We start from the raw sequence: 143,297 nt of genomic DNA on the forward strand, positions 1-143,297 counted from the left end.
CATATATAAACAAGCTATTACTAGTAGACGTTTAACTTTGTTTGAGCTTTTATATTGTTAGGAGACCAACTATCCATTACAGAGGCTGACACCCACAGAGGCTGAGCTTGCCACTGATTGGTGGCAAGATAGTAAACGTTTTTTGATGGCACGGATGATGAACAACCCCCACTTCGAGAGCCATCACCTCACCCAGAGCCATCACCTGATCGAGTCGATTATACACATCCACAACGAGAGCCATCACTTATTCAATCACACCATCGAGCCTCTTCTCCACCATCACCTCATGATAGGCGACCGAAAAAGATGCCACGACATTTATCTCCTTGTTCTCCACCTCCACGGGATGAGTTAGGGGAGTTACGTGATGAGGTCAATGCTTTGCGTGAGGAGGTCGGTACTTTACGTGAAGACAATGATGCATGGCGTGATGAGGTACGGTCTTTACGTGGTGAGCTAGAGGTTTTACGCGATGACAATAGTGCTTTACGTGATGAGGTATCTACTTTACGTGATGAGGTAGTCGGTCTACGTGAGATTGTTGTATCGTTACAGAATGAGGTTCATACTCTACGTAATGAGGTAAGTTTGTTTAATACTATACTAAAAATGCAAATAACATTTTTTGGCATTATTTATTTGTTTATTTACTGATTTATGTATTAATTTATTTTTAGCGGCCCGATAAGGTAGATGTTTTACGTCAGGTTTTTCTTGCACGACGGGGTTCACGCATCAGACGTCGTACACGTGCCATTACGTATCTGTTCACCCCAATAGTGCCAAGACTCCGTAAGAAGAAGCCCGAAGCACCTGTCATCGTTCAAGAGGCCTCTCCTATCATTCAAGATGACCCTATCATCATTCAAGAGGCCACTCCCACCGTTCAAGAAGCCCCTGTCATCGTTCAAGAGGTCCCTCCCACCGTTCGAGAGCCCGATTCACATGGCATAATATGTCGACATATTGATAAACCCCATCACGTGCCCGACATGATGGATGAGAGTTGGCTTTCATATGAGTTACCGGTCAGTACCATTCTGGTATCTGAAGTGGAGAGGAGAACACTACCGGACACAATTCTGGATAATACCCTTTGGGCTAAGACCGCAGTTGATTTTTATCTACATGAATTTTTTTATAAAACATCATATTGATGCATGGGTGTCACGTCTTCTGATAATAAGGAAATTGAAGAAAATAAAAAATATGCGATGAACTATTATGCCGACGTCTTTTCACGTAGCTCACTTGAAGGATTAGAGAGACACTTCATATGTGTTGGGTAATGGAAAAACTAAACTTTATCCTGCGTGGTGAGAGGTCGATAAGGATAGTATTTATTTTTAAATATTTTAAAGGTGTTCATAAATAAAAATTTGATGTGCGCAATTGAATTATTATTTATGATTGCATGTGTTTATCACTATTTTGGAGCGTCGTCATTGACTTCTCGTCGAGCTTTAGCTCCAATCCCTAAAGACAATGGTATATGACAGCATGTTGAATTACTTACCATTGTCTGATTTGAGAGATATTATTTGTAAGGGATGGAGCACTCATTTGGCTATATACTTGGATGAGATTGATTATTGGACTAATTCTGGAAACAAGAAGCTAAAGAAGTTCAAAGTTACAATAATCATATACGAGACCGCGCCACAACAAAAGTAGGGAGCCAGAGGGGATTGTGGTCATCTCGTATGCATGTGCTTGGAACGTTTGACGACAGGAAGTAAACAGTTTCTACCTCCCACAGATAAAGATAGAGGTGCAGTAGGATTGTGGTTTTGACATTTTATGGCTAGAGCGAAATATGTGAGACGCTGCCTACTTGCATCCGCGTGCTGAAAGTGTGCATAAACAACACAAATTGGTAAGTTTGAGCAAGTGTTGTTAACATATATACTCTTTGTTGGTTTGAAAATGTTTGGTTAAGTACCTAGATAATTTGTTGTTTGTTGGTTTTAGATGTGTAGAAAGTGTTGTTTGAGCAAATGTTTGGTTTCTGTAGGTTAATCCTGATCCTGAAGTGAGCTGCGTGAAATTGATGTATTTGTGCATAAACAACTGTCTGCGTGAAATTGATGTATTTGTAAAAGTTGATTTGTTTAATTGATGAGGAAATAAGAATTATTTTTTGCTTGTTTAATTGATTTGTAAAAGTTGATTTGTTTAATTGATGTGTAAATAATTCTTATTTTTTGCTTGTTTAATTGATTTGTAAAAGTTGATTTGTTGTTTTAAATTTCAATATGCATTATGTTGAAGGCAAAAAAGACCTGTTGAATGTACACTTTCGCAACGCGAAAGTCAAATTCGCGTTGCGATGGTTGCTAAAGTCAAATTCGCGTTGCGAAAGCCAAATTCGCAACGTGAAAGCCAAATTTGCAACGTGAAAGCCAAATTCGCAACGCGAAAGTCAACTTCGCGTTGCGATTTTCACGTTTCGAATTTGACTTTCGTAAGAATCGCAACGCGAATTTGACTTTCGCGTTGCGAATTTGACTTTTGCAACAAAAAACCTGATAAGTGATAACAACTGAACAGATCATAGCAATGTTCAAACTCAAGTTACTAATGAATGTCTAACTGAAATGTATGCATTCACACATAAAATACACATAGTACAACGTTTGCATTTAAAAATCACCTAAGTTAATAAGTCCCAAAGGGTGAAGCCGGTTATGATTGGGATTTTGATTTCCTTTTTTCTTGACACCATATGAGCTTTGGATTTTGATGAGGATCTATATTTTGGTAGAGGAAAAGATGATTGTGATGACACTGGTGATCCACAGGTCAACCTTGTATGACCACTTTCCTTGCACCAACTACATATCGATATCCTCTTCTCTTCACCCTTAGACGGTATACGATCGTGATTTTTTGGTCGGCCAGGTAGCTTGCTGTCCATGACTGGTGGCAAAACTATTTGTAAGTCATCTGGTATGTCCCACTCAGAAGGATGTGGAATAGGGTAGACAATCTCGGCATAAGTCTGTCGATATACTTCTGTAGTGTAGCAATCCATAACGTATGTGCTTAAATCATCTTCGTTTAGATGAAGAGCAACTTTTATAATATGGTCACACGTATAACCAGATGTTTGCCATTTCATACAACTACACGTCTTTGCATTTAGATCGACAAGCCCATTTAAGTTATTATCTAATACTTCAAACAAAGTGTTTGAACATGGTTCAACTCTCTATGACGTTGACTTCATAACACGTTTCGTTATCTTTTTTCAGTCCATGGTGTAACACGACGTTCCAATGTTACTGTAAATTTAAATAAATAATACTTAGTAAAATATATGATAAGTTACAAATTTAAAGAAATAATACCTGCATGGTTTCTTTTCTTGTAGTACAACTGTTGAATAGAGGCTCGAAAAAACTCCATTAACATAGTAATGGGTAATTTCCGGGAATGACGACTTAGAGCGTTGATTGATTCTGCACTATTAGACGTCATACAACCATATCTTGCTCCAAGTTGATGTACTATTGACCATCTTTCAAACCCGGCATCTTCTAGTGTTTGAGCACATTGAGGTAAAATACGTCTTAAACAATTTATATGCTTATTAAAATCCACTTCCCGATAAGCTTTTTACAGCCTTCCAGTATGTCCATTTGTGATTTGTTATACAAGTAGACCTTGATTTTAGATTTCTATACAAATGAACACCACAAAGTCCATGAAAGGCATATGGGAAACACCTTCTAACAACGTTGTCAATTGAGTTTACCCTATCGGATATGATTGTCAGATTGCTAATAGGATCTATGCAATCCTTAAGATGCCCCATAAACCATGTCCATGAATTAGAGGTTTCAGATTTGCCAACCCCGTAAGCTATTGGCAGTATCCCATTGTTAGTATCCATGGCTACTGCTAATAAGTTTACTCCAAGGTATTGACATTTCAAATGTTCTTCGTTAACTATAATAACTAGGCGCATGCAAGTAATAAACGAACGAATTTACAAAATAATATACACAAGACATAATCATTTAAATGTGAAATGCATGCACCTAACAAAAATGAGTCAACAAAATTATATTGATTTACTAACCGCAACACCAATGGCGATAAACAGCAACTCAAGGCGTCCATCTCTATCTGTTTTGATATGAGTTACCGACCCAGGATTTTTCAGCTTTAAATTGTGATAATAAGCCAACAGTTGGGCAAACGATGCTTCTGGAGACCCCCTTAACAATTACAAGGCATAACATTTGGCTCTCAAAGCTTGAGAATATGAGATACTAATCTTGAACCGAGCATTCATGTCAGTCATAATTTCATGTCCCTGATATACGCTGCCATTCAAAAATATTAACTCAGCCAAAAAACCACCCAACACATTTTTGTTTGCCTTTCTATGGTGAGGAAAAACTTGGGTTCTTGAACATGTATGTTTATCAATAAAATTCCTAACTTGAAACATTTCGCAATCTTCTATCCTCTTTGCAATCATACGCCACGTACAATTTTTGTCAATCATACACTTTGTTTCGAAACGATCTTTTCTTGATTTGTTAACTTTTAGTTGATAGCCATCTTCCACACATTTCGTATACAAAGTTATATTCAAGTCTTCCTTTGTATCAAAACAATCATCTTTCTTGATATGAATAACTTTTGTGTAACAATCAACTGCTATCTTTACCAACTCTTCTTTTGGTATCTGAAGTAATTCTGGCATATTCCAGTTATACTCCCGTGGCATTTTCTTCTTTTTCTTTTCTTCGGGGACTTCTTATTCTTCTTTTTCTTCTTCAAGATTATATGAATTACAAAATGAATGTTCAACATGTTCATTCACAGTCGTAACTTCCTCCTCATTATTATCAACAACATCTTCCTCGGCAACGGCTGTTTCATCATAAAAAATTCGGGTATTGACCAATATCAAAATCATTACACGTAGGATATGTTTCTTCTTCTGAAACATCATCAAAATCCGAGTATTGACCAAGATCAAAGTCCGGGTATTGACCAAGATCAAATTTCGAATACTGACTAGTACTCACAATTTTTTTCTGTTGGCTCATAATCATCTAACTGATCAATAGGAAAATCGAAATTTGGTGCTGAAAGTTGATTATGATTTGGATTAGGAAAAGGTTACGGGTTTTGATATTGTGTTTGATATTGGAAATGTGGTGAAACAAAATTTTCTTGGTGATAAATTGTGGTGGAACCATTAAATTTTGAGGTTGATAACAACGTTGTACATTGTGAGCACCATAAACTGGGGTTGAAGAACTTAGTTGATTACTACCCACTACTGACCCAACTTCACTACTTCTAGGTTTAACAACATACAATGTAACATCATCTTCTTGCGAAACACTAATGTAAGCAATGAATCGTTCAACATCTTCATAGTCGGTTAACAAATAAACTTTACCTTTTCTCTGATAAGATATCTTAAATCCACTTAGAGGCTCTAAATTCAATTTCTTTGCAACACGTAACATTAGAGTTTCATAAGTTAACTTTTTTAATGACAGTTTTAGTTACAGATTCATGGGTAAAGGCATATATTGTAAAACACATGAACATTATCCCATAACCCTCCAAAACACAAATCTATCCAAACATGATCAACATTAGATGATTTCATTCTACAAATTGTAAATTAATTTACTAAACAAACGAGCTATAAACTACATATCATCACTAACTTAGAGAAAAACATAACTTTATTAAGTTGATAGTTGATAATTTGGGAGAGAAATCATTGAAAAATTATATAGAAATAAAATGATGTAAAAAAAAATAGAGATGGGGAAGGATGTCGTTGGATATAGGAACGAATGTCGTCGGAAAGAGTGATAGATGAAGATGGAATGAGTTGCGATTTAAGGATTTAGGTTATGAGTTGCTGCTGCTGCGTAGTTATATACCAAAAACATTTGTGTTACGAAACTAAAACCTGTTGCGAAATTAAAATTCGTGTTGCGAATTCGAAAATCGAGTTGCTACAATAAAATTCGCGTTGCGAATTCAGAAATCGAGTTGCGAATTTAAAATTCAGTGTTGCGAATTTGGAAACTGAGTTGCGAAATTAGAGTTCGGGTTGCGAATTCGAGATCGCATTACGAATTTATTGGTCATTTTCGTAAATCCAAAAAAAATTAGTTAACATCGTATATTATAAGGCATTTTCGGTCACTGAAATTATTTTATCTTGGTTAAATTATGTTGAAATAACCTTGACGAGGCCTTGGTTCATTTCAGAAGCTCCATAGATCCATTCTTTTGCCAAACAGGCCATAATCGGTTTGGTTGGAGAATGAAGATTTGGACAATCGAATTCTAAGGTAGCACCATTGGGCTGAACAGCTCATCGCCATCAATTTTGTCCCGTGGGTTAAGCACGAGAAGTTTCCTGACCCGAATTTTATCGAGTCCCCCCGTTTTTGCTGTCTTCAAACATCAGTTCTTCCAAATCTCGATTGCTGTCCAGTTTTCTTCCTTGAACTGTTTTCCCGGGATCAAAACACGGAATTCTCAATCCTAGGAAAAGATACAACTCATGCAGCATCAAGTTCTCATCGTCAACCGCAAGATTTCAGTGGAATAGATATCCAGAATCCAAACACATACTTTGTTTCCATTTCATATTTTCTATGGACAAAGAAACTGAACTGCTCTCGCGCCTAGTCGCGAACCATCTACACCTAGCACAATTCGAGCCGTTACGAGCCACGCTTCTCGCTCTACGAACCAAAGACCCTGAACTTGCTCGAGCAATCCTTCAAACGATCGTTGCCAACTCGGGTCGGTTCGAGAACATTGCCTGGTCACCTTCTTGTCCATCACCAGCTCTACTAACCTACCTTTCAACTCTCGAACTATTGCAATTTAATAATCCTACATCGATATGGAGCTTCGATCCCGATACATTGCGACTACGTGCGGAATTTTTGTTGTTAGTTCAAGTTTTGATCGATAAGGTATTGGCTAGTCTCAGAAGAGATGTTGACTTGGATAAGATTGAAAAGGAGAAGGAAAGTGAGAGTGAGGGTTTTGAGGAAGAGAAACCAGAGTTGTTGGGTAGAAGTGAGGATTTGAAAGAGGGAAATGGTGAATTGGGAGATTGTGTTAGGGTTTTAGATAGGCTTTTGGAATTGGGAATGAGGAGGTTGAGACCGGATGTAGTCATGGACGGTCGTGATGATGGTGGTGGAGAGGAGCATAAGGCTGTCTTGGAGAAGGTTTTGATTGAGGAAGACAAATTGGTTTGTTTGAGGAAGGTGATCATGGATTATGCAGATCTTTTCGATGCCTTATGCATGAATATTCAGAGGCAATTGAAAGGGTTGGACGATGTTGGTTTGGGGATGGCTATAATGGTACGAAGAGAGAAGGTGAGAGTGGATTCATTTGATGAGGAACATAAGGGGGTTCTTAGTTTAATGCAAAAGAGTGTTCAGTTGGCTCATCTGGATGCTATGAAGATATCTAAGAATGATGGGGATATTGAAGGAGCAGTTTCTCATATTCGTTTTCTTCACCTTGATCATGGAGTCGAGGAGGTTGTGTATCGGTAAGTGCATTTATTGATAAAATGAGTTTGAAATTTACAATTTCATTGCAATATGTTTCTCTTTCAAGATGCTTAGCTTATTTTATCTAGTCATTATTAGATAGGAAAGAAAACAAATTATCCAATTGTGGTTGTGGTAGGTATGTGTTTTTTTCTACTTCTTTTGGTTTCAGAAAGTGTTGTAATCCAGTCTGGATTAGATCTTGATTAACTTCACTCTTTTTCTGCTTGGCCGCAACTATATAGATAGGATCAGTGTTGAACGCTCCTTAAAAAAATATTGTAGATGCTTTCTCAACTTTAAATCTTATCAGGCTTGGTTTAATCTGCAGCTTTTAGTTATGGAATTTGGTTTTAGCATCTTGTATAAAGGATGGTATGCTATTTTAATTTTTAAGATGTCCTAAGCGAGCTACCCAAGGAATTTTCCACTGGTATTTTCTTTGGAAATGGGCAGTAGCTCTTAAAAAGGAGTTGAAGCTAAATACCAACTTAACCAACCAAAGGGCTGTTTCATCTTCCATCAGAGATTAGTTTACTATTAAGGTGATTCAAAGGGTAGAGAACAGACTTAGAAAAGGGGGAGGAGGGTGAGGGTGTAAAGAAGAAAATCATATATAAAATTATTGTCTATGTAATTAAATAAAAATTCAGTTTTCTTCTTGTTGTATATTCCATGATGAAATCACACTTTCAGAAAAAAGTCTCGTTTTAATTGGAGTTAAACCAAGTCAGTACATTTAGAGTGACTACTCCTGGATGTCCTAGAACCATTTTATACATGCTGAAGATTGTTAGATGCCAGAGAAATACATTCTTATATAATTAAAAGAATACATTGTGGCAGAGCAGATACCACGTAGAGTTTCATCTTTTTTTTAGTGGAATTATAGATGTTTTTAAGCATTCTTTTGTATACTATTGCAAACATTTTCTTAGAGTTCTTCAATAATTTTTTTCCTGGAAGTATTTCATGAAGGTTTTACTGACAATTTATTGACAACTTAACCTTGTGTGCTTTATCTGCTCAATAGTTCTATTCCCTAGATCTCTTCGGTGATTTGAATGACTGTATTTGTCATTCATTCATTCTCTCGTATTGGAATGACTGTATTTGACATTAATTCATTCTCTTGTAGATTCTACGTGTAGTTCCCTAGATTCATTTATTTTCTGGTTTCACAGACATGTGGCATTGGCATAATTTCAGTCATCCTTCTTAGTTTTTTAATTTACATTCCTTTGATATTTCTAATAGGTCACTCTTAAAAGATCTACTCAAGAGGGTTTTATCAGAAATGGAAATATTTGGAGAGTCCAGGCGTTCCCAAGAAGAAAAATTGTTACGGATTTATGAAGAAGCTCTGTCATCAAATTGCAGGCATCTTGTTCAAATAATTCAAGTATTACCTTCTTTTATCTTCTAATGGTTCCCCACATTCCATACTGGTGACATCCTAGTATATTGCCTATAATTCTTAGTACAAACCATGCTAGCTTGCTTAATTTGAGGTCTGTTTGGGAGATTCCTTAATCTGGTTGAATATGATAGTTTCGATAGTTTCATACCATCATGTTTGGTGACAATTGTAGCTCTCACTACTTAACTAAATAAAAGCCTTGAGAACCTGAGAATTGGTAATTGCATTTCATTTTTTTTTTCTTTTGGGGGGGTTGTTGTTGTGATGTCAATGTCAAGCTAAAACTAACTGAACTTTCAAATACAAGTAAATGTTGTTCTAGTAAAAAGATCTAATTCTATTAGTTAAATCCTTCCCGTACTCACACCTTGTATTTTACCGTGCTTTCTTGCAGGTTATTCATGAAGAGTTGCTTGTTGAAGAGATTGAGATGTGTAGATCTCTTGATAACAACCAAATTCCACCACCTCTTGGGCATTTTCAAAAGTATTTAGTGGAATTGAAACCTAATGCAGATTTAAATGGCAATCATTGGCTCTTGAATATGGCATCAAGTTCTTGCATGAGAGATTTGTTCCATTATGCTCGCATTTCTGGGTTACATGTACTAGAGTGTGTGATGAATACAGCTTTGTCTGCCATAAAAAAGGAGAACATTGAAGAAGCAACTAGTGTAAGTTTCTTATTTTATGTTCAAGTTAATGCATTGACCCAAAATACATCAGGCATTTTTTTTGTGTTGGTCTCTTTCTTTGTCAATCTTATATGCATCTTTTAAAAAATATGGTTAGGTTCTTGTATTGTTCCCTCGCCTTCGGCCCCTAATAGCTACTATGGGCTGGGATTTGCTATCTGGTAAAACAATTTTGAGGCGGAACTTAATGCAATTTCTTTGGATAAGTAAATCACATGCGTTTCAGATGGAAGAATATCCTCTCTATGGAAACCGATCAGATGAGGTAATTCATGTTTCTGAACTTTCATGATGTAATAGTTGAATATTGTAATAGTTGAATATTCTAAAGATAAGAAATAAAAATTTTATAATTTATATTATTGACAGGTATCTTGTGTGGAACATCTCTGTGATCAATTATGTTATAACCTTGATATTGCATCTTTTGTTGCTTGTGTCAATTCTGGTCAACCGTGGAGTTCAAAATTCTCATTACGATTGTCTGGATATGAAAACATAGTATATGGAAGTGAAGATGCTAAGTTAGACACGTTCGTTGAAAATTTTGTGTTGGAAAGGCTTTCCGTTCAAACTCCTCTCCGGGTAAGGCTCCATAACCACTTTTGAGTACAATTTTATTCATAATACTATGAACAGTAATGTTGTATCTGATACAATATAAAGCATTTTATGCTTTAAATGCAACATGAAAGCTTTGCCAACTAGACGGGCCAAGATATTTTTTCAAACAAAAACAAAAAACCCTAAAAAACATCTTGACCATAATTTTCTATAACTCTACGTGCAGTTCTACCATCAGATAAAATCTAATTATCATGTTGTAAGAATCTAAACAGTCATTAGAATCATTCAAATCTTACACTTGGCTAATAACCTATACGCACCTGTAAGTAGTTGTATATTTTTTCTTAAACATATACTTTTCTTTTAAGGTTGATGGATATTCCATGGAACTTGTTTGGTCTAGGTTGCATAGTTTTGCCTCATTCATAATAATTATGCAACCTAGACCAAACAAGTTCCATAGAATATCCATCAACCTCAAAAGAAAAGGATATGTTTAAGAAAAAATATACAACTACATTACAGGTGCATACAAGTTATTAGCCAAGTGTAAGATTTGAATGATTCTAATGACAGTTTAGATTCTTACAACATGATAATTAGATTTTATCTTATGGTAGAACTACACGTAGAGTTATAGAAAATTATTTTCAAGATGTTTTTCAGGGTTTTTTTTTGTTCGAAAATATATCTTGGCCCGTCTAGTTGGCAAATCTTTCATGTTGAATTTAAGAGTAAAATGCTTTATCTTGGCATAGTTTTCTATTCACCAGAACTTCTTTATACGATCTGTCATCTCTTATACTATTCGCAAGCACTTTCCCAACCTTGTTCTGCACCTCTGCAATACCGTTTGACTGAATCTTCCCAGACTGCTTTAAACCTTCAGTGGCTACACTTCTCTGAGGATTCTGGTATTTCGCCACCCCCCACTGAAACTTCTCAGCGAACCGTTAACTTTCACAATAGCATTACTCAGGCTCTTCTTGTTTTCGAACTGAACAAAGACAAAAGTAGAAACTTTATATTTTGGTTTCTCCACCACTCTCGGGATGAAGACACGAATGACCGTCCCATGATGCTGAAACAGCTTCCTTAACACCCACCTTGACACTCTCCGGCTCAGATTGTCCACAAACGCAGTCCATACCCCTCCGGATGAAACATGACTTTTCGAATACTCTAAAGTTCTCTCCCCTACTCTCTCTCCCATTTTTAAGTGCAAATGAGCTTATATTGGATGAATAAAGAGCTAACCTCTTAAATTATTAATTCAGTTTATCACTGGAGCTTATAAACAGTGACAAAGAAGATATAATACAAATCTTTCATTTTGCCTTGAGGACAAGTAAGTTTTCATGGGGGAAGTGTTGTAGAAATCAGAGTAATTCTCTGTATTTTCTTATTAATTCAACAGGACATATTGCATCTTTATATATACAAATTATATCTCTAAATTAGGAAACTCTAAATTAGAAAAGATACTAATCCTAGGAGATATGATCCCTTAAAATAAGGGATTGTAAAAAAAAAAAAATATTTACAGAATTCCTTAACTGAAGGGATGGTAACAACTCATATATTTCTATAATTCCTACAAGTATTGATACGGTTCCACTACTGACTACCCAGCAAAGTCTCAATTACTTGGCCTACACAATTCCCATGATCTACATGATGCTAATGAGGAGTTACGATTTACAAGTGCCACCTTAGCTATCCTCCATGTTCCCATAACTATCAGTTCTGCCATATTTCTATTATCCCCTATTTTATAGGACCTTAGTTTTGCTTTCCAGCTAATAATAGTCCAGAATATCTATTATAAATATCCTATGAGTTTTTTTTGAGGCATGATTAATATTACTTTGGATTTTCTAGATTCTCGGTTGTAATAGTATCAAGATTCTTCACTGCTATGTCTAATAAAAACTTTTGTCTGTTCCTCATCATTTCCTTCCTTAGAAATCCTGCTTCTATCAGTATTGCTCACATGTGAAAGATTGTTGTTATAGAGGCATTTACGTGAAATTTTGCTTGTTGAAAGCTGTAAGCAGTGCTTTTCTCCTTTTAATGTGGTATTTCTCTCTTAACTAGATTTCTTTTCTGTAGGTACTGTTTGATGCTGTTCCAAGCATAAAGTTTCAAGATGCTATTGAATTGATTAGCATGCGGCCCATTGCTTCTACTCTTGAGGCCTGGAAAAGGTATTTATACCGAGTGGTTTCATTTAATAGTAGTGTCACCCTCGGGTATATGCAATCCCTAGAACTTTATTTAACATTGAAATTCTGATTGGCCATCCACTGAATATTGGACTATGATGGAGGTATTCCTGACAATAGAATTTTTTTTTACTTATTGTACTATAGTGGTGAATGCTGTGGTTGGTTCAGGAATTGTTCTTTTTTTTTTGCAAGGTTTTATATTTATTTGATGCCTTAGAGCACTATGCAGCCAATTTTATGGGGTTGGTCTTGGTGCTAGTGATGGTATTTGATGTGGTTATAAAGCAAATTTCTGATTTTATGTTTTCCTACAGTAAGAACTCAACATTTACCTGACATTTTTATCCTATAAATTCCAGAGATGCATGCTTGACTGGATTTTGAGAGGGTTGTCTTTTTATCTTAAATATGATACACGTAACTTCATCTGTCTGGCTAAAGATACTGCTATTTACCACTTGCATCTTTTACATTAAGGTTGGCACTATAAATGGATGTTGAAACTATTGCCCTTAAACTGTCAGTATATAACATTTATATTTTTCCTGGTTGCCACATCATATGCATACCATGCTTCAGTATATATAACAGATATTGTTATCATGGTTGCTATTCGTTCCATTTTTAAGTCACGTCCTTTTTCCAGGTATCACTTATGAAAATGAGTCCTACCCCTGATGCTTTTTATTATTATTTATATTCCTTAATTTGGCAGGGTGCAAGATATTGAACTTATGCACATGCGTTATGCTTTGGAATCGACTGTTCTTGCACTAGGAGCAATGGAAAGGAGCACGACTGGTGACAAAGTGACTCATCAAGTGGCACTATGTCATTTGCAAGACCTAAAGAACCATTTAGCAGCCATAGAAAATATTCCACGCAAGGTAGTCTCCTACAGTCTGCATTATTTTTTTGAAGAATTTTGTTTCCTTATGGGTGTTAATCTTGTGCTTTTCTTCATTGATGGAAAACTGCAAATTGTTCTGTAAAAACCTATTGGATTGTAAAATATCTATATAAATGTATTCAGATGGTTATGCACATGCCGGAGTAATTAGTTACAAGTGGCACTCAGTTAACATTACGGGCATGTAGCAAATAGTTAGGTTCCTCTTAAGTCTTCATATGGTCAACCTTTTTTTTGTTGTATTTGAATTGTCTTACTTCCCCAATAGTGCTTGTAGACTTCCCATTTTAGTTTCCTGTTATTTTTTTTTCCAAAATTTATGTAATGTTCATTTTGTTCAAATGCAGATACTGATGGTGAATGTGATAATTTCACTTTTACATATGGATAATATCAATCTCAATTTGATGCATTGTGCCTCAATAGGGAGCCTTTTTCAACAACCTGTTGAATGTGGTTCGAAACATATTGATTTAACCATAGATGAAGGTGGAAACAGAATGGTTATATCTTTCACAGGGTTGCTACTTGATATTGTACGTTACAGCCTTCCATCAAGCATAACTGAAGAGCATGCATCTACTGATGGTTTAAGCATGTCTTGGAGGCAGGCTTTGGAGTGGAGAATCTCAATGGGTAAACGTTTCGTTGAAGATTGGGAATGGCGATTATCAATTTTGCAGCGCCTTCTCCCATTATCTGAACGGCCATGGAGTTGGAAGGAGGCATTGACTGTATTACAAGCAGCCCCATCCAAGCTACTTAACCTGTAAGCTTGATGATAACACCTTCGAAATAATCTGTTAATTCAACTAAGAAAAAGCATAAAGTGTAGGAAATATTTATCTCATTAGCATAGCAAGGGTCATGTGATATGAACCTGTCAATCATGTTTGTGTATTCTATATGAAAAAATATATGTTGGAATTGGTAATCGACCTTGGTTGCTGAGGGAATACCTGAATTCCTTTATTTTTGAAGTTAAAAATTATATCGCTGCATGATGAATTGAAACACTTATATGAAATCTCCCTTGCACGTGTAAAATAAAATCCCGGGGGACAATTCTTGCATATAAATTAGAGGAGTTGAGGTAGAAGTGGAAGTAACTCTTTTAAGCATATTCTTATATTATGATATGTAAAATTATTGTCTATATGAAAAAATATATGTTGGAATTGGTAATCGACCTTGGTTGCTGAGGGAATACCTGAATTCCTTTATTTTTGAAGTTAAAAATTATATCGCTGCATGATGAATTGAAACACTTATATGAAATCTCCCTTGCACGTGTAAAATAAAATGTCCCGGGGGACAATTCTTGCATATAAATTAGAGGAGTTGAGGTAGAAGTGGAAGTAACTCTTTAAAGCATATTTCTTATATTTATGATATGTAAAATTATTGATTCCTTAAAAATATCAGTAAAACTTTAGAATGTGTATTGAGGTTCTCTTCTTGTTTATTGATATTTTCTTTCCTCCACAGTTGTATGCAGAGAGCAAAATACGACATTGGAGAAGAGGCTGTTCATCGGTTTTCGTTATCTGCAGAAGACAGAGCTACCCTTGAATTAGCTGAGTGGGTAGATAATGCATTTGGAAAAGTGCATGTAAGTACCTGATCAATTACCGAAAAAGTTCTTTAGATATACTTTCATATTCATTTTCAAGATACTCCCTATAGTTTAGGATTCTTTTTATGTTACTTATGAATTGTTATTCCCTGTTTTTCGGTAAACTTTCTCTTGTGATGCACTTGTGGAGGCCTGGAGGGTAATCTTATTTTGAATTAGGTTGAATCTGGTATCATTTCATAATTTTCAGGTTGTGGGTTTTCTTATGCTACGTAGGTTCAAGCGATGTCAAAACAAAGTGACGTATTTTAATTGAATAAGAGATAGAGATCATTTGTTTATACAACTTAATCTTTGTTCTTGTGGTGCACAGCACTTTTTTTCGTTTGTGACCCTTCCCCTTCCTGGTATATCACCACCGTGATAACTTTCCTAGGTCACACGTGTTTTCTGCAGGCAGAAAATGCTGTCTCTCGTGCAGCTGATGGGGCCTCTACGGTACAGGATCTGGATTTTTCACTGTTGCGCTCTCAATTAGGTCCTTTGGCTGCTGTAAGTGCTTACTTACATTGCTAATTCTTTCTTCCTTCTTTCATGCTTCCAGTTTGGAAAATATTAGACCTTTTCTATGTCCTGCAGATTTTTCTGTGCGTTGATGTTGCTGCAACTTCAGCAAGGTCTCCCCATATGTCTCAATTGCTTCTAGATCAGGCAATTCTCATTTACCTTTGAACTTAACCTTTGTAACTACCTTTCCTTCTCTTCCAGTTCTTTTTTTCTGTGCAATTTCTTATATTTTTGACTAATGATTGCCAGCCGAAACAATATTCTTTTACCATCAACGAGACTGATCTTTAACCAAAAGAATATTTCATGCTCTTCTCAAGTAAAATGTTATGCATCAAACCCAACAGCAATTCACCACAGGATGAGAGCTCAACTTGAAAACGAGCCTGACATACATTCAAAAGCACACACACTCACACGTACGTACACCCCAAACTAAACCAATGTCAGACGAAGCCACTCAATCCTGCCTCTCATGCACTGGCCCCATGGAACAGTTGAGAGCAATGTGTAAGTTGTAACTAATTGTAATTTGAAAATTAGTTTAGATAAGGATAAACTCTATCCTAAGTTTAAACAAGAATGGTTAGTTTAGGTTAGGATAAACTCTATCCTAAGTTTAAATTAAGAGTTGTACAACTATAGGAGTTCTAGCCTAAGTATTCTTTTTGTATTTAAAAGACTTTTTTTGACATTGAATAAAAATACTGACTGAAGAAACAAACTGTTTATCGTCAAATTCCACACAATGATCGTATGGTTAGGGCTAATTTAATTCCTTCCCTAGCTTCCAATCTGATCCCAATTTAAACCAACGTGTGATTAGAAAACATCATTTAACTTGCTCTTGTTTTAAATATGGCTCTTTAAGAGATAATGACTATGAAACAAAATAGTATTTTATTTTCTTTATTATTGATGATCTTATGTTCTTTTAAGAGGGGGGACAACTCTAAATCTACGTTAGAGGTGGACGAAATAAATCTCAATTTTGCTAAATTGACTGATGACCAAAGGAAGTTCCTTGAAGGGAAATTTGTTGAACAGGAAGTGTGGGAGGCAGTTTTTCATTCGGACAGCGCCAAAGCTCCGGGTCCAGACGGATATACGATGGGCTTTTTAAAAAAGTTCTGGCCTATTTTGAAAGAGCACATTATGAAATTTGTTGACGACTTTCACAAGGGAAGGAATTGGGAACATGGAGTCAATCATGCGTTCATTACGCTCATTCCTAAGGTTGTTAATCCGGAAGTTATTGAAGACTACAGACCCATTAGCCTTGTAGGCAGTTTGCATAAAATAATTTCCAAGGTGCTTTCTAGAAGGTTGAGCTTTGTCAGTAAAGATATTGTGAGTCCATCGCAGTTTGCCTTTGTTCCTGGAAGACAGTTAATTGATTGTGCTTTCTTAGCTAATGAGGCCATTGATTTCTGGAGAAAAATGAAGAGGAAAGGTGTTGTTTTCAAGGTTGACTTTCGTAGAGCTTATGACTCGGTGGAATGGCCGATTTTATTAAGACTGTTGAAACTGATGGGGTTTGGAGATAAGTGGATTTCTTGGATTAATTTGTGCATCTCTTCTGCCTCTATCTCGATTCTTGTGAATGGCTCTCCTTCAGCAGAATTTAAGTTGGGCAAAGGGCTAAGACAAGGTTGTAGTCTGTCTCCTCTGCTGTTTAATTTAGTAGGGGAGTTACTGAACTTAATGCTTGTTAAGGCTGTGGATTGTGGTCTGTTCGAAGGGTTTAGTGTTGGTAGGGAGGCAAATCCTTTTCGTTTATCTCACCTGCAGTTTGCAGATGATTTAATTTTATTCTGCAGGGACTCTTCTACTCAGATCCTTAATATTAGGAGAGTCTTGAGAGTTTTCAGTCTTATGTCAGGGTTGCATCTTAATTTATCTAAGAGCAAACTGTTTGGTGTCAATTTGGAGGAGTATATTCTCAAGGACTGGGCTTTTGCTGCAGGCTGTGGGGTGGGGTCTCTACCAATGACGTACCTCGGCTTACCGATAGGCACTAGCAAAAATTCTGAACTTTTGTGGGAACCAGTAATCCAAAAGTTTTACTCCAAATTAGCTGGCTGGAAGGTTTCTACTTTATCGATGGCAGGAAGGCTGGTGTTAGTAAAGGCAGTTCTGTCTTCATTGCCGATCTTTTACCTATCTTTGTTCAAAATTCCACTTAAGGTAAGTAACAAACTAAACTCTATGATGGCTAATTTCCTTTGGGGAGAGTTTTCACTAAGAGACAGATTCATTGGGTTAATTGGAAAACGGTGTGTCAACCTTATGAGAATGGCGGATTGGGAGTCTTGGATTTGACTTTGATGAATAGAGCGTTACTTGGGAAATGGGTTTGGAAGTTTGCGAATGAAAAAGACTCACAGTGGAAGAAGATGATTTGTTCTAAACATAGCACCTCTACCTTATCTTTATCGGTTAATGAGGCTGTCAATTCGCAAGATTCGTGGATTTGGAGAGGAATTGTGAAGAATTATGAGAAAAATGATGATATAGGGGTCGGTCTGAGGTCGAATTCTAAGATACAAGTGGGGAATGGAAGATCCATTGTTTTCTGGAATGATATCTGGGTAAATAATTCTACCTTAAAAGATCAGTTCCCTAGGATCTTTGCCTTATCGACCAATAAATGGGGTAGAGCTGCGGAGTTGGCAGTTATGTTAACGGCGTTGGTTTGGAATATTAATCTTAGGAGGAATTTATGTGACTGGGAATTGGACCAATGGATCTCCTTGATGTCGTTGATTGATAACATTGATCTGAAGGATTCTGTTGATGATTTTCTGTCTTGGTCAGGGAAGGGTGATGTCATTTTCTTGGTTAAATCTTGTAGAGAAGCTCTATCGTGTAGTTCAGGGGGGACTTTTCCATAGAACAAGTGGGTTTGGTCTAGTTTGGCACCTCCAAAAGTCGAGACATTTCTATGGCAGGTATCTCACTTAAAGTTGGCTGTTAGAGTGGAATTGAAGAAAGAGGCATTTCATTGGAGGGTGTACTATGCCCTCTTTGTCTTAAAGAGGATGAAACATTCAACATCTTTTTTACTTTGTCCTGTGGCTTGGGATTTGTGGAATAGGTTCGCTAGGATTTGGGAGCTGTCATTTGCTTTGCCTAATGATCCCAGGTCGTTATTAGCCTCTTGGTCCTCTCTACGACCATTTTCTACTATTTGGAATTTTATCCCGGGAGTGGTGTTGTGGTCGGTTTGGAAGGCAAGGAATTCAGTGGTGTTTGATAACGAGACTGTGGATAGTTCTTTGTTGTTCTTCATTTGCAGGTTCAGGCTGGCCAAATGGTTCTTAGCCAAATTTCCGAAGGTAAATTTTCAGGTGGATCTTTTAATTGGGGATCCCGTGTTGGCAGATAGGGTTTCAGTTAAGCCTCTCAACAAGCAGATGGGTCAGTGTTGGGTTCCACCTCCTCCTGACTTTTTTAAATTCAATGTAGATGGGGCGGTTACAAGAGATGGTCTGCAGGGTGGAATCGGTGGATTGTTGAAAGATTCATGGCTCTACTCTATTTCCTTTTCTAATGCTAGGGACTAGGCCCTCCTGTGTATGCTGAATTGAAAGCTATTAAACAAGGCATTGATTTATTACTTTCTTCTGAATGGGTCCTGAAGGGAAGATTAATTTTAGAGACTGATTGCAAAAAAGCAGTGGACTGGATTTCGAGGATTGATGCTGCCCCGTCGTTCTTTTCGTCTCTAGTTGGGGAGATTGGTGCTTTAGTTTCTGTTAGAGATATTTTGGTTAGGCAGATTCCTAGGTCTTGTAATTGGGAGGTTGACAAATAGCCAAGGGGGGATTGGTTGATAGGTTTTAGTAGAGTCTTTTACTTTGGTGTTTTTTTTTCTGGTGGGGTGTTTTGTTTATGTAATCTTATGTTAGTTGGGTTATTAATATAATAGGGTACTCTTTTCCTCCTCCGTCAGCTGCCTCTGTTCAAAAGGCAACTATGAGGGAGGTTTTTAATGAGGCCTCCTATTCTTATCAAAAAAAAAGAGGGGGGGGGGGGAACTCATGTAGACTCTAACTTACCTTTCTACTTGTAATCTAACAAGAATATAATCTTAAGAGAGTTTTGCATATCAATTTGTGTGTTTTGGGATCATGTTTTTATCGACAGTCGACTCTATTCATGTTCAGGCTCAAGTTTTGTTATCTGAGATATATCCAGGAGGTTCCCCAATGGTGGGTTCAACTTACTGGGATCAGATCCATGAAGTTGGAGTTATTTCTGTATTACGGCGTGTCCTTAAACGACTTTATGAGTTCTTGGAACAGGCAAGTGTTTGATTGTTCTGTGGATATGGTATGCTTTTCTTTGGAGATGATTGCTGTTCTGATTGTTCTGTGTGAGCTTTTCCAGGATAGTCCTCCGGTTCTTCAGGCCATTCTGACAGGGGAGATCTCCATTTCATCAGCTAAGGATTCTCATCGACAGGGACAAAAGGAACGTGCTCTTGCACTGCTACATCAGATGATTGAAGATGCTCATATGGGCAAACGACAGTTTCTTAGTGGTACTTGTTTGCCATGAAACCTCAGGCAAGCTTCACAATCTAGCAAGAGCTATTGCTGATGAAGAAATGGAAGTAAATTTTACTAAGGGGGAAGGATCGGGAATTGACCTGAAAGTACAATCCAGTCTTGACAAGGATGGTGTTCTTGGGCTTGGGTTAAAAGCTGTCAAACAGACATCATTAACTTCCATGGCTGGAGATAATAGCATGCAGTCTGTTGGATATGATATGATGGATGCTGGAAAGAAACTATTTGGTCCTCTAAGTGCAAAGGCCACTACCTATTTGTCACAATTTATTCTCCATATTGCTGCAATAGGTGACATAGTGGATGGAACTGATACAACTCACGATTTTAACTTTTTCTCACTTGTATATGAATGGCCTAAAGATGTAAGTAGTTTTATTCCTAGATTATGTTCTTCTTCAGTTTATATTACTTTGCTTTGAATTGAAAATGGGGAAATTTTGGGAATGACATGCCATTGTACCCAAGAAAAGGAAAAAAGAAATTAACTAATTCACTTGATTTTTATATATGCAAAATATTAATTGTTTACTTTTTTTTCTCTTCAGCTTTTAACTCGTTTGGTTTTCGACCGAGGCAGCACAGATGCAGCTGGAAAAGTAGCAGAGATAATGTCTTCCGACTTTGTTCATGAAGTAATTTCAGCATGTGTACCCCCAGTTTATCCTCCACGGTCGGGTCATGGATGGGCTTGTATTCCCGTCATCCCCACATGCCCTCGTAGTTGTTCAGAAAATAAAGTACTTTCTCCTTCTGCTAAAGAAGCTAAGCCCAGCTGTTACAGTCGTTCCTCTGCAACACCGGGGATCCCTCTTTACCCTCTCCAATTGGATATAGTGAAACATTTGGTTAAAATATCTCCTGTCAGGGCTGTCTTGGCATGTGTTTTTGGAAGCAGTATGTTACACAGTGGCAGTGACTCCCCTATATCTAGCTCCTTGGATGATGATTTATTGCAAACACCTGATGTTGATCGGTTGTTTTATGAGTTTGCGCTTGATCAATCTGAAAGGTGGCCAACATGCCTTGCAGAATGTTAATGCCTGTGTATCTCATTTACTTCACAACTTAGTTTAATTTTCTCTTTTCTGAAACAGGTTCCCTACTTTGAATAGATGGATACAAATGCAGACTAATCTTCATAGGGTATCAGAGTTTGCTGTGACAGCTATGCAAAGTGCTGATGATGACAATGTTAAACCTGAAACAAGAACTGTTATTAAGAGAATGCGGGAATCTGACAGTGACACTGAATCTGAAATTGATGAAAGTGTTAGTAATTCTAACATCACGGCATCCTTGGACCTCAACATTAAAGATAACACTTCTCCAGACCCATGGCATGACTGCATAAAACCTGAAACAGCTGAAGTTGATAGTACAATTTTTCTTTCTTTTGGTTTAGAGAACGAAGATCCATATGAGAAAGCTGTGGAACGGTACTATCCTTTTGTCTGTGTATTTTGTTCCAAATTTTGAAAGTCAATATGTTGTTTTTCAGCTCCATATAATTGTTAACTTTTACAATTACCATCATGCGAAGTTTCAGTTTTGGCACTGACTCCTTACTTTTTTTTTGATAGGAATAATAAGCCTCATTAAAAACCTCCCTCTTAGTTAACTCTAAGAAAGAGTAACTAACGGAAGAAGGAAAAGAGTGCCTTAGTTTATTTAATAGAGAAACTATTACAATAAAGTACACCAATACATTTAGGGCATCATAATCAAACTATAATCTTAAAACACCCTATAAAAATACCCTTACAATCAACCAATCCCATCCTTAGCTAATTTATCTGCTTCCCAATTACATCCCCTAGGAATCCATCGAATAATAACCACCCTCTCTTGAACTAAGGACACAATATCCTCAACAAGTGAACTGAAGAAACTAGGAACAAAATTAGGCAGCAAAATCCAGTCTACAGCAGATTTACAGTCACTTTCTAAGATCAATCTTCCTTTTACAGCCCATTCTGATGATAGAAAAAAGTCTAAGCCTTTCTTAATAGCTTTTAGTTCAGCCAACGGGGGAGGGCTTGGACCAATACTAACAGAGAAAGTCGATAGGATGATGCTATTACAATCTCTCAAAATACCTCCAATTCCTCCTGCAATCCCATCAGACTTTACAGCCCCATCAACATTAAATTTATAAAAATCTGTTGGGGGAGGCTGCCAACTTTGTTTCAAATTCCTGTGAGTATTCTGATAACCAAACCTGTCTGCTAAAGAGGGGTCCCCTACCAACAAATCAACTTGTATTTGGATATTGGAAAACTTAGCTAAAAACCATTTAGTCAACCTAAATCTTATTAGGAAAAAGAGAGAGGTTATATCAAGGCTAGAATTATCAAACACAACTGAATTCCTTGCTTTCCAAATAGACCAAAGAACTACTCCCGGAATGAATTTCCATATGTTCGAGTTTTTGTTTAAATCATACCATGAACTTAGCAAAACTTTTGGATCATTAGGCAAAGCTGTATAGATGTCCCAAATCTTCAACAATTTGTTCCAAATACCCCCTGCAACTGAACATGAGAAAAAAAGATGCTGGATTGTTTCTTCATTCTTTTTACATAGTGGACATAGTGCGTCTTCCATAGGAACCCCCTTTTCTTCAGCTCATTTTTGACTGCCAATTTCTTGTGTATGATTTGTCAAAGGAAGGTTTCTACTCTAGGAGGAGCGAAACCTGACCAAACCCATCTTTTCCAAGAAAAACCACCTCCTTGACTATTTGATAGAGTCACCCTGCAGGATTTCACCGAGAACAGACCATTCCCTTCCCAGACCAAGAAAGAAAATCCTCCATTGAATCAGATAAATTAAAATAATTTAGTGTTGCCATTAGTTCGATCCATTGGTCCAATTCCCAATCACATAAGCTTCTTCTTGTTTGAACATTCCACACCCATCCATTTACATCAAAGCAACCAAAATCTGCCACCTTACCCTTTTTATTGTTTGATAATGTAAATATTCTGGGAAATTGAGTCTTCAAGGGTAGATCATTGCCCAAACATCATTCCAAAACGAAATAGACTTGCCATTTCCCAAATGAGTCTTAGTATTCGATCTCAAACATTCTCCAATGTCATCATCTTTCAAATAATTATTCACAATTCCTTTCCAAATCCAGGAATCTTGAGTCGAAACAACGTTGCTATTTGACAGAGATAAAGTACTAGCATTGTGTTTGCTGCATATCATCCTTTTCCAAAGTGAATCTTTCTCATTTGCAAATTTCCACACCCATTTACCCAACAAAGCCTTATTTGTGATATTCAAATTCAAAATTCCCAAGCCACCATCTTCCAAAGGTTTACAAACTGCCTGCCAACTAACCCAGTGCATTCGAATTTTGTTGGAGCTTTCCCCCCAAAGAAAGTTAGCCATCAATGTATTAACTTTCTGCCTTACTTTGAGCGGCATTTTGAAAATGGATAAGAAAAAAATCGGTAACGATGATAATACCGATTTTATAAGCACTAATTTGCCTGCCATTGACAGTGAAGAAGCCTTCCAACCAACTAACTTATTGTTAAAATTCTGTAAAACCGGCTCCCAAAGTACTTCAGAGTTTTTCTTTGCACCTATAGATAAGCCAAGATAATCCATAGGAAAATAGCCCACTGAGCATCCAATATCATTCACCCATTCATTTAAGGTAGCAACTTCAACATTTATACCAAACAGTTTACTCTTAGATAGGTTTAAATGCAACCCTGTCATTAAACTGAAAATCCTGAGCACTCTTTTGATGTTCTAGATATTAGTAAGAGAGTCATGAAAAACCAGAATCAAGTCATCAGCGAACTGTAGGTGAGTCAAAAGGAAAGTATTAGCTGATCTACCAATATTAAACCCCTGGAAAAGTCCCAAATCAGAAGCTTTAATCACCATTAGATGTAGGAGTTCACCAATTAGATTAAACAGCAGAGGGGAAAGACAACCTTGTCTTAACCCTTTTGTCATTGGGAACTCCTCAGTAGGAGAACCATTTACTAAAACCGAAATTGAGGCAGAAGATAGACAATATTCAATCCAAGAATCCCGTTTCTCTCCAAAACCCATAGCTTTCATTACTTTAAGAAGAATTGGCCATTCAACCGTATCATAGGCTCTTCGAAAATCAATTTTGAAGACTACCCCCTTCCTACCTTGCTTCCTCCAATAATCTATACCCTCATTAGCTAGGAATACACAATATAGTAGTTGCCTACCAGGAATAAATGCGAACTGATAAGGGCTAACCAAATCTTTTATACAAGAAACCAATATTTTGGATAGAACTTTAGAAATGATCTTGTATAAACTGCCAACAAGATTAATTGGCTTGTAATCTTCTAAATTTTCTGGATTAAGTTTCTTAGGGATTAGGGAAATAAAAGCATGATTAACCCCATGGTCCCATTTTCTTCCACTATAAAAGTCAAAGACAAATTTCATGATCTGCACCTTTAACATAGGCCAATACTTCTTGAAAAATCCCATAGTAAAACCATCTGGTCCAGGGGCTTTATCACTAGCTGCTGAAGAAATTGCTTCCCAAACTTCATGTTCTTTAAAAATCTCCTCAAGACGATCCCTTTGCACAACAGATAGCTTTGCAAAAATAAGTTCAAATTCTCTCACTTCCAGTGTATTAATCGTATTATAAGCTTTTTTGAAATAATCCGAGACATGAGCCTTAATATGAACTGTCTGTCAATTCTACACCATCCACCTTCAAAGCATAAATGGCATTTAATATGTTTCTATACAAGGCACTTAAATGGAAATACCTCGTATTCTTGTCTCCCTCTTTGACCCACCTCACTCTAGACTTATGGCGCCAAATGCTCTCCTCTATTCTGTGCAGTCTCCATAATTCACTTATGAGCAACACTAACTGGTCTCTATCTTGAGGAGAAAAGGCAACACCTTGTGATTTCAATTCCAAGTCATTTATTTTGGAATCAATTTCTGAAATAGACTTTGAGATCCCCATATATTTACTGCTGGACCAGCTCCTTATTTTCATTTTAGTACCTTTTAATAAATTAAAAATTCCCCTACCTCCCTTCTTCTTCTTCAAATCAGCCAAGGAATTTTCAACCAAATCATCAAAACCTTCTTCCTTTAATAGATAGTTGAAAAATCTAAAAGGTTTGGGACCCCAGTTCTGTCCATCTTCTTCCAGCACAATAGGGTTATGATCAGAGAGTGATTTGGGTAGAATTCGTTGTACCAATTTAGGGAACCCCTGTAAAAATTTGCTACTAACCAGAAAACGATCCAGTCTTACCCACGTAGGAGACTCTCTATTGTTGCACCAAGTGTACATACCTCCTGATAAAGGGAGATCAATGAGGTTTGTTTGCTGAACAAAAGATCTGAGCAGATCTAGAGCATGCCAATTCTGTGCAACTCCATATTTCTCAGATGATGGATTAAGATAAGCATTCAAATCACCCCCTATGCATACTGGTAGATTTAAATTTGTAACAAAATTCAACAACTCCCTAAAGAACTCCTTTTCTTCCTCCACTGACGGGCCATACACATTAATTAATATACATTCAAACTTATACAACTTGAACATTCCTGAGATTGCCACAAATATGCTGTTCTTTTCTTCCCTTGTAACTTGAAAAAAAGTTTCATTCCATAAACACATCAACCCTCCTACTAACCCATCAGCCGAATAAAAACTTTGTTCTTGAAGCATCTTACCCCCTAATCTCCTTCTTAACCCATTAAAACATTGATTCAATTTCGTCTCCTGTAGAAATAAGACAATCGGTTTATCCCTATTTACAAGGCAGGTTACTGCTCTTACTTTTTCCTTTCTCCCTAAACCCCTTATGTTCCATGAAATAATTTTAAGATTTGACATTGGAATATTAAATCTTAAAACCCCTGAAAAGGAAAACTAAATTACTCTCTTTCTTTCCTAGACCCCTTCCATTCCATTTTCAAAATCTCCTCTTCTAACAAATGTTGCCCCCCTTTGAAATTAATCCCCAACATGTTGCAAACTTCTCTAGTAGCAATAGCTTCATTCAAAGCTTTAACAGAAGAGTGTGAAGACTTTGAGGATGATTTGTCTTGTTCCAAAGAATCCTTGACCATACTTCTATACACCCTTCTATAACTGAGCACACACTACCTGAACGTCGTGGATCAATTTTTAGTCTCCTCTGATTATTTAAGCTTTTTGCCCGATGAAGACACTGAACATGAATTTTGTAAGAGGACGAACTAATCTCCTTTCTTTTGAACTGACCATCCATAATTAACTCTGAACTAGTTCCAACTTGATTCACTACATTTCTCTGCCTTACACACGAGCTGGAAGAGCTATCCTCAATCAGGCCAATCTGTTTATCATCCTTTATCCTTTTTTCCTTCTTTGAACCAGCCCTCTGTTGGACAGAGAGTTTGTCTCTCTCAAAATCATTATAATTCAGTGTATTAGCTGCTTCATTCTCCTCTCGACTCCTCAAGTTAACATGTTACTCTTTATCCATATCAACATCCTGCTCACTGTTTGACATTTCTCTCTCCCTCTGTCTTTTCTTTTGCCAACGTAACTGCACCCTCCTCTGCAACTTCTCTATGCTTAACTGAAATGGTATTGGACTGGGGCATAAATCTACCAGTACCATTCTTCTCCCCAACCCACTTAGGAATAAATGCAGGCCCGGTAGGGATAGTTTTCCTTATTGATGAAAAATCAACCCCAATTTCATATGATTGGGCTTTATCCTCTGGTTCAAAAGTTTCCCTTAATCCCAGCCCCACGTAATTCCTATTCTGATTACTCATATTTTCCATAAAAACTGACACCCCACAATTAGCAATTTCTTCAGTTGACTTACTCGATGGGACTTGTCCCCTACTGACTCCATTCACTCCACTATTCTGTTTATTATTCAGCCAAGATAAGACTTTATGCCTGGCTTCCTCTGATAACTCCTGATTAATAGCTGCTGCCAAAGTAGAACGCTGCCCATCCCCCTGCACAGACATGACATAATCACTGTGCAAAATTTTTGAAAATTTCTCCTCCGTCTTCCCCACCAATTCTTCTGGTTTTTTCAAAACAGAACCCAGGGATAATTTCACTTTGAATGATCTGCCATAAGAACCAATAGTGACCGTATTAGGGACATCGAATGGACTTTCCACTCTTAGCAGTACTTTTGCCGCTGATAAATCCAATTTGCTCTTTTAATCTTCATTAAAACAAATGAATTTTCCCCATTTCCCAGTAAGTTTTTTCATGAATGCCTCATTCCATCACAATAGAGGCACTCCGTACATCTCTACTTGGCAAAGGGCCAATGGAACTCCATCATCATTCAGAACTGGAGCCAAACAATCGAAACATAAGCATAATTCTTCTTTCTTATTCTTCCATACGTATATAAGCTCCTCATTCGTATTGAATGTAATGATGCAAGCATTCCATGCATAACCCCATTTCGATATCTCAACTCCTACTCCCTCGATCTTCAAAGCTTCCTTTATCGACTCCTGTTCATAGGAATGTTTCATTATCCCTGTTAATGATCGCTTAACCCACTCCGAATGGTTCCCCGGAATGTGCATCTCCCATATGTTCCTAACACCACTTGCATTCTGTTTTGTACCCTCTAGTTTCTCCCCTGAAACTTGTTGTGAATAATATTTTTCACTTGCTGTGATTGTTGTGTTTCACTACTAATTATTTTGTTCTCTTTCTTAGGTTGATTGATGAAGGAAAACTAATGGATGCTCTTGCACTCTCTGATCGCTTTCTACGTAATGGAGCCTCAGACCGATTGCTTCAACTCCTAATTGAACGTGGAGAAGGAAGTCATTCAACCTCTGGACAATCACAGGGTTATGGGGGGCATGGCATCTGGAGCAATAGTTGGCAGTATTGTCTGCGGTTGAAGGACAAACAACTGGCAGCTAGACTTGCCCTCAAGTATGTAAAAGCTCTGATCTCTCTGCTTTAGTGATGGCTGCATAAAGTAATTTATTAAGTGATGATTTTGCTGTATGAGGGTGCACATAAGGGGCTAGAAAGAATTCTATGTTTCTAATTAGTCTAGTTGTTTTTCTTTTCCTTAATATACGATCTAAACTTGAACTTTTTGCTTCCTTGATTGGTAGGCCAGAAACATATGTTTGTTGCTTTATAGTACTGGGTACGTACTTTTGTATCCAGATTAGATATATGTGTGCTCACTCTCTTTTGCCTTTCCCCCCTTTAATTTGTTTCATGCCAATCGATTTCACATTTTCAAAATCACTATTTTTCTTTTTTGCGGAGTAGGGAAGCTGGGAAAAGTGGCAAAGGTATTGTTTGTGGGCCTAGATGAAGCAAGATTACTCTAGTCTCTTTGGTGTTGAAATAAGATTCTTGGGTGTTTGGGTGCTAAGATATTTTTCCCTTCTCAACATACAGTCTCCAATAAAACCCTATTGTTTGATTTCTAGATCATTGGAAACAAGATTGCCTAAAAAAGAGTCGTTGAAAAAGTTTCTAATGTGGATAAAGGAAGTCTAATTCTAGAGAGTGATTCCTACAATGCGCTAAAGTGGATTTCCAATCCGGAAACATGTCCAGATCTTTATGTTCAAGTGGTCAGAGTTACAGCAAAGTTAGTTACTCAGTTCATTGTAACTACTAGGCTTGTTAACAGATGTATAAATGTGGAAGCTGATCGGCTAGCTAAATCAGGCATAGGATAGCACAAGGGTTTGTGTTTTGTTTGTATTTGGTGGTTGTCTTTGGGGTTGGTTTAAAGGGGTTTTATGTTGTATTTTATGTTCTGAACTAGTTGTATCTATTGCTATAGTAATAAATCTTTGGGCACTCTTTTCCTCCTTCCTATGATCATTGAGTTTCTAGGAGCTTAATGGTTATGAAGGGGGGTTTTAATGAGGCTCTATTTCTATAAAAAAAAAGTTTCTAATGTGGGCCTTATAATGAAGGGGATTGAGTATAACCTGTGGCTTTAAGCTTTTCCCCCACTCTGAAGCTTGCTTTAGCAATTCATATAAGATATATAATGTGCCTGGAACCGTGAACTCACAAAATTCAATTTCTTTCCCAGGTACATGCACAGATGGGAACTTGATGCTGCGTTGGATGTTCTAACCATGTGCAGCTGCCACCTGCCTCAAACTGATCCAGTTAGGAATGAGGTTCTGGATTTGATTAGTAATTTGCTTTTTTTCCCCTTTTCTCTTTTATCCTGGATGCTGGGACTTGTGCTCTTGTTTCCTCTTATAAAAGCTACTTCATATTTCCCCCCTTTTTTGTAATAACTATTAGTTAAATGATATGTTCTTTGAATTGTGCAGGTCTTGCAAAGGAGACAAGCTTTGCAAAGGTACAGCCATATATTGAGTGTAGATCATCACCATGGAAGCTGGCAAGAGGTTGTATCTTTTTAGTGCCTGAACTAAATGAGGAAGTACTCTTAACTTACAATTCTTATGCTTATTTCCTTTTCCTGAAAATGTCAGGTTGAAGCTGAGTGTAAGCAAGATCCTGAAGGCTTAGCACTAAGATTAGCTGGGAAAGGAGCTGTTTCGGCTGCTTTAGAAGTAGCTGAAAGTGCTGGATTATCAGCAGAATTGCGGAGAGAACTTCAGAGCCGACAGCTTGTGAAGCTTCTGACAGCAGATCCTTTGAATGGTGGAGGTCCTGCAGAAGCTTCTCGTTTTTTGTCATCATTACGTGACTCTGATGATGCTCTACCAGTTGCTATGGGTGCAATGCCACTATTACCCAACCTGCGGTCAAAACAACTTCTTGTAATTAATTGTTTTCATCAGCCTCCTTTTCGGGATTTGATTGTCCCATACATAAAGCTTACTGAGTTTGAAAACTGTCTGTGTGACTCGTTTCTGTCCTTTTGTAAAGGTTCACTTCTTCTTGAAGCGGAGAGATGGGAATCTGTCAGATGTAGAGGTTTCTCGACTTAACTCATGGGCATTAGGCCTTCGTGTTCTGGCTGCCTTGCCGCTACCGTGGCAGCAACGGTGTTCTTCCTTGCATGAGCACCCACATTTAATATTGGAGGTTCTGCTGATGAGGAAACAATTGCAGTCTGCCTCAATGGTAGCATACCTGAAGAACACTTAGATGCATTTTGTAGCTTTTAACAACAAATAACATTTTGTAGTTTCTAAATATTAATACTATTTACGATCACATGAGAAGTTGACTACTGGTTTATGTTTCCTCATCTTGTAACTTGAGATCAAAGATAATGTCTCTTCCTTTTCGATTCTTCTTTCACTTTGTTTTTCTTTTCCTTTGAACTTGTTTTTGGCTTATATTCCTGTTAAATGGATCCTGAATTCTATCTTTATAATATGTCTGACAGATCCTTAAAGACTTTCCTACTTTGAGAAACAACAGTGTAATTATGTCATATGCTGCTAAAGCTATTGCCATCAGTATCAGCTCTCCAACTCGGGAGCCTCGGATATCTGTTCCTGGAGCAAGGCCAAAACCAAAACCGAAACCAGGTGCACCTGCAAGGTCGTCCTTCACTAGTAGTTTAAGCAACTTGCAAAAAGAAGCCCGTAGAGCTTTTTCTTGGGCTCCACGTAACACTGGGGAGAAGACTGCTCCCAAAGAAGTTTACCGAAAAAGGAAGAATTCTGGCTTGCCACCTTCTGAAAGAGTTGCATGGGAGGCTATGGCTGGGATTCAAGAGGATCGTGTGTCATCATATGCAGATGGGCAAGAACGGCTTCCTTCTGTCTCAATTGCTGAGGAATGGATGCTAACAGGTGATGCTGGTAAAGATGAAGCTGTGCGAGCATCTCACAGATACGAAAGTTCCCCTGACATTATTCTCTTCAAGGTTTGATAATTGAACAAGCAAATAGTTAAAATTAGTGCAGCTGAACTGTGTGTAGGCAATGCCTATTGGCTGCCATCTCAATAGTTTACGGCACAGATCCTGGTAGTATGTCAATTCTCTCAGAATGTTATGCTATCACACTTTGGTTGGATAGGATATATGGGGTTGATTGTTTCCATAAAAAATTTCTATGTATATCTGTCTAGAACAAAATTCATGTAATCCTTTTTTTAATCAACTACGCTAGTATGTAGTATTGCTAGGCTTTGAGACTAGTGATTTAGAACACTTATTTTTATGTTCTGTTGATTGGATCTTTTAATATGCTGATTCTTCTTTTTCCTTGTTTATAGGGACTGCTTTCCTTGTGTTCTGATGAGTTTGTGTCTGCTAAAAGTGCCCTAGACTTGTGTGTTAATCAGATGAAGACTGTTTTGGGCACCAAGCAGTTGCCTGAGAATGCATCGATGGAAACAATTGGTCGAGCATATCATGCAACAGAGACATTTGTCCAGGTATTTGTATATTTCAGCCCCCTTCAACTGGCCAATAGCTAGTAGTAGTTAATATTATTGATGATTATTGTTCTTTAATTGCCATCACTACCAAATCAATGGTGTATGTTCATTTGTCCAGTTAATATTCACAAAAAGGTGGTAGTAAAAGTCGAATTAGTTAAGCTTGGTGTATTGGGGATTGAGGATCAATCGTGGCCCTTGTATGGCACTTATCCAGAATCTGTTTCTCATCTTTTTGTTTCCTGCAATGTCTCTCGGGGTCTTTGGACTAGTTTTGAGTATGTGGAATATCTCTTTCGCTGTCCCCGAGAGTCCGGCTGATTTACTCTTGGCCTAGTTTGGTTTGGTCCCGCATTCGTCCATATGGAGCTTTATCCCTGGAGTAATCTTGTGGTCGGTTTGGAAGCAAAGAAACAAAATTGTTTTTAATAAAGGGAATCTTGATCGAGTTCAACTTTTTTTCCTGGTAAGATATAGAGTGGCAACATGGTTTTCTTCAAAGTTTCAAAATCATTCGGCCATTTTTGACAGTTTAGTGGGCGATCTTTCGATAGCAGATTCCTACCAGTGTTCAAAAAAGGTTTATTCTGTTCGTGAAGGCTGGTGTCCTCCTCCGCCAGGTTTCTTTAAGGTAAACGTGGATGGTGGTATGGATAGTCATTGGCAGAAGGGTGGCTTAGGCGGTTTACTTCGGGACGAAAATGGTGTAATTCTGGATTCTTTTTCTGAGAAAGTTGGATCTGGTCCTCCAATTTTGACAGAACTATTGGCTATTAAGAGGGGTTTGCAGCTATTTTTGGAATCAGAGTGGGCATCAAGGGGAAGGCTAATTTTAGAGTCTGACTGTTTAGTTGCCTTAGACTGGATCAGTAATCCTGTTTCTTGTACTCCTTTGTTTAAGGCAGTGGTGAATGACATTGCTAATATTGTGTCAAATAGGGGTGGTGTTATTAGGCATATTAAGAGATTTGCCAATTACAAGGCAGACGAGTCTGCTAAATTGGGGATTGGTTAGTTCTTATGTACTGGGTTGTTTTGTTGTTCAGTGGTAGGTGATGTTTGGATGTATTTTGGTCTTTTGTACTCTTGTTAAATCTGGTTTTTAGTAATAAAATTTATGGCACTCTTTTCCTCCTTCCAATGTCCGTTGTGTTACCTTTGTAGCTTGACGGTTACGAAGGGGTTTTTTAACGAGGCCTATCTTTTCTATCAAAAAAAATATTGCTCTTTAATTTCCTCCTATTCTTATAAAAAAAATTGCTTAACAGAAGGGATTTTTATACAAGGTAGCTATCAATCTTATCTTATTTTGCATGTGCAGGGACTAATCTATGCTAAATCGCTGTTGAGGAAACTTACTGAGGGCAATGATTTGTCCAATAATTCTGAAAGAAGCAGGGATGCTGATGATGCATCCTCTGATATTGGTAGCTCAAGTCAGTCCACAGATGAGTTATCTGAAGTTTTGTCTCAAGCAGAAGTTTGGTTGGGACGTGCTGAGCTTCTTCAAAGCCTTTTGGGATATGGAATAGCTGCTTCTCTTGATGATATTGCTGACAAGGAGTCATCTGGACATCTCCGTGACAGGTTGATTGTTGATGAACGGTACAGCATGGCTGTGTACACTTGCAGGAAGTGTAAGGTAATCAGTTTATGCAGAGATTCTAGTAATTGATTCTACTATTTTCCTCAAAGTCTACTTGTTTGGATGTCTTGGGCTTATGAATTCTTGTCTCTCTCAGATTGATGTTTTTCCTGTGTGGATTGCATGGGGACGTGCTTTGATTCAGATGGAGCACTATGCACAAGCACGTGTAAAGTTTAAGTATGTTAACTATTTAAATATTATTATGTAATATGTTAGGATACTACTAGCTCTACTCTGGATTTGTTTAATGTGGAATTTGTTGCTAATCTTTTGCCGATTTATCGCTCAGGCAAGCTCTTCAGCTTTACAAGGGTGATCCTGCTCCTATCATTCTAGAGATCATTAATACAATTGAAGGAGGTCCCCCAGTGGAAGTGTCAGCTGTTCGTTCCATGTAAGATGTCATGCAACTTGACTCACTATAGATTGGCAAGCAAGAATCTGATTGTTACTGTCCAAACTTTGACACGAGGCAGGGTTCATTAATTAAATGATGGACCCTGGATCTATTTTTCTGAGGCCCCTACTTTCGTGTCTCTATCATAGTTATGTTTCAGCTATTGATAACTTTATCATGTGAAAAGCAAAAGGAAGTTGAAACATTTGGTTGTTTATGGTAATGGAATCGCCTAATGCAATCTATGATGCAGGTATGAACATTTGGCCAAAAGTGCACCCACAATCTTGGATGATTCTCTTTCTGCTGATTCATATCTCAATGTTTTGTACATGCCATCTACCTTCCCTCGTTCAGAGAGATCAAGGCGATCTCAGGCATCCACAAATAGTAATTCTCCATATGGCCCTGACTTTGAAGATGGGCCACGTAGTAACTTGGACAGTGCTCGATATACCGAGTGTGTTAACTATTTGCAAGAAGTAAGTCGAACTCTTTATTCTTTTTGCATGTTGTATTTTGAATTTGTTTGCATTTTAATTACTATCTATGATTAAGCTTTCTCGGCATTTTTGTTCTCTATCTGTAATTGACCTGAACATAATGGTTCACGCAGAAGTAATATAAAACAGAAAGAATGTCATATTTGATTTGTTTTCTCTATGTGGCCTCTTTGTAATTCTTAGTTGTTCCCATATTGGGCTTTCTTTACAGTATTGTCACCTACATATGCATTGCTATAATTATGAGGCTCATTCTTCATTCTTCTTTATGGTCAGTTTCCATCCTAGTGATCAGATTCTTCATTTAATTGTCTTTTATGTCATTGTAGTATGCTTGTCAGCATTTGCTTGGGTTTATGTTTAAGCATGGCCACTTCAACGATGCATGCTTGTTATTCTTTCCTCCTAATGGTGTTCCTACACCTCCTCAACCTTCAACATTGGGAGTAGTAGCTTCATCATCGTCCCCTCAAAGATCAGATCCTTTGACAACTGATTATGGAAGCATTGATGATTTGTGTGACTCGTGCGTTGGGTATGGCGCTATGCCAGTTCTGGAGGAAGTGATTTCACAAAGAATTTCAGTTGCAAAGGAAGAGAATGCATTAATAAATCAATATACAGCTGCTGCCCTTGCTCGTATTTGCACATATTGTGAAACTCATAAGCACTTTAATTATCTATACAAGTTTCAGGTACCATCTTTTTTTCGTTTTTTGTTAATGCTGCTGAAATGTCTGGATGTCAGGCCATCACTTGATATTTGCATTAACTGCTAAGTTTGATGTGTCGGGGGGGGGGGAGGGGGGTTGGTGGGGTTGTGTTGGGGGTGGGAGAGGTTGGGCTAGCACTTAAAAGTCAGGGAGAATATTGGGCTAGCAAATATTGAGGCTGACGGTTTAGCAAAGTCTGGTATTGGCTAAGTTTGGGTAGTTTATCTTTTTAATTTTTGGGTTCTTCGTTGTAAGGGGGGTGATCTTGGCTGTATTCAAACTCTATGTATTAATCTTTTATTAATGAAATTTGAGGCACTCTTTTCCTCCTTCCGCTGATTAAGGAATTCCCTTGGGCGTTCCATTAATCATGAAGTGGGTTTTTAACGAGGCCTCCTCTTCTTATAAAAAAAAAAGTCAGGGAGAATACTGAATTTACTTTCCAATCATCCTAATATGTAAAGCTCTTTTTGTTATCTTGGTCTTGATGATAGAGCCCTCCTTGGTCTATTATATATTTTACTTTACAAAGGTGGAGATGTTAAATAAAGGAAATTAGTAGGTACAGATATTGGATGGATTACAAATTTTAATTATACTTTTGCTAATCAGCTGTGTTTGCCTTTCTTCTATGTTCTGTGGTGTGAACATAACATGAATAGCTGCTAGCAAAAGGATTATATCATCATTTAATACTTGTCATAACCCCCCCAAAAGATAGATGCTAAATCACTGTTCATTTCTACTTACAAACTGAGTTTCTTGATGCTTTTCTTAAACTTATTTGGTGGTTTAGGTAATCAAGAAGGACCATGTTGCAGCTGGGCTCTGTTGTATCCAGTTATTTATGAATTCTTCTTCTCAAGAGGAAGCTATCAGACATTTGGAACATGCTAAGGTAACTGTTCATTACGAACACCTTTTCTTTATTTCATAGTTCTGAAATGCCTATTATACGCAAGAGAATCCATTAAAATACTAACACAGTATTGTAGATTGATTTTTCAAAAAATATAATTATACAAAAGGTACAACAGTTGCAAACTAGCAATATAATAAATGCTAAAAAGTATCAACCATTTAGATATGTCTGGTATTATTAAGGCTAGTTGTACATACAAAAATCACATGAAATGAATAATTGCTAATTGCTCTCCTACTACTCGTGCTTCCTTTGGTCACAGATGCATTTTGATGAGGGGTTATCTGCACGATACAAAGGTGGAGAATCTACCAAGCTTGTCACGAAGAGTGTTAGAGGAAAAAGTGCCTCAGAGAAGCTTACTGAAGAAGGACTTGTAAAGTTTTCGGCTAGAGTATCAGTCCAGGTAATAATAGCTCCAGAAAATATATTCTGCTTGTAATCGTTGGATTTGGGGAAGATGTTGGGCATATCTTGGGGGTTTTGCATGTTGTTGAGTTTTAAAAACTCCAGTTCCTTAAGTGGAAATGTTTCAAGTAAATTCTGATATTATGGAGCACATAATAGAAATCTCTTAAACATGGATGAGGATATAGTATTGTTTCACCTGTTTATGTCTGTGACTTTCTTTATATGAAGTGAAATGTCTGCATCACTCTGTGTGAAAGTACATTATGTTGCCATCTTAGTAGCATGCTTTATTTGATTAAACTGGATTCCAAAGAATTAATTCTAGCTCCAATTGCTTTCATTTTATGTCAATTTAATTGGGTAAATCTTATCTTTTGTTTATATTTGTTGGGCTTTGCAGGTGGAAGTTGTGAAAACCTTTAATGACTCAGATGGACCACAGTGGAGACATTCACTTTTTGGAAATCCAAATGATCAAGAGACCTTTAGGTTAATATCATCTTACTCATGTTTAGGCATCAGAGTAGCAAAAAGTTTTTTCTGTTGTTTCTACTGGTTGGAATTATTGATACACAACTAGGCAACCATGGTTGGCTCCTGATGTAATTAGGACACCAATCAGAAATGAGAAAGTACAGCTAGTTTAAATATATTTAAATCACCATTGTATGTTACTTGAAGCTGTTAGCCGGAGGAATTTTAACTAAAAAATAATGCATAAAGGGGAGAGGCCTTGTAAGCTTCTTTATTATTTGGGGGCAAATCAAATTCTGTGGCTGGTAATTATGTATTTGACAAATAATTGCTGTGTGGTGGAACATAAGTTATCATGTAATTTAATCAAGGATTGATGGAGCCTTTTTACTTTGTTGATATCCATCTCGTAAGGTGGTTTATCATCTATAGAATTACTCTGCACTTTATATTGTATTATCTTCTCTGCAGATCCATTGTTAGTGGGGTGCACATTAATGACAGTGTTGACTGGTTTGTTATGCTTACTGCGTTTCAGGAGGAGGTGTGAGATTGCAGAAACTCTTGTTGAGAGGAACTTTGATTTGGCATTCCAAGTTATTTATGAATTTAATCTTCCAGGTGGCTGCACCTTTGTTTCCTTTTTCCCAGTTTCGTTTAAGCTTATAAGTTGATGCAGCTTTGCTTTTAACATCTGGAGTATTTCCCATGCCATGCAGCTGTTGACATATATGCTGCTGTTGCTGCCTCGCTTGGTGAAAGAAAAAAGGGCAGCCAGTTGACAGAATTTTTCAGAAACATTAAAGGAACAATTGATGATGATGATTGGGATCAGGTAATGTACTTTCTTTTGGTGTGGCGTATTGGTACCAGAGGGACAACACTTTTTGACTTTTTATTCTGGTAGGTTCTTTACCTGTTCACCAAAAGTAACTTTTTAGTGGAATACAATACTAAACTTTGTTAAGTTGTATGTAAGGAGCCACAATAATTAAGAACTTAGTGCTTAGACTCTAGTGGTTATAGTTACACACCAAAAGCACAAAATGCATTCAATTGGACTCTCAAGGAATAAGTTCTCTTTCTCTTGCGATTCAACTTGTGCTGCTGCCATATTCATGTATGTTTGGTTTTAACTAGGTGGCTTAAGCGATGTAGATCTGTTCCTAGTTCTTGACTGTTTGTAACTCATCATTGCTTAGAGTGCACTCTTTTTCCTCCTCTTAGGTTTAGGGAGGTTTCTTAACGAGGCCCCTAACAATGTTTCTTGTTAGTAATTTAATGAAATTCTTACCTTTCAAAAAAAAAAACTTGTGCTGCTGCTCTAATTGAAACTTTGAATATTCTAAAAAGAAAGGAAGGGAAATTTAAAAAGAATGAGAGATTTCAAATTAAAAGAAGAGATAAATTATGTTTGTATTGCTTACTTTTAAAAGTAAAACAGTCAGCCTGCTTTTATAGGCTGAGAATTGCAAAAGTAGAAATTAACTAGGTTTCTTTTCTTAACCGTTACCTCCCAAGAAAAATCACCTTATCTTCTAAACAGATAAAACCCAATCATAAGTAAATTAGAACTTAATTTAGGATGAACAAATACTTTTTTACAAGTTTAAATCATGACAGCTTTCCACAGAAACTTCTATATAAAAAGGGTTCTATTAGCATCTTCTTGCTATACAGTCACTTGGAATAATAGCTCTGACTGAATGTACTTTGCGCAGTTCAAAATATTAGACAAATTAGCCTAAGGTTGATGCATGCTCTGTTTATTTGTATTCTTGATTAATTAAAAGGTCGAAGGGTTATAAGCACAGTAACATGTTAGCTTCTTCTGAGTTCAACTAATAACTTGTTGTCTAGCTGAACCTGGAATGACATCCAATCCAATAAATGAAGCAAGTTTATTCAAATTAAGTTCAATGGTGATCTTTTTCAGTATATTTGGCAGTTCGTCAACAAAATGAAATAAGCAATCATGTGAAATGACTAGAAACGTCCCCACCTCCAAAACAATTATTCAGTTTCACGAATGAGTAATCCTGTGATTTTTGGAATTTTGTAGGTGTTAGGGGCTGCTATTAATGTCTATGCTAACAAACACAAGGAGCGCCCTGACCGTCTCATTGACATGCTAACCAGTAGTCACAGGTAATCTTTTTGGATATCTCAAGTTTTTGTAGTTGTTACTTTCGCATTTGTTTCAAGGTACAGTAGATCACACATGGTAGATATTCATTTAAGGCTACTATGTTGGATCCTCAAACTGGTGGACTAGCCAACTTAGTAGTATTGTAACTATATAAGGTTTCTAAAAGCGACTGTACAGAGGACCCATGCCTGGCAACCCAACCCTTGATAACAAGTCCTTTTTTCTTCCTCGCCTATTAGAGAATAAAGCTGGTTTGGCTCTTTAAGTTAATCAGTTCAACAGTGCTATGGCAACCTGATAGTAGTCTCCCTCCAGATGTACCCTCAAGGCAAATGCTGTTAAGTTGCAGGTTAAAAATCAATAGGTTTAGTGGTTTACTAGTCACAAGTTTATCAAGATGAAATGCGACTTAATTGGTACTTGATAGATTGGTTAATACTACAGGATCTGCCTCACTGCTAATCTTCTTTTCTATTATATCCATAATCTTTTATCCTACAGCAATTACTGAGCAGTAGAAGACTTTGAACTGGATTGGCCATTTAATAGGACAAGGATTTATATTTCTGGTTTCTGTTAAAAGATGTTATATAGTTTTGATTTAAGTGGCCTCCTTGATTTCATTATTTATGTTCGTATCAGTTGCTAAAACCACATCTGATACCTTTTGCATGTTCTGTCCCCAACTCCTCTTTGCAGGAAAGTGCTGGCATGTGTTGTTTGTGGTCGCCTAAAAAGCGCCTTCCAGATTGCTTCTCGAAGCGGAAGTGTGGCAGATGTTCAATATGTTGCACACCAGGTTGTCCTTTTTCCTTGCGTCACAATTTATAAGTTAAGTCTTTAGTAGAGTTCTTTGAAGTTAAAACTGTGATTGCGTGGCATTCTTCAACTGATTTTACAGTGGTAGCTCAGTGAGCCTCTTAATATGATATATATCGTTCATAGCTAGTGGAAGAGTGCTGATGTTTTAATTCCTTTTCAGGCTTTACATGCCAATGCTCTTCCCGTGCTTGATATGTGTAAGCAATGGCTTTCCCAGTACATGTAACTTGTTGCTCAACAGTATTTTTGCTACTTGCATATTCACACGGTTGCCAACTCCACTACTACAAGAATCCGATGGCCGATTTGGGTTCCGGTAACCGACAAAGGCAGGCAATTTGAATTGGTTTTTACGTATGTATATATTTCCCAATTCAGTGGGACAAGTGGAATATATTTTATTTGTCTCTGGTCTAGTTATCACAATAGAGATTCCATGGGTATGTATGTGTACTGCATTTTTTAGCATAAATAAAACGGGAAATGCGCATTCCAAATGGGCTACATCTTCCTCCACTTATATGAGGCTCCGATTAAGAGGTAATTTAGTAATTTGAAGGTGTACGAATATCTAAATATACATATGTTAGTTCGGCTTAATTTGAATCCATTTTTAACTGATGACTAATTCTTTCTATTTTGAAGTGTTAAGAGATTGAATAGCGATTTCGTGGGTAAAAAAAAATAAGTGATTTGTTTGGATTCAAATATTATAGTGGTACATTTAATTAAATATTATTTTCCCCAAATTTAAATATTCCTTTAAAATGTTTATTTTTTAGCATCAATTTGTGTGATAATCTTTGTACAAAAGGTTATTCTATTTTTAATTTCACGATTTTAATCTATTGACTTTTGATATACAGATCTAATTGATAACACCGTTAAAAAATTTCTATTAAATCGAATCGAAGTGACACTTTCAGGCAAAGCTAAAAATCCTGAAATTTGACGATCCAAACAAAATTTAACCCATGCTATAAGATTCACTGTTCAGAGGTTAATATTCATTTAGGCGGGAAACTCTCGTACTTTTTCCCTCCCTCTCCCGCCTCTTTCGATAACTCGACAAAACTCTGTAGCTTCCCCTTTTTTGTTTTATTCTCTGGATCTTTTCTCTATTTCTCTAGAAATGGTATTGGATCGCTGAAAACCTATTCAGAGCAATGGTGCTGGTGGAAGGTAAGGAATCCCGAAACAACTCGGTCTTGATTTTGGACGAGTCGTCTACCGAGTCGAAGGTCTCCAAGCTACGAGGTAGATGAGAACTCGCTTCGGTTCTCAACTTTCTTATTGTGAGAGCGATCCTTTTTTTTTCCTTTTATTTCAGAACACAACTTTTGAACGTTGAGCCGTTGATCATGACTTGAGAGAACAGAGATTAGTGTTTGTAATTGCTCGTGCATTTTGACAGGTTTTTTAACTTTCGATCGGGACTGATTTGAAGCTAACGGCGGAAGTGATCGAGTTAGAGCTGATTAAACCTAATTCTTCAATTGCTTCACTTCACATTAGACTTTTGAAGGCTCAATTCTTCTTAGCATTTGATAAAATTGAGTTGAGCCTGTACAGATTATTGCTGCACTTTTGGTATGATGGAAACTTTTTTTCTCCCTGCAATTGTTGCAATCCATTGATCTGTCACAGATTATTGAATATTGATGAATTTCAAAAAAAAAAAATTGGTTGGAAAAGGAAAAAAAGGCCGTCTAGCTTCCCGTCTTGTCCACTGTCAGCAGCTCCTCAGCTTCCTTAGGGTAATCTTTCAGGAAGTTGGTGTCTTCATGGTGTTTCCACATCTGCTTGGTGATGAATTTCAACTTTTAGCTATAAACCTGTGTAAATTGCTGTATATTTTTAACTGCTTAATTATGACAAGAACACCGGTAAGGTCAAGTTAATGACTTCACCCATGCTAGGTGATTAGAAATGATGAAAGTTCTTACATGAGTTAATTTTTCTTTTTGGCCATCTTAAATGAGTTTAGATATATATAATTGGTATAATTTATGTTCTACTTAAATATGTAAGAAAAAAAGGTTTTTAGTTCCCATCATCTGCAAACTTAACAGTCTTTGGGAGTAGAAAAGTAGGAGCAGAGAGGATGGAAGGGAAACTGCTTCATCTTCTTTATTTAATAGGGCAGGAATAGAAAGAGGGAAGGAAATTGAGTGGATTTGTACCTTCCCTTTCCTCCAAATCTAGCCATTCCAATTGTGGTATGAAAACACTCTTACCAAAATTAACAATTTTCTTACTATGCACCATTAGCCTTTGGTATCATCTATATTTCTCATATCATGCTTGTTAATTATCTTCACCAACCATAAGCGTATTGCCTTAAATTAACAACACCCCCCTTTTCCTTTTTGAAACTTATCGCATTTGTTAGGATGATTATCATTCTCTTTGAGTTATACATATATTTAATTCTCATTCTCTTTGAGTTATAGTTATATTTAATTCTTCGTTGTTTCAAAAGTCAGGATGGCCGAGTGGTCTAATGCGCCAGACTCAAGTTCTGGTCTTCGAGAGAGGGCGTGGGTTCAAATCCCATTTCTGACATTTTCTATATCTCTTCTTTTACATTATTTTACATAATATTGTGAATGAATGATACAAAACAAGTCAGGATGGCCGAGTGGTCTAAGGCGCTAGACTCAAGTTCTGGTCTTCGAAAGAGGGCGTGGGTTCAAATCCCACTTCTGACATTTTCTTTTAGAAAAATCTTTTATAAGTGTAAATTTTTTTCTTTTGCATTATTTTGTTTTAAAAATCTAGTCCCTCCTATTGTGGGATGAAAAGCCTCTTTCCAACTTAAATTAACGATTTTGTTTACAGCTTCGAGCTACATTTTACCCCCTTTTTTCCTTCATACTCACTTAACAGGATGGAGGAGACATATCTTTCCATTCTCAGATCCCCTCCATTTTCCTTTTTGTCTAACACAGTGTAAGGATTAAGATGGTCAATCAGATGTAGTTGAATCTTATTATTGATCTGATCTTATTTTGCTCTTAGTCTAGTTTGGTAGCATTTTTTTTATCAAAAGCAAAAATATCAACTTATGATGGGTTTATAATCATGCAGATGAATATTATCGTGCTATTGACGAGGGTATATAAGTAACAAAGCAAGACTTGTTGAATCTAATTACATGGGTTGTTTATCTTCATCTTCTTAGTTATCATTACTGCTTTAATCATATACTCTTCGAATAACTGTAAAAAAATGCATAGGCCTTTATGTTTGGGTTTCTGAGTAATAGTAGGTTCTCTAAATATAGCTGGGTTATTTATTTAATTTGTTACGAGAGCTGTTAAAATGCCAGTTACTGGGCATTTTTCTGCCTGCCCCTTTCTGTCTTTTTGTGTTATTTTGTTAATGTATTTGTGTATTGTTGTAGTTCTGGTTCAATGGAATTGCTGTAAAACCCCAATGAATATTATGTAGTGGCAAACCTTTTGCTTTAAAATATTTACCCTTGAGATAAGAGATTAACACCAAACAGTGGCTTCTACTTGGAACTGAAACGACGGGAATATCATTTAGAAGGGAGGTTATAGTTGCACTAAACAACCGATTCGGTCCAAGTGTTTCTTTGGTTTAACCATTTATTGGTTGTAACTTCAATCTCCATACAGGAAAAGGAAGACTGTTGAGGGGCAACGCCAGGGACAGAAGCTTCCACGACGAACTTTTTCCACCAATGGAGGTTCAGATGTGGAGGGCTCAGTCTCAAAAGGCAGCTCATATGGGAAAACAAACTCCATGGGTAGTGAAACTGAAGATGACAAGCTACAAGAAGCTGGTGATGATGGTAATGAGAAAGAGGATGATGATGATGATGATAGGAATGGAACAGATGGTGATAACAATGGTAGCGATTCAGGCAATTCCGCACATGAAAATGAAAATTTGAACGATGAGAACCATAAGAACTGGGATCACGGCAGAGTAATCGATTAGCTGGAGTTGACATCCATTCTGCTTTAAGAACTGGGAATTTGGGCACAAAAAATAGGTCGAGGCAACGGCCAGTTATCAACTGTGCCCTTGAAATTATTGTGCCTGATTCAGAGGAGGATATATCGCCTGATCATACAATGTAAGCAATGGGATATCAGGTTCTAAAAGCTTGCCTAGAGATGCTGTTCTAGGGGTTAAAAACTGACAGCTAAAAGTTTAAGAATGAACCAAGTCAGCGGATATGCAGATTGTTGAGTTTTTGTTCTTCAAGCTTTCTGTAAAGCGGAAAACATTGTCCATATTGGTTTTTGGACGTAATTTATGAGAGCCATGGTTAATTCGAAGTATAACCTATTCTAACATCACCGCCTTAGACCTTTGTCAATTGTCTTACTATGCACGGTAAACTATCAAGACCCTAAACTCTCCTATCTCAAATTTTCAGGCCTTACGAAACTATTAATTTACTCTTTCTAGCTAAATTGGGTACCTAAAAAAGGGATGATTTAGAGCTTGGCGTGCAGTGAGACGTTCGGATGGATCATATGTCAATAAACCTTCAAAAAGAACAAACGCGTCACTTGTCAAACGATACACGAAAAGAAATCATACCTTCAAACGACCAAGCTTCTTAACAGCTCTAATACTCTCCCTAGATACTGCTCCTTCAGGCCAATTTAACCTAGAGCCTCTCCGGAAATATTTTTCAGCACCCCGGCTGAGGTAAAACCAACCAAGTCGTGCATTACAATCAGTTGCTTATGAGATTAAAAGATAACCGTGCAACTTACTTAGCCCTTCGAATCATATGCTCAGGAAGAGGTCCGAAGACCCTCTCCATCATCACCAAATGCTCCAAGTTTTCGTGGTTTTGAAATAATGCCTCACCCTGCATCAAACAAAGTATGATCCCATGTTCCACATACAAATGAAGCTGATTGTGTGTATATGCAGGACCAACCGTGCATAGTTCAATAAGTATACAGCCAACACGGATCACATGGATAGCTCCAACCTAGACCTGCACCGATGTATTTATTTATAAATGTGTCAAAAATAATTCTGCCATTTGAAACTTGAAGGTGTCGAAAGTAATTCAAAACAGAAGTATTAAGAAGATTGGTAAAAAGGAACCAACAAAAAGCCAAAAATCAAACCAATAAAGACCAGCAATTGAATCAATGGAACATTCTCAGAGACATGTCATTAGAAAGAAAGGCCTAAATAAATTTCCAGGTAGTATTTTTCAGGTAGTCAATCTAGATCATTGCAGCCTGAAATTCTATGATGTGATCCTTGAACAGTCATCCTTAACTCAATTAGCACCTGGAAGTATGCCAACGGAATGTGAACTTGTACCTATCTTGGAAAGCGAGAATAAAGCATAAGACTCCCAGTGACCTGTATTTGGAATAGAACACAACACTACGAAACTAACGGAAAACCACATTCTCATTTTCCAACACAATAATTGGTTACCTAGAATAATCTCAGGGGCTCTGTAATGCCTCGTGGAAACAATGGAGCTATGATTCTGATTATAAAATGCAGTACTACCAAAATCAATCAGCTTAATGGCACTTGACTTTGGCAAGCACCTGAAATGTGTTTCATCTGAAAAACTCCTCTGTACCATTCGAAGCATTTTGCATTGTCATAACGAAGTTTGCATACCCCACATCTCAAATGGTATAAATCATTAATTATAGAAGGCCAAATACCTTGGCCAAATACCTTGCGGTCAGGAAGCTTTACATATTCAGAAGATACAAGAAGAATATTTTCTGGCTTCAGGTCAGTGTGGATTAAGCGTGAATCATGCATATCTGCCAGATATATTAAAAGCATGGAAAGATGTTAAAAACAAGAGCCAGAATAAACAACCGAACACTAAGCCTGAACAAACAAAACAGGCCAAGAAACAGAACAGTGTGAGTGTTTAGAAGATGAGATATGATGAAATAGGAGGCAAGAACAATCCACACACATGCTACAGATTCCAAAAGCTGACGTCCAAATTCCCGAACAAGATCCACAGGAAATGGGCAGTATTTATTTCCCTTTGGAAAATCAAATAAACTTGGTCCAAGCCTCTCAAATACCTGATAACACCATTAAAAAGCATCCACAGGAAGGTTTTTGTTTAGTCTCAATTAACATGAATGAAGTCCCCGAAGACAAAACAAAATAAAGGTATTAGAACACATTCAATGATCCGTCCGAAACTTTGAATTTCAACTAATTCACCTATAAAGGATCACCACAAGCACAATTAATTCTAAAAGAACAAGAAAATTCAACACTTATTCAACTTCTTTCATACCAAAATGATAAGCTAGTTTCTTAATTAAAATAAAGTTACCAATACCAAAACTTACAAATGCACAACTGGAAAGGAACACAAAATGCTTAGAAGAAGCTTCATTGAATACTTACGATACAAATGTGATTGTGATAATCAAACCAATTCCGTATCTGCACAAAGCTGGAAGAAGTAACCAAAACAATTTGTAAAATGTACAACTGAGATGATATGCAATATCCATAAACTTAAAATGGGAGGACACGTACTGTGAGGCGTCTTTATCATTCTTAGCCAGATGTTCAAGAACATCAACTTCAACCATTGCTGCATCACGATATCTACAAATGCTTCTAACTACCTTAATTGCGACATAATCTCGATTTTGGCGGTCCCAACATTCCAAAACTCGGCCAAATGTGCCTACAACACTAGCACTTTTGGCTGAAATGTGCTACAACCAGAATCACAAAAAATAAAATATCTCACAGTAGAGTACTTTGACAGCTAACCTTCACCCATCTTACTAAGGATTTTATCTGTTAAAACATAATTACAACGATTATTGATAAAAAAAAGTGAATAATTGAAGTATTGTGTGGGTGGGGGGGGGAGAGATTGTGATCGAGTGGTAAATAATTATATAAATACTTTATTATTAATTGTGATCGTAACATAATATAATATAATATAATGATCGCATAATAATAATTTTTAATTTCATCATAATATTACAATCGTTTGATTCTAAAGTGATACCGATTAAGTTGGCTTCATGATCTTAAAGTGACACTGATATCAGACGTATGATTTTAAGTTAGAAGGTGAATTTTAACTTATAAAATTTCAAAAGGCGAACTTGAACTTATAAAATTTTAGGGGATGAAAATATATTTTCAATAGAAAATACATAAAAAAAATCTAAAATATATGATAATTTTATATTTTTAGGGAGACAATCGCCTCTGCTGAGGTACATCCAGGGGACTCCACAATTAATTGATGAAATATATTCATTTAGAGTGCAGATCAAAAGCAAAAGCTCCCTTGCTTTTCTCCTTGAAAACTTCCATGGTTTAAGACAGATTTCAATTTCCAACACTGATTTGAATTATAAACAGTGATTAATCCCTGCTTGGAGAATCTTTGGGAGATGAATACATAAAATCTATACTGAAAAGTGAAGGCATCAAAGTTCTGTCATCATGAAAAGGAATCCTTTTAAAAGTAGCTAACTACAAGGAATGTGTGATCATCTAGCCTATTCCCTGATTAGTTTTCTAGAATTGATGTCAGAAAATAATAATAGCTTATTTTGCTTGATTGACTTTAGTGCATAATTTAATGGCTGGAAATCAGCTACAAAGGGATCCACCACCATCAAAGATGGCTTGGCCCTGGCACTGCCAATGCCTTAAAAACAGATCTATTGTTTCATAGCTATTAAACACAGTAGTCTACAACTTCCATAGGCTATTAAGTTTCATTTTTCACTCACATGAATGCAGCGCATTACCGAGACGAGAAAGACCGAGAGAGATTATCCGGTTCGGCCCAACCGGTTCCTTGATCGAAGTTTCGTGAACACTCGTTCGGGTCATAAGAAGCCTGGAATCGAACAACAAAAGTGGAGATTTTCTTCCTAAACATTCTCCACTTCGGTTTCGAGCGATCATCTTGGCCGCGTTGCGTGTAGCTCCGGCCTAATTTGATTGTCTCTTTTCTGCTTGAGCTTTGCCCGTGTCATACATTGCTTTCCATGGCTAAGCTAGAAATGAATTTGGACCCTATTTTTTTTGGGGCATCAGACTCATGTTCTGGACTTGGGTGAACATGGGGCACCGAGGTTTATATAAAACGCTTGTAACGTGACTTCATAACATAAATAATAGGGTAAACTACATAAATGACCACCATTTTCAAATTTGTGACAGAAATACCACTGAACTATTTAAATGGATTCAAAATAGTCACATGACGTTAACGTTTAACAGAGGGTCTTACGTGGCAATTAAAAAATAGGTATAATTAGGGCGCGGTTCCTTGTAAAGTTTGGTCACTACTAGTATATGATTTGTTTCCTTGGATTTTCATTTAATCCAATTTGATCCCGATGTTGTTTTTAATTTGTCTAATGCCTTAATTTGGACATTAACTTTAAAATCTTTTATTCTAGTCATGTATTAAATTTATAGATTAAATCTCCTAAATTTCAGAATTAATCAATTTGATCACCAAAATTAACTTAATTCTTAACTTTTAATTAAGTTCTAATTTCAATTTAATTTAATAAATTTATTTCTCCAATCAAATTGTAACACATGCCACAATCTTATGATTATATATATATTGTCTGAAACAAAAAGATAAAGGATGGAGATTATGGGTTTTGACGGTAAAAAGGAAAAAAATTATTTTATTACGGATTAAAAAGTATTTATTTATTAATTATAAATTTTAATTAAGTTTAGATCGTTTATTTATTTATTTTGTTTCCCTTCTAGTTTTCAAGGTTTCGTCTTGATTAATTCGGACCGACTTGGGTCACACACCTAGCTTTGGTGGGTGAGTCTCCCAAAGTGGATTTCCTACGTATATAAGGACTCAAACTCGAAACATGCTTAAGCGATATCAAGTTGCTTAGCACTTAAATCAATCTCGTTGTTTTATTTATTTATTTTTTATTTATTTAAATCTAATGATTATAAAATAATATAAAATTAAAACTATCTCTATTATAAAGTTTAAATTTAGATTTGAAAATTTTATAAAAAAAAAGATTTGAAAAAAGAACACGGAGTAGATGAAGAATAACCATTATGTATGTCAAATCTATCTCATTAAATTAATTTGGCCCGCTTCTCTTAAATTCAAATATTCAATAATATCACACTGAAACTTACACTATCATTATAATAAAACAAAACCGAAATTTGCTTTCTTCACTTACCATTTCAACTCTCTCAAAATTTTCCTGCAAAATTTGCTTCTTTCCCTTTGCAAAACTCTCAAGGGTAGATCGAGGGATGGCGAACACGAGTGATTTAGAATCGACAGCGTTGTTATCGGATGAAAATGAAGGAAGAAGTTGGTGGGAGAATGTTTTCGATTTGGAAGAGGCTAAGAATCAAGTTTTGTTTTCACTCCCGATGATCCTAACCAATTGAGAATATGACAACCCTTAAATCACTAAAATAAATCTAATAATTTATTTATAATTGATTTAAGATTTTAATATTTTAAACTAAATTTATTGTTTTCATATTTATTTTTTAATGATTATATATATCAAATTATAATATATATATATATATATATATATATATATTACAATTAATGATAAAATGTATTATATTATATTATAGTTAATATTCAAATTATAATCATAAGATTGTGAAATGTGTCACAATTTGATTGGATAAATAAATTTATTAAACTAAATTGAAATTAGGACCTAATTAAAAATTAAGAATTAAAGTTAATCTTGGTGATCAAATTGATTAATTCTAAAATCTAGGGGATTTAATCTATAAATTTAATACATGACAAGAATAAAAGATTTTAAAATTAATTCCCAAATCAAGGCATTAGACAAATTAAACCAAAATCAGGATCATATTGAATTAAATGAAAATCCAAGGAAACAAATCATATACAAGTAGTGACCAAAATGAAAAAAAACAAAGTAGTGTGCCAGCACACGAATATGTAACTTAACAAGGACCCACGCCCTAATTATGCCAATTTTTTTAACTGACATGTAAACACCTATGTTAAATGTTAACGTCGTGTGGTTATTTTGAATTCATTTAAATAATTCAGTGATATTATTGTTACAAATTTAAAAGTGTTGGTCATTTCACAACCTGACTTATAGTTTCGTGGTTAATTGTGTAATTTACCATAAATAATACGTATTCATGATCCAGGTACAAATAAGTTCGTTCATTGGTGAAATTTGTTTGCAGCCAACTAACTTGGGTGCACAAACGGCTTAACATTCAATATTTTGTACGACAAGACTGCTTTAAATGACTACAGAACAGTTTTGACCAACTTAAGAATTGTTCAATGGAAAACTAAAATTTTAATTAATTTTTTATAAAAAAATATGATGACTTACTTTATCCTTCAACCCAATTGCAATAGGAACAAAGAAGGAAAATATAGTACCGGGGTCAATCTTTTCAACTGAAGGGAAAATTTGAGAAAATTTATGGAAATAATATTAGGCCTAAGGCTTGACCTTAAGTTTAAAGGTAATGTGGGCATAATTAAAGGTAGAAACTAGTAAGAGAGGCCCAAATTTTCCAGCCTAGAGAGTGGTACTTTGGTAAATAAATACAGGTAAATGTGAGAGGTGAAGATGAGCAATGGTATTTACCAAAATTAGAACCGATTCTTTTGCGCATAGGTATTTAAATAACACATTGCATTGCATTGCCAAAATTCACCAAGTTACATTAGCTAATAAGACGCTCCTAGCAAAACAGAGCTGAGTCTATTCAGAGGGAGGACTATTTGGTTTCTGTGACTGGTTAACAGTCCTCAACTTCTCGTAAGCATCAGAGCAGGCATAGGAATAGTCTGACATAGCACGGAAGAGTTCCGGCAGTCGGATTTTAAGACTTACCAACGATTTCTCTCTCACTTGAATGCAATGTTTTTCATGAGCTTCAACTTCCTCTTCCAGCCTCTTTTTCAAGCTCTCGACCACAAATTGCCTCTCGGATATAGCGTCATCCTTTGCATTTGCATCTGCATTTGCATCTTCACCCCTTTCTGCATCCGTTTCATCTGACCCAAATCGCCTTTGCTTATACTTGTGATACCATTCCTCGAATGCCTGGCTCTTTCTCAAAAATTCCTTCCGGGTTTCCTCGCACTTCTCTTTTAGTTTCATCTCTTCGTCTTGATGAATGATAATGGTTTTTATCACAGCAGCAAATGAAGAAATAGTGGATTTGGCTACCTCATCAGGAAGCTTTTCAAGACAATCATGCCACATATGAAGGAGTGTTTTGATAGGAGAATTCTGCGCTCGTGGAGGCGAGGAGACTTTCTCTTTCAAGTTGCTTTCGATAGGGATGAGATTCAACTTTAACCAGTTGTACAGAGATAGAATGTATTGCTTCTGATGAGTGACAAGCTTATCGAATTGTGAATGCCATTCTTGGATGACACTATGAAGTTGGATGGTCTGCTCGTGGTGGTGCTTCGTTGTTTCTTTGGAGACAAATGCAATGTCAAGAGATTTGAGCTTTTCAACAATCTTGAGCTGGCTATCATGATGTATGCACATCCTTGCCCACATGTTAGCCATCCTGCAAATTAGAATGTCAACTTTTATAGCCATTGTTGGATAGTGATAAGTCGGTTTCTTAGTTCAATACGTATGAGCAAACAAAAACAATTAGGTATAAGCTTATAAAGACAGATACCAACTGAAACAGAAAGCATAATCTCTCCATCAAATATATTATTAGCAGCAGAATTAGAAGCAATATATACAACTTTCTCGATATTTCCATATTAAAACTTACCCATCAACAAGCATAAAAAGTTTTGGATACAACTGCTCATCCCGTATTCGGTTAACTTCAGCCACTGTTGAATCCAGGGACTGCATGTCAACCATGTATCTCGTGTGTAAATGACTTACAGCTGCTTTTGTTCTTTCCAACGATTCAGTACCAGCTCTGTGTTTTTTCTGCTTGTTTAACGAAGCAAGCTTCCTTTTGTACTCGAGTTTCACCAACTCCCCTTCCTACAAACAGGACCAAATTTCATAAGATTCAGAAGAACATCAAAAACAAGAAAATAATATCATATCAATATTAAGATTAAGATAATCTATCATTCATGCCATACATTTTGTAGAAAGGTGCTTTACAATGGATTAAAAGAGGGAACTAGAGAAAGTTGCTTGTCAAGGAAGCAATAAAGACGGTCATGGCAAGTAGCAGGCCGTATAATTTTAACAGAGAAAACAATAAACTAGTTTAAAAAATGCACCTTCACTTCATCATAAAGTTTCTTCTCCCATGCTAACAACTTCTCCAGAATAGTGGCATGAGTCTCATAGTCTTCTGAATCAAATTCACCCTTCCCATTTTCACCGTCCGTCATACCTCTAACAGACCTATTCCATGTAATGACACGCATTACCCTTTCAGAATGATCAATATGTCCTACAATCAACAAGATCACAAAGACGATCAATATATGTCCACTATATAAAAACATTAAAGCATTTCCTTTTTCTCTTGGAACAGTTATTAAAGATATCTCATTAGAACGGCAATTACAAATAGTAATACAAGATTATAAAGCAAAATTCATAATCTTCACGAGCTGGATACACATATTCTCAAATCTCAAACCAATATATGACTGTTCTTCTTTTACTTGTTGGCTTTGCTTGCTTGGATGGAAAAAAATGAAAGGATGGGAGAAAGGGGTGGAAAATGAAAAGAAAATAAATATCGAGTATGGTTGGTAGGAAAGAAACTTGTGGGAAGGGTAAATGAGATCATTTTCCATCCTCATGTGTAAAAACAAATCATCCTAATTTGGTCAGCAAAGAGGAGATAAAATATGTGTTAGTTCAAAATATATGTATTTTTCAAAGTTCAATTTTATTCCCTCTCATTCTTCTCGACTCTACCAAGCAATTAATGGAAATAAAATTGTATTTTCTTTCAATTTCTCCATACTTCCAGCCAAGCACACCAATGGAAAGAGAAATTAGTTTTCCATCTTTCCACTTTTCTATCCTTTTAATTTTCCACCCTACTAATTTTATTTCCAGCTTGAAAGTGCATTTTTCAACTAATAACATGATGACTATTCACCCTTCCAAAATATTAGCAGTTTTTCATCTTTTCAATAGAAAGGAAAAGTAGAAAGATCTAAGGTCAAGGTCAGATTCTAGCGTGGAGCTAAAGGACAACAAGATCTAAATGTAAAGCCACCTTCCACCAAAAAGCCCACCAAATCACATTCAGAACTACAATTTCTTTTTCCAGATCTAAGCATGCCTCAAGCTTCAACCTTTCTCAGAAAATATGTTCACAAATCCTTGCTTTCATCAGACAAAAGCAAGTGCAATTATCAGTAGTGAAGGGGGGAAAACTCATTTTGCCACAGCCCAAACTTATTAGCAAATTAACAAGCATCTAAATAACTTAAAACCAAAGCAATACAGAAAAATCATGTAGATTACCTCGATTATCAGCAAAATTGGAATGATAATGCAACCTTGTTGCTTCCAGCAACTTAGAAACCTCATGAGCACTCTCTGAGGCTTTCAAGAAATGATCATCAATCTCATTCAAAACCTCCATTAAATTAACACCGGGATCAGCCTTCGCCATTCTCCTGAAATCTGCCGGAGCCGTTTTCGAATGCTCAATATGAACCTGTTGCTTCCCTTTATCATCATTAACCTCCAGGTCCTCCACTGCCATCTCCACCTTCTCGGGCCTTTCCGGCGTTTTTGGCTCAATCTCACTATCGAATCCGCCGGGGTCGCTAAGCCCCACTTTATTGACGTTGTTCTCTAAAGCATCGACATTTGTACTAGCAGCTTCGTTATTGCCGTCGTCCAAATCCAAGCTCGGACCCGGCCTGTTGTCGTCGACCATGAAGAAGTAATCCCAAGCTACGTTTTTAGCTTCGGGCATCGGCGGCGGCCGGTGGTCGACATTGTTGTTCTCAGGAGTCCTGGTGGGAGTTATCTCCTCCCGATGGGATTCTCTTGAGTCTTTTCTCAAATCTTCCTTATTATTATCATTATCGATTCCCTCGTTATGTTCTTCTTCATCTTCTTCATCATCTTCTTCGTCCTCTTCTTCTTCAATAGCGAGGGAAGCATCAAACTCCTTGCGACTCTTGACGGGCATCGCGGGCATACTAACGGTGCGTTTGATGGGGACGGGGCTAGGGGAGAAGTTCGGAAGCGGTGGCGGTGGAGGGAGATTGTCCATCATCGGAGGAGGTGGGGGCGGTTGAGGAGTAGAGTCAAGAGGAGCAGGGATCTGTGGAGGGTTTAGGAGAGGCACTTCAGCTTCTCCATGGCCATAGTCACTCAAGGCAGCTCCAGTGTTCTTCAAGGAAATGGCGTACCCAGAATGGGCAGCTGCAAAGGCGTTGCGAGCTACAACCGCTTCTTTCATTAAGCATTTGCGGTCCTTGCAACGAGCCACCGATTCTTCGTTATCTATTCTGGACTGAGCGCAACCCATTTAAAAAAAAGTAAACTTTTCAGTTCCCACCGACTTAGATATTGAACACCGAACCGGAAACGGTATTGGTTTTCAAACGGGTCAGGATTAGATTTATGGTTTGAAAACGGGACGGGTTATATTCGAGAGAAGACGAGAAGATACCTAGTGAAGGCAAGGCAGGATGCACAGTCTACAAAGCAGAGGGAGGGGACGAAAGAGAGAGAGAAGGGCCGGGTGGGAATCCCTCTGTACTCGCTCTAATTGATTACCGGGTGTCCTTTCCTCTCTCTCTCTCTCTCTATATATATATATATATATTTTTTTTTTTTCAAATAACGGTCAGATTTAAACAAACAGAAAGGAAGCTTTACGACGTCGTGCGTTCGTCTTGCTTGATTAATTTTTACCAGTTTTAAAACATACGATGTAACGAAAACACGTCTCAATAAATAAATTATCTGTCGTATAATAAATTTAGTATATTTATCTTTTAATTTATTTGAACGAATGCGATGCGAGTATACTTATTATTTTAATTTATCTAGAAATCTCACAGCTCTTGTAAATTATATGTTGGTTCATATTACGATGGGTAATAGTTTTGTTACGAATTTTGAATATTTATATTTTTAATTTAATTTATTAATCTATTTTTTCAATTCAATATTGCTCTATAGATTGCCTTTTTCTTCTATTGCTGGGGCTATACTATTAAGTATTAAGGGGTTCATGCAGCCTACAATAACAAGGATCGAGCACACTTTACATCAACTAGATGCTAACGGCAAGATGTCTTGTACTTGCATTTCACTATAAAAGCGGATCGTAAATAAAATCAAAATCCCCAACATCATTTTTTTCAAAGAAAACGACAAGCCACGCTCAAGTATCAAAATATATCAATTGTGAATAGTTTATAGGCATTAGGCAATAAAGTCGTATTGATTTTCTCTCTCCGCATCACGTTCAATGTCAAATTGTCTTATTAAAAGACTAACAAAATATAACCTTTAAAAAAGATTATTGTCAACATTCTACTGCATATTTGACACCGGTGAATTCGGTGGTAGGCACGTCAATAACATACGCATTAAAAACAACATTCCCTCTTGGATCACTAATTTACAAGCACCTTAAGAAAAATAACAAAGTTGTATACGATGACAAATACGCAACATCCCCATAGGCTTTACATATACAAGAGGATTTAACCATCATGCTAAAACTGAACTGCAAATCGTAATTACTTCTCTTTCCAAAATTTGCCGTGATTACCTAACAATCGCAGAGCTCAGGCATCCATTTTGCAAATTCCATCAGTTTTAACAATGCTTCACCTAGTTGAAGTGCATCGACAACACAGCTGGAACCAAGTTTCCCCACATCCAACAGCTTGACAACTGCAACATATTTTCCACAAGTATAAAAGTTCACAAAAGGGGAAAAATGTACTAAAAAACTTAAGAAAAGAAACCAGTATCATCAAAGAAGTTCCAAGACAACTCGTAATTTTTTTTTTTTTTTTTTTTTTTGCAAAAACAAGAGAATTAGGTAAGTAGGCAAATGGAATAGTCGTAGAGAGCATAGGGATATACTAAACAGAAAATTAGCACTTTAGCAGCCATATCATTTATAGACAGAATCACATTATGCTTAAAACAGGAAAGGGTAGTAGCTAGTGGGTTGTACTAACCAAAATTAGGGGAAGACAAAATCATCAGCGCTCATTTGGACTTAAAGTTGGCTTTCACTCTTTTTATCTCTTTCCATTGTTGCTAAAAAATTCAAAATACATTACTTGACACAAAGCAACAAAAGGTAGAAAAACATATAAAAAGAATGGTAAAAAACCTCATATAGATTTTTCCAGAACAGATCGGATGTTTCTGCCAGTAAGCACCATTCCATGGCCATATCATATTCAAGTGTGTTGGGTTGGGAACAATGTGAAGTAGATACCGCTTCTTTCTGTGAAAAAAAGGGGGAAATACCCAGCAACAAATTAACAGAAACAGAAAGAAAAAAAATAGAACCACGAAATAAAATCACATTTACTACATCCATGTGGCATAAGGAGTGATTAACCAAGCAAACATGCCAACACCAAACAGACAACTACAAGCTGAGAAAGACAGAGAGAGACAGAGAGAGAGAGAGAGAGAGGTACCATCTCCCGTAGGGATTTGAGCTTATCAACAATAAGATGACCCGCAAATATTAACTGCTTCCTGGAGAAGCAGGGATTTGGGATGCGAGCAACGAGTGGCCTACATGATAAGAAATAAAAGAAAATAAATGGTATCCTCAGAGCCCTTGGGGCCAGTTTCGCATGCTGCAAATTAATCAAAAGGTTATGAATAAGACAAAAATAAACGGACGAGCACAGAGCCCCAGACAAACAATAAGGTGAAAATGAGCTAAATGCATGATAAAAAGAGGGATAAGAGAAAGAGCTAATGAGGTCAAGACACTACAGAAAAAGAGATAATATGATCGAAAAAAACTAAAACTATATCTTTTAGTAAGACAAAAGGGAAAGCTGCTCACAAACACTTAGTTCATTAGAAAACAAGGCAAAACTGAATGTGAAAGCTGTGAAGAGAAACTTTCCATACACTGGTTCAAGAAGCATGAAACTAGGAATGGATTATAATAACATATGAACAGCACCACATATTGAAAATGATTGCACCGTACCTCTGATTTGGCAGCAACAAGCATCCCTTATTCAATTTTTTAATAACATCGTTTGCTACTTCCCTAGTATCGAATATAGCAAAAGCTTGACCTACAACATAAACAAAATATTTTCCTTAAATGCTCAACTTATCCACCGCAAGCTATATTTGAGGTAGCCTGCCTAAAAAGGCTGCTTTTAGTTTTATATTTTAAATATAGGTATATTGATGAACTATGTTAGGAAGCAAAAGCAAGTATATAGGACATGAAGATGATATTAAACAGACATGATATGACTTCAAAAATCATTTGAGACAAACACCAATAGAACAAAACACACAGGCCAGTGAGAATAATAGCAGAGTTATGTATCAGTAGCTCTAGCTATTCAAAGTATCAGATGATATTTCATATTATGTATGCAGCTTTTTGTTCCGTATTCAGATAATCCATATTACTTTTTTAGTTCCACGGGGAGGAAAACTGTTTCCCGTGAAAGTTCCATATAGAATATGTTTATACCAGAATGAGAGCTAGAATATGCAGTCCTCTGCACCACCTTTGCTCTGCAAGTTTTCTTGAAGGCAGTCCAAACTATATCCTTCATATTATGTATGCAGCTTTTTGTTCCGTATGCAGTCCTCTGCACCACCTTTGCTCTGCAAGTTTTCTTGAAGGCAGTCCAACTATATCCTGAAAATAATATATATTCTTCATAACAAAACAAAACGCTACGAACACAACATAATTTTTTATTCATAATAGATATTACCTCCACATCTGCTGAAGTGTAAGCTGGATCCAAATTTTGAAACAGAACAAGTTTCCCTTGCTCATGTGCATCTTGCATTCTTTCTTCCCAAGGCTGAAACAATATATGAGGCAAGTTTAAAGATTAGCTTGAAGATTCTAGACTAATTTTATGAAAGCAAAACAACATTCAAAGTAGGATGTGAAACTAATTTAAGCAATCACTTTAGAAGTGACGGAAGAATACTTACAATTTCACCAAACCAATTGCTCCTATCCTGTCGGTATGAAACAATAACTTGTAAGAAGTAAATATCCACCAGAATTTTTCACATCAGAGCAAACAACACAGGGATAACAGGGTAGTAAATTCACAATAGGTGGGAAAGCATAAAGAGGCAATCATGACTCTGTACATGATACAAGTAACGTCAGGAACCAAGTAGGAGAAACAAGCATACGAGACAACACTATTCTTTGATTACACGTTAAATAAATTGAAATTTTTAGGGCGTGTGATTTTATTTATTCATTTATTTTCAAAGGATTCAAGAGGAATAAATTAGACTCTAAATTGGTCAGGCAAGCCAAGAAAAGAAAGGTTTCAGAAGATTTATCTATCATCTATATAAAAATACAAGTACAACAAAGCCATTACTCAACAATAGAATTCCAAAACTAAAATTAGGCAAAATAACTGTCAGTTGCAAAGTAATCACATCTTTCTTATCAAATAATACCAACCCCATGCTTTGAGCTTAATGTGCATTATAACCCTGCGTCCTCTCAACATAATATCTCTAAAATGAAATTGATCAGGAGGGAAAAAAGAAAAGGCAACCCCAAATACCACTTACAGAATCAGGCATACGGGTAACTTCTACAGCTTTGTCACCAGTTCTTTTGCCATCATTCAGAGGCATTGATGGAGTTTTGCAGTTAGTAGGTTTTGTGAGTTTATCATCAATTTTCAGCTTATTGGAAGAGTTTTTGGCTGTCCGATGAGGATCTGTAGGATGTCTTGAACTTTCCTTGTCATTTGAGACCTTCACAGAACCATCAAGCTTTGCTTTCTTATATGGCCTCTCATCCAACTCACTCGTATCCTTGATGGATTTTAATTTTTCATCAACTTTGATTAGATTGGAATTACCCATCTTCTCAACAGAAGAGTTTGCATTTTCTTTAATGTTGCCTCTAAAACCTGTCTTATTACCATAAGTATTTTCCTGTCTGTCATCTCTTTTTGCCAAACCAACTGGGTCTGTAACTACACCAGAAACAGGCTTCTCTCTCAGGGAGATATTAGGTTTAACTGATGAAACTTTTACATCTGAATTCTCTTCAACTTTAAAACTTGAAGTAGTTTTGTAGTTAAAGCCATTCTCTTGTCTATCATTGGGAGTAAGATCCTCTGCAACCACAGGTTTCTGTTCTACTTGTCTATCATCTTCAGGAATTTGATTCTCAGATGAGTTTGGCTTAGACAAACTCACTCTTCCATTTGTTTCTATAGCATTTTCACTAGCATTTTTGTCATCCACGCTAAAGTTATGGACAGAAGAAGCCTTCAGAGAACCAGGTTGGTTAAAAATAAATTTAACTGCAACAAATTGAGAAATAGAAACAGGAATTTCAACAATAATACAACCAGCAACAAAATCACAATAGAAGAGAGGAATATATGACTCCAAAATAAATACCTTCAGTTCCAGCAATTTTTTCATCTATCCTATCGAAGATAGCGCACAGCCCAACATCAAAAGTACGGTAAAACACAAAGTCCGCCATTTGGATATCTCTGTCTGAAGGTTGTGGATTTCTGCCATCCTTTGAAATGCAAACTACATTGCATTTTCCACTAATTGCTTCCTGAATGTATGTTTAACACTTAAAAATTGAACCATATCTAACAAGATACTTACCTCAGACATAAACTGATAAACTATTCAAGTAACGTCTTTAATATCCTTAAGGCTAAAGTGAATTGAACATTTTTTTTATAAGAATTGGAGGCCTCGTTAAAAAACCCCTTCATAATCATCAACATACTAAACCGTATGTCAACGAAAATTGGAAGGAGGAAAAGAATACCTCATGATTTATTAACATTTTCAAGGATTATAAGAGATTTAGACCAAAACTATTCCACTTTATAGCCCACCACTGTCTCAAAAGTAAATAAGAGATAAGAACTCTTGGACACGTTCCATTCAACTGTTTTCTACTCATTTCATGCAAGGAATTTCCAAATGGCCTAATAGCTAAACAAAAAGGTGAAATTAACACTTCAATAATTAGATGAACAGAAAGCCCCTCAAATTATCATGTTAAATACTTCCTTAAATAAAAAGCAATAGAAAAAATAATACACCTGCTGTCAGTCACTACTAAAACTCACGAAATCAGATTGTGAATTACAAGTCACGGCACACATATAAACTATGACAGGTTCTGTCTAGAAAATGAAATATTAGAGCACTGATTTATTTATTTTTTTATAAAATCGCAATTACCAATGGATTAACGTTGACAAGGCCTTTTCCATCACCAGATCCTAAAATTATTTCATTCGGATGTGCCAATCCATCTACAAGATAATTTGAGACGTCGTCTGGTCGGAAAAACCATAAAACCTTCACTTTCTTTGATTTATCGGCAGTCTCCCATATTTTTATAAGTTTCCCAATATAAGGCAATAATGGTTCACCTTCCTTGTAGAGATAAACATTGTCATAAAGAGCATAATCAACACCATCAAAAGTAAATGATTCATAAAACTGAACATCTCTCTTTTTCCCACCCATTCCCCTTTTTTTACCCCACTTAAATTCAAGGTCCTCAGTTCCATCGACTTCTATCATACTCAAATAGCAGGCCTCCACTTAACCAGAAAAACAAAACCTATAAAAATTTAAGATAACGGCAGAAATATTCAACACACAAATCGAGCATTCCAACTCTATATTAACATGTTTTATTTAAAATATAACAAACAGTATCCATGATGAAATTTTCTCCCCAAAAATATTATTAATTACGAAAAATCATACGAGAAAAATAAAACACCAATAAGATTAGTTTAAAAACAAGAGTTGTGAAGGACCGCCAAGAAAACATTTTCTTACAGTAAAATATTTCAAGAAACTACATTCCGGGAAAACCAAAAGCCGCAAAAGAACCCTAAATTGATTCTTATAAACCAATGCCGTAGCTACTAAACTCTACAATAAACAGAAAGATTGCAGGGAAATTATCTTACTTTTTCAGAAGAAAGCGACAGTGAAGACTGATTGCCTGTACAATTTTTTTTCCTTTTTTAAAAACCCTAACCCTTAACCTCCCACCTTTGTCCCGCTTGACTTAACTCCTCCTTTAACCTCCCTCTTCTTATAATCTTTTAAAAAGAACAATAAATTCTTATAAAAAAAACAGAATAATAAATCAAATTTATGTGTGTTCGTGTGACGTATTTCTCCTTGGGTTCTCCTCGGCGTCTGGCAGTCTTTTTCGATAATAAATAAATAATCAAATATTCATCTATTAGTGCAATACCTTTCGAGAAAATAAGTTACTCTTTAATTGAGTTTTTTTAATAGTTTAATTAAATTAAATCAGTTTTAAATTAAGTAGTTGCTTTAGCGGATAATTATTTTCAAAATAAATTTTTTTATTAGTCAAAATAAAATTTTAAATAATCTAAATATGTATCCTACGATCTTATATATTTATGAAAATAATCTATTTGGATCTTATATGCATTTATATTAATTACCACTAATTTTGCAAATAAAATCATGTGCAATCAATGAATATTTGGAATAAATGCCTCTAAATAAAAAAAATCCTTTACTTATTTTTATATATAAATCCGATGAAGTCAATGAAATAAGATTTAAATGGAAATGAAACATTTCATATAACTATAAAATAATATAAAATCAAACTAAATAATCTACCAATTACACAAATAATTAATTAATTTAATCTTACTCATTTATTTATTCTTATTTAAACTTTTAATATATTTTTCATTTTATCAGTAGATAAAATTTCATTTATCTTCTTAGTATAAAAGCATAGTATTTTGTTATCCTTTCACCCCATTCATTTGTTTCCTCCTCTCTTTTTTTACCTGGTTTGAGTATTAAATCTCTTTAAACTGCTAAAGTAAATGTGTATATTCACCATTGAAACAAGCTTTTCAATCACATAACATTGATTATTACTTCGGTTTATTATAACAATCTTCTATCTCAACCTTTTAACTTTAAACTATAGTTCATATTTTAGATTTCTGAGACATATAAGAACAGTGATGGAGCCACAGTTTGGTGAGGACACGTCCACCCTGAAATTTAAATTTTTTATTAGTTATTTATTTTATTAATTATGTCCACTCTGAAAATTTTCGTGTCTATCCTGAAATTTAAGTTTTTGTTATTAGTTATTTATTTTACGAATGGTGTCCACCCTGAAATTTTATTTGTACTCATCTCATTTAAAAAATTTATATTGTTAAAGTATATGTGTCCATCCTGAAAAATATTTATGTATCCGTCACTGCAACATATGAAGAGTACAATTCTAAATGTTTTGGACATTAAATTTATAGGCTTCTATTTTAGACACAAAGGTTTCTGCAGTGCTGGTGCCAAAATTCGTCCCTTGTTCTTTTGATGTTGGTTTTGCTATATAAGCATCCTTCTTTGGTTCATGGCATTACAATCCTTGAGAAAATTCTTGTATGTGCATGTAGTGGAAAATGTAATAATTAGCTACCAAAACACAAACACATGATGTTCGAATAGATTTACCAGAAAAACATTGCGATACAATAAGTAATATCATTTTATCCATACTAAGAACATGATCCATGGATAGATTCTGCATGACTAAACTCGCGGGTTTGAGGTATTATTATTATACAACAAACTGGATATTGCTTTAAGCTATTTTAATGCACTCTGTACTTAGTAGATCAATGAAACTGAAGGGTCAGGATATTACTTAGGGACCCAAACAATGTGATCCTGAGGAAGGAAATGGCAGATAGGAACGGTTCCTGGCTCAACCTTAAGGACTTGAAAAGCCAAATGCTTTGGGTTCCATGCCGATGTATCTGTGTGGCAGACTGCTACTGCTTTGGCTTTTGTCCCGTCAGCACCCTTCAAAGGAACCATGTAAGCCCTTGTTGTTTCTGATTTATGGCAATAGAAGACGGCATATGCATAATTCTGCTTGTGGCACACTACAGTTTTCTCGCCTCCCATCCTCGCTACTCCAGCTGCTACTGTGTACTTCTGCTTTGGGGTTTGCTTTTCCACCTCCGTAGAGACCGCCTTATCAATTTTGCCTAGCTTGGAAGTGCTAAAGTCGATCATTGATTTAAGTGAGGTTGCACAATATTTGTCTTCTCCTCGAATCGATGGCTCTTCGCACTCCTTTATCGTGTTCTTCATCGTCTCTGCCTTTTCTGTTCCAGGCTTTACTGAAAATTTGGTGAGAATTTCTGGCAACTTGTTAGATGAAAATGGTATTGATTGGGATATTTGGTAAGGTAAGAAAGTTGATTTCTCTGTAGTTTCGGTGAAATGAAGGGTCATTGTTTCCCCGGGGTGCATATCCTTTTCCAAAAAGAAAAGTGCCACATTCGGGTCATCATGGATTTGATTCTCAGTGGCTGCATAATTGTATAAAAACGGTGAAACATTAACGTTTACTGGCTTTCCCTTGTGACCGGTGGATACAGATACTCCTCCGCCTTTACCTCCGACGTTGACATGAGTGCCATCTGCTGGCTTTCCTTTCCCAGTGTTCACTCCAACTCCTTTGCCGCCAACGTTCACATGGGTGCCACCCCCTTCCTTTCCTTTCCCGGTGTTCACATTCACTCCGCCCTTCCCTACGTTCACAACAGTACCCCCTGGCTTCCCTTTTCCTGTATTGAGGTTTACACCACCGCCACCAACATTCACAGAGGTACTTTTCTCCCCCAACGGCTCTGCAAATACACCAAAATGAATGCATCAGTTAGCATATTTGCTCATGTCCTATTCTTACGTTTTCCAGAATAAATTGCCAAACAGAACGTATTTGCTCATTCTCTTTCAATAAATCCTGAACACAACGCATTTTAAGCACTTCACATCCGATTATTAGGCTGCTTCCCAGATAACGTGATTGTAAAACAATCTTTAGGGTACTGAACACTCACCAGGATGTAGAATTTCTTGGACAACCTTTGGCATAGGAGTATTTGGCAGCTTATTGTTCCAATATTGCTCAGGTGAGGGAACAGTATGGCTTGCCACCACAGCAAGCTGCAAAAACAAACAACAAACAGGAAAAGTTAAGGTAAAAGGAAACACTCGTCAGTTATTTACACTCAACAACAAGCAATCACATGAAATCTAAAAACTTACTGCTAGTAACGCAAGAACCAACGAGAGAATCTTCATCGAGATCCGAGTAAATAATCTGAAAGTTAGTGTAGCGTGAATGGAATGAAAAGTAGGGCAACAATGCTCCACATTTATAGTGAGGGGTGAACTAGGAGCCTTAGGTCAAATAACACTCCCAGCGGTTTTTCTCAACAATAATGTCTCCAACTGCCGCTGGTTAACTTAAATATTTAAGTTATTGTAGGGCAACAATGCTCCACATTAATGCAGTATGTGTCATATGGGCTAAGGTGGATGAGCTTGCGGTTGCGGGTGGTGGTACGTGCATTCAAATTTGGTTTGCCAACATAATTGATTCGGCCATTCGTCACTTGGTTATGGCCCTCAATAGCAGCAACAGCTTCGGCAGTAATATGTTTTAATTCCCTTGAACTTTTATGAGATTTTATTAAAACTAACAACTACTCAATTTATGAGGATTTAGTATGAGTTATTTTCAGATAATTCCATGATTAACAGGGTTTTGCCCATTCAACATGTGCCGCTAAAACTACGAATACAACGTATAATGTAATGAGTTGAGCATTTTTTTTGCCTTTTTTTCCTATGCTTACGTTACGTTCAATAATGGTTGGACCCAGGATGATCGAGACGATTTCTCATATAATTTAGATATTTATATTTATTGATGTAAATAAACGGAGCGTTCGGTGAACTGTTTGTGAACCATTCGTGTAACGTTCGTTTATGTTTGTTTGTTAAGCTAAATAAACGAGTATGAACAAAAAAATTTTATGTTCATTTAATAAACGAACGAACACGAGAAAAGGTGTGTTCGACTCATTTATGAGCTCATTTATCTACTCTCTCATTTATTTTATGAACAAGCTCATTTATCCGGTTCTCCTTTCTTTTTATTTTGTTACATTTTAAATATTGGTGAAGATAGGGATTAAATTGTACCCATGGTATAAATTGAAATTTAAACTGTGAATTTTAAGGAGTTTAAGCACTAATGACATAATTTTATCATTTTCTTTATCTTGCAAATAAAAGAGTAAAACTAAAAGTTGAATATAAATTAACTCTAAACGAATGTGTTCGTGCATATTAAATAAACACGTTCGTGAACGCTAAATGAACATGTTTGTGAATATATAAACAAACATGTTCACAAATAATAAATAAATGAACACGAACAATTTTAAAAAAAATAAACATGAACACATTTAAAAATAAATAAAAGAATATGAACATAACCTTGTTCGTTCTTAGTTCACTTACATCCGTATTTATTTTTTATTTTTTATTGATAATTTATTTTTACATCCTCCTAAAAATTTATAGTATCACCCTAGCGTAAAAAATTGTCTGTCTTACATTTACTTCGGGGTCATTTAGATACAACCTTGGAAGAATGAAATGAGTTAGGATTAAATACGGGAAGGATAAAGTTGCTTAACTTCAAAAGAATAGGGATCTGTTAAGAATTTAGACCAAAAAATAAATGAAATAAGGCTTAATTTGATCAATACTTGAAGTAATAAGACTGAAGTGAGTTAGTTTCATGCATGCGTGGAAGGCAACCAGGCATGTTATTAGTTATTATTCACTCCATCACAATTATTCTTAAAAAAATAACTTTAGATATTTTAAAATCATTTTATTAATATTTTTAAAATATTATTTTGTATTTATATAATAGAAAATAGAATTAAAAACTAACTATTAAAAAATAATATATAACAAATTTAGTCGAATGAATACAATATTATTTTATTCAAGAAAGATATATTATTAGATGACATACTATAGGAACCAAGGATTTGAATTTCATGAATTATTAGTACAGTTCAAGGAAAGCTATATGAAAACGAAAGAATTTATGTGAAAATAGACCTGCACGCTATGTTCTTAAACAGATTGTGTAAACATGTAATTTAATATTTGTTAAAAATGGCAAAATCGTAAAAATGAGTATGATGACTCGTCTATTAATAAGTATAGCAAGTGATACGTTATAAGATCCTAAAATCTAAATATTTTACACTTCAGGTAAAAGATTTATGTTGACATAGGAAAAATTATTTTCCCTTAATAAGATGTAACAAAAAGAAATCTAATTTTCTCTCTTATTATTTCAACAATTCAATTATAATCAATTCTTCATAAAAAATCACTAAATTTATGGTGTTTAATGGACAATTTTTTTTATTTATTTTGATAATAGTTTTATTTTTTTAAGTTTAATATTTTATGATTATATCTTATTATAATATATTTTAAGGAATTTATTTTAATTGTGCAGTACACGTCCACATATTTTTTTGAGATGGGCATGGTGTATGATATATATATTATCGTTCATAAGAATATAATATATATTAAACATTTATTATTAATTATATTAATCTTATTTAAATGTGTTGTATCATATTTATTAAATCAACTTTTATGTTTACGAAAGTATGCACAAATTTAGAAAGTCATGGGAGCAAGATGAGAACCCCTTTATACATTATATTACTTTGAATATTGTAAAAGAGTCGAAGATTGTATATACTTCTGTTAATAAATATGTCCCACCACCAGATGAAAAACCGTACGCCGCCCTTGCACTATTAAACCATACACTTGTTTTAACATTGGAGTCAGAAGATGGAGGTTATTAGATTCTAGAAGTCATTTTTCGACCGTATTTTCTTCTTCCAGGCCTAGCCCTAGCCCTAGCCCTAATCCTTTACCCTGATCTACATAGTCAGAACTCAGAAGTTGGGGTTCTTTTCAAGATTATGTTTTTTTTGGCCTGGCAAACTGATAAATTATTTGGATAGAGAAAAATGGATAGGTGGAAGTTTATTTTTTGATTTACGATATTTGTTATAGTATTTAAAATACTTGTACTGTAGAGGTAATGAGTTTAAAAAAAATATTTTTTATTTAAATTCCTCACGTTAATATGATGAATTTCAAATAAAATATATTTTTTTATTAAATTTTATCACATTAAAATAAAAAATTAAAATAAAAAATATTTTTTATTGAAATTCATCACTTTCACGTGACGAGTTTCAAGTTATTATAACAAATGTATTATATCTTTAAATAATTTATATATATCCTATTAGACTAATTATTTAAATTGTTTGCACTATTGGGCCAAAAAACCATCCACTGCTTACCTAAATTCGTCTTTACGTAGAACTCAGATTGGGCTTCAATCCAATAAACCCAAAGAAGTTTCTAGGGTTTTTTGGCTCATTACGGGTTTTAGGTTTTTTATTTAGCCTATTAAGGCATCTCGATTTTTATTTTAGAGGATACGGAAAATGCTACAGTGAAACTGAAACTCGTCATCTCGAGGTGACGAATTCTAATAAAATATAATTTTTTATTAAAATTTATCACATCTAGCTTAAAAAATTGAATAAAATTGTATTTTTTATTCAAACTTTTCACCTCGACCATGCATTATAGAAAATGTCGTAGATCCCAAAATAAAAATGTATGTGACATATTTTACAATTTTTTTCTGGGCTTCCCTATTGGGCCAAAAAACAGATTCTAGTTTAGCTTTAAGCTCAAAAAGTATTACTTTATTTGTCCGACTAAATGTTTATATTATTGACTTTTAAAAAGTCAATAATTTTAAACTTTAACCATGATTATTTTAAATATTTTAAATAATAAAATTTTATAAAAATATATATTTGAAAACTACTTGATTTAAGGTTTTTAAAATATATTTTTTTACATTTTTATCAATAATAAATTTTAAATAATAACGAGCCAAAATTTTAAAAATTAACTAAAAAAAGTTAACAGTTGACAAATTTAATGGGACGGAGTGAATACATATTTTAGTTTTAGTTGTTGTACCCATGCTTCACGTGGTGGAAAAGATTTATAAAAATACATCTTATGAAATAAGAAAAAATTATAAAATATTTGATGAAAATATATTTCACATGATAGGAATAGTTTAAGAAGACAAATCTTATCCGATAAAAAATCTATAAAAATTTGAAGCGTCTAATTAAATATATATTCAAATTGAGATTTGAGTTAAATGCCAAAAAGGTTATTACTAGTATTTCAGGAAAATTTGTTTATATTAATCGCAGAATAAGCTTTAGAAAATGTAAAGTTGTAGCCTTTTAGGGTAGTTTGAACCAATTCATGTGTCAGGATAGTGGTGGGCTATGGCCACATTATACATGCATGTAAGCGAACTATTGTGATACAATAAGTAATACTATCATTTTATCCGTTACTAAAAACATAAACCGTGGATAGATTCTGCATACCTAAACTCGTGGGTTTGAGGTATAATTAGTGTACAACGAACTGGATATTGCTTTAAGCTATATTAATGCACTCTGTGCTTAGTTGATTGATGAAACTGAAGGGTCTGACTCTTCAGGATTTTACTTGGGGACCCAAACAATGTGATCTTGAGGAAGGAAATGACAGATAGGAACGGTTCCTGGCTCAACCTTAAGGACTTGAAAAGCCAAATGCTTTGGGTTCCATGCCGATGTATCTGTGTGGCAGACTGCTACTGCTTTGGCTTTTGTCCCGTCAGCACCCTTCAAAGGAACCATGTAAGCCCTTGTTGTATCTGATTTATGGCAATAGAAGACGGCATATGCATATTTCTGCTTGTGGCACACTACTTTTTTCTCGCCTCCCATCCTCTCTACTCCGACTGCTACTGGTACTTCTGCTTTGGGGTTTGCTTTTCCACCTCTGTAGAGACCGCCTTATCAATTTTGCCTAGCTTGGAAGTGGTGAAGTCGATCATTGATTCAAGTGAGGTGGCACAATATTTTTCTTCTCCTCGAATCGATGGCTCTTCGCACTCCTTGATTGTATTCTTCATCGTCTCTGCCTTTTCAGTTCCAGGTTTTACTGAAAATTTGGTGAGAATTTCTGGCAACTTGTTAGATGAAAATGGTATTGATTGGGATATTTGGTAAGGTAAGAAAGTTGATTTCTCTGTAGTTTCGGTGAAATGAAGGGTCATTGTTTCCCCGGGGTGCATATCCTTTTCCAAAAAGAAAAGTGCCACATTCGGGTCATCATGGATTTGATTCTCAGTGGCTGCATAATTGTATAAAAACGGTGAAACATTAACGTTTACTGGCTTTCCCTTGTGACCGGTGGATACAGATACTCCTCCGCCTTTACCTCCGACGTTGACATGAGTGCCATCTGCTGGCTTTCCTTTCCCAGTGTTCACTCCAACTCCTTTGCCGCCAACGTTCACATGGGTGCCACCCCCTTCCTTTCCTTTCCCGGTGTTCACATTCACTCCGCCCTTCCCTACGTTCACAACAGTACCCCCTGGCTTCCCTTTTCCTGTATTGAGGTTTACACCACCGCCACCAACATTCACAGAGGTACTTTTCTCCCCCAACGGCTCTGCAAATACACCAAAATGAATGCATCAGTTAGCATATTTGCTCATGTCCTATTCTTACGTTTTCCAGAATAAATTGCCCAACAGAACGTATTTGCTCATTCTCTTTCAATAAATCATGAACACAACGCATTGTAAGCACTTCACATCCGATTATTAGGCTGCTTCCCAGATTACGTGATTGTAAAACAATCTTTAGGGTACTGAACACTCACCAGGATGTAGAATTTCTTGGACAACCTTTGGCATAGGAGTATTTGGCAGCTTATTGTTCCAATATTGCTCAGGTGAGGGAACAGTATGGCTTGCCACCACAGCAAGCTGCAAAAACAAACAACAAACAGGAAAAGTTAAGGTAAAAGGAAACACTCGTCAGTTATTTACACTCAACAACAAGCAATCACATGAAATCTAAAAACTTACTGCTAGTAACGCAAGAACCAACGAGAGAATCTTCATCGAGATCCGAGTAAATAATCTGAAAGTTAGTGTAGCGTGAATGGAATGAAAAGTAGGGCAACAATGCTCCACATTTATAGTGAGGGGTGAACTAGGAGCCTTAGGTCAAATAACACTCCCAGCGGTTTTTCTCAACAATAATGTCTCCAACTGCCGCTGGTTAACTTAAATATTTAAGTTATTGTAGGGCAACAATGCTCCACATTAATGCAGTATGTGTCATATGGGCTAAGGTGGATGAGCTTGCGGTTGCGGGTGGTGGTACGTGCATTCAAATTTGGTTTGCCAACATAATTGATTCGGCCATTCGTCACTTGGTTATGGCCCTCAATAGCAGCAACAGCTTCGGCAGTAATATGTTTTAATTCCCTTTAACTTTTATGAGATTTTATTAAAACTAACAACTACTCAATTTATGAGGATTTAGTATGAGTTATTTTCAGATAATTCCATGATTAACAGGGTTTTGCCCATTCAACATGTGCCGCTAAAACTACGAATACAACGTATAATGTAATGAGGCAATGAGTTGAGCATTTTTTTTGCCTTTTTTTCCTATGCTTACGTTACGTTCAATAATGGTTGGACCCAGAGGATGATCGAGACGATTTCTCATATAATTTAGATATTTATATTTATTGATGTAAATAAACGGAGCGTTCGGTGAACTGTTTGTGAACCATTCGTGTAACGTTCGTTTATGTTTGTTTATTAAACTAAATAAACGAGTATGAACAAATTTTTTTTATGTTCATTTAATAAACGAACGAACACGAGCAAAGGTGTGTTCGACTCGTTTATGAGCTCATTTATCTACTCTCTCATTTATTTTATGAACAATCTCATTTATCCGGTTCTCCTTTCTTTTTATTTTGTTACATTTTAAATATTGGTGAAGATAGGGATTAAATTATACCCATGGTATAAGTTGAAATTTAAACTGTGAATTTTAAGGAGTTTAAGCACTAATGATATAATTTTATCATTTTCTTTATCTTGCAAATAAAAGAGTAAAACTAAAAGTTGAATATAAATTAACGTTAAACGAATGTGTTCGTGAATGTTAAATAAACACGTTCGTGAACGCTAAATGAACATGTTTGTGAATATATAAACAAACATGTTCACAAATAATAAATAAATGAACACGAACAATTTTAAAAAAAATAAACATGAACACATTTAAAAATAAACAAAAGAATATGAACATTACCTTGTTCGTTCTTAATTCACTTACATCCGTATTTATTTTTTATTTTCTATTGATAATTTATTTTTGCATCCTCCTAAAAATTTATAGTATCACCCTAGCGTAAAAAATTGTGTCTGTCTTACATTTACTTCGGGGTCATTTAGATACAACCTTGGAAGAATGAAATGAGTTAGGATTAAATACGGGAAGGATAAAGTTGCTTAACTTCAAAAGAATAGGGATCTGTTAAGAATTTAGACCAAAAAATAAATGAAATAAGGCTTAATTTGATCAATACTTGAAGTAATAAGACTGAAGTGAGTTAGTTTCATGCATGCGTGGAAGGCAACCAGGCATGTTATTAGTTATTATTCACTCCATCACAATTATTCTGAAAAAAATAACTTTAGATATTTTAAAATCATTTTATTAATATTTTTAAAATATTATTTTGTATATTTTTTACTAATAATAATTTTTATATAATAGAAAATAGAATTAAAAACTAACTATTAAAAAATAATATATAACAAATTTAGTAGAATGAATACAATATTATTTTATTCAAGAAAGATATATTATTAGATGACATACTATAGGAACCAAGGATTTGAATTTCATGAATTATTAGTACAGTTCAAGGAAAGCTATATGAAAACGAAAGAATTTATGTGAAAATAGACCTGCACGTTATGTTCTTAAGCAGATTGTGTAAACATGTAATTTAATATTTGTTAAAAATGGCAAAATCGTAAAAATGAGTATGATGACTCGTCTATTAATAAGTATAGCAAGTGATACGTTATAAGATCCTAAAATCTAAATATTTTACACTTCAGGGAAAAGATTTATGTTGACATAGGAAAAATTATTTTCCCTTAATAAGATGTAACAAAAAGAAATCCAATTTTCTCTCTTATTATTTCAACAATTCAATTATAATCAATTCTTCATACAAAAATCACTAAATTTATGGTGTTTAATGGACAAATTTTTTTATTTATTTTGATAATAGTTTTTTTTTAAGTTTAATATCTTATGATAATATATTTTAAGGACTTTATTTTAATTGTGCAGTACACGTCCACATATTTTTTTTGAGATGGGCATGGTGTATGATATATATATTATCGTTCATAAGAATATAATATATTAAACATTTATTATTAATTATATTAATCTTATTTAAATGTGTTGTATCATATTTATTAAATCAACTTTTATGTTTACGAAAGTATGCACAAATTTAGAAAGTCATGGGAGCAAGATGAGAACCCCTTTATACATTATATTACTTTGAATATTGTAAAAGAGTCAAAGATTGTATATACTTCTGTTAATAAATATGTCCCACCACCAGATGAAAAACCGTACGCCGCCCTTGCACTATTAAACCATACACTTGTTTTAACATTGGAGTCAGAAGATGGAGGTTATTAGATTCTAGAAGTCATTTTTCGACCGTATTTTCTTCTTCCAGGCCTAGCCCTAGCCCTAGCCCTAATCCTTTACCCTGATCTACATAGTCAGAACTCAGAAGTTGGGGTTCTTTTGAAGATTATGTTTTTTTTTGGCCTGCCAAACTGATAAATTATTTGGATAGAAAAAAAAAAAGGATAGGTGGAAGTTTATTTTTTGATTTACGATATTTGTTATAGTATTTAAAATACTTGTTTTGTAGAGGTGATGAGTTTTAAAAAAAAATTATTCAAATTCCTCACGTTAAGATGACGAATTTCAAATAAAATATAAATTTTTATTAAATTGAAATAAAAAGTTAGAATAAAAAATATATTTTATTAAAATTCATCACTTCAACGTGACGAGTTTCAAGTTACTATAACAAATGTATTATATCTTTAAATAATTTATATATATCCTATTAGACTAATTATTTAAATTGTTTGCACTATTGGGCCAAAAAACCATCCACTGCTTACCTAAATTCGTCTTTACGTAGAACTCAGATTGGGCTTCAATCCAATAAACCCAAAGAAGTTTCTAGGGTTTTTGGCTCATTACGGGTTTTAGGTTTTTTATTTAGCCCATTAAGGCACCTCGATTTTTATTTTAGAGGATACGGAAAATGCTACAGTGAAACTGAAACTCGTCACCTCGAGGTGACGAATTCTAATAAAATATAATTTTTTATTAAAATTTATCACATCTAGCTTAAAAAATTGAATAAAATTGTATTTTTTATTCAAACTTTTCACCTCGACCATGCATTATAGAAAATGTCGTAGATCCCAAAATAAAAATGTATGTGACATATTTTACAATTTTTTTCTGGGCTTCCCTATTGGGCCAAAAAACAGATTCTAGTTTAGCTTTAAGCTCAAAAAGTATTACTTTATTTGTCCCACTAAATGTGTCTATTATTGACTTTTAAAAAGTCAATAATTTTAAAATTTAACTATGATTATTTTAAATATTTTAAATAATAAAATTTTATAAAAATATATATTTGAAAACTACTTGATTTAAGTTTTTAAAATATATTTTTTTACATTTTTATCAATAATAAATTTTAAATAATAACGAGCCAAAATTTTAAAAATTAACTAAAAAAAGTTAACAGTTGACAAATTTAATGGGACGGAGTGAATACATATTTTAGTTTTAGTTGTTGTACCCATGCTTCACGTGGTGGAAAAGATTTATAAAAATACATCTTATGAAATAAGAAAAAATTATAAAATATTTGATGAAAATATATTTCACATGATAGGAATAGTTTATGAAGACAAATCTTATCCGATAAAAAATCTATAAAAATTTGAAGCGTCTAATTAAATATATATTCAAATTGAGATTTGAGTTAAATGCCAAAAAGGTTATTACTAGTATTTCAGGAAAATTTGTTTATATTAATCGCAGAATAAGCTTTAGAAAATGTAAAGTTGTAGCCTTTTAGGGTAGTTTGAACCAATTCATGTGTCAGGATAGTGGTGGGCTATGGCCACATTATACATGCATGTAAGCGAACTATTGTGATACAATAAGTAATACTATCATTTTATCCGTTACTAAAAACATGAACCGTGGATAGATTCTGCATACCTAAACTCGTGGGTTTGAGGTATAATTATTGTACAACGAACTGGATATTGCTTTAAGCTATATTAATGCACTCTGTGCTTAGTTGATTGATGAAACTGAAGGGTCTGACTCTTCAGGATTTTACTTGGGGACCCAAACAATGTGATCTTGAGGAAGGAAATGACAGATAGGAACGGTTCCTGGCTCAACCTTAAGGACTTGAAAAGCCAAATGCTTTGGGTTCCATGCCGATGTATCTGTGTGGCAGACTGCTACTGCTTTGGCTTTTGTCCCGTCAGCACCCTTCAAAGGAACCATGTAAGCCCTTGTTGTATCTGATTTATGGCAATAGAAGACGGCATATGCATATTTCTGCTTGTGGCACACTACGTTTTTCTCGCCTCCCATCCTCTCTACTCCGACTGCTACTGTGTACTTCTGCTTTGGGGTTTGCTTTTCCACCTCTGTAGAGACCGCCTTATCAATTTTGCCTAGCTTGGAAGTGGTGAAGTCGATCATTGATTCAAGTGAGGTGGCACAATATTTTTCTTCTCCTCGAATCGATGGCTCTTCGCACTCCTTGATTGTATTCTTCATCGTCTCTGCCTTTTCAGTTCCAGGTTTTACTGAAAATTTGGAGAGAATTTCTGGCAACTTGTTAGATGAAAACGGTATTGATTGGGATATTTGGTAAGGTAAGAAAGCTGATTTCTCTGTAGTTTCGGTGAAACGAAGGGTCCTTGTTGCCCCGGGGTGCATATCCTTTTCCAAAAGGAAAAGTGCCACATTCGGGTCATCATGGATTTGATTCTCAGTGGCTGCATAATTGTATTCAAACGGGTCCGGTCCAGGCTTAACGTTCACAGCAGTATCCCCAGGTTTCCCTTTTCCTGTATTAACGTTTACACCATCGCCACCTACATTCACAGAGGTACTTTTCTCCCCCCACAGTTCTGCAAATACACCAAAAGGAATGCATTTTCCAGAATAAATTGCTAAACAGAACATATTTGCTCATTCTCTTCAATAAATCATGAACACAGCACATTTTAAGCACTTCACGTCCGATTATTAGGCTGCTTCCCTGATTACGTGACTGTTTACAGCATTAGACTCATTCAATCCTATGGGGAACCAGTGCAAGAGATTCTACAAAGTTTATCTCAAAAACAATGGTAGTGAGTAATATGATTTAAAGAAGAACAATCCTTGGGGTACTGAACACTCACCAGGATGTAGAATTTCTTGGACAACCTTTGGCATAGGAGTATTTGGCAGCTTATTGTTCCAATATTGCTCAGGTGAGAGAACCGCATGGCTTGCCACCACAGCAAGCTGCGAAAACAAACAACAAACAGGAAAAGTTAAAAGGAAACACTCATTAGTTCTTTACACTCAACAACAAGCAATCAAACGAAATCGAAAAACTTACTGCTAGTAAAGCAAGAACCAACGAGAGATCTTCATCGAGATCCGAGTAAATAATCTGAAAGTTAATGTAGCATGAATGGAATGAAAAGTAGGGAAACAATGCTCCACATTTATAGTGAGGGGTGAACTAGGAGCCTTTGGTCATGTAACACCCCCATCGGTTTTTCTCAACAATAACGTCTCCAACTGCCACTGGTTAAATGCAGTGTGTGGCATATGGGCCAAGGTGGATGAGCTTGCGGTTGCGGGTGGGGTACATGCATTCAAATTTGGTTTGCCAACATAATTGATTCGGCCATTTGTCACTTGGTTATGGCCCTCAATAGCACCAACAACTTGGGACCAAATTGATAGAATTAGAATAAATAAGTAACAGTGTCCAAATGTATGATTATATCTAATATTTTAACTCTCACATCAGCTTCTTCGTTAAATATTAATGGCAAGTGACATGATTGACAAAATTTAAAAAATGATGGTAAAATAAAAAGAGATAATAGTTAGGTGGTAACTAGTATAGTTTAGATAAAGGAATAAAAACGGGTTCAGTCCAGGCCTAACGCTCACAGTGTTCACATGTACTCCGTCCTTTCTTTCGTTCACAGCAGTACCCCCAGGTTTCCCTTTTCCTGTCTGTATTAACATTTACACCACCGCCACCTACATTCACAGAGGTACTTGTCTCCCCCCACCAGTTCCGTAAATACATCAAAATGAATGCATCAGTTAGCATATTCGCTCATGTCTTATTCTTAAGTTTTCCAGAATAAACTGCTAAACCGAACATATTTGCTCATTCTCTGACAATAAATCCGAAACAGAACTCATTTTAACCACATCTTATCCGATTATTGCAGTTAAAACTACTAATACAACGTAGAATAGCAATGGGGTGTGCATTTTTCTTTTTTGGGGCTTCTTCCCTAGGTGAGCCCATTATAATATACTTCCATTAATAATGTCCTACCACCAGATGAAAAATCGTGCATCGCCCTTGGACTATAGAACCATACACTAGTTGACATCGGAGTCGGAAGTTAGAGGTTAGATTCTATAAGCCATTTCTCGACATTATTTTTTTCTGCGCCTATCCCTAGTCCCTTACCATCATCAATTTACAAGTCTAGGTCTTTTGAAATTTGATTTGCACAGTTAGGGTTATGCTGACCAAAACTACCCTTAACTATCCAATGCTACGTAAATTCGTCTTTACATAGAACTCAGACTGGGCTTCAATCTAATAAACCCAAAGAAGTCTCTACTTTAAACATTTGCTTTAAATCGAATGGTGGAAATAGCTTATATAAGATTCTATTTTAAACTAGGGATGAGCGTGGACTTGAAATCGACATATTTTAATTTGATTTTATGAAGTTATTTTTTTAAGTTTAGGTATGCATTAATTTTTTTAATGATAATATAGAATCAAATTTAAATTTAGAATTAAAATTTTAATCAAATCTTAATATTATAATATAATTATCTCTTATTTTTTTAGAGATAATTATAATAATATTCGTCTTTTTATTTTTTTTCCAAGTAGGTCCCTATTCTATCTAATAAGAATAAGATTTTTTTTATATATGCATGTATATGATCAAGTGCGATATTTTTTTTTCAAAAAATGAATCAAATAAATATTCTCTAAATTCAAATCAAGTTGAATAACAAGTAATATAGTATAATATTCAACCAACAATCAGTTGGTCTAGTGAGATGTGGCAATATGTCCCTTCAGTAAGGTTAAGGGTTCGAATCCTGGCGTTTGCTAATGGAGCATACTGGGTTGGGTGGGTCGCCTCGTTGTCTCTACAATACTCGATCTAGATTAGTCGATCAATAGATCAGATACCAATTATTAATTCAAAATATTAGTATAATACTCAGCTTGAATTTAAATCAATCAAAAAACGTGATCAAACTCGATCTATATTAGTCCGTACTTTAAACTTAAAAAAATGTACATATTTTAATTTTAATGGTTGTAGCCTTTTTAGGGTAGTTTTTCTTTTGACCAAATACAAATATATACTCATTTATCATCGTTTAATGTATCAAGTCTTAACCTATATGTAATAGAATCATTAGCAATTTTTAGCTTGACAGATGAGGATATTAGTTTTGTATTGTTCATCGATCACTTGTATTTATTTTTTATACGTATATGTACTTTTTTTAAATTTTCTAATATTTTTCTCTATGTTTATGGAACGTTTTTTTATGTCTTCATGACACGTTTTCGATTATTTGACGATCTTTTCAGAGATGGATTTAACTAATTAACGTCACCTCGACTGATATCGTTTATTTATTATCTCATTGATCTTCTTTGTTTTAGGCTCTCATATTGAATTTGAATATGCGGTTTGTGTTTGTAGATAGTTTTTCCCCAACGCTCGATTCTGATTTAAGATTGTCGATAGTCTTTCAGTAGTTTAACCCCTTATTTTGGTTCATTTACCGATGCAATCAAATTTATCCGTATTTATATTTTGTTCGAGTTTCTTGGATGAGTATTAACTTTTTTTCTTGTATAATCCTTAAATGATTTTGAGTGACTAGTTTATTATATCAATAATTACAAACAAATATTTTAATTATGTCTTTAACTTCAAACTTTATTATAATTTTAAATATTCTCTTTTTTTAAATAAAATTAACGACTTTGTTGGCATAAAAAAGTTTTACTTTTATAAGTTGCTTGTTAGATTTAGTTTCTATATCGGAACTGTGGTGGGCAGTGGGCACATCATACTTACGTATAAGCAATTATACCAAGGTATTTATACTAAAACCAGGTTTTTTTTCTTTCGAAACTCGTATAAAGTGTAAATTAATGCAAATTACACCTTAATCATTAAATTATTATTATTTTACTTTTATCATTCGTCATTAAAAAATTAATTGAAATATCAACAAGATAATTCAAGTAGTAAGGAGATTAATATAGCTTAAGCATGTATTGAGTTAAAGTCTTTATGTATGCAGAAAATCTTCGTTAGGAAACATATCCACCAAAGTCAGGTGTGTGACGCGAATCGATCTGAATTAGTCGAAACAAAACCCTAATTAATATGTTACAATCTTTGTAATATTGTTTGTTCAACCGAAAATATTATGATTTTTTATAACATTTTGATATTATTTATTATTTTTCATTCCTTAACTTTAAATTAAGTTATCGTACAACATAAATTCCCAAAATATGCTTAATTTTTGAGATTATTAAGCTTGTAGTTATATAATCCTTCAGCAAACGATTCAAATTTTTATTTTACAAAAATTCCATCAAATTATTATTTAATAAGATATAATCATTATTTTGAAGAGGAGAGTGTAGAGAACAACTTAATTTAAGGTAATAAACTGCATATTAATTTAAGCTGTTGGATGGGCAATTTGGGTGGGGGAAATAGGGTAAATTATGCCTATTGTACCATTTGTTTCGGTATGACCGGCTTTGATCATCGAAACAATTAAAGGAAAATTGTACCTTATGTTATCGTTCCATCCATTTGAAGTCTCTATGCTATTAATTTTGTTTAACCCCTTTATTTTAAGTCACTTTTGTTGAAGTCACTAACATGACTGAAAGACTAAAATCGAACGAACCGATAACATTAAAGATTAAAATCAAATGACTGATAAAGTTATGGACTTAAATCAATGCATTAGTGACCATTTATATTTTTTTTTTTGTGATCAAAGTTGGTTAGATCGAAAACATAGGAGATTAGGGGGAAAAGGAAGAAGATAAAGTCCCCACGACTGTCTAATCAATCTTTGTAAGTGATTTGAGACAACTTTTGGGGTAAAAAGAATTCTTGTTAAGTTGCTCTAGCAAGGGAGCGAAAGAAATGATTCTCATAATGTTTGAGATTTCCCCATCAATGGAGATTTTGCTTTGCTGTTTTATTTTCTTGGCTTCTTTTTTTTTCTTTTCTTATTCTCTTCCCATATCAATATATCTTTATCAAATTGAATGATTCTACAACGTTAGACGAATATCGATAAGTATCACTAACGATAAGCATCATTAATTTAATTTATAAAAAATTAAAATTATAAAATACTCAACGTATAATTATAAATTAATTAAAATTTTAAAGGTAAATCATTTAAAATAAAAGATAAATTATATCAGTGACCATTTAACTATTGTCACTTTTTATTTTGACAATAATTTTTGAAATTTTGTCAATCATGACACACTAATGTTTAAATGCATTCCATTAAATCACTTGCCGTTATTATTTAACGAAAAAGTTAATATGACAGTTAAAGTATTTGATATAATTACTCATTTAATCCATGTTACTTATATATTATATCAATTTTATCCTAATTTTAATAAATCAAATATACCAAAGTAGTTAATTGGAGAAGAATCCAATTTAATGCCAGCCAATACAAATTTTATTTTCTCTTTATCGACTTTTATTATTTCTAATAATAAAGTAAAATAAACATGCTAATGTTTTGTGTTAAGATGTGTCAACATGTCTCAGTGTTCTTCTTTTTAGCTTAAAATATTATATTTTACATTGATACACGTAAGACAATTAGTGTAACAAAATTATGTGTAATTTTAGGAGTTTAAATTAGATGTTTTATTTTATTTTGTAATTATTTTTAGACCGTTTGTTTAAAAATATTTATTTTTTATTAGTCAGTATCTAAGTATTATAACTTTACGTTTACTGCATTATAAGTAAAATCTATTTGTTTTGGATTAATTTTTAAGAGTTTAAATTTTGATTTTAAAGAAGTATAATCCAAAACACTACATTGAATCTCTTCACCGGTTATCGTCTATCCCCTGGCTTTCCGAGTTCTAGATCCGAAATAATATCTGAAAATAACATTGGATGATAAATTATTCCTTTCTCGAGACACCAACGTTTATATCAGCAGTTGCACATTAACTGCTCGGGAAAATGCCGAGCGAAGTCACCGCGGAAATGATTTTCGATATAAAAAAACCGAAAACAGTAATCCAAATACATTTTAAATTACAAGTACATGTTTTTCATAGAAATAGACCTCATGAAGTAAAAGTGACCTGAGCCCTTCATCCTGCATACCAAACGAGGTTTAAAGGCCCACAGAGAATGAAGATGATGGGCCTTGATGGGTTCATTGAGTGTATGAAAAGCGGGGAAACAACGAATCCTGAAAAGTTTAGGATGATGAGAAATAGAGGCCAAATACACTAACGTGCATGGAGGGCTTCAGCGCCATGACCTGTTGTTGAAGCCGAAATTGCCCCATTTCTTTGAAAATATGTCTTTGAAAAGAATTCCGACTCTTTCACCGGTTAGAGATTTAAGAGTCGAAACAGATCAAATGGGCTTTTTCGTTTGATTTGGACCTTAAACTGGCATAGAATATAAAGCCCAAAGAGAAGTATCATCGCTTCGGTCAAGTGATGGGTTAATGGAGTTGTTGTCTGGTGTCTGACTACGATGATAAAAGATTAATTTAAAATAATATTTAGTTTTATATTTTACATTTTAAAGGACAACATATTGCATTCAAATATTTTGTCAATTTAACAACATATCTTCTTCCCAGATCTGAAAAGACAAAAGATTAATTTAAGCATTGTATTGAAATTCAAATGTCTAAAATTTATAGATATTCAATTTCATTATCGCTATTGTTTTAAATAATTTTTAAGCAACTGAATAATTTGAAAAAGACACAAGAGTTTTAGATTAATTATTACTTTTAATTCTACCTCCTTAATATGCTTTAGTCAAAAAAATGAAAAGAAATGGGAAAAAATGTTGAACTGGATCTAACGGAGTTCAGGTAATCATCTCAATTTAATTAGTAGTAAATTACACCAATCATCATTGAATTTTACTCTTTCTCGTATCTCATTCGTTATACTTTATTTTCGTTCAATTTCTTCGCTGAACTTAACATAATTAACATTTTTGTCACACAATCATTTTCTTACTAAATAACTTTATAAATGAGCTGTTGCATAGATATAAAACGACGTCGTTTTGATGAAAATTTTATTTTTCTAAAATTGTGTCATTTTAACGCCGTTAAATATTTAATAGTTGAGTCATAAAAAATGCTAATCACATTAAGTTTAGAGAAAAATTGAATAAATTTAAAATATAACGAGTGAAATATAAAAAAAATTAAGTAATGATCGATGTAATTTACCCTTCAATTAAATGATGAACAAGTTGCTAAAAGTACATGAACTCGACAAAGATTATTGGCTTCTGCTTTTTAAAAAGTAGTATGAACAGATAATTATAAAAGTCGGAAAGCTTAAACCCTTTTCCTAGAAAGACCAAACATGCCTTTCATTTATTTATCTATTTTCCCTTATAGTGTGTTTAGTTAGGTAAATGTGAGATTTTTATGGGAATAAAATCTATATTCTTCTATTTGGTTGGTCGGGAATGTCATTCTTGGTAATTTTACATTATCAATAGTGGATTTTTTGGGGTATATTAACGGGAATATCATTACCTCAATTTATTTAGGTATTATTAGATTACCGACATTTTGGACTAAAGTGTCATTAAAATTATTATTTTTTAAAAATATAATTATTCTGTCATTAAATAATAAAAATTATACGAAAGTTAAATTATAAATATATTCTTAAACTAGTTTTGATTTACAAAAAAAATCTATAATAAAAATTTTATATGAAATTCAGGGGTTAAAATAAAATTTTATCTTTCATTAAATATTTTTATATTTTTAATTTTGTAAAAAGAATTATATAAATTTTATGAATTTAAATTTTTTAAAGATAATATATAAATATTTTTTAAATTATTAAAAAAATAAATATATAATATGAACAATTTGAAGTCATGTCAAATTATGTTTCTTTGTTTTTTCGTCCTGTCAAATTTCACGTGTCAAGCTCATTTAACGAGTTTTCAAATATGGCGGATGAGTGTTATATACAGAGACGAGTGTGTATATATAGGGATGAGTGTGTATATATAGGGATGCGCACGGTACACAAACTCGACGGATTTTTAACCCAGTCAAAATTGATCGGGTTAGATTTTAAAAAAAGTAGGGTTTGACTTGGGAAGGAATTTTTTAAGGGTGGTGTTTGGATTCGGGTGAAAAATATCAGACTCAATCAGAAAAAAAATATAATTTTATTTTATATATTTAAAAATAATTACAATAATATTCCTCTATGTATTAATTTTTTCAATTAAATTATTGTTTTTATTAAATAAAAATAATACTTTTATTATTATTTTGGGTCTGACCGGGTCGAGTTTATATTTTATTTTAAAAAGTTAGGTCGGTTTCGAGTCGGGTTGAGAGTACATATTATGCATGTCGGATTTCAGGTAGATAAGTCGTTGTTCTCGGATTGAGTCGTGTGGACAAAAAATATAACCTAATCCGATCTATACCCATCCCTATGTATATATATAGCTTGACTTATTATTAAGGAATAGTAATCCACACGAGTTTAGTATTATTGAAAAATTACTGTTGCATGTGTTTTGAAACAATTTTTAATAGTTTAAGATATTATAGTATATGTTTAGAATTTTTTTATCAATTATTAATGCACACCCTACAGAAATAATTGTTTGAACGCATAATTTATATAAAAAATAATATTTTTTTTATCACTTGGATCAACAAATGAATTCATATATAATTTTAAATTATTAAAATGATAATTTTATCATTACAATATACATTTAATTAATTAATTAAAAAATGATTAAATTTTGGAGGGTAGAAAATCCAAAGACTATTATAACATATTTATTAATATTATTATAAAAAACCATTATTAGATATCCTTTAAAATGAGTATGTCGTGTTCGACGAGTACTGTTGAGCACCATTAACGATTAGTAACATTGAGCTCCATTAATTTAATTTATAAAAAAATAAAATTTTAAATGACTTAACGTCTAATTATAAATTATTTAAAATTTTAAAAGTAAATTATTTGAAATAAAGCATTAATTACATTAATTTCCATAATCCTTTTTCAACAATAAAGAATTTATAATTTTCCATAGCCTTTAAAAAATTATTTAAAAATTGTTAAAAAAATATTATGAAAAATAATGTAATTAATATTTTATTTTCAATAATTTACCTTTAAATTTTTAATTAATTTATAATTTTACGTTAGAGTCATTTAAAATTTTAAATTTTTATAAATTAGATTAATAGTATTGAGCGATACTCATACTCCATAGTATTCGTAGAAAGTCATAGAATTTTCAAAATCATTTATTAAACAAAAGTAAATGTATGGATAGGGTTGACGATACTCAATTGGAAGTATCTCGGCGTGCTAAACGCAAATAAATGTGATTAGTGGAGTAAAATCAACAGGTCATTTGGAAAGCGACTGGTAAAAATATCACTTTTTATTAAAATTATATTTCTTATTTTTTTTATTGTTAGGGGGCACATTGAATAACTGTTCAAACCCTTAATTTTATACGAGGCCCCTAATTTTTTTTATAATATTGTTTACTTTTTATAATTTAACCTTTTAATTTTTTTTAATTTTAACATTTTATCATTATAATCGAGGTCTTTAATTTTTGTAATTTTACTTGTTATCTTTAGAATGGAGACCCTTAATTTTTTTCAATCCTTTTTTTTACATTTATAATTGATGATCCTAAGTTTTTCAATCCCACCTTGTACATTTATAATTAAGCTCCTGCTTTTATCAATCTCACTTTTTATCTTTATAATTTAGGTCTCTAAATATTTCAATCTCATTTTTTACTCATATAATTTAGGCCCCTATTTTTTCAATCTCACTTTTTACCTTTAAAATTGACCCACTATTTTTTTAATATCATTTTTTACCTTTATAATTTGGGTATCTATTTTTTAATCATACTTTTTACTTTTATAATTTAAGCCCGTAGTTTAATCATTTTTAACGATTTATTAACACAATATTAAATTAATTATTCAAAATACTAGAATATACTTTTATTTTATATCTTTTAGTTTCGCTCGAGATCTCGAAAATATATGAGATAGCTATGTATTTATTAGATAGTTTATTAAACGTACTGAAAAAATAATTTACAAACAAATTTATTTATTTATTTTTCTTGCTCTTACAATTTAATTTTTTTAATTTTTATATTCATCTCGGACTATTAAAATCTCAGAAATGGGCTGGGCCTGTTAACAGGTCATATTATTTCTGTCTTGCACCATTATCTTATAAATTACTTTTATTTGTGTTTATTTTCTTAATATATCTAACATTTATATTCTAAAAAATAAATATACACTGATATAAATTAAACGGTATAGATGTGATAGTATGGGGAGGTGAGCACACGGGTATCTGTACTGTAAGAAGTGTTTGCCGTGTACTGCTCGACAGTGATTCCGCAATAAGAGCCGACTCGAAGACTCTGAAGCAAATTTGGTAGGGAAAGGTGCTACGCAAAATAAAGATCCAGGTTTGGAAACACTACAACAATTATGTTCCTACGAAGCAAGTTCTCTACAACGGGCATGTGATCAATGAGCCATTTTGTACAGTTTGCCCAAACCAAGCAGAATCAAATATTCACGTTGTTAAAGATTGCATGCAAGCAAAGAGTGTTTGGCAGAATTTACAGTACCTTTGGCCAGACCAACACCAACAACGGAGTTTCGAGGAGTGGCTCAGCTGGATTTTGGACAACAACCATTGCAACAAACACAGTGAAATATTAGTGGCTCAGCTTGGAATAGGCGAATTCACAATGGAGTATTAATGAGAAGTGATGAAATAGTCACCCTAATCAAAAGCCAGTTCCGTGAGTTTTCTTGTGCAAACAGAGGACTCCAGCAGCCGAAGAACCTCAACTCTGAGATATGGGAACCGCCTCCACCGGACATAGTGAAGGTTAATTATGATGCATGTTTCAATCAGCAAGAGAGAAAGGGTTGGTCAGGTTTGATAATCAGAAATCATGAAGGGTATGAACTAGGGGCTTGTCGAAGAAAACTTTCGCGAGTCCACTCACCTTTTGTGGCGGAAGAGGTGGCAGTTGAACATGCACTGGAGTTCGCGAAGGATTTGGGTTTCATCCGCATCATTGTGGAAGGAGACTCAAGAAAAGTGGCTGAAAAATTTGTCTATACACAACAAGATTTTTCGGTGATTAGTGCTTATATTTGGACTTCAAGACAGAGAGCAAAAGGGTTCCCTACCTGTGAGTTCAGATGGATTCCAAGAGAGAAACAAGGTCGCATATCTTCTGGCGGTGAGACCGAGAGCAGAGGAGGAAGGCGTTAAAAAAAACAAATCTGTCGAAGAATCAATAATTATCTCTCAGACACTATTAATTAAATTTAACTGATCTAGTACTTATTTGCTAACATGGATAGAAGATGCAGATAGTCAAACGCGTCTTACTTGATTTTTCATCCTAGCTGACGTTACACGAGTAAAGCGTGGATTATCATTCGTGTCTTTCTTGAGTTTTCATCCGAACTTATGTCACACAATAAAAGCGTGGTTCATCATCCGCACCTTCCATAAATACTTTTAGCCTTCCGTCGCTCCCCTTAATTATCACCTACTCCTCTCCTATAAATTGCATCTCAAACCACACAAAAAACACTCTCATTCTTTTTAAAAAACTTCAAGTGGGTTTTGTTATTGTTTTTAAAAGTTAATTTTTTTATTATATTATAATAATTAAATAGTTTATTATTTTATTATATTTTACTATACTAATTTTTTTATGTTTTACAATTATAAAATAGAAGACGATTGTTGCGTTTAGATATGAATCATATTTCGAGTCATTTTGCTAATATGATAACAATTTTAAATTGTGTTATGTTAATTATTATGAATGTTTTATTTATTTATTTTTTAGTATTAATTTATATTTTAATTTGGATATTATTTATTTAATTGGGGAATAGCCGTATATTAGATCTACTTATTCGTAACACTAAGTTATAGATATTGAATCGTGTATAACCGTTTTAGCTGAGGCTAAATTCAGTTACATAGGGAGGGGCATTGTAACCTTGAATCCAACCTTATTTCTGCACTGGTTGAGAAGTGAAAACCAGAGACACAGGCATTTCATCTATCGTGTGGGGAGTACACTATTACCCTGGATGATGTTTCCTTATATTTAGGGCTTCCGGTAGATGATGATGTCATTTTTGGTGTGACGGATGGTGATTGACATTCCTTGTGCGATGAGTATCATGGAGGTATTCCGCTTAATTTCAACGGTGGTCGAATACCGTTAAGTTATTGTTGATGGCCGATGATCCCTCTGATATGTTATGTTATTGTCGAGTGGCATCCCACTAATCGCGTTCTCTGTTAATTCGGTTTCATATAATATATTCCTGAAGCACCTAGGAATCTCGACAATTTGTATAACATTGATAGACGAGGAAAAACAAAAGTTAATTGGCTGATGAAGCACATCGAATGGTAATGATCTAAGAGGATCAACGTGGACGTATTCTCCGTAGGAAGACGATTCGTGGACGGAGAGCAATCACTTCTGGTTCATCCTCAATTACAGCACTCGAACCATCACAACAACCATTGTTTTAACCAAACGAAGGTATGTCGTTTTAACCAAACTTGTTACTGGTAAATGATGTTCCCTTTAAGGTTGAATTGATAGCCTCAGTCAAGTTGGTTGTCCTGTGTACATATCGATATCCACAATCATATGCATTTATCGACATTTCTTTGTTGACGAGGCTTATGTAATTGTACCATTGCTCGTTTTTTTCCTTGTAAATCTTGAAGCATGTACTCAAACGTTTAAGAAAGTAGTTTGTAACCTGAGCATCAAATGTAGTACTTACTGTTAAGTTCCCATAAAAAATAAAAAAAAAAAGTGGAGAAATGAAATTAAAAATTGTGACATACTCATGCGCACAAGTAATTGATGTTCATCATTATTCTTGAACTTTCCATGATAGTTCGGGACAATATGTCAGATACAATACCGACGTTGGATATAAGGTGGTCGCCACATTTAAACCAAAGACTCTATTGTTGTTTTGATCCTAGTTCTGCTATTTGAAATGACATATTTTTTCTTCGTGACAACATATAAGCGTAAAATTTTGAGGTAAAAAACCCAATAATCTGTATATTCTCATTTAAAAAAAATCACAGTAAATTAAATAATATAATTTAATATTGTTATTGTATCGATAAAATGTCTATAAAGTTGATATCGCCTTTCATTTTACAACCGCAAAAAGTAATACAAAATAATTAGTACAATTTTTTTCTCCAAATAATTAAATATAATATAATAAAAAATAATTTTACATTTTAAAAATTATAACAAAATCTACTTAACTTGATAGAACGAATTAATAAAAGAAACAATGTAAAAATAATTTTAGTATAGTTTGATGTTTGCATTATTGGGTACTTATATGGGAGGGGAATCGATAAGTCGTCGAATCTCGGGTAATAATGGTGGTCCACACCATTCATTTCGTGTCAGTTTTCCCACGAAGATACAGATGGTGAACAACGCTGTTGTCGTATGACGTTAGCTTGATCGAAAATCTAGTGAAGACATGCTTATGATCCGCGCCTTTCATCAATGTCAGTAAATGAGTGTTAAATCAGTATAATTCGATCAATGAATGTCTGACATGTAATTATATATTCTTTGGATAACTTTTGTGTAAAAACCCAGACGACGAAGACCAATACTGGATTGAAGAGATTTCAGATATTCCGGCGAGACAAACCGCCGAGGACAGGTACCTCTTAGCGTCGTCGTGATTTCCATAGCAGTTTTTGAAGCTTCCAGTTTCGATTTGGAGATTTCACTTTAGTTTTTTGCAGATGGGGCTTCATCGGGCATTTGGATCGTTTCTGCAGGAGACGAAACGGCTGGGTATTTTTAGGAAAGCTAGCTTTTTGGTTTTTGTTTTTTCAGGTTGTTTTCATTTATTATTTTTTAATTTTTGGGCTGTAAAATTGATAAATTATCCGACCGTTTTCATTCAAAAAAAAAATTAATTAAACGGTATAATCCATTTTAATTACTTTTACAAGTAATGATTATAGATGTCAACTAAAAAGATCAGAATATTTCCCTTACATTTATTTTCATTGAAAAACAATTATTTTCATAGTTATCTTCCGATTCATTAGAAGTACAAAGGATGTATATCCTGTTAATATTTCATATCTAAAAAATATAATTATTTATTTTTTATATTAAAAGGTATCTATTCAGAGTAAAATTCACTTAAAAATCTCTTATAAATATTAAACAAATTTGTTAGATTTTTTAAATCTCAAAATTCAAGAAATTTTATTTTCTTAAAAAATATTCTCTTATTTTTAGAAAATATTTTATTTTCTTCTTAATTTTTCAATGATAGTTGAAGGTAAGGATATTTCATCATATCTATTGTTTTGTTACTGTAGTTAATCATCTAATTGTTATATCATAGGAGATAAACAACTAAAAGATCTCGAGTAACAAGAGATGACCGAAAATCTATCTTATGAAAACTATGTTACGACAGGCAGTGACATAACGTAAGTAAGGCTAGTGGGGGACATGCTCCAATAAAATTTTAAAAAAAACTATAATTTAGACATTTTAAATTTTCAAAAAAAATCTAATTTGGTCCCCAAATTGTTTAAAAATCTATGTTAAACTTTAAATTTTTTTAATGTTCTTAATTAAATCTCCTCCCATAATTTAAAAAAAATCTTATTAAGCCTCTCAAAATGTCAAAAAATTAGTTAGACCTTAATACTTTTGGGGGAAAATATATTAAGCCCTTCAAAATTTTTGAAAAATTTAATTTAAACTTCCAAATATTTTAAAGTTTTAAGTTGTCCCCCAAACTTTATCACTCAATTTCGCCACTAACGACAAACCTTAACTGTTTCTGATCTCAAGATAAAAATCAAAAAGTATTTAATCTTTTATTTATTTTCTTTTATTTTTTAAAGAAACTATTTTTTTTTTAAATTTCGTCTCAATTTTTTATTTCAAATAACAACTAAATCTTATTTGAATATGAAATTAAGACACTGCATATAGATATGGGCATGGGACCCGAATTCGATAGGCTCCGACCTGACCCTATTCGATCGGGTAGGGTGTTTAAAAAAAATTCAAGTTCGTCTTGGGTCGGGTCAGGTTTTTTAAATGTGTTGTTTGGGTTAGGTCAGATTCGAGTTTAGGGTAAAAAATACCCGACCTGACCCGATCTGGAAAAATATATAATTTTACCTTATATATTTTTGAATAATTACAAAATAGCCCTCTATATATTATTTTTTTCAATTAAATCATTGTTTTTATTGAATAAAAATAATAATATTTTATTATTTTGGGTCGAATCGGATTCGAGTTTTATCGAAAAAAATTAAGTCGGGTGGAAGATATATTTTTTCGATTGCGTAGGGCCAGGTGAATGATGTAAATTTTTTGAGTAAGATCGGGTTAGCCGAAATTCAACCCTAACTAGACCCATACCCTTCCCTAAATGCAACTGATGATGATTTATTTTAAATTGCTAATACAAGTTTGGTGAAGGACCACTGCATGCGATTCACATTGGACGAAGTTTGCCTGGTTGGCCTATTTTTAGCTTTATATATATTAGAAATTAGCTAATTTTATTAAAAATATAAAATATATAAAATTAAAAAGAAGATTTACAAACATAAATGTAAACTTAAAATATAATTATGACATTTTTTTTATTATCATTGAAACAAAAAATTAGTAGCATAAATCACATAAGGATCAAAGAAAAAAAAATTTAAAAACCTAAAATAAACTCGAATAAAATATGATACAAACTAATATGTCTACACCGGTAAACGAACCACAAAAGGAGATGAATATATTGAAAGACCAGTGAAAAATCGTAAATCAGTGTCAAGCGACATGAGAAAACTATTTACAAACGCAAAATGCGTATCCAAATCAATCCGATAGTCCAAAACTTGATCAATCGTGACGATGTCAAATTAAATCATGAGAAAAAAATATAAACAATAACAATGACAAAAAACCGTAAACAACGATAAAAAAAACATAAGCTACCAAAAGGCAGATAAAAACATGTCACAAAGACAGAGATAAATGTGTCATAAAGACAGATAACATATAACAAATACATAATTATTCTTATTAAAAAACTAAAAATATAATAAAAGATAACTAACAAGCGACAACCAATGTCGTCGTAGTTCAAAAAATTAAAAAAAGAAAAGAGGTGGATTGATATTAATATAAGTCGTAAAGAAAAAAAAATAAAAGAGAGGAAGGGAAAGGAAGCTAGCTTTTTCTATATTTAGTTGGTTTTCAAGGCTAATTAATTAATTAAGCGTGGTTATTATCTATACACTACGAATTTAATATTTGAAATTGCAAATCATTATCTTTGGCTAATTAATTAATTAATTCACCAGCTGCAATAATTGGACACTATCGTCAGTCGTCTATATTAGTTATGATATGTCAATTTGATTACTTTATTTCCAGTTGTTCAACAACTATAAGCTAATAGCTGTGAAACTTTTTTCAACTAGGGTTTTTTCTTTTGTATCTTTGTCTGTTGAATAACCTATATTCATTATTTTTAAGAAAAATATAATTTTAAAAATTATATTTTTCTTTCCTACTCACAAATATAATATATTTAATCATTATATTCTACTCGTATTAATTTTGCGATGAGTATCAAACGTGCAAAAGGTGTTTATTTTTGTTTCTTATTTTAATATTCTATTGATGTCTATTTCCTTCAAAAATTAAATGAAACAACGTCACACCAAGACCAGCCAAATTTTGTCATTACGTTACTATGAATTAGTTGAAGACAACTGCACACTTGCAAATTACAAGTCATCGTGAGCTCATATAACTAATTAAAAATTTGATTAAATTGTAATAATAATTGAACGAAATAGGTTAGAAAATAAATACATGTACTGGATATGGATTTTACTATTTGGCTTCATATAAATAATACACGAATTCAGAATTAAATATTGGTAAATATAGAAATATTAGATTATTTGAGAAAATATAGATTTATTAGATATTTAAACACGAAATTCAACATTAATCAAGCGACATTAGTTATTAATAGATTATTGTTATCTTTGAGATCCTGAGTTCAAGCACGTATGAAGGGGTATGAGTGTTTATTATTAAATAGTTGAAAATCTTTGTACATATATTACCTTGTATTCACCATAAATTAAAAAAAACTCAAAAGACAACTTCTAATTTATCTAATATTTAAACTTACAATGACTTAAATTATAATTAGACCAAAAATTTGAGAACTTGTACTTATCCTTCTTTAATTTTACATCTACTTGATTAAATATTTAATATTTAATATTTTTAAAATTCAAATATTTATTTTTATATAAACTAAAATACTATTAAATTAAAATTATATCGAATATATAATGAATCCGTAAGTGTCTCCGTACCTGTCTAAACTAGTTCCACGCACCACGTGGAAAGAAAAATAAAATAACATAAATTTTATTATTTACCATTATATTAATATTTATTATTTAAAAATCATAAATATGTGTATTTTAATAACCAACCTCTTTAAAACTAATCTGCATTTACCAATATTATTATTTAGAGTAAATTATACCAATGACCACTCAATTATAACCCTTTTCATTTTGAGCATAATTTTTGAATTATTGTCAATCAGACAAACTAACTATTTAAATGCATTCAATCAGTCTATCTGTCGTTAACATTTAACGGAAGTATTGACTTGACAGTTAATAAAATTAATATAATTACATATTTAGTCATTGTTACTTATATATTCTCTCAACTTGGTCTTAATTTTAATAAATTAAAATAAAATTAATCTTCCAATTGGGACCAAATTGAAAGAATATATAAGTAATAATTACCAAATATATAATTATACCAATGTTATTAATTGCCACATCAACACTTCTGTTAAATGTTAACGGCAGTTGATCTGATTGAATGCATTAAAATAGTTGAATAGCATGATTAATAAGAATTCAAAAATAATGGTAAAAAAGAAAAACTTGTAATTAAGTAGTCACTGATATAGTTTACCTTATTATTTATAATAATGACTGAACTTTTAACGCAAACCCTTATTAGAATATCGAAAATTAATTCTTTAATTTAATGATATTCTTTATAGTGTCGTCAACATATGTACTAATATTTGGTCGAACAAAAAATATATATTACCAGTCACAATTTATTTAATAATGGAAATAATCGCATGAGATCTCACGTGCAAAAAGGCTTTAAATCACGTTATCAGCAGTAATTTTAGTTGAGTTTTGTGGACTATACTTTAATTATTTTGACTTTGGTGTTGAATTAAATAAAATATGCAAGGGCTGTTGCAAGAAATCAATAATTAAATGTATTTCGTCCTTCATTTTTAATTCTAACCCATTTAGTCCATTATTTTCAGCAACCTTCGTCACTTTATTTTTTTGTCATACCTCAATAGTCAATACGGCGACAGACGGGGTTTTAGCCGACTTAAATTAGATAGGGGTGAATTTTAATAAAATTTTATTCAATTTAAATTTAAATACAAATATGAATTTTATTTGATTTCTATAATTACCATTTATATACATTTTAGTTATAATTAAATAAAATTCAATTCAACCTCGTAATTATAACATTACATAATTTTTTACAATTTTATATATACATAGAAGTACTGGCGGATCTACATGGCAGTTAGGGTGGGCACGCATCAACCTTGAAATTTTATAAAATTTATAGTTTCTTTTTAAAATTCAAAGTTTTTTTCTTTTAATATATATGTGTCAACCTAAAATTTTATCATATATATTTAAATATAAAAATTTTATATTATTAATATACGTATGTCCATCCTCAAAAAAAAATTCAGATCCATCACTGCATGGAATCACATTACATTTTAATCGACTGATATATAATATATAAATTTTGATATACTTAATAATTTATAAAATACATAAAATCTAAATGAATATTCTGAATTTAATTTTGACCAAAAAATTCTGATAACTTTGAAACAGAAAAATATTATGAAACGTTGGAATAAAATATTTGAGTCATGACACAGTCAGATCCAATTATTTTTTTTGTCCGAAAGTAGTGCCCTGTTCGGTTCAACTTCAACACTTATCAACATGAGCCATTCATTTAACTGATAAGAACTGTAACAGCTGTTGATAAGTCAAATCAATGCACTGACGACGTGTGGCCCTTGTTATAAATACGTACGCACCTATCTACGACGTTTCTACGAAAATATCAACTTTAGACTCAATAATTATTTATTAAACATTATTTATGATACAATAATAATAAAGCACGAATCATAAGATAATTATTAGATATAAGAGTGATATTTCAGTAGAAACGTTGACGCCCCTATCTCCGTTCAGCTATCTGCCTACAGTTGTATATATTTACTTTTTACTGGTGAGTAGATTTGGTAGAAAAGTGAAAGTCACCTGTAAAAAAAATTGATGCAAGGACTCTTATTTCAACTTCATAGGGAAGACCGAAGAAGGGTTTTAATCCCACATGTAAAAAATAATAATACACCTACTAATAACCATATTCACATGAAAAAATAAATCCATAATAATGTAATCTTGTCGTAATAATTGTAGGAAGTGTCAAGTGTTGAACTATAAATGTTTAATATCTTATAGTCATTGGTACTCGAATTTAAAATCTCTAAAAATAATAATCATATATCATTCGATCATTGATATAATTTGATTCGTATAATTTATCGTTAATTTTTAATATCATCAATAGAGACATTTACAAATAATATACGGTCGCCGGTAAAAGATAAACGGTCGATTGTCAGTCTTTATATGAATTTGAACCCCTTCAATGATTTCAGATCTGTTAACCTTATTAAAAAGATTGCATAAATCTTCAGGATACTGAAGAACCAAATATGGACTAGAGTGAATCATTTGTCGTAGTCTAAATATTATTAGTATTGTCTTTACTATATTGGCGTATAACATTTTTCATTTTCAATATATACAATTATATCTTTATCTAATCAACATATACCACGTGTTACTAAAGGATCAAGACAAAGAAGATTCCATGTGCTAATTGATATGGGTCCCTCTTTCTTTTAACCTTCGCCGGGTCGTTTTGCCCATTGATGTTGGCCTTCAACTTGCTCCCCTGTGAATGAAAAATGTTATACTGTAAATAAAGATAAGGCTAATAATAAAGATTAAATTTTAAAAAAAGAACGCTTTACAACACCAATAATGTTTTAGAAAGTCACGAAGTACTTAAATTAAATATAATTAATAAAATAATGATTATAAATAATGGAATTAATATTTTATATTATTTAGATATTAATTTTTAAGTATTTAAACATAAATCTTTAATTTATTTTCTTATTAAATGATTAGAGTTGATTTTTTATAAAGTTATATTGTTAATCGTTAAAACTGTATTTATATTAACACACGTCTCATGTACGTAAACATATATCTTGTTTTTTAATAAAATAAATCTATTTTGTTTTGAAATGTAATCATTGTATGAAATAATTTATTAATATAAACAATTTTTATAATAAATTTTTGGGTAAAATGTACGTTTAATACATAAACTATCAATTTTATCCCATTTTAGTACCTAAACTTTCAAGTTTTCCAAAATCATACATAACATTTATTTTTATTTTGTTTTAGTACCCATGCCGTTAAAAATTTAACACGATTAATACCTAAAATATTAGTTTTTACTTGTTTTAGTACCTAAACTTTTAATTTTTCAAAATTTTAGCGTTAAATTTTAAACGGCGAGATACTAAAATGAAACAAAAAATAAAGTTTTTAACGGTTTGTACTAAAATAAAACAAAATCTATTTTTTTAACGACGAGATAATAAAATAAAAAAACCTAAACTTTAGGTATGATTTTGAAAAAAAAATTAAAAGTTTAGGTACTAAAACAGATCAAAACTGATAGTTTATGTACTAAACACGTAATTTACCATAAACTTTTTTTGTAAAAATATAATGATTGTGATAAACCATGTTCATTAAAATTTAACTTTATTTTTTTATAGCTACCGATATCGAATCTACTGATTGACTAACCCAAAGTAGGTACTACAGAGGCGATAATAACCTTTCAAACCGAGTTTGTTTCATATGCAAACATCATAATTCGAATCTCTAAAATTATTTAAGGAATTTAATATCTCATTCTACTAAATAAACTAAGGGTCCGTTTGTTTCACAGAAAATGTGTTTCGAAAAATATTTTCTGTAAAATGAATTACATTTTCTGAAAAACATTTTATGAAAAACTTTTTACGATGTTTGGAAGATGTTTAAACCCTTTTTCCACCCATTGATGAATTTTTTTAAAAACTATTTATTACAAATATTAAAATACAATAAATAATATTATTTATCATAAAACTTAATATTATTATTTTTAAAATATTAAATAATTTATTTATTATTAAAATATTATATTTATAAATTTATTAATAAAAATATTAATATTGATATATTTTATTGAAATAAAATATTAAAAAATATATTAATTATTTATTAAAGTAATAATGTTATATTATATTTTAAAAATATTAATTAGTATATTTTAAATATCTTTATTAAAATATTTTTAGATTATTATATTAATATTAAATATATAAATAATATTATTCATTATTAATAATTTAATAATATTATTTGTATGAAATTAATAAATAATATAAATTTTATTAATAATTTATTATATATTATTAAAATAAAAATATAAATATCTTATATTATATTATTATAATATAATTGATTATTTTATTATAATATTAAAAATATAATATTATATTATTAGAAATATTAATAAATATATTTTAATTATTCTAATAATTAATATTTTGATTAAAATGGTATTAAAATATTTTTATTAATATTAAAATCATAAAATAAAATTATTTTGAGTATTTATTTTTTGAAGTGAAAAGTTCAGAAAATGATTTACGGAAAATCAGACCGTAAGTCATTTTTCAGAAAATACAAAAGAAATTTTGTTGACCAAAAAAATGTTTTACGTTGACCAACCAGTTTTCCTCCAACTAAATATTAGAAAATGAGAAAAATATTTTCTGGAAAACGTTTTATGTGAAACCAACGGACCCTAATTGTTGTTTAAAAATAACTTTATTAAACGTTATAAAATTTATTTATTTTCCTAAGTAATTTCTATGTATCCCTATTATTTTTTTTTACATTTTCCAAATATTTAGCTTAGCCAAAATAATAACACGTAAAGGTGAAGTGTAAGCCGTTAAGTGAGTGGGTGATTCCCGATGAGAGGAGGTGGATACGGAGGTCCACCCGAATCCGAAATGGGTAGAAAGAGTCAACCCACCACCCAACCTAATCATAAACATTAAACAAACAGCTTCCGCACATAGAAATATTAAATTTTAAACGTCACCAGCTTTAGCTCCGAACCTCTCCGTGTTATTTCTTGCTTTTATATAATCTGACTGTGCAGTAGACTAAAAGACATTCTCCCTTTTCGCATCTTCAGAGGAAAACATATACGAGAGACGCATTTTGGGTTTCTTTTTTTGCCTTTTCTGGGAAACAAAGAAGCCATTTGTCGTCGTTTTTTGAAAGCTAACGGTGTAAAGGGAGAGATTTTGATTCAAAAAAAGAAAGTTTCTTATTCGTTCAAATAGGAAAATTCTAGTGCGAAGCAGTTTTCAGCAAGGGAAAAAAAAGATGGTGCAGTTTGGGGTAAAACGTAGTGTTTTGAGGTCGGTACTGTTGAATTTCCTCAATTTTGGTATAGCTTTCATGCTAGTTTCAGCTGAGAGGAGCTTGAAACGTGGAGAAACCGTCAAGGAATCTGAAACAATCAATGGTTATTTTCTCAGAGCTATTAATTTCTTGTGGAAATCTGATGAGTCAGGTTATCACCATGTTTGGCCAGTAAGTATAACTATTCCAGTCTATTTCCTTTTTCCTTTGTATCACAAAACCCAATTTTTTTCATTTATTTTTATTTTAACACTATCACCTTAATTTGTATTATTTTATTTTATTACCTTTCTATTTCTTTTTTTTGGGGGGCGTAGGAAATGGAATTTAATTGGCAAATTGTGGTGGGAAGTATAATTGGATTCTTTGGAGCAGCTTTTGGAAGTGTAGGTGGAGTTGGTGGAGGAGGCATTTTTGTTCCTATGCTTAGCCTTATTGTTGGGTTTGATGCAAAATCAGCCACAGCCATTTCCAAATGTAAGCCTGCTCATTTTTTTTCTTTGCTCTTTGCAAAGGAATATGATAATATGAACACGGTTGAACTGGCGAGATTTTAGCATTAGGAGATGTGAAAAAGATGGTGAGATTTTCATGAAGCTAATAATAATGAAAAAAAGGAGAAAGACTTCCTACTTCCTAGTATTTTCCTTTTAATTAACCCTTTTCTGATCTGGTTTGATTTGTTCTTGAGCTTAATGGGAATTTATTATAAATTTATTAAAAGATTTGTTGTTGAACTTTGGTTTGAAGAAAAGGACCGAAGTTTACTCGTCTTGTTCAGTGTGGACCATACTTCTGTAATCAAAAACTGAGCTTACTTGTTTGCTTGTAAGCCAACTTTAATTTCAATATTTTGGAATTTCCTGACCAATGCAAACAAGATAAATTGACAGGTTCATTTTGAAGAATCTAAAAACTATGTTAGTTCTAATTGAATCAATTTAAGAACTTTAATACTGTTAATAAATAATTATGAATTTTTCTGTTATAATATAAATGAATTAATGCATTCTGTGTTTTTGGAAATTTCGTAGGTATGATCATGGGTGCAGCAGCTTCAACTGTTTATTACAATCTTAAGCTCAGGCATCCTACACTGGATATGCCTATCATTGATTATGATTTGACTCTTCTTATCCAGCCAATGCTCATGATGGGAATTAGCATTGGAGTCACTTTTAATGTCATATTTGCAGATTGGATGGTCACTGTTTTACTTATTATTCTCTTTATAGGTAATGGTTGCTGATCGATTGTTGCATTTGCCGCACAATATATTCGTGTAGAAATACCTGTTAATTTCAATTCCTCGGATGGTTTGCAGGAACATCAACAAAGGCATTCTTCAAGGGTGTTGAAACATGGAAAAAGGAAACCATACTGAAACAAGTAATTTAGTAACTCATCCTTTTTACTGATGCGTTGAAAATTTTGATCACTAATTAATTTCTTTCCATTTTCATCAATAAGCAATCAAAAGATTTCAAGGATGTTCGATTTCAAAGTATCATGACTGCTGGCAACATACAGATAATTTCATTCAGAATGTTGCGTCTTTGCTGCTTAATCTAATAAAAACAGTGGAGAAACTTTCTCACGTGTATATATTGTTAAAATTAATTGTTAACTGAATGCTGCTTGTCATGGATTTCAGGAGGCTGCCTGGCGTTCAGCCTCAAATGGTCAGTTTCCTTAATTGGTTCTTAAGATCATTCAGTGATCCTTTCCTCATGTTTTTCCTTCTGACTTGAACTCATGAACCGCTCATTTGATTTCAGATACCGATAATGGAGATGTGGAATACAAGCCTCTTCCTAGCGCCCCAAACAATGGTCCTCCTAAGGACAACTCAGATAAAGAAGTAGGTTAACTGTAATCTGCTGTTATTTTAATAAGTTCCAAATTTTCTCAAAACTAATAATACAATCATAGCAGGTCCCTGTCTGGGAGAATGTGTATTGGAAAGAACTTGCACTCCTTTGTTTTGTTTGGGTTACTTTCCTTGTACTGCAGATTACCAAGGTTATGTTTCCCCTGCCTTTTTTTTCATATATATTGACTATGGGTTTCTCAAGCCGTCAAACCTTTTTTAAAAAAAAAAATCAATTAAGCCTATAACATTCTTTTTACACCCAATTGAATTCTCAAACCAAGAAATTGAATCAATTAAACTCTTTGACCAGTTTTTCTCCGAGATATTATTATCACCTGGCATATCACAGTTCTTCCATGTGGCATTTGCAGATTTCTTAAAGATAAAAATATTAAAAAATCAATAAATTTCTGGGAATGCCACATGAAAACACTGTTACATGAAATGTGACATCAGTTGATCTAAGAAACCAATTGGATTTAATGGTCAACATTGGTTTAAGGGGTTAAATGATGAAATTCCGGAGTATATTAGCATTATTGGGAAAAAGTTAATGAGATTAATTGTTTTTTTTTTCAAAAGTTCGAGGGCTTCTGGCACATATAACCTATATATATTTATTATCGTTCAAATACTTAAAAGAATATGAATCATTGAGGTGTAACTGATAAAACACGACTTTTGGCAACAGAATAGTACATCCACTTGTTCGGTGTCGTACTGGGTGTTGAACTTGCTGCAGGTAAGTTTCTATCTTCTTTCAACCCTATTGCTTCTTTCTATTGCTGAATGGGATGCTTAAATGATTTAATGTGTCCTTTTGTTGTCCAGATCCCAGTTTCATTTGGTGTATCTCTATATGAGGCAGTTAGTCTCTATAAAGGACATAGGGTAATTTCATCCAAGGGAGATCAAGGCACAAATTTTCGGGTGCTCCAGCTTGTTACCTACTGCACTTTTGGAGTATTAGCTGGAGTTGTTGGTGGTCTACTCGGCCTAGGTGGAGGATTTATCATGGGTCCACTATTCTTGGAGCTGGGTGTCCCTCCTCAAGTGAGTCTCTGTTTCCTTCAATTCTGTTGTATGATGCTCTCACTTGAAGTTTATCCTTCATACATAAATTGGAATGATGGTAACATGAAAGGAGAACCAGTTCTTATCATGACTTTGAAGATTATGCATTGCTTGTTATTTCTGATCTTTTGGCTTCTTACGTGCAGGTATCAAGTGCGACTGCTACCTTTGCCATGACTTTCTCCTCGTCCATGTCGGTTGTAGAATATTACCTTTTGAAACGTTTTCCGGTACCTTATGGTAAGATGGCAACTGAACAACAAGATACTTTTTTTGATGTATCTTCTCATTATTTGGAAACTGATTGAATGGAACACTGGAACCTGAAGGGATGTGGTGGGGTAGGGCATGGTGTCGTCGTTAATCTTCCCACCACTTGAGGATATTGTTGTTCGACATTTTTCTGGAAGTTACTTATTCCTTACTTTCTCATGCAGCTCTTTACTTCACCATGGTGGCTACCGTTGCTGCCCTGATCGGGCAACACATTGTCCGAAGGATGATAATTTTATTTGGAAGGGCATCTTTGATCATCTTCATTCTAGCATCCACAATATTTGTTAGTGCAATATCACTAGGTGAGCTCCGATGTTCAATAATTGATTTGACAAAACACTTTTTCTTTTCTTACTTTAAACTTCTCAAAAACACAATTGTTGGGTTTGTTTTGCTAGGTGGTGTTGGCATATCAAACATGATTGGGAAGATTGAGCGAAATGAGTACATGGGATTCGAAAATATCTGCAAGTATGAAAGCTGATATTGTCAGGTTCTCTTTTCTCGCTCAATTGAACCCTCTAATTCCCCTGTAAATTTAGCTAATCTTGTGTTGTCCAAGGCAACAAAAACTGCTTTCTGTTTGTTCCATCTGTTACGTTTTGGGGGGTAAAGAGGGTCAATTATTTCAATTTTTACTAGATTTTCACCGTCCATGCTATATTTAGCAGATACTTTTTGTGACAATCTTTTATTGTTCGTCTGATGAATGGAATTGTAGCTTTCTGTTGTTTATTGTGGCGTCATCCTCCTCCCCAAAGCATGACAGGGATACTCATTTTTAGACTCATAACTTACTGTCAGATTCATAACTTATTTTTAAATTCATAGCTTGTTTTCAAATTCACAACTCAATGTATATTTATGAGAATGCAAGATATGCGAGTCATACATAATGTGCGCACTAGGCACTGAAGTGCCAAATCATCAACATAAGGTGCACTCCAAGTGCAAATCATATCATATGCACCAACGGTGCCATACATAATGTACATGAATGTACCATAACTTAACTTGAACTTTACTCAACTTCCTGGCATGTCAAGTGTACCTACGACTCTCAATGCAACGTACAATGGGATTTTCCATGAATTATTATATATTATTCAATTATCAAAGATATCAATATCCAACTCTTCATATCATAACATAATGGGCAGTTCATACCCTAAATATTTCATTTCCACATAACATTTATATACCATAATCATCGTCAATTATCTTTCTTTAACATATAAACATCATATTTATCATGTAATAAATATCATAACTATCATACCAATTGTAATAAATTTGACCTATTTCAAGCATTTATAATAACCTATAACATAGGAGTGACATGAAAACATAATTTATGACAAGTTTTATATGCTGTCAATATGCACTACTTGCAAAGAAATATTATTTTGTATTAATTTACACACTTAAAAATTATTTCATTTATACCACCAGAAATTAAACTCGAATACGAATCTAACTATATAAGGTACTTTTTTCTAGTTCATATTTTACAATTTATAGTGAATTTTCGAAGTTGACCCATAGAAGTTGTTTTGAGCAAAATCTACTGCCCTGCTTTTTGACCTATCATCAATTAAAAATTCATATCTTTTTGTATAGCTATAGAAATCAATATCCGTTTTTTAAATGAAACTATACTAATATACGAATCCAACGGTGTAAAAATCGTCCTCTAATCATTTCTGTATATTTTTTGATAATTTTCTGAACTTACTGTTCAGAACACAAATTTGGGCAATTTTCACTAACTTATATTTTCAGCTTATTCATTAATTCTATTAGCATATTAACCAAACATATATGTATGAATCACAATTCACATAATAGTTAGAAGTTACTTATTACCATAACAATTCCATCGTTGGCTCATCGCAAGCTAATGTTTGCTCGATAACACAAATACGAATTAAATATGCACTCACCTAGTGTCTTTAGTTTGTAAACCTTCCTAGCACTTCATATTACGTCCTTAAGCTTCTCCTTAGCTTTAACATTGCTTGATCTTGTTTTCAATCATATTCTAAATGAACACCATTTACAAAACATATACATTTAAAAACATGTTAGAATCTTACTAACATAGGCACACAATAGAAAATAAATTCCTAAAAATCTTTCAATGCTTACTGGATACGAATTTCATATCACATCATCAATGTTGACCTTAATACTTCAAATTGACCAATAAATTCCCTTTTATCCAAATTCACCCAAACTTCACATAACATTTTTCAACTCCATTTTAACTACCATTTATGAATTCTTTTAGAATTCATATCAACTTTCCATTTTATTCCAAATAGTCTTTTGCCTTTTAGATTCAATTCAAGTTTCAAACAACTTAATTAAATTTCCAACATCCAATTTTCAGCCCTCAAGAACTCCACTATTACCACTTGAGTCAATATTTTCCATTTAGTACTCAAACCTTGCCAACTTTCCAAAATAATCAAATTTCACATTCTAACATCAAATTCAATATTCTAACTTTCAATTCCAGCATAGTACATCATCTTTCTAACATTTTCACATAAACCCCATAATTTTCCATAATTGTCAAATAGGTACCCCAACTTTCATAAAATTACAAAATGGCCTGTTGAGTTAATCGATTGACGGAATCGGCCAAGAGGGGATGAATTGGCAATTAAAAATTTTGTGGAAGCTTTTGCAGAAAATTGAAAGAAATTGCACATCGATTTAAAGTGGTTCGACTTTATCAACCAAATTCTACGTCCACTACCTTAGCTATCCACACTAAGGATTTTCCAACAAATTCACTAATTTGTTCTTTCTTTTGAGGCCAAAGAGATAACCTTACAACTCCCTCAATAATATACCCCAATTCTTGAGAACACTATTTTCTCAAAGAGAAGATTACAAATTTGCAAACTTACAAGAAAAACCTCACAAGGCAAATATGTTTGCACAATTTTAGAACAAAGAAAGAACACTCAAGAATAAATACGATTGAGCACAATAAGTGTTCTTGAAAGCAAAATGAATATTGAATGAAAAATAGGCTTGAAATGCTCAAACTTGAGGTTTGATGCTTTCTATTTGATTATCTCTTGATTCTAGTTGCTTGATGTTTCTTACTTGTTGATCAATGGCTTATAAGCTTGTTTAAATACACCTTGAATCACTTATGAACGTTGGGGATGATTAGTGGAGTCAATAGAGTCGTTTAAGTGTGAAAACAATTAATTAAAACAGTTGGGAGCGTCAGTGCATCGATGCATACCCATGGTGCATCAGTGTAAAATTCAAATATTTTGACCGTTGGACCCTTAGTGCATCGATGCATCAAGTGCATTCGATGATTTAAAATAGCCAGAGTGCATCGATGCATGGCTGGTGCATCGATGCATCAAATGCATTCGATGTTTTCATAAAATCCTCAGTGCATGGTATGTGCATCGATGCATGAAATGCATTCAATGTTCAATTTAATTCATGGTGCATCGATGCATGGATTTGTGCATCGGTGCATCACTCTGAAAAATTGATTTTAGGCTTGATTTTGGTTCAAAATACTTTGTGAAAATTGTTTCAAAAATATATTAAGTATAAAACACAATTTTACACATTTAGTAAGGTTTGAAATTGATCTTAAAAGACGTGGAGTAATAATTTGATATTCGAGTAATTAAATCGAATATACTTTTTAGAAAATCATTTGTAAAATCTTAAAATTCATTTAACTTAATTTGTTATATCGAAACATCAAAATGTTTTCAACATGGCCCAAATAACTTTCTAAAGCTTGTAGAACCTTTCAAACACTATTTCTAAGCCTAGGGAATTTTTTCACAGGTTTTATCCAATTAATTCCTCAGGGTCAAATATCATAGTGGTTAGGGTTCTTGATTTTCACTTGATTCAAGCATGGATTCCACCTCTAAAAAGCATTTCAAGGCTTCTACAATCAAAGCTCTAACATAATTTAACCAAATCACAATTTTCTCAAAACCATAGGTCATGACCAAATGGAATTTCACCCAATTTCAAGTAGTTTTAATAATCACACAAGCTTTAGAATTAATCTACAACATAAAAAACATAAAAATCTTTCATCAAATCCTCAAAAGCAACAAATCCTACATAAACCCTAATTTCCAAACTCATCATATAAGCATGATCTCTATGTAATATTTATACCAAATGATAGAAAATTTCAAGGGGATTAATTCCCTATCCAATAGCTTAATCCAAAAATCAATCGAATAAGCTTAAAAATAAAAAATAAAATTCTTACCTTCTAGCTATGGTGGTGCACATTTTGGGGCTAGAAGAAACTGAAAATTTCTGATTTTACTTCAATTAAAACATAATACACTTAGCTTAACCTAATATAGATGAATTTAAAATTCATTTAATGTGAAATTATCATTTTACCCTTAATGAAACATGATAATTTCAACTTTCCATTGCATTATCATCCCTTTTAATATTCCAAATTCAAATATGAATAAATAAAAATCCAATTTCCACCTTTTCCCTTGCAAATTTTCAAAATTTTCAATTTAGTCACTAAACTTTCCAATTTTAGTTAAATATGTAAAATCGACTTCAATTCCAATGATCCACATTGAATTTCACTGTTATAAAATTTGGAAATAATATTTCTAACCTTTATCTATCATCCTTCAAATTTTTGTAAAATTTTGGTTCGATCTGATCATCCGATTTTCTTTCGGACTTTACTATTTTATAGCTTTTAGCACAAATTTCGGATCAAAATTATGATTCCCTCAAAAACGTCATTCCTGGGGTTAAACTATTCATTTACGGGATAAAATACCTAACTTTTAAAAATTACCCTTTTGGTCCCTAAACTTTTCCACTTTACCATTAAACTTTCAAAATCTATATTTTGGTCACTAACCAAAATTTGGGGTATTACAACTCATATATTAGAATTATTCAACAACTTCAATAACATAAAAATCTTCCATCAAATATTCACAATCAAACATGTTCTTCAACCACCCAATTTATGAATATCAACTTCTAAGCACGATTTCCATGTGATTTTTATACCAAATGATAGAGAGTTTCAAGAGGATTAATTATCTATCTAATAACTTAACCCAAAAGTCAATCGAATAAGCCTAAAAATAAATTTGAAAATTATCACCTTTTGAGCTATGGAGTTTTAGCCAACTTGAAGAAGATAGCTGAAAATTTTGATAATTTTTCTAGTAATTATCACATATTACACATGGCTTTAAACTAATTAAATTGAATATAAAATTCAATCTATGGAAAATCCTAAAATTGCCATCAATGAATCATGATAATTACCATTTTCCATCGAAATATCTTCCATTAAAATATCTCATAGTTAAAGATGAATCAACTTGTCTTTGACTTTCTACTTTGGCCATGAAATTTTTGAAAATTGCATTCTGGTCACTGAATTTCCACTATTTGGTTAAAAATTGAAGAATTAACTTCAATTCCACCGATCCATGCTAAATTTCACTGATCTAAAATATGGAAATAATATTTCCAACCTTTAGCATCCTTCAAAATTTCATGAAATTTCAGTTCGATATGATTATCTGATTTTTATATCAAACTTTATCGCTTTATAGCTTTTAACACAAATATCGTACTGAAAATCTGATTACCACGAAAAATTTTTTTAGGCCAAACTATTCATTTAGGCCAATATATATAAGTTTTCAAAGTTATAATTTTGGACCTTAAACTTTCACAAAGTTTATACTTTGGCCACCAAACTTTTAAAACTTACATTTTAGCCATTGGACAAAATCTGGAGTGTTACAAAAATTCATTTGATCTTTCTGTCAGAAATGACGCGAGGAACTAGAAAGGCTTGAAAAGGAAAGACAAACGGAGATAAGAATCTACAAGGGTCTCATAGTCTCTGAAAATATGACATCAAACAAACAAATTGCTGAGACAAGCAAATATTTTCAAGAAGTTGAAGAGGATTTTATGTGAAGGATTGAAGATATTAGAATTTCAATGAACAATTACCGATGCTGATAGCTGCCCAAAATCTGCTGCTCATCAAAGAAAGGTTGTTTGTTGTTGCATTACAATTACGGGCTTCAAGTTATTTGCCTGATGAATAAGTCACCTCAGTCATGAATGTTTACTTCAATAGACTCTGATAACAAGGAAAAAAAAGAGAGACATGATGGAAGGGAAACACTGACATGTTTGAAAATTGCATGTTCTGTGTTATTTGTCATTTCCAGGCTTAATGGAGTAAATGAAGCCACAGGTTGAGGGCGAGGGAGATGAACTTCTATTATAGTTGGAGTATATTAGACTAAACACGATTCGTATCCCTATTGCTGGTTAAAATGTAATCTTTTTAAGAACATATGTTCATATTGCTAATTTGCAAATAATCTGAGGCCATATTTTCCATGATTTTGATCTTGATTTTGATTATGTTTTAACCACGTAAGCTTGGTTGGCGAGGGGCAGCCAGGCACTGAAGATGACGCCCGCCAGGGTTGAGGCGAGGCGAGATACAAGAGGCGCACGCCTCCGAGCTTTAGGCGCCAGGCACAGCGCCCTGGAGCTTCTAGGGTTAAAACCCTAACTTTCAAAATTTTTCTTTGATTGAATCCTTTGGTGGTGGCTGGTAATCACTGGTTAGGGTTTACCACTGGTTAGGGTTTATATCTTTTAATCAACATTTTGATAAAGTAAAGGAGATGAAAGGAATATATGGGTATTGAAATAACAGAGAAAAAGATGAAAGCAATATTGAAACAGTACAATCAAATGAATTTTATAGTGAAGAGTGATCAGGTTAACAGTTATAATCATGGATAGATGTGCTGCATTTAACATCAGGATAATGCATTGAATTAGACGTGCTGCATTTAACAGTAGGATTAAATGCGTTGTTAGACGAGGAACTAGCTCACATCTCTTTTTTGACCGATGCATGCATCTAACTGTATAGAAAGAGAAACGACACTTGAAAATAACAAAAAAAAAAGAGCTAGGTTAAGCAAAATAGTCACTCTTTAGTAGTAAAAAAAGTTATTCTCCCTAAAAAAAAAAAATTAAGTTTGAATAGTTGTGTTTGCACTACAAAGTATTAATGTATTGTCAAATTATTAGTTTGATTTATGTTATATAGTACAAACGATGCGCCTCACATACGAAAAGTGTGTGCCTGTGCCTAGGCTCCAGAGACCTTTTGCGCCTCGATGAGCCTTGCACCCTTAAAAACCAAGCACGTAAGCCCATCGGTACCATCCAAGGTCTAATTCAAGAAAATGACTACTGAAGTTTTGATTGTCTTTTGCTTTTTGGCAAGGTCAATTTTTTTTAATATAAGCCGCTAGTATTATTAGGAAGTGAAAATATATGAAACTATAATAAGAGTTTACAACTATCATTGTAAACTAAATACATAATTTGGACTTTTTCTATAATGTTGAAACTAGCCACTTTAGATCATATAAGGACCATACATAGAAACGGTTAAAAACCCAATTAAAAGACTCGAATAAAAATATATACGAATAAATTTGATTGCATTGATAAACGAACCACAAAAGTAAATTAAGCTATTGAAATACCACCGAGAACTGTAAATTAGCCGAGCGCCATGAGAAACTATCCACAAACGCAGAATCAGGTATCCAAAGGTCCATAACAGAGAAGATCAACAAAGATTTTAAATAAACGTCATCTTGATCAGTCGTGACGTCGTCAAATCCAACCCTGAGAAAACATAAATAAAAGAACAGACAAACGATCGAGGAAAAAATACCACAAAGATAGAGATAAACGTGCAACACACGCAAAATTATTCTTATTAAAAAACAAAATAAAAAAATAAAGAGAAAAAAAAAATCGACGATCAGCAACCAGTATCAAAATCGATGTCGTCGTCGACTAAATAAAATAAAAAAATTGATATGATCTATAAAAAACCGATACAAACGGAAAGAAAAGAAAAAGAAGACAATGGGGAGAGCGGCTGCGTGGTAAGGTCAAATTAAATTTGACTAATCAATTTGGTTTAGATATTATTTTGATTAATATAATCTTTTAAATATATTCTTTTGAGTGATTAAAATTAATAGACAAACTCGATGTATAGTTCGTTTTTGTTTTAACACAATTTTAATAAATATTGTGTTTAATTTTTTTGATAAAATTTGTTTATTTTGATATTTTGACGCGCTCTTTTAATATATAAGATAAAAATCATTTTAAATGTGCCCATTTTTTTTATAAATAATCAGCAAAATATGCTATTTTGATATTTCTGGTATTTAAGTATTTCCATGGTGATAATTGGGTAATTTAGCACTATTTGTTTTGGGCCAAAAGCCTCATTCCTTCAATGGTACCGATGGGCTTACGTGGTAAAAACATAAGCAAAATCATGGAAAATTTGATAATTGGGTAATTTGGACTTGGATGGAACGTCGGTGACAAATTTCGTGCTGACATGGCAGGGGAGAGATCAGCCTAACTTCCGATCGTGTCCGTTAAATCAAATTTACGGTTAAAAAGAGAGTTTCAGAAATTAAAAATCCCACACTCTTCACAATATAAACGCCCAAGTCCCAACCCAAAACCAAAAAACTAATTTCCAAAACCCTAAAGACCCCTCACTCTTCTTTTCGTTTTCTTAGCTCGAAAACTCCATTCATTTTGGTCTCTCAGACACCATACCCTGCAATAATGGCGACGCCTTCTTTAAGCGAAGATACTGCCAAGGCCGTTCTTCGTCAGGTCAAATAACCCTCCCCATCTTTTTCTATTTTAATTTCCCTTTTACCTTTCAAGTTTCAATCGCTTATTTTATTTTATTTGTTTACAGGTGGAGTTCTACTTCAGTGATAGTAATATTCCAAGAGATGGTTTTCTCAAGAAGAAAATCAGCGAAAGCGATGACGGCAGTATCCTCCTCTTTTTAAAAACTATTTCCCCCGTTGTTCGAATCATATTTTATTGGCTTATTCTATGCTGCTTCTTCTTGTTTTTCTTGACTTCGATTTTTTTTTATTAAAAAAGTGGTTAGTTTAGCACTGATTTGTTCGTTTTCAAAGATGAGGAGCCATTTGAATTTAAGGGATGTGAAGGCAGAAGATGTACCTGAGGCTACTTTGAAAGCCGTGGCTGAAACTCTCAGAACTTCCTCTTCCCTCAAGGTTTCTGAAGACGGTCAGTTTTTCCAAACTCAATTTTTTTTTCTTTTCTTTCTCTTCTAAGCTAATACAAAAAAGGCTTATATATAATTAATTAATTTTAAATTGGTTTTCAATCTTTCAGGGAAGAATGTTGGCAGAGCCACTGCTCTATTACAGCCTGACGAATTAATTGAGCAATTAGACAGTAGAACAATTGCTGCATCACCATTTGAGTTTAATGTCAAGATGGAAGATGTGCAAGCCTTTTTTGGTCAATATGCTAAGGTATTTGCGCTATGGAAGTAATAGTTGTCCTATTATCTGATATCGTTTCCTAATTTTAATTACAATTTGATCATTGATGATATCTTTAGGCGTTATAAATATGTTTCTGGTTCAATGTAAATTTGATTTTCCTCTTGGTTATTTTTTAGGTTAATAGTGTGAGGTTACCTCGTCATGTAGCGAACAAAAAGTATTTTTGTGGCACTGCATTGATTGAATTCTCAGCTGAGGAAGATGCACAAAAAGTTTTGGAGCAAAGCTTGGTTTTTTCTGGAGCTGAATTGGAATTGAAACCAAAGTAAACTTTACTTTTTGCTATTTGATTTGTTGCAATTTGTTTTCCTAATTATGCTGTACGGTGAAACCAATGGTTGTGGCTGCTGTTACTATGTTTCTTTCCGACTTGATTGTTCTTACAATTTTCTTTGCAGGAAGGATTTTGATGCTATAAGAGAGGAAGAAGCAGAGGAGTTTGAGGATAGTCATCCAGTCGCTGGTTCAAATGGTGATAACCACTCAAATGCTGAAGACAAGTAATTAATTAATCACAATCTTCAACTGGCATTAGTTTTTCTGTTGACATATGTTTGTAACTAAACTCCATGTAATGATTTGTTACAGCTACCCCAAAGGCTTGCTTGTTGCATTTGCATTGAAGAAAATTTCAGCTGCGGACTCTGCAGAAACAAATGGTTCTGATGAACTTGCGAAGGAAAGTGGGGCTGAAAAGAGTGAAGAGAAGACTGCAACAAATGAAAAGGACAATGCTGAAAAGACTTGCGATGAACATGCTGCTGATGAAATAGGCACCAAAAGTCCCATTCCAAAGGATGAGGACACAGAACATAAATCCACTGTATCTGCTTTTAAAGATGATCTCAATGTTGTTATACGTGAAGATTTGAAGGAAGCTTTCAAAAAATTTGGCGCCGTGAAGGTATTACTGAAATTGGTTTCTCTTTTCTTGGTTGATCATTTCATTATACTATTTACTTCAAAAAGAAGTTGGTGTTATATGAACGAATAATTAAAAAACTAGAAGAAAGATCAAGTAATTGACCTTGAACCATACAATTGTTTCTCTTTGTTTTTATTATTTTGAGATTTCTTATTTAGTAGTATTTCTTACCATGAATTTTATTTCACGTGAAGTATGTTGACTTCAAAATTGGTGAGGATAAGGGTTACATTAGGTTTGATACACCAGAAGCAGCCCAGAAAGCTCGTGCTGCCGCTGTCCTGGCGGAAGAAGGTGGTCTGGTTGTCAAAAATTTTATTGCCACTTTAGAACCTGTGACCGGTAAATTCCATTTAATTTTATTTAAACATTATTTCTCAATTTTGTTTCATGTTATATTAATATTGACCAACATTCATCTTGCATACATCAGTATAATATGTTGTACTTGAGGAACTGTTAAGTGTAGGTTGAGATAAATAACCCTGATGTATTAGATGAGGAACTGATAAAGAGCTGGGAAATGTTTTTAGGTGATGCCGAGAAAGAATATTGGAGTCTACTTCGCGGTGGCCAAGAAAAGTTCCGTGGAAACAAACGCTTTCAGGGAAGGTCTGTACCGACAAACATTTTCTACACCTTTGTTCTTTTGTCTGGATAAGCAATTCCCTATGAAAATCCTCCTTCGATGTTCTTTCTTCTATGTAAATTCACCTGGTAAACTGTTTTACCTTGTATAAGGGGAGGAAAGCACTTCAGAGGTGGAAAACGAGGCCGGGGAAGAGGAAATGATTCACCAAACAGAGCTAGAAGAACTTGAGCTGGATGAGAACGATTGATCTATGGACGTTGGATGGATCTTGACACCATTTTTGTACCATAGCTTAAGGATTTCTTTGGGGAGGGCGAATAGGGCATGATGCTTGTTTCTTTCTTGGTTTATGTTTGTGCTTGGCTTACATTCTGAATCTTAAGTTTATATTTGCTTATAACGTAATTTTGTAGCTGGAATTATTTTAACCGTCAGATTTTCATTCTCTTCAGAAGTTCATGTTTTTTAATGTCCGATTTTATTGTTATTACTAGGCTTAATAAAAAATTAAGTATATAAATTAAATATTTTTTTTGTTAATTTTAGTTATTTAAAAAAATTGGTCGAAGTAGGTGTTTAATATTTTTTTAATTACTTGGCTTGCCATAGATGTTAAAAAATCATGTCAACCTCTCAAAATGTGATATGTGTTTATATTTAAAATTTTAAAAGTTTTGTATCAAAAGAAAAACTAAGTGTTTAATTGTACCAAAATAATTATCTGTTTATAATAAAAGTATTGTCTAATTATAATAAAAATTATATAAGATATTCAGTTGTATCAAAGAAAAAAAGCCGAAATGTCTAATTACACTACAAAAGTTATCTAATTATAATAAAAATATTATCATGTACAAAAGTACTAGGTAGCGATAATTATAATAGAAAATAATATTAAATACTTAATTGTATCAAAGAAAAAATAAGGTGTTTAATTGGATTAAAAAGATATCTAATTATAATAAAAATATTATCATAATATATATATATATATATATATTAGAGTTAGATACTGATCATTAGATTTATATTGTTAAAATTATTTAATATTTGATGTAATGATGTTTTATTTATTTTCATTTTTGTTTTTTCAGAACGTTAACATAATAAAAGAAAATAAATTTTGATCGTTGGGGATGATTGAAAGAAAGCTTACGGACGGTAGAGGGTTCAAGGGGGAGAAATCCTGGCCGTCAAATCCAAAAAAATGTTTGATCTTTAACTATAGGTTTGAAATCTCTCTCTCTCTCTCTCCCTCTCTCCCTTTTCCTGCTTGGATTCCTTTGCTCTTTGTCTGATCTTTTCCATTTAATCATCTTCTGTAATCTTCCCAGTGCATTTGCAGATCCCAATCTTTGCTTTCCTCTACCTTTGCTCGCTTGGATCTGCAAAGGCGCATTGTTTCTACTCTCTCATCAGATTCTTCGTTTCTCAGTTCAGTAGGTGCTTTCTTCATCTTCTTTTTTAGGGATTTTTTTTTCATCTTATGAGTTTGAAATTTATTCCATTGATCTTGATGTTTAAGTTACATACTTAACTATTTGCTTCAATAACTACCGGTTCTTTATCCAATTTCCAAGTAGTTGAAAATTGAATGAATTTAAATTTATATCTTGATCTTCACTTTTAATTCGAATTCTTTGCTAAAATTTCAAATTGTTGACTTTTGACTTTTAAGTTTCTAGTGTACAATTTTTTATATGTATATGTTTTCTGATTTCTTTTTCTTTTTATGTTTCATTGCTCTGTTGTTTGGCGGGCAGGAACTTTATATTTAGGTTGCTTTCTAATGATTTGGACAGTAGATTGCGGGGAGAAGCGTTGTAGAGTTGGAATGGCGGGATGCAGCTTTATTCATTTTCAGAAGAACTATGGAAGGTGACAGAACAGTGTCGACCCCTTCGGTTGGGCTCTGCATCAGCGATGATTCTCAGAGAATGCGAACTCTTCATGGGTATTTCTTTTTAAACCGCTGTGATTGTTTCCTTTTAGCACCTCTTACTGAAAATTCATTAAAATCCAGGTTTGGTGTTCTAGCCTTCTAGGCTGCTATTGCCCTCCCTCTGCAATTTTTATATACGCTTATTTTAGAAATTGATTATTTTATGAAGTGCTGAGCTTTGCTGACTTTGCAATGCTTCTATAGGAAGACTACCGGTCCTACAAGACGTTATACAAAAGGGCAGTGGACTGCTGAAGAGGTATTCGTCGTAGTCTATGACTGCTGTCTTGTGTTTTAAGACATTGCCTTTCAATCTATAACTTTTTTGCTCTTTTTCTGCCATGTATTATAGTGTCCCCTAATTTACTCCTACCCTGTAATATCTTTATCAGTGTACTATCTATAGTTTAGTCGCATGCATATCCTTTAATGATTTTTCATTTTGACTACATAATTAATTATATGCGCTTCCAGGATGAGATTCTGTGCAATGCTGTTCGACGTTTAAAGCTCTTTTTCTGCCATGTATTATAGTGTCCCCTAATTTACTCCTACCCTGTAATATCTTTATCAGTGTACTATCTATAGTTTAGTCGCATGCATATCCTTTAATGATTTTTCATTTTGACTACATAATTAATTATATGCGCTTCCAGGATGAGATTCTGTGCAATGCTGTTCGACGTTTTAAAGGAAAAAAATTGGAAAAAGATAGGTATTATTCTTGAATTTAAGAGGCATAATAGCTCTTTGTGCGTTGTTTTAAACGGATTAACGGTAAGACGGTTCATCTGCATCCGAGTGTTTCAAGGATTGGACTGATGTACAGTGCTTACACAGGTGGCAAAAGGTCTTGAATCCAGAGCTTGTTAAAGGACCATGGTCTAAAGAGGTGATTGTTTTTGCTACCCCTTTTCTTATTTTTTCTAACAATTCTTTTAGTTGTTTGCTGACAGAACAAACATAATTTTCTTGATAAATATTCTGAGTTGCTTTTGAGAAATTTAAACAGGAGGATGAACAAATAATTGAGTTGGTGAACAAATATGGGCCAAAACAGTGGTCAACCATTGCTCAGCACTTACCTGGACGAATTGGAAAGCAATGCAGAGAAAGGTGTGATCATGGAACTGTTAACTTATTTACATTTAGAACTTTGGAGAAGTCGAGGAGTTTGAACCTTTCTTACGATAATGACAACAGCTGAGCTAAGCCTGGTCGAATTGATTTAACGTTGTCGATTTTAACAATTTGTGAGAGGTTTTTCACTCTGGGATGTTATTGCAAACATCTTCTCTTGTAATTTATGAAAGTGTTTGCTGTTGTAATGCTCCCCTTTCTCCTCAAAATATAAGAAAAAAGAATTTGTTCTTCTCTTACGTATGTGCTTTTACAAATAAGTACCAATGCAGGTGGCATAATCATCTCAATCCTGCCATAAACAAAGAGGCATGGACTCAAGAAGAAGAGTTGGCTCTTATTCGTTTTCATCAGATATTTGGGAATAAATGGGCAGAGCTCTCAAAGTTTTTGCCAGGAAGGTCTGTTAACTTATTATTCAGAGAATCCACACCTTTCCATCAAAATTAGATTGAGATCACCTCTATTTGTCTCGTATTAATTTTACTTCCTCCTGTCCTGTGACTGCAAGTCATCAGCTGATATTTGTCTAAACTCTAATGTTCTGTTTGTTAGAAGTTAATATATTCCTTGCATTCAACATGCTTTATTTCAATCTTTGTACCGGTAACAGGACAGACAATGCAATAAAAAATCACTGGAACAGTTCGATCAAAAAGAAATTGGACTCTTATATAGCATCAGGCCTTTTAGAACAATTTCAATTCTCACTTCTTACTAATCAAAGGCAGCCTACGCCTTTGTCTTATTCGACGATTCAGAGCTACGTAGATGATAGTGCTGCTAAATTTAGGACAAAAGCCGAGGACATAGCAGAATGCAGCCAAGAGTCAGCTATGGTTAGCTGCTCTCAGTCTACAAGTGATTTGGCTAATGCTTCCGTGCATACAAGAGAGCAATTTCAATTCACAGAAATGCCTGGTAAGGAGGAAAATTCCAATCCAGCACCTTGTTCAGAAGATTATTACCCACCTTTGGAAGCTGTCAACTTCTCCATTCCAGAACCACCGGGACCAAATAACTGTTTAGACACCAGCGAAAGCCATGAAGTGATGAATACTGCATTTCAGTCTTCTGTAGGACTAAGTGCTCCTACACATTTCATAAATATGGTTGCAGCTTCAGAAAAACCAGAGCAAACTTTGATACCCGATGATGAATGCTGTAGTGTCCTATTCTCGAAGGCAGTGAATGATGAAGGCCTTGCCTCTGAAAATTTGACACAAGGATCTATTATGGTTGGAATGGTTGGCTTCACAAATGCATCACTTTCTCAGGCTTCAGACATCCAAATATCTGAAACTGGAAGAAATCCATTCGTACAATATAATTGTCCTACAAGGTCTGAAGTATTGCCAACCTCATGCTGTCGGTCTTTTGTGTCTCCTTTTCTTTCAGTTGAAGATGGTACACATATGATTGGAGGTGAACCTTGTCAGTTAAACGGTCAACCTTTTTCAAATCAAGGGCAAGAATTTACTATGAATGCACATGACGGCTTTATCTATACCAATGATGATCACACAGATAATACAGACTTGCAAGGGCAATCATACCTTGACAAGGATTCTCGGAAGTTGGTTCCAGTGAATACTTTTGGTTTAGAATCAAATGTAGTAGAAACTTCTCCTAGGGTAGATGATAAGCCAACATTGTCAGCAGATCAAGATGTTGGAGGTCTATGTTATGAGCCTCCTCGATTTCCAAGCTTGGATATTCCATTTTTCAGCTGTGACCTTGTACCCTCTGGCAGTGATATGCAGCAAGAATACAGTCCTCTTGGTATTCGCCAGCTGATGATGTCTACTACGAACTGCATCAGTCCATTTCGGTTCTGGGATTCACCGTCACGGGACAATAGTTCTGATGCTCTGCTGAAAAGTGCTGCAAAACCTTTTACTGGTACACCATCCATTTTGAAGAAAGGCTACCGTGACCTTATATAACCTTTATCAGAGAGACGAAGTGAGAAAAAGCTGGAAACTGATATGACATCCAATTTTACCAAAGATTCCTCTAGCTTGGATGTAATGTTCAATGAGAGAGGGACTGGGAACAAATCACAAGTGCGTCCATCTGCACATAAAATCAACTCCAGTGTCTCCATTGAAGAAAAAGAAAACTCATCTCAAGCATTTGATGAGGAACACTTCAATGGGGGATATCATACTGAATCCTCAGATGACGAAGGTCAGAAGAATGATTCTAATGGAACTAGTTCCCTAGGAAACATAGAAAAAGAAGCCTGCGGAATTCATATCAAGGACAAAACTGAAATTGTTGATTCTTACAAAATTGTGAGTTTTTTATATATAAAATTGGAAATCTTTGTCTTAATTCTTTTTTCTTTATTACATTTATATTCTATTTTGCATCTAATAGTGAATTGGTTTATTATTTACTAATATTTTCCTCTATACTTCTGACAGTTTCAGCGGCCTGCTCCTGTGCTTGTTGAGCGTAATTTAAATGATCCAATGTTATTTTCTCCTAATCATGTTGGTCCTAAAGGAAACAAATCATCGTTTTCTTCAAGCATGCAAACTCCAAGAAATTGGCATCGTAAAAGCTTAGGGGCCATAACAAATCAGGGTCTTGCATCTGAATGCTTGTCGGGAAACACATGCATAGTTGTTAGCTCCCCTACTCTGAAAATAAAGAAGAGTGAAGGCCACTCGGTTGTTGATACTACAGTACAATGTACTGATTCATCAGCAACTCTAGAGAATTTGGTTGATAGTACACTTCCATGTAATTTGCAAGCTTCCCAAGAGATATAGTTGAGTACACTTTCAGAAATGTCCTGACACCGATAATAACTGTTGCTGCTTCACTTCATATAGAAACAGCTTCAACTGTAGTCTGTAGGCATCCTGCGTGTAAATAAATGGAAGTAGGTAAAACACAAAATATATAATAAGAGAAATACAGGACAAGATGAGAAGACCAAGCTTAACAACATGCCAAATGGCCCTTTTTACTTCCTTTCCTCAATGATAAATAAGTCAAGGAAGATATTGCATTGTATAGGAGACAGGGATAGAGATCCATCAAATGAAGGCGCATAAATTGCTGGAACAGAGACCGACTGTGGAAAAATAACCATCTACTAACACATAATAAATCAACATTAATTAGGCCTAAGCTATACATCCACATTACTGTGAATCTAAAACATGAAATTGCAGATACAATCTTTTCATGGATACTTAGGGTGCAAAAGCAGCAAAACCTCAGTTCAAAGAATTATTTTTTTGTTTAGAAGGCAACTATCAACAATAAAAGAAATATGAAAAAGCCTCAACTACAGCAAGTTTATGTGACATAATCATGTATGTTGGATAGCTAAAGGACTTCGGATGTAAATAACGAAAGGAACAAGCACACAAGATTTCATTAATGTACTTTCACCAAAATCATTCTTAAGATTGTCTAAAAAAGATAAAACTGTTACCTGGGTGTAATTTACAAGTGGCTCCTCAAAGCTAGGTGCTGAAGGTGTAATGAACTTGGGACATGCATAAGAAAAGAGCTCATCATAGAAAACAAAAGCTTCGTCGTCATATCTTTGCATCCTAGCCATCTTTTCACCATACTTCTCTCGCAATTGAGAGTTCACAGTCTCCTCAACAAGTTTTGCTTGGGGACACAGTGCAAGACAAATTGCCAGCAAGGCATACATTTGTTCATTCTTTTTCAGTATTTGCTCATACTGCGGAGATTTCTGATGATATAGCTTTGTCTTGTAAATATACAAGAGAATCTTATTGAATTCTCGAATTGCCTCCACATACCTATAATTAAGATTATATATATCATTATTAAGCTAAATTAAAAAAGAACTACAGTTGAATAAAGCTGTAATAAAGGAAGAAACATTTATGCCATTAACAAGTAAAACAAAAGCACACCTCCGCATCATAAGATTGGCAAAACCATAATGATAAATAGTAGCAATATGACTTCCTATAACTCTGATGTAAACCCTTGTTCCCACAAAGATAACATAATAATAACAATAACTACTTAAAAAATTACGCTTCCATATCTACTATATCGTGGCAAATCCAATATCTGAATAATATTTGACTTCTCCACAAACGCTTGCAAGTAATTGAGCACCCCATACACATTCCATGCCTATAAAGGGGAAAATAACTTAAAATCCCCACAAAGATAACAATAATAATAACAATAACTACTTAAAAAATTACGCTTCCATATCTACTATACTCGTGGCAAATTGAATTACCTGGTCAAATTGGTGGAGAAGAGCAATTTCTTGCCCAGTTTTGTTCTTCATTTTCACCCTGTATTGACAGAAACTTTGGAATTGGTATACAAATTCATCCACCATGTCCCATGGCCTTTGATTTGGTAACTGCATGTTAACTACCCTATGCAACACCACCTAAACGAAAACCAAAGCACAAATAAATCAATCCACGACACAACATCACAGATAATGACGCAAATTAAAAGTAATTACCTGAAAGAGGCTACAATAATTATCCCAAGAATCAATCCTCTGCTTAAGAGTGGGGGATAGGCGAGCATAGAGGTGGCGAAACTACATCTCACGGTAAAGGAGGCAAAATACTTGGTCGTTATCTACATAATGAGAAACCGCATCGACGGAGGGCCACGGAGTATCTTTAAAGAGACGGTCGGAGAGCGTTTGGAACGAGTTCTCGTACATCTGGTGAATCTCGTACACATTTTTCTCACGAATGTGACGGTAAAGGTGGACGACGAACGACTTAACGGAGTCAGGGACAAAGTTCGGGTCGTAGCCAAGGTCTTGGCGGTTCACATCGTCGTAGGAGCCTGGAGCCTCCTCGTAATCGTAGTTGGCCGCCATAGTTGCAGAAGATAGTAGCTGAGGAGTGAGGACTTCGAGAAATAGATTTGGATGTGAGTATGGATTGTCGACTGTGAACGACCGTAAAAGAAGAAGGAGATTAGGGTTTAATGAAGAAGGAACGTTTTGAGATTTTGGGCTCTCAGTTTTTCCTTTATAGAGTGGCCCAATCTTTCTCGAATTAAAAGAAACTTTTCTAATCTATAATATGCTCCATGAGAAAAAGGGATAATCATTTTTTTAATTTATAATATAAATTAAAAATATTTAATTTAATTTTTATTTTTAATAAAATAATTTATTTGTATTAACATAATTAAATTGTTTTAATAAAATAAATTATTTGTATTAAATAACTTACCTTAACATAATTGTTATTTTTTATTAAATTACTTTACTGTTGATGTTTTACTATGTATGCTGAAGTTAAAAATATTTTAAGAACGCTTAAGGGGTGTTTGGATGGGGGAATGTGAGATTACCAATAGTAGATTTTTTTGGGTATATTATCGGGAATGTCATTATCTCTTTTTCCTTAGGTATTATTGGATTACCGGCGTTTTGGACTAAAATGCCCTTAATTTTCTTTTCTTTCAAGAATATCCTTCTTATGTCATTGAATAATAAAATGTTTACGAATGTTAAATTACAAATTTATCTTTAAACTATTTAGATTTACAACAAAAAATCTATAATTAAAATTTTATATGAAGTTCAGGGGTTAAAATAAAATTTTATCCTTTCATTAAACCTTTTATATTTTCAATTTTGTAAAAAAAATTTATATAAATTTTATGAATTTAAATTTTTTAAAGAAAATATATAAATATTTTCCAACTTGTTAAAAAAACAAATATATAATAAGGACAATTTGGTCAAATATACATTCCAATAATCTTTTATTCCTTTAACCAAACACGGTATTCTTACATTCATGCTAAGCCAACCAAACACAAAATACAACATTCCCAGTAATCTTATTCCCTAGTAATCTTACATTCTCACTAATAATCTTACATTCCGTGAACCAAACGCATCCTTAGATCTAGTGATCATTAGTATACTTCTCTCTCTATCAGTAGTCACAGAATTTGCTTATCCAAAATTAGGTTATTGAGATATTAAAATTCATTTAATTCAATGATGGGTTATCCGAAGCCCTTGACTTGATTATATGTTTTCTGTAGTTTGAGCTTACTAAAAAGAATTCTTCACAAATCCATTGTTAGTTTGTATTTTATTCAGGTCATTAAACTGTTAAATTTGATTGTTAACCGTTTAACTGAGAGATATAATACTAAAATTAAGCATTAAAAAAAGCACAACTTTGATTTTACCACCGTGATCATGCATAAGATGGTCTCATTTGACTCATTAGACAATCGATTGAAATTTCAAGATATGAGAGATGGAACAACTCCAAGAATGTCTTTGTTTCTTTTATCGTTATAACTCATTTTTGGTAATTTTCCTTCAAACCTGTATTTTTTAAATGAAAATCACTTCATATATGGCATTTCTTTATTGGAATGCAATTAATTCACCCCTCTTAAATTAATAGTATTAATGTGGATGGAGGCAATTGGTGTTGTTGCTCGGGACCACCGTGAACTGGTTGTTGGAGTTAAAAGGGACATATTCGCCTAAGTTGATAGGAACGATTGATTTTGACGAGCAATCTAAATTTTAGAGTCTTTTATGTTTGTCGAGAGACAAAACGTGTTGCTCATTGCCTTGTTATTCTTGATGCCATTAGTATCTAATTAATTATGTTAATTTTTTTTATAAAAAAAACCTTAAATTATTAAACGGTGATGGCGAATAAAGAAGTGCCGTAAATTTTGGCTTTGAATCCTCAATGTTTGGTGAATAAAATTCGACTCGAAATGATTTTAAGTTATAATTTTATAAATTCGATTCTATTCGAATAAATTTTAAGTTCAGATCGAATTGTAAAATACAATTTGAATAACTCAAAATTTTTAGTAAATTAATGGATGAATATTTAAGTTTGAGTCGAGTCCTTCAAATCCATATGACATATGTATATCACACATCAAAGAAATATACATGTATTGTATTTTTTTTATCAAAAATTAACACATGAATGTATATATATATATATGGTCATAAACACCATTTAAATTGAAATCAAATAATATCATCAACTCAAAAATTTTTTAACAAAATTTTTAATAATTAGCGGATAATTAAATTTGAACACAAACTCGAAAATTCGACTAAGCTCGAATTGAAATTTTTTTAAGTCATCTCCAAGTTGTAAAATACGACTCATCAATTCAAATAATTTAAAATTTTTTGACTCGACTCAATCGAACACCACTAAATCAATGTTTCCTAAGTCAACTCTGGGTGCCTTTTTCGTAGATATCAAATTATACATTATAACTTATAAGAATAGATAAACACATAATCTAAATGTCTGTAATCCTTAAAAAAATGTCAATACTAATAATAATAAATCAACTTATCGTGTTGTCATGTTCATTGTGTCTGAATGTTTGTGATTGGGCGCAAGCGACTGTGTGCTCTGAACTGTTTTAAAGTCTCTCACATTATTGCAAGCGCAAGGCCATTATATAGATTCCTTCAACATCTTTTGTTTTTTTAAGACCTTTTCTAACTCTACGCTTTGACCCTTTATTCAAGGAAAATGAAGGTCTGGAAAATGCTGTTGACGTTTTTTGTTCGCCGCCTTTTGAACTAAAAGCTCGGAGATCAAAGATGATGCTGGTTCTCTCTCCTCTGCGACTTTCGGGAAAGAAGATCGAATACCCATTTTCCGTTGCAAGGTAATCGGCTGCTCGTTTTAGTAAGATTGGAGTTTTGGCAAATTTTGGTTTGGGAATATCATTGTTTTTAAGTCAAATCTGATCCTGTAAATTGGGTATTTGGGTTTATTATGTTTGATTTGAAATTACTTTAGTTGCTTAAACAGTTCGTAGTAGATCAAGAACTTTGCTTTGTCTTTGATATATTTACAGGCATCATTTGGGTGAGAGGGAGAATTGTGTTTTTGAAAATGGATTCGCGTAGCTGAATGTATCTGGTAGGATTGATTTGATATTTAAAATAAGATATATTCATGGATGTGTAATGGAGCTAGGGGAACATACTGCGTATTTGGATGCTGTTGTTTTAAAGGGGTGTATTGGTAAAGGAAGCAAGCTTGTGATGAATTTGGCTGCTTAGTGGTGATTTTTTAATTGATTGAGGAGTAAAACAGATCAGAAATTGATGGCATCCATTAGAAGAACACTGTCTCCCGTGCCTCAACATGGGACTTTAATCGCCGGAGAGGCTGAACGTTCAGCTCCTTCTCCTTTGTCCAAGTCTTCATCATGTAGTCAGAATTCCCCAGCCACTGTTGGATTGCCAGTGTCTCATTTCAGTTTATCGGATTCTCGATCCTTATTTTCCGGTCTTTTCTCACCAAGATCCTATAGGCACCTTGACAGATCAAAACAGAAAGGACAAGTTTGGAGGAGGGTTGTTTTTCACTTCTTCATTTGTTTCATAGTTGGCTTTTTAATTGGATTTACACCATTCATTTCCATGGACTTTTCATACATGAATCCCATTTCAAAGCACCAGGCATTCTCTTTCGAGGTAGTATCGACTGTTGGGAATTTTCAAACAAACAACAATTCAGAAAGGAATGTAACTTCAACACTGAACAGCCCTGGGATTGATAATAACTTCTCATTAGAGGGATTGGTGCAAAGACAGGAAATGACAGAAGGGAATTTAGATAACACCCTGACTAATCGGTTGCTCCCTCAAGATATAGATCTGGAAACTCGTAAGCTTTTGATAGTTGTGACTCCAACACATGCTGGATCACTTCAAGCCTATTATCTAAATCGTTTGGCATACACATTAAAGCTGGTCAAACCTCCTATATTGTGGGTAGTTGTGGAGATGACCTCTCAGTCTGATGAAGTAGCCGACATCCTAAGAAAGAGCAGTGTAATGTATAGGCATCTTGTTTGCAAGAAAAATCTGACCGATATAAACGACAGAAGAGTTCACCAAAGAAACATGGCACTATCTCACATTGAGACTCATCGTCTTGATGGAATTGTCTACTTCGCCGATGAAGATAACATCTACTCACTTGATCTCTTTGAACAAATGAGGCATATTAGGTATCTCCTTTATATCTGTATTTTCTGTCAACTTGTATTCTTTAAATTATCCCTTTATTTGTGCCTACTACAGCATTTTTTTTTCCATTATGGGCTCTATTTATAGGCGGTTTGGGACTTGGATTGTGGCGAAACAAGCATCAGACAGAAGTAAAGCTACATTGGAGGGCCCTGTTTGTAATGGAACTCAAGTCATTGGATGGCACCTAAATGGATTAAGTAGGAGACTCCGCAGATTCCATGCTGAGATGTCAGGGTTTGCCTTCAACAGTACCATACTCTGGGATCCAAAGCGATGGCACCGACCTACTCTTGAGCTGATAAGACAGCTTGACACAGCCAAAGATGGTTTACTCGTTAGTATTTATTGGCTCTTCTTTGGTTGCCCTTAAGTTTCTTATTGTTTCACCTTACTACAGTGGTCATACCTGTGTTATTTCTGGATAAATATTAGAAATGTTGCCATTTACTGCATCTGCTAATTAAGTCAATTTTGGTTGTAACAGTGAGAGAAAAGGATGCCAGCAATCGACTTTGTCCTCCAAAAATTACCCTTTGAATTAGTATTTTGCACTGTAACCTATATTGAAATGCTACATATTGGTGGTGGATTTCATTTCAACATTTTAACATTATCGATTTGAATTTGCAGGCAAGCTTGTTTATTGAACGAGTTGTGGAAGACGAAAGCCAGATGGAAGGCTTACCGCAGGACTGCTCAAGAATCATGGTTTGGGGGCTTAATGTTGAACCGTCTAATTCCTTCTATCCCAAAAAATGGTCAACAAAGAATAATCTGGACATTATTGCTCCACTTGCATGAAACTCAGTACGTGTGTGAAAGGAGTTAATTTTGGTTGGCAAGGTAAGTGTCGTTTCTTTTCATCAAATACATCCTAAAAAAGTTCCACCAATGACATTGCTAAAAGGCTACATGGAAATAAAGCAATTGTATATTAACGCAAGTTCAGTGTACTCATCGATGAAGTGAGAAGAATGAATATAAAGGAAAACAAAGCAACATCATGAAAAACCAGACTTTTAGCTGTATTCCCTGTTTCAGTTTTTTTCCCCTCAAACTTCTGCCCTGCTGGGCTGATTCATCGAGCAATGAATCCTGCATTAGTGCATTCATATTATCCACCTCCTGACAAGCAGACTTTTCTGGATTCAACCTATAATGGTTTTTCGAATTATAGCAGCCTATTTCTATTGATCTTATTCAAAATTTATTTTTAATGACTTAAAGAAGTATATACAGTACATGCAGGGATGATTAATTGAATGTCTGCAAAGTTTTATACCTAAGGTTTGATTTATATGAGTTCTCATGTTCGTTGTTGCAGGAAAGATGGCGAAGAGACGCTTATAACTGTCATTGAAGGAGAATTGTATCTCAACTGAAACCTAAATCAAGTGGCAAACAATTTCCAATCACTGATGTACTTACCTAAAAGACGAAAAACTGGTAATTTGCAGACAAGTGTAAACAAACCTTTGTCCGGTATATTATTTTTCCATTTCTGCATTGCCTGCTGAGTTTGGTTGAGAGAATTTCATAGGACTAGTGAGGAAAGGATGGCCAAATGGAAACCATCCTTGCGTAATGCTTACTGTAACTTTACTTTGGCTCCCATTCTGGTTTTAGCTAGTAGCTATTCTTTAGGGGGCACAATTGAGAGCAAAATTTGATTATTCGCATTGCTATTACCTCCATATCTGTCCTTTAGCACAATTTTTTTTGCATATCTCGTATAATTTATTTGATGCAGCTTTGAATTCAGCTGCAAAAATGTCATTTCAAAATGGATAGTGTGACAATTGCCCTGAACTTCTTAGTACTGGCTTAGAGCAGAATGCGACATTGACTGCATTAAACAACTATAATGGTTCCATATGAGAAGATGAATGCAATCTTTGTTAGTTTAACTACTGTGAACGGTTTGTTCCATTCTTATTTTTCCTTTTTTTTTTCAATAGTAAACTTCCATTCTTGGAAGATACAAGTACAAACATTCGAATGAAAGGGAGCAAATAGATTCTTTAGAAATTATGAAGGTGGCAAAACTTAGAAGGTAAAATATACCGCAATGACATGTTAAATTATAAAATAATTAACTTTAGAATTACCCCCTGGACAACCTGATGTCGATATGTCCGAGTGGTTAAGGAGACAGACTCGAAATCTGTTGGGCATTGCCTGCGCAGGTTCAAATCCTGCTGTCGACGCTTTATACAATTTTCTTTCCCCTTCTGTCTTTTTTGCACCTTTGCACGATGCTGGTGAAGGGTTGCAGTAAATAAAACTTTTACCACATTAATCTCCCTTAGTCTTAACGATTAGCTAAGCAAAGTTACAGGAATTAACTTATCATATATACATAGAGAGAGAGGTTTGCTGCAATGGTTCTGGGATGTTCAGTAGACTGTTACCGGTTTGATTCTTTCCTTACGTTGTTGATATGCCTTCAAGATACATGCACAAAAAAAGGGTATCTGGATTCTGGAGAATGAGTGCAGCTCACTTCATTCTCTTCTTCAAATTGAGCTCTTTTCTTCACCATCTCAACAAACCTATGGTCCCATGGCCAATGATCATTATTTCCCCAACCTAGAGTTGATCCTTCTCGCATTTCTCTATGGCTCCTTCATTGCCTGCGTTCTTCTCGTGACTTCCTTTCTCATTCTAATCATCCTCTTGCTCACTTTCTCTCTCTCCGTCTTCTCCATTGTTTTCATCGATATATTTAATTTCTTCTCTTTGTTTTCTCAGTTCGTCAGATCCATAGAAGCTGATGTTGAACTGGGTTTCGTCCTGATACTTTGCATGCTCTTTCGATATGCAATCGCCGCTGCTTCGGCTTCGAAGCCCTCATTCGATCGCTTGGTTTCTCAACTACGAGTCACCATGAACCGTCTCGAAGCTTGGAAGCTGGTCAGCACCGGAAGATTGCAGACGTAAATTTGACCCATAAACTAATCAGTAACATTTTTATTATTTAATAGAAAACAAACATTTATATTATTACGTTTATAGAAGAATCGTTACAATCATTAATGTTCATCTGATGCAATATTATTTGGTTTGTCTAATCTTACATCGTCTAGTTCTTAATTATATGATATTTGGTTTAAAGAATCATTTTAATTTCAACAAAATTAAGGATACATATTTGTTTGATAAGCTATTCTATTATTTATTTATTTATTTTTATAGGAGTCACTATTTTTATATAAAACAGAAAATATTTCAAATTATAATAAAGATTTTATCATTGTAAAGTAAACACATAAGTAAGATATTTTTCTTAAAATTATTATCACAAAATTAGTAGCTTAAGATCACACAAAAACTATACAAGACAAGATAAAAAAAATCTAACCAAAACTTCGAACGAGGATAAAGTGTAAACATATTTGATCATATCGGCAAATAAAACGCGAAAATGAACCAAATTATTGAAAAACCACCGACAAAATCACAAATCAGAATCGAGCGACATGAAAAAACTATCAATGAACGCAAATCAAGTATCCAAATTCAATCGGAAGGTCTAAAATAGGGAAAATCAACATGATAACATATAAGTACCTCTTAATTAATCGTGTCAATATTGAATCAACTTTAAAAAAAGATATATGAAAATAACGATCAAGCGACCGAAAATGTAACAAAAGACCTAGGAAACCATGTCAAAGGCAGACAAAAACATGTCATAAAGGCATACTTATTGAAAATTAAAAATAAAAGAAAAATAAAGATTCGGTATAGAAATAAAAGGACAATAAAAAATACATATAGTCAGTAACAATATCAAAATTAGTGTCGTCGCCAATCAATAAAGATGAAAGAAAAAATACGAAAGACACACCACAAAGGAGAGAAATAAGAGAAACTAGGATAACATATATTATCTGATATTCTATTATTTATAATTATAACAATTACATTTAAGTTTAATTTTTTTTAAATGTCATCTAAATTAAGATAAATTAATCATTAGACAAAATTAATCTGAATAGAATATATCTTAAAGTATGAAATATATAACAAATATATTCGAACTTATAAGGGGGTGAATATTTTCCGAAAATCAACTTAATGCAAAAATAAAAATATTTTGATTTTTTTTTAGTTGCCCTCCAATTCCAAAAATATATAATATATAAAAAATATTTTGATTTTAATTATAATAATATACAAAATAAACAAAACGGATAATTAGGAGAGAAGTTGCCATTTGCCGGTTAATCTCTCGCCGCCGCCAACTTTCCTTCACTTAATTCTTTGGATAAACTACCCTATTCGCCACTTAACAATGACCTTGTTTTTATTTTGATCACTAAACAATTCTTTTTCCAATAAGGCACTAATGTTAGGAAGTTAATCAATCAAGTCATTGATCATTATATCAATGATGAAAATAATAACGTGTCTTATTATTAATTAAAATAATAATAATTTTAAATTTTTATATTTACAAAATTAATCTCAATGACGATTGCGTTTTAATTTAATTTTTTATTTAGCGATCAAAGTCAAAATGAAGTCATAATTCAATGACGTATCGCATCCCTTTTATTTATTTTAAAAAATACAAGCCTTTTTTTTATTATTAAAAGTTTCAGATTTTATTTCTTCTGATTTTCAGATTCTTGTGATATTCAATGGAGCTAAGAACTTGCTCTATCAACGAGCCTTGCCATTTCACTTCTTTTTGTATTGGATGTCGTTCTCGTGTTAAATTCTTTCAATCTTCAACCTTCAGCGGACTCTCTTCTCGACGCATCCGTCCTCTTAGGTTAGGGTTTCGATCGAACTCGCCGATTATTGCATGCAGCTTCGCCGCTGAAAACAAAACCGAAACGTCTTCTCGGGCAGCCGAGAGACCCGTCTCCGTTAATCCGGTTTATGTACCCACGCCGGCAAGTCGAGACACTCGAACTCCTCACAGCGGGTAGCTTTCTGTTCAGTTGCGTTCTATGAATTTGAATAAGTTAAGTTGAAATTTGGTAAATCTTCTATTCAGATAGTAGTTTGACTTGGCTTTCGTTAGCACTTTTTTTTTCTATTTCATTTAAAATGATTAAAAAGTGAAGGTTATGACTAGCCTTACTGTTACTTCATTCATTATGATTATCAATAAAAGGAGGGGGGAAAACATTGATCGGTTTCAAAATGAATTATTTACAAGTAAAGCGCAAGACTTCAAAGAGAATTTTTAGTATGTGCGTTTTAAAGCTTAAACTGTTCCTTTTTTTTATATAAACTTTATTGAGTATATAGGAAATTGTTTTGCTATATAGAAAATTACAGAATCTTTGAGGCTTTCATTAATGGCGATCAACTAACCAAAGGCTCTGTAGTGCTTTACATGATTGATGAAAAGCTTTAGCTGTATAATACAGATACCACTTCGACGGAACCACTCGACAATTTTTTGAGGGTTGGTACTTTAAGGTATCAATCCCAGAACGAAAGCAAAGCTTTTGCTTCATGTACTCGGTGGAGAATCCTTCATTTAGGAGGAAACTGACACAAATGGAAATGCTGCTGCACGGACCTAGATTTACAGGGGTTGGGGCTCAAATTCTTGGTGCTTATGACAAGTATATATGCCAATACACTGATGAATCTCAAAACTTTTGGGGAAGTAAGTTTTTTCCTTCAGTGTCTTCATCAGATTTTAATCTAAGATCTGATCTTATTATGGCCACCCATAGTTCGTGATTAATTATGTACTTATGTAGTAATAGTAATGAAACTGCATTCTATTGGACCTAAAAGTATCTTATTTAGTATAGTTGCTGCAGGAATAACACACTGCTGGCTTCATTCTAGAATGTTTTATCATCTCATTTTTCCGAGAAACTAGCACATTTATTGTTGGGAAGTTACCTCCTATAATTGTTTTTGGATATGTACGTAGCAAGTTAGAGGGTCAATTTAAGTGAATATGTTTTCAGACATTTGCTTTGATTTTTTCTAAACGAATGTTGATATATCGATTTCTTCTCACTGAGGAAATTTAACTTTATGTTAATCCACTTCACCCTCTGAATTTTATTGTATTGTGATTTTTCATCCATTTTTATACATCATTTTCACTTAATCTTTTAGTCTTATTAGACTTGAGCAATTTGAAACCTCTGTGATATCTGGTTTGTCTCAGTTTTTAGAGATTCTTTCAGTTGTTTGAACTTTTAATTTTGGGCTGTACAAATATAGTTTATTCTGGTCTCTAATTAGACTCTTTGGTCGTCCAAGCATCATGTTTATAACTGAATGCAGTTGTATCAGTTTAGTTGTTAGCTAGTCTCTACTATTATGATCACCTGTATTTTTGTTGTTTCTTTAGATTATACCTTAACGGTGCAGTGATAAAATGCATAAATGGCAGTGTTTTATGACTAATTGCTATTTTTAATTGCATAGGAAGGCATGAGCTAATGTTGGGGAATACTTTTTTAGCCAACAAAGACTCACAACCTCCCAGTAAGGAGGTTCCTCCTCAGGTCAATAAGCTGTTTTTGGGTTCTACTATTTGAAGGAAATCCCTGCAAAGAAAACCTTAATGCAGCTGCTATGGGATATTTTATGTTGGTTAATCTTGACCCTTTGTTAACTTTATATTTTCTCCTGCTGTTCCTTGTAGGAATTCAATAATAAAGTTTTGGAAGGCTTTCAAGTTAGCCCACTTTGGCATCAAGGCTTTATTCGCGATGATGGAAGGTGCCTCCTCATATTGAACTCATAAGCGTGATTTTATATTAACTCCTTAGTTTTTCTCTACCATCATTTTTTGCTCTTTCTACAGAAAAAGTAAAGAATTTAGCTAGCTGTGAATGTTAACTAAGCTTTTGTTTCAGAGTGTGAAGAAATGAAATATCCTTCTATTGATATCTTAAAAGAGTTCATAGTGTTATTCCTTCATGAGAAGATAGTGTAAAAAAAATTATATTTGATGATGTATTTATGCTCTCTTGTTGAAGTATTCCTCCTGCATGGTCACAGGTTCTCTCCCTTGTTTAATCATAGGCATAACTAACATACCATCAGAAGAGAAGTGTTTCTTCCTTCAAGTTGCATTTACTATTTTTATTCAAAACTGTATGTTGTGATTTATGACTTTTATGTTAATCGAAATTTGATTTGAGTAAAATGCCTCACTTCCTATTAGTTATTTCAGCAATCCATTTTTAATTGATTTGGATTTTAATTGCAGGACACATTATACAAACACTGTTAAAACTGCGCGTTGGGAGTACAGTACTCGTCCCGTCTATGGATGGGGTGATGTTGGGTCCAAGCAGAAATCAACAGCTGGCTGGCTTGCAGCTTTTCCCATATTTGAACCCCACTGGCAAATTTGCATGGCTGGTGGACTTTCAACAGGCACTTGCTTGTCTCCTTCCTATTGTCAATTAAACTTTGAATTCCTTTCCTCGTATTTCTCTTAAGTCTTCATCTTTGCTCAGTGTGCTATGTTGTTCACCATCTTCTCCTATCACCATGACTGAAATTTAATGTCTTAAGAAATCCATTTTTTCTGTTGAGAATATTTTCTCAGTTATGACTTTGGGTTGCAGGATGGATAGAGTGGGATGGTGAAATGTTTGAGTTTCAAGATGCCCCTTCATACTCGGAAAAAAACTGGGGTGGAGCCTTCCCTAGAAAATGGTTTTGGGTAAATCTCCGTTCTTTCATGCCTCCCTGAATGCTTATCTATCTATTGATCATGTTGATGCAAGACATTTGGTTGCATTGGGTTTTCCGTTGAATCAGGCTTAACCATTTTTCTATTAACCATGGTGATCATTCATCATTGACATATTACTACAGGTTCAATGTAATGTCTTTGAAGGTGCAAGCGGAGAGGTTGCACTGACTGCTGGTGGTGGATTGAGGCAACTGCCTGGCCTAACAGAGACCTTTGAAGATGCTGCATTGGTACTTCTGTTTTATCAAATTTTATTTTTTCCTTGCATTTCTTGAGTCGGTTAATGATTGCTGTAGCTTGAAAATAAAATAGCAGCTATAGAATGGAAGGAAAGGAGGAGAAGGGGGGAAACATGTTTACAATGGTTTCTTTTATCGTAAATGACCTGTTGGTTTTTCCACTTTAACCTAAGTTTCCTTTCTATGAAATCTGCTTGTCATTTTTATGCAAACAGGAATCTTGGACATATATTTTAGGATGTTCCCATTGTTTATTGCAGCACGAGCTTCAGTGGGTCTGTTGTTATTTCCTATGTCTAAAAAACTGAAGTGTTATTTTGTTGTTATATTATCATGTTTCAACAGAACTCGTTCAAACCACATCCTTCTTTTCGTGCGTCACTAATCATATATTGTGGTATCTGTATAAAACTTTTTAAGAATTGAATTGGATATTGTCACATCCCATATGCCTTGTATTCTGAACAAAATATGTTCTTTGTTTCAAACTACTAGATTCTATTACCTGACATATGAACGGACCTTTTACTGCTTTTGCAGATTGGAGTGCATTATGATGGGGTTTTCTATGAGTTTGTGCCATGGAATGGTGTTCTATCTTGGGAAATTGCTCAATGGGGTTACTGGTACATTGCTGGGGAGAACGAGGCACAGATGGTAATATTTTATCGCTGTTGGTGATATTTCCTTCCCATCATTTTGCTAGTGTAAAGAGTTTTTATACCAAAAATCTGAACTTTGCAAATATAATATCTATGTACATTTAGACCTTGTGGATTATTAAAGCTTACAAATAGATTATGCTACGGTCTAAATGATTGTAAAACTATTGTGCTGTCTAATAATGTTATCAATGTATTTGGTTCCTACTTCTGAGCAGGTTGAGTTAGAGGCAACAACAGATGATCTGGGTACAACACTGCGTGCTCCAACAAAAGAGGCCGGCCTTGCTCCTGCTTGTAAAGACACTTGTTTTGGTAATCTAAGTTTGAAGATCTGGGAAAAAAACCATGATGGCACTAAGGGGAAGGTATGGTTTGTTACTTTCTTGGCAGTTATGCACTTAGCTGTTCATATAAACACGAGGTTCTGTGATCCAATAGTTCTCTGTTTTTAAGGATTCTGTTGGTATTTACTTTTGTTCTATCCTATAGCTTTGGTTGCTACCGTCGATGCTTATATTGCTATCAGTCTTCGGAAGGTTCTTTAAATAGATTTTCATTGAAATCAATATACTAACACATGTAATCTTTTCAATATGCAGCTAATCTTGGATGTTACAAGTGACATGGCAGCACTAGAAGTGGGAGGAGGCCCATGGTTCAATACTTGGAAAGGGAAGACCACAACTCCAGAGGTCCTTAAAACTGCTCTTCAAGTTCCTGTTGACGTGGAAGGTATTTTTGGTTTGGCTCCATTTTTCAAACCCCCTGGGCTATGATAATAGATTGATCTCTGATTACATTCGTTAGCAGAACGACATATACCCTTTGATGTTCATACCTTGAAGAGAAAGTCCTATAATATGAAAACTAATCTACTACATTTAATTATGTTATATCTTACATTAAATTGGGTTGGGAGTGTCGTCCCTATAACGGATTTATGCAATATTCAATTTGGATTAGACCGGATATTGGTGGTTAAAAACTATAACATATATTAATCTTAAGATTCTGACTATAAATCTGTAACCGTAGCCAATTATCCATGTATGTATGTATGTATGTTGATTTCAAGCCAATGCCAAAATGCGAATCTAATGAGAAATTGAACAAGCAATCAATCATCCTCGATTTTTTTTCTTCAATGAAAATTGTTCTTCCTTTGTGTAAACCGTGACCAGATATGATTATAATATGACATCTATCCATTAATGAGAATTTACGCTGGGTTAGTTAATCTATATTTATAGTAAATTATACTACCCTTTGAAAATTGACATAGTTTCAATGATAAAAGTAAGTGTTATTTTTATTAAAGATTTTGAGTTCAACCAATTGCGTTTGAAATGATATACAGATATTATTAACAAACTTTTATTTAAAAATATAATTAGTATTATTTTTAAAATTAATTTATGTAATAATATAAAATTTTAGATTCAATTATTTCGTGAACATCTCATAGAAGCAGTTTCCATCGGATTTTCTTTGGTTTTGGCTTCCGAACCTTCTAAATCTTCTGTCTTGTTAAACATATAATTCAAAAACGATACCAATGTTTCACATCTATTGTTTTTTTTAATAGTGAAATAAGACTATCGTATTTGAATATAGCGGCAGCAAGTTTTTAGCTGTCATTTACATCTATTCCATTCCAGGTAACTAATCATGTATTGTCTCACGATCTTGTTTTGCAGATGCCCGATCCCGAGTCTTTTCTCCTTGGCAAGGACCATAAGCCTTTCTGCAACCTAAAAAATAGATAAAATTAACAACACTTAAGGCACAGCCAGAAGCCAATAATAGTAATCGTAATGACCCTTGTTAATATTGCTCGAAATCCAGCTTTCCCCTCTTCTTTTAGTTACATCATCAACTGCACTCGTTACAAAACTTGCCGCCACACTTCCTGCAGATGCTCCTAATGATTGAAGATTGTCTGCAACACGCTACATGGTTTTAGGTAATTCAGAGTAAAAGAATTCCGCCTGTCCAATTCCACTGAAAACCGAAGCCAAGCCACCCAGTATACAATATGGCAGAATCCATAGTGCAGGCATTTGCAATACGGTTTATCTGAAAGCAGTCCCGGATTGCGACTTCCCGATAAATATACTCCACGGTCGCTAATGATACCATGGATCCACATGACCAAACAAGTCTGATCCCCCATTCTTTGTTTGAGACTAAGACGAACCAGTTTACCTTTAAGTTTTGATGCTGAAGGAAAAGCTATCCGATCATACAATGCAATCGCTATTATAAATGTGATTATCATAAACACACCAAATGAACCTGCAGGAACTTCGAAATTCGGAGTTATATGTCGGTCCATGGTACCTGCTTGAATTACTACAAAAGAATCCAAAGAATATGTCGTGGCGGTGATGATTCCAGTAGACCAGATTGGAATCACTCTGATCAATGCTTTCAGCTCTTCTACCTGATCTATTGTACAAAGACTCCATTGAAGCATTTCCATCCGAGGTTAAATCCTGTTGAGGGTCATTTATCACACAAGTTTTATTCAGAAACCTCAAATTTTCACTCGGTACTTGAAGCACCGAACCTTTTCTGAAAAACCGGACTCCATTCGAGTCGATGTGTCGGTTCCGAAAGGAGGCCGATAGAACTTGGGCGAAACCAGTCAACAAGCTTTTCCCGGCTTTCAACTTGAGATACAATGACGATTCCATGAAGAAGAAAAGACATGAAATGAGCATTAAAATGGCAGGAACCCCGAATCCTATTATCCATCCTAACTTATCTTGAACATAAACGATGCAGGTTAACGCAATTAGAGCCGAACATTGGACAAAAACATAGTACCAACTGAAGTAGCTCTCCAAGGTTCTTGCATCTGCCACATTGTTTCTCTTGGTGAGCTGATCAGCACCAAACCCTAAGGAAGATGACTTTATGCCACCGCCTCCGATAGAGATTAGTGCTAATGAAGAATATAAGAGCAGAAGTTGGGGTGTTGTGGGGGATTCGCGGCTGCTACTGAAATTGTCACGATGAGGCCTTGCTTGTGTAAACATGGCTGTTAACCATAAAATAAACATTCCCTGCACATAAAAGGTTAAGTAATTAATCTATATATATTCATAATAGATAATAATATATTGGATCTCATGTTAGAACAAAACCATAAATAAATATAATTTTTTTCCAGGATCTAATCATGTCAAATCATCTAGAATAAAATATTAGATGCGGAACCGTACCTGAACTAATCAATAGGTTGAAATCCTTGAGTATATATTTAATTGTGATCTTCTAAGAAGATAGAGTTCCCTTAAATATAAACTCTATGGCGGGTATAAGAGTAAATACGACAGTGACTATTTCTTGGGGACCATAACCCCTTTATATACTTGATTTATGAATTGTTTGTTCTTATAACTCTGCCCCTCATCAAGTTATAAATACAACTTTAATAGTGTTTTCTATGACACTTCCAATACATTATTATAACATAATTGGTCACTTAATTTATGTCATATTTTATGATAACAATATACATTATAAATATGTGCCCATAATTATGGATTCTAATCCAACATCTCAATCATATATTATATAATACACCCAACAAACAAAGCTGTTCGAAAATAGAAATTACCTAAATAATTACAGCATCTAGAATGCAGAAAGTTGAGGTAATTAACAAAAATGGTGAAAGAAAGGATTACGAGGAAGCTGAAAATGGATCCGAATCCTATCATCAGGTACCTTCCCACATAAGAATCGGCAAGGAAAGCACCAACAATGGGAGAGAACTGATTGGAAGCTGACCACATGAAGATCAAGTTGGCTGCTTTAACATTTTCCAAACCATATTCAGTTGTGAAACACGGTATCATGCTGGGTAATAATCCCACACGTTGAAACACCTCGCTATTTACTGCCTTGTATGATTTTACCTGTGTCTCCTGGTAATTTTTTCAGGATTTGCTGCCTGGAACAAGTATCAGTCAAGCAATGTCGGTACTTCATTTGCTTTGAGTTTAATTGACCAGTAGCACTGATGCTGAAGTGATTTGAAGATATTTTTTAAATGTCCAATTGGGGTTATGGATCTTGGACATTGATGAGGCAGGTATGGGAATGGGAGGGGGGAAATTAGTTATGTTTATATAATTTTTTGAATAGTTTATAATGAATCATACACGTGTTTATGTAAACCAAGACATTATAAAATGGATGAGATTAGACCATTTCCAAATACGCTATTCCCTTGAATATAATACTCCAATTAGCAATGTCGGGAAAGAAAATTGTCTGACCGGTATTCCTATTCATTACTCCACGAATAGCGGAACTTCACATGGACTGTTTCCTGCCGTGCACAAAAACAAGTTCTTGTGATCTTGTCAGATCCTTGTTAAAAAATACATAACTTTCCGATGATCCGGTCCAAAATATTTTTGATTCCGACCACACAAATATTAATGGGATACATACAATACATGGTTTCCTTAACAATTTCTAACACAAAGGGAAAGTTAAAAATAGGGGTGATCAAAACTCTACTATGTTCGAAAAATTGAATTTTCTTCTTCTCAATTTCGAGTTATTTAGTCGAATTACTCGAGTCAACTTGAATTATAAATTCAGTTTTCGAGTTTGAGTCAAATTGAAATTTGAAAATTTGAAAATTTCAAGTTACTCGAAAAATCAAAAGTTTTGACTACGTATTTTGATAGTTTTACGATTTAGTCCCGTTATTCTTTCAATTCCTCCACCATTTTTAGACTATTTTTAACTTAATTTTTATATTTTCAGTTTTTTCATAATTTCCTTATTTCTTTAATTTATCCTTTATTTTAAGTCCCTTTTTTTTTACCAAATTTGAACCACATGCTCATAAATCACCATAGAATACTTATGTAACTTCAATTCTTATGTGTTTTTTTACTAAAAATGTACTCTCTTTTTTATTTAGACCCTTAACATTGTAATTTACTCAATTTGATCTTTTGGCTGTAATTATTTGCAAATTCTTTCTTCCCATCGATTCCTTTACTCTTTTTATACTCTCATCAAAATTTTACCCTCAAAATAAAGAAAAATATAATATTATGAATATATTTTATGATTTTAGATTGTATTTGACATATTAAATAACATTATAATGTAAAAAGAATATGATATATATATCGTTAGATAAAGTTGAAAAATTAGAACAAATTCTTACCATAATACTATAAATAATTACAATAAAATTAACATAGAAACTCGAATAACTCGACTCAAATTTCTTAAACTTTACTCAACTAAAAAAAATCAAGTTAAGTTTAAGTTGTAAAATACGACTCGTCAATTCGAATAACTTAAAAAAAATTATTCAACTCGATCGAATGCTCACCCCTAATTAAAACCATTACAAATAAACTTTATCAGTACGTGTACTAATGCTTTAGGTATGGATGGCCCCATAGAGCCCGTAAAGCTAGAGTGCTTCATCTGCTTTTCTATTTTCGGTGACAAATCAAATATTTGGGCCATGCTCTGTTTGCTTCTAGAAATATGTTTCTGTGCAGCGTTGGGTTATAACCCGATGGATATTTATATACAATGGGCGTGAAAGAGAGGGCCCTCGGCACTAGCCTGGGCCACTGGTAATGGTGACAAAAGAGAACTCGTGTAATAATGACGCTCGATGAAAAAATTTCCTTTACTCTTTTATAATATGTAAAGCTGAAATATAGGAAGCTGTGGACAAAGATGAAGTGCCTTTAATGGGGGATCCTTTCCAGATTCCAGTACTATTTGACGCCAGACAGAATAGTGATTATCCTGTAGGCTAGCTCCGACAGACGATTCACAAGAGAAAATTCGCCCAAAAACCAGAGAAAAAAAAAGTCTCTAGGGTTTAATAAAATATTATAAAATCAATAACTGTCAAAAGCAGTCCACAAGCCGGACTGTTATAGCTAAAAAAATCGTCTTTATTCGAATTTTGCCAAAAATAGCAAAAATCGTATTTATTCGAATTTTGCCAAAAATAGCAAAATCCCGAAAATCACTCTAAATTGAAATTCGAAATAAAATAAGCAATCTCCCAAAAATCCGGTCTAAATCGGATTTAAATTGACTTCCTAATTAACAATCGAAATATTACCATAAATAGTAAAAAATAACTAAATCTAGTGATTCGGAGGGGAAAACGGCAGAATTTGAGGTTGAAAAAAAGGCCACATGGAGCGTAGCTCAATGTGGAGAGCGTGCGCGTCGAAAAGAGCTTTCCGGATTGGGGTCTTATGCGCGATTCTGACACCTGTAGCCAAAGTTATGGCCAAAAGACTGAAACATACTCAAAACGACCCCAATAAGGAACATGTCACAATCAATTCCCGCCTTTGCGCTGATCTGCCAACTCATGGTATCTCAGCGCCATCAACGTGCAATCTGACAGCTCAGCATCATCTGTCTCAGATCCCCCTGCATCAGTCGCCCCGGGTTGGAAAGAACTCGTCCTCGAGTTCAGAGTAGTGTCATCAGGATCCACAAAACAATGACTCAGGTGCTTCACATTAAAGACATCAGAAGTCTTCAAGTGACTGGGAAGTCGCAACCTGTAAGCATTATCATTGATCTTCTGTACGACCTCACAAGGTCCAATCTTCCGATCCTTAAGCTTATTATACTCACCAACAGGAAAACGATCACGAGTTAATACAGCCCAAACAAAATCACCAACATCAAAAAGTACCTGACGACGATGATTGTCGACCCGAGTCTTGTACTTGGTATTGCTCTCATGAATGGTCTGTTTCACCTGCTCATGGATACCCCGAAGATACTTTGCCATCTCATCTGCTTTAGGACTGAAACGTCCTATACGTGGAATAGGGGCTAAGTCCAACACCCCGGATGGGTTCTGACCATAGACAATCTCAAATGGGCTTAAACCTGTGGTTCTGTTTTTTGATCTGTTGTAGGCAAATTCTGCCTGAGGCAATGCCAAATCCCACTGCTTCGGCTTCGTTCCTGCCAAACACCTTAAAAGGTTTCCCAAACTTCGGTTCACCACCTCAGTCTGGCCATCCGTCTGGGGGTGGTAGGCGCTACTGAAATTCAACTGCGTTCCCAGTTTCCCCCACAGGCTCTTCCAGAAATGACTGATGAACTTAGTATCACGATCTGAAGTGATGGATCGAGGAACACCATGTAAACGCACAATCTCCTTGAAATAGAGATGGGCAATCCGGTCAGCATCCATAGTCTTTCTGCAAGCTACAAAATGAGCCATCTTGGAAAACCTGTCAACCACAACAAAGATAGAATCAGAGGCCCTTTGGGTGCGGGGTAAGCCTAGTACAAAATCCATGCTGACATCGAACCAAGGAGCTTCAGGAACAGGTAAGGGAGTGTACAATCCCGCATTGGTGAGAACTCCCTTAGATCGCTGGCACACATAACAACGGTCCACATAATGGGCCACATCACTAGTCAACTTGGGCCAATAAAATTCAGAAGAGATAAGGGCCAATGTCTTATCTCGGCCAAAGTGTCCCTCATTATGGAGTTCACTTATAATTTGCTGCCTCAATGAACAATCTGGAATGCACAATTGTAATCCACGAAACAGATACCCATTATGCAAAACAAAATCATGACGGTGACCCTCAGTTACCTCCTGAAATATCCTTCCAAAGGAAGGATCAGCTGCATACATATCTGTGAACGTCTCAAATCCTGCAACTTTAGTACTCATGGTGGTGAGAAGTAAGGTACGACGGCTCAGGGCATCTGCGACGCGGTTCAAACTCCCTGCTTGGTGCCTCAGCGTAAAAGTGAATTCTTGCAAGTATGCTACCCACTTGGCATGACGTCTACTCAGCTTGTGTTGGCCATTGATGTACTTCAAGGCCTCATGATCGGTAAACAGAATAAACTCCTTCTGTACTAGGTAGTGACGCCAATGCTTCAGGGACTGAACTATGGCATAGAACTCCAGATCATAAGTGGAATAATTTTTCTTTGATCCCGATAGCTTCTCACTGAAAAAAGCAACCGGACGACCTGCCTGACTCAGAACACCACCAATGCCAACGCCAGATGCATCACAATTTACCTCGAACACTTTGTCAAAATCTGGAAGTGCCAAAACTGGAGCCTCGGTCATCTTCTGCTTGACCAGTTGAAAACTGGCCTCTGCCTCCTCAGACCACTGGAAATCACGCCCCTTGAGGCACTCTGTGATAGGGGTGATCAGAGTACTGAAATTTCTAATGAATCGACGGTAAAAAGACGCCAAGCCATGGAAACTTCGGATGTCATGTAATGTTCTTGGTCTGGGCCACTCCAAGACTGCATCTATTTTTGACTGATCTGCATGAACACCATCAGTAGACACAACAAAACCAAGAAAAGTCACAGAAGTAGTGAAGAAAGAACACTTCTTTTGATTGACAAACAAGCACTCCGTTTTCAGCATCTCAAAAACAGCACGGAGGTGATCGAAGTGTGAAGTCCATGTCGGACTATAAACGAGGATATCATCGAAGTAAACTACAACAAATTTCCCCATAAAAGGCCGCAAGACCTGATGCATAAATCTCATGAATGTACTGGGCGCATTGGATAACCCAAAAGGCATGACCATCCACTCATACAACCCTTGTGGCGTTTTAAACGCCGTCTTCCACTCATCTCCAGGCCTTATTCTGATTTGGTGGTAGCCGCTCTTAAGGTCAATTTTTGAGAAGATCTTAGAACCAGATAGCTGATCCAACATATCATCTAGACGGGGAATTGGAAACCGGTACTTCACTGTAATTCTGTTGATCGCTCGGCTGTCAACACACATACGCCAAGAACCATCTTTCTTTGGCACTAACAGAGCAGGGACTGCACATGGGCTCATACTCTCTCGGATATAGCCCCTCTCCAACAACTCTTCCACCTGTCGCTGCAACTCTTCGGCCTCCTTGGGACTGAGGCGATATGCTGGTCGATTTGGCAAACTTGACCCAGGAACAAGGTCAATTTGATGCTGAATATCCCTCATAGGTGGTAGTCCAGGAGGAAGATCCTCTGGCATCAAGTTAGAGAATTCTGCTAGCAACCGCTGCACCTCTACTGGTAAATCTGTATCCACGTCTACTGCATTGTTCTCGCAAGGTAGCAAGGCATAGACCACGTCGCCATGCTCAATCTCATCTAAAAACCTGGACATAGAAAGCAGATTAGTATTATGGGTTACTGGGGTAGGAGTAAGTCCTTCCCGCCGGGGTGCCAACACAATCTTTTTTCCCTTGATGCTAAGGGAATATGTATTCTTCCGTCCATCATGAATGACACTGCGATCATACTGCCAAGGTCGACCCAACAATATATGACACGCATCCATAGACACAACATCACACCAGGCATTATCAAAATATTTTCTACCAATTGAAAAAGACACCAGGCATCGCCTATCAACTGTTACCTCACTGTCTTTATTTAGCCATGACAACTTGTATGGCTTAGGATGACGGTCCGTCTTCAACTGCAATTTCTGGACAACCTCCTCGGACACTACATTCTCACAACTGCCGCTGTCAATGATCATTTTGCAGACTTTATCTGCAACTGTGCAAGTCGTGTGGAAAATATTGGTTCTCAACCAATCGTCCCCTGAATCGCCCTTGGGGGTAAGTAGACTCTTGCGAACGACCAGAGTCTCATGACCATCTCCATATAGCACATCATCAGTCTCATCATCGTCATACACGGGTTCGCCAATCTCCTCATTCTCGTCTTCCACGTTTTCCTCAATCAACAAATTTTTGCCCTTTTGACTAGCAGGCTTCCTGCAATCAGTCGCCCTATGCCCTTGTTCACCACAACGAAAACATCTAATAGTAGGGTTAGAATTACCCTGCGGTGGCTGCTGAGCAGGACGGGACTCTTGAGGGCGAACTGGTCGACTGTTGTGATCGCTCCTGATCACTGGTCTCCTGTTTTGCTGTTTTTCAACAGCAAGTGCACGCTGGTATGCTTCCGAAACACTCCACAATGAATGAAGGCTGAGGACATCTTGCAAGGGCTGGCGTAAACCCCCCAAATATCGCGCCACCATCTGCTCCTCCGTCTCAGATAAATCGTTCCGGGCGACCAATTGGTAAAACTCCTCCGTGTAATCATCGACTGATCGCGCGCCCTGCCTCAACGCATGAAGTCGCTGAAATAAGGTTTGCGTGTAGCCGAAGGGAAGGAAGTGGCCCTTCATCTTCTTTTTCATCTTCTCCCAATCAGTGATCTTGGCTTTGCCCTGTCTTTCTCGTGAACGTCGTAACTGTTCCCACCACGCAGATGCTCTGCCCTTGAGTTTGATGGCGATCAGTTTCACTTTCACACGATCGGGGACTTCCTTATATTCAAAAATACGCTCCACTTCATTAATCCAATCCACGAATCCCTCGGCCTGTAATGTACCAGAAAACTCAGGGAGATCGACCCGAAAACCGAGGTCTCCATGACGCTCCTCCCGACCACGGTGCTCCCGGAATCCTGCGCCCCGGAATCCTGCGCGATTGTGATATGGGTTTTCGAAAGTGGAATTTGTATCGTGATCAGAGGCCTCACGATCCTCTAAATCCTGCGCCGCTAGGCGCTGGGTTAATTCTGCGACTTGCCTCTGCAAATCCGCAATCATCACATCCTGAACGCTGCGATCACGGCGTTGGGCTTCCTCATTCGGAACCTGCTCACGACGACCACGACCACGACCTCCAGCCATTGAAACTGGTGAAATTTCCCAAGAAGATGTTGAAGCTCTGATACCAACTGACGCCAGACAGAATAGTGATTATCCTGTAGGCTAGCTCCGACAGACGATTCACAAGAGAAAATTCGCCCAAAAACCAGAGAAAAAAAAAGTCTCTAGGGTTTAATAAAATATTATAAAATCAATAACTGTCAAAAGCAGTCCACAAGCCGGACTGTTATAGCTAAAAAATCGTCTTTATTCGAATTTTGCCAAAAATAGCAAAAATCGTATTTATTCGAATTTTGCCAAAAATAGCAAAATCCCGAAAATCACTCTAAATTGAAATTCGAAATAAAATAAGCAATCT

At 34.4% G+C, this 143,297-nt stretch overlaps 12 protein-coding genes, 1 long non-coding RNA gene, 3 other non-coding genes and 3 pseudogenes across 19 annotated transcripts in view; 9 read left to right on the forward strand and 10 right to left on the reverse strand.

Annotated features, from left to right (window-relative positions):
- The first annotated feature begins 6,408 nt into the window (after positions 1-6,408).
- LOC120166661 lies at positions 6,409-39,884 on the forward strand. The gene is given in 36 exon segments (XM_039175897.1): positions 6,409-7,573; positions 8,832-8,976; positions 9,389-9,667; positions 9,786-9,953; positions 10,058-10,273; positions 12,368-12,462; positions 13,199-13,370; positions 13,741-14,162; positions 14,882-15,005; positions 15,426-15,521; positions 15,609-15,680; positions 19,706-19,843; positions 19,929-20,078; positions 20,080-20,475; positions 20,659-21,122; positions 21,208-21,549; positions 27,849-28,073; positions 29,209-29,299; positions 29,459-29,536; positions 29,624-29,914; positions 30,024-30,221; positions 30,490-30,975; positions 31,329-31,490; positions 32,815-33,135; positions 33,236-33,318; positions 33,431-33,535; positions 33,792-34,020; positions 34,371-34,736; positions 35,551-35,652; positions 35,939-36,082; positions 36,488-36,576; positions 37,100-37,182; positions 37,281-37,396; positions 38,624-38,709; positions 39,410-39,509; positions 39,693-39,884. Coding segments are annotated over 36 exon segments (7,620 nt in total). The 5' UTR covers positions 6,409-6,653; the 3' UTR covers positions 39,759-39,884.
- A 2,129-nt stretch (positions 39,885-42,013) lies between these two features.
- Positions 42,014-42,097, forward strand: TRNAL-CAA. The gene has a single exon. It is a non-coding gene; the product is annotated as a tRNA-Leu (tRNA).
- A 62-nt stretch (positions 42,098-42,159) lies between these two features.
- TRNAL-CAA lies at positions 42,160-42,243 on the forward strand. The gene has a single exon. It is a non-coding gene; the product is annotated as a tRNA-Leu (tRNA).
- A 2,045-nt stretch (positions 42,244-44,288) lies between these two features.
- Positions 44,289-46,345, reverse strand: LOC120166649 (annotated as a pseudogene).
- Positions 46,346-50,260: 3,915 nt separating this feature from the next.
- Positions 50,261-54,297, reverse strand: LOC120166659 (protein ROLLING AND ERECT LEAF 2-like). The gene is made up of 4 exons (XM_039175895.1): positions 53,029-54,297; positions 51,819-51,994; positions 51,347-51,570; positions 50,261-51,127 (listed from the first exon to the last, which is right to left on the reverse strand). The coding sequence occupies exons 1-4, from the start codon at positions 54,047-54,049 to the stop codon at positions 50,305-50,307; spliced, it is 2,244 nt and encodes a 747-aa protein (XP_039031826.1). The 5' UTR covers positions 54,050-54,297; the 3' UTR covers positions 50,261-50,304.
- Positions 54,298-55,080: 783 nt separating this feature from the next.
- Positions 55,081-60,875, reverse strand: LOC120166628 (protein ANTI-SILENCING 1-like). The gene is made up of 12 exons (XM_039175864.1): positions 60,723-60,875; positions 59,977-60,364; positions 59,164-59,332; positions 58,318-59,063; positions 57,712-57,738; positions 57,483-57,575; positions 57,233-57,311; positions 56,729-56,819; positions 56,199-56,298; positions 55,883-55,999; positions 55,725-55,806; positions 55,081-55,431 (listed from the first exon to the last, which is right to left on the reverse strand). Exons 2-11 carry the CDS (start codon positions 60,322-60,324, stop codon positions 55,756-55,758), a joined length of 1,821 nt encoding a protein of 606 aa, XP_039031795.1. The 5' UTR covers positions 60,325-60,364; positions 60,723-60,875; the 3' UTR covers positions 55,081-55,431; positions 55,725-55,755.
- Positions 60,876-62,234: 1,359 nt separating this feature from the next.
- Positions 62,235-69,801, reverse strand: LOC120166631 (annotated as a pseudogene).
- LOC120166629 (BURP domain protein RD22-like) lies at positions 62,338-63,976 on the reverse strand. 3 transcript variants are annotated; one of them, XM_039175867.1, is made up of 5 exons: positions 63,886-63,976; positions 63,678-63,783; positions 63,438-63,464; positions 63,321-63,374; positions 62,338-63,254 (listed from the first exon to the last, which is right to left on the reverse strand). In XM_039175867.1, exons 1-5 carry the CDS (start codon positions 63,919-63,921, stop codon positions 62,467-62,469), a joined length of 1,011 nt encoding a protein of 336 aa, XP_039031798.1. In that variant the 5' UTR covers positions 63,922-63,976; the 3' UTR covers positions 62,338-62,466. The 3 variants fall into 3 exon arrangements, with proteins under 3 accessions (XP_039031798.1, XP_039031797.1, XP_039031796.1); XM_039175866.1 differs by having other exon boundaries at positions 63,321-63,464; XM_039175865.1 differs by having other exon boundaries at positions 62,338-63,464.
- Positions 69,802-73,989: 4,188 nt separating the features above from the next.
- Positions 73,990-75,476, reverse strand: LOC120166632 (BURP domain protein RD22-like). The gene is made up of 4 exons (XM_039175868.1): positions 75,412-75,476; positions 75,209-75,314; positions 74,120-74,932; positions 73,990-74,051 (listed from the first exon to the last, which is right to left on the reverse strand). The coding sequence occupies exons 2-3, from the start codon at positions 75,240-75,242 to the stop codon at positions 74,121-74,123; spliced, it is 846 nt and encodes a 281-aa protein (XP_039031799.1). The 5' UTR covers positions 75,243-75,314; positions 75,412-75,476; the 3' UTR covers positions 73,990-74,051; position 74,120.
- Positions 75,477-84,744: 9,268 nt separating this feature from the next.
- On the reverse strand, positions 84,745-85,722 carry LOC120166633. The gene is made up of 4 exons (XM_039175869.1): positions 85,620-85,722; positions 85,433-85,544; positions 85,203-85,273; positions 84,745-85,092 (listed from the first exon to the last, which is right to left on the reverse strand). The coding sequence occupies exons 1-4, from the start codon at positions 85,659-85,661 to the stop codon at positions 84,991-84,993; spliced, it is 327 nt and encodes a 108-aa protein (XP_039031800.1). The 5' UTR covers positions 85,662-85,722; the 3' UTR covers positions 84,745-84,990.
- An 11,288-nt stretch (positions 85,723-97,010) lies between these two features.
- LOC120166646 (sulfite exporter TauE/SafE family protein 3-like) lies at positions 97,011-101,221 on the forward strand. Its single transcript, XM_039175882.1, has 12 exons — positions 97,011-97,434; positions 97,581-97,740; positions 98,298-98,498; positions 98,588-98,652; positions 98,918-98,945; positions 99,042-99,124; positions 99,199-99,285; positions 99,828-99,878; positions 99,968-100,189; positions 100,357-100,450; positions 100,648-100,788; positions 100,885-101,221. The coding sequence occupies exons 1-12, from the start codon at positions 97,225-97,227 to the stop codon at positions 100,968-100,970; spliced, it is 1,428 nt and encodes a 475-aa protein (XP_039031813.1). The 5' UTR covers positions 97,011-97,224; the 3' UTR covers positions 100,971-101,221.
- Positions 101,222-109,093: 7,872 nt separating this feature from the next.
- LOC120166647 (la protein 1-like) lies at positions 109,094-111,888 on the forward strand. Its single transcript, XM_039175883.1, has 10 exons — positions 109,094-109,255; positions 109,344-109,422; positions 109,538-109,687; positions 109,796-109,938; positions 110,088-110,236; positions 110,370-110,471; positions 110,560-110,875; positions 111,091-111,238; positions 111,430-111,508; positions 111,638-111,888. Exons 1-10 carry the CDS (start codon positions 109,205-109,207, stop codon positions 111,714-111,716), a joined length of 1,296 nt encoding a protein of 431 aa, XP_039031814.1. The 5' UTR covers positions 109,094-109,204; the 3' UTR covers positions 111,717-111,888.
- An 843-nt stretch (positions 111,889-112,731) lies between these two features.
- Positions 112,732-117,350, forward strand: LOC120166658 (annotated as a pseudogene).
- On the reverse strand, positions 117,307-118,537 carry LOC120166644 (eukaryotic translation initiation factor 3 subunit L-like). The gene is made up of 3 exons (XM_039175881.1): positions 118,482-118,537; positions 118,025-118,364; positions 117,307-117,443 (listed from the first exon to the last, which is right to left on the reverse strand). The coding sequence occupies exons 1-3, from the start codon at positions 118,490-118,492 to the stop codon at positions 117,363-117,365; spliced, it is 432 nt and encodes a 143-aa protein (XP_039031812.1). The 5' UTR covers positions 118,493-118,537; the 3' UTR covers positions 117,307-117,362.
- A 98-nt stretch (positions 118,538-118,635) lies between these two features.
- LOC120166645 lies at positions 118,636-119,560 on the reverse strand. Its single transcript, XR_005519947.1, has 3 exons — positions 119,060-119,560; positions 118,823-118,981; positions 118,636-118,710 (listed from the first exon to the last, which is right to left on the reverse strand). It is a non-coding gene; the product is annotated as an uncharacterized LOC120166645 (long non-coding RNA).
- Positions 119,561-121,916: 2,356 nt separating this feature from the next.
- Positions 121,917-125,317, forward strand: LOC120166652 (probable beta-1,4-xylosyltransferase IRX9H). Of its 2 annotated transcripts, XM_039175892.1 has the most exons (5): positions 121,917-122,244; positions 122,437-123,600; positions 123,707-123,956; positions 124,253-124,465; positions 124,947-125,317. In XM_039175892.1, the coding sequence occupies exons 2-4, from the start codon at positions 122,690-122,692 to the stop codon at positions 124,421-124,423; spliced, it is 1,332 nt and encodes a 443-aa protein (XP_039031823.1). In that variant the 5' UTR covers positions 121,917-122,244; positions 122,437-122,689; the 3' UTR covers positions 124,424-124,465; positions 124,947-125,317. The 2 variants fall into 2 exon arrangements, with proteins under 2 accessions (XP_039031823.1, XP_039031822.1); XM_039175891.1 differs by lacking the exon at positions 121,917-122,244 and having other exon boundaries at positions 122,265-123,600.
- Positions 125,318-125,747: 430 nt separating this feature from the next.
- TRNAS-CGA lies at positions 125,748-125,829 on the forward strand. Its single transcript has one exon. It is a non-coding gene; the product is annotated as a tRNA-Ser (tRNA).
- A 2,369-nt stretch (positions 125,830-128,198) lies between these two features.
- On the forward strand, positions 128,199-133,096 carry LOC120166651 (tocopherol cyclase, chloroplastic-like). Its single transcript, XM_039175890.1, has 10 exons — positions 128,199-128,558; positions 129,010-129,254; positions 130,037-130,116; positions 130,257-130,333; positions 130,827-130,996; positions 131,191-131,288; positions 131,444-131,551; positions 132,101-132,217; positions 132,441-132,590; positions 132,825-133,096. Exons 1-10 carry the CDS (start codon positions 128,269-128,271, stop codon positions 132,999-133,001), a joined length of 1,512 nt encoding a protein of 503 aa, XP_039031821.1. The 5' UTR covers positions 128,199-128,268; the 3' UTR covers positions 133,002-133,096.
- Positions 133,097-135,743: 2,647 nt separating this feature from the next.
- Positions 135,744-143,297, reverse strand: part of LOC120166656 (carotenoid 9,10(9',10')-cleavage dioxygenase 1-like) — a 13,258-nt gene continuing 5,704 nt past the window's right edge. Inside the window, exon 13 of the mRNA XM_039175893.1 lies at positions 135,744-135,788. Coding sequence (XP_039031824.1) covers positions 135,780-135,788 — 9 coding nt within the window. The 3' untranslated portion in view covers positions 135,744-135,779. The remainder of the gene's footprint in view (positions 135,789-143,297) is intronic.

Source organism: Hibiscus syriacus, unplaced genomic scaffold, assembly GCF_006381635.1.
Source record: "Hibiscus syriacus cultivar Baekdansim isolate YM2019G1 unplaced genomic scaffold, ASM638163v2 tig00111641_pilon, whole genome shotgun sequence".
NCBI lineage: Eukaryota > Viridiplantae > Streptophyta > Magnoliopsida > Malvales > Malvaceae > Hibiscus > Hibiscus syriacus.

Bases quoted from the DNA above. Each gene is read 5' to 3' on its own strand.
- LOC120166659 (XM_039175895.1), bottom strand. From the start codon at position 54,049: ATGGGTTGCGCTCAGTCCAGAATAGATAACGAAGAATCGGTGGCTCGT. The intron at 51,571-51,818 runs GTGCATTTTTTA...TCCTGTTTGTAG, and splicing joins AACTTTATGATGAAGTGAAG to GAAGGGGAGTTGGTGAAACT. The intron at 51,128-51,346 runs GTAAGTTTTAAT...TCTAATTTGCAG, and splicing joins CTTTTTATGCTTGTTGATGG to GATGGCTAACATGTGGGCAA.
- LOC120166633 (XM_039175869.1), bottom strand. From the start codon at position 85,661: ATGCGACCTTGTTTCTCTCTTGGAATCCATCTGAACTCACAG. The intron at 85,545-85,619 runs GTAGGGAACCCT...TGTTGTGTATAG, and splicing joins GAATCCATCTGAACTCACAG to ACAAATTTTTCAGCCACTTT. The intron at 85,274-85,432 runs GTGAGTGGACTC...CCCATATCTCAG, and splicing joins CACCTCTTCCGCCACAAAAG to AGTTGAGGTTCTTCGGCTGC.
- LOC120166647 (XM_039175883.1), top strand. From the start codon at position 109,205: ATGGCGACGCCTTCTTTAAGCGAAGATACTGCCAAGGCCGTTCTTCGT. The intron at 109,423-109,537 runs GTATCCTCCTCT...TTATTAAAAAAG, and splicing joins CAGCGAAAGCGATGACGGCA to TGGTTAGTTTAGCACTGATT. The intron at 111,509-111,637 runs GTCTGTACCGAC...ACCTTGTATAAG, and splicing joins AACAAACGCTTTCAGGGAAG to GGGAGGAAAGCACTTCAGAG.
- LOC120166632 (XM_039175868.1), bottom strand. From the start codon at position 75,242: ATGCCAAAGGTTGTCCAAGAAATTCTACATCCTG. The intron at 74,933-75,208 runs GTGAGTGTTCAG...GTGTATTTGCAG, and splicing joins CCAAGAAATTCTACATCCTG to AACTGTGGGGGGAGAAAAGT.
- LOC120166652 (XM_039175892.1), top strand. From the start codon at position 122,690: ATGGCATCCATTAGAAGAACACTGTCTCCCGTGCCTCAACATGGGACT. The intron at 123,601-123,706 runs GTATCTCCTTTA...CTCTATTTATAG, and splicing joins GAACAAATGAGGCATATTAG to GCGGTTTGGGACTTGGATTG. The intron at 123,957-124,252 runs GTTAGTATTTAT...TTGAATTTGCAG, and splicing joins CAGCCAAAGATGGTTTACTC to GCAAGCTTGTTTATTGAACG.
- LOC120166628 (XM_039175864.1), bottom strand. From the start codon at position 60,324: ATGATAGAAGTCGATGGAACTGAGGACCTTGAATTTAAGTGGGGTAAA. The intron at 56,820-57,232 runs GTATAAACATAT...TTTATGTTGTAG, and splicing joins ATATTCTAGCTCTCATTCTG to GTCAAGCTTTTGCTATATTC. The intron at 56,299-56,728 runs GTACGGTGCAAT...CTTATCATGTAG, and splicing joins TTGTTGCTGCCAAATCAGAG to GCCACTCGTTGCTCGCATCC.
- LOC120166646 (XM_039175882.1), top strand. From the start codon at position 97,225: ATGGTGCAGTTTGGGGTAAAACGTAGTGTTTTGAGGTCGGTACTGTTG. The intron at 97,435-97,580 runs GTAAGTATAACT...TGGGGGGCGTAG, and splicing joins GTTATCACCATGTTTGGCCA to GAAATGGAATTTAATTGGCA. The intron at 100,451-100,647 runs GTAAGATGGCAA...TTTCTCATGCAG, and splicing joins ACGTTTTCCGGTACCTTATG to CTCTTTACTTCACCATGGTG.
- LOC120166629 (XM_039175865.1), bottom strand. From the start codon at position 63,921: ATGAAGATTCTCTCGTTGGTTCTTGCGTTACTAGCA. The intron at 63,784-63,885 runs GTAAGTTTTTAG...TTGTTTTTGCAG, and splicing joins TGGTTCTTGCGTTACTAGCA to CTTGCTGTGGTGGCAAGCCA. The intron at 63,465-63,677 runs GTGAGTGTTCAG...GTGTATTTGCAG, and splicing joins CCAAGAAATTCTACATCCTG to AGCCGTTGGGGGAGAAAAGT.
- LOC120166651 (XM_039175890.1), top strand. From the start codon at position 128,269: ATGGAGCTAAGAACTTGCTCTATCAACGAGCCTTGCCATTTCACTTCT. The intron at 128,559-129,009 runs GTAGCTTTCTGT...TGTATAATACAG, and splicing joins ACTCGAACTCCTCACAGCGG to ATACCACTTCGACGGAACCA. The intron at 130,997-131,190 runs GCACTTGCTTGT...TTTGGGTTGCAG, and splicing joins GGCTGGTGGACTTTCAACAG to GATGGATAGAGTGGGATGGT.
- LOC120166644 (XM_039175881.1), bottom strand. The intron at 117,444-118,024 runs GTAACAGTTTTA...ATTTACACGCAG, and splicing joins CACTTGTAAATTACACCCAG to GATGCCTACAGACTACAGTT.